The following is a 132,787-nucleotide window of genomic DNA, read 5'->3' on the forward strand; positions in this document are numbered from 1 at the left end:
AAAACTTATTATATTATTTGACCTCCGCGAGTGCATAGGACCTTCACAGGCATTGATATTTTCCCATCTAGAAGGTCTGGGAACAAAATGAAAAACATCGAATCTTGTAGAGCAAAAAATTCTCTTCCAAATAGAACAAAAATGAAAAAAAAATAAAACTGGAGTGCATTCCGATTTTCGCCTTTGAAAAAGGGAAAAATTAGCAAAAAAGTGTTTTTTGCCATTTTTGACTCATTGTATCTTAAGAGCTATGCATCCTTTTGGGTCCATAATGTGAATAATGAGAAACATTTCTATGGAGTACACATTGATAAATTCAGAGCTGAGTTGGATTGCATTGATTATGAGTTATTACTGCTTAAAATATGAGTTTTATTTTGCGCGATAGAATTTTTCAGCTACTTTGACATGCAATGGTGGCAGAATGATGATAAGAGTGGCAGTCTGAGGAGCTTAGCTGGATTCAGCACCAAAAGTTCTCCTAGTGTGTGAAGTTTCATTGCTCTAGAGTCATTGGAACGGGCTTAGCAATGGATTGAAATAGCCACTTTTTTCAGGTTGCGCGCTGTAATCACATGACAACCCCCTAGATTAAGACCTGTAGCTCATGAACCAAAGCACTTTGAAGCCTAATATTCTGGCTATCTTAGTTTAGGGTCAGGGTCTATCTTTGTGCAAAGTTTCATTGAAATCTGAGATGGTCGACCGGGAGCGTTGGTTGAACTGACACGGAATGACCCAGCAGCATTTAAAGGGTTAACAGCCACGATCAGTGTTCACTCTGTTTCCAGCTGACGCAGGCAGGTGTCGGCTGTCATCTGCATTGTACGGTGTGGGATTGGCTCCTGTTCTGGCTCCATACAAACCCCAAACTGTATTTTGTGCTTTTTGGGTCAGCAGATTTACTTAGTGACGTGTCATACGCCGGTCTAAGAAAACATTGTGCCGGCGGGAAGCGTCCTAAATGTACAGAGCGCTCGCTCCTCTTAATACGGTTGGTGTATTTTCTGTGCGCCAAAGATGAATTTACATCTGTACAAATTTGTGGTATTATATATATTTCCATCTGTTTACTTTATTCTAAACACATTTGAAAAACTTTTTCTAAATTTTTTTAACCATTTAGGAGACGTACAAATTTAACACTGATTATCAACATATTGAGGAACACTTTGTTTTCCTACACCAAGCCAAGATTGCAAAGGCTCACAGGTGTCAGAATAATAGATACAACAAATGACTCCATTTTAAAAACTACACCCCTTACTGTATTCACTGAGGGGTGTCAGAAGTATTTTTACCCCACAGTTTTTTTCAGGAATTGATGCAATTTAGAGGAGAAAAAATAAAATTTCATATTTTTGCAAATATGTAATTTTGAAAGGCATGTTTTTTTCTATAGTGCACACGAAAATGAGGATTTATACCCCAAAATGGATACCCCTGTTTGTCCCCTTTTCACAAACATAACCATTGTGGCCCTAATCTTATGTCTGGACGCACAACGGGGCCCAAAAAGAAAGGAGCAGCTGGTGGCTTTCAGAACAGAAATTTTGCATAAAGGCTATTTAGGCCCCATTGCCCACTTGTAGAGCCCTTGAGTGGCAAAAACGGTGGAGAACCCCCACAAATGGCCCCATTTTGATAACTAGACCCCTTGACAAATTCATCTAGGGGAGTATGGCGTATTTTTACCCCACAGTTTATGAATTAATTTAAGCAAAGCAGTAGGAAAAAAATTAGTTTTAATTTTTTTTTGGGCAATTGTGTCCATTTGAAAACAGTTTTTTTGTACAGTGTACATAGGAATAAAGACTTTCACCCCAAAAAGTATACCCCCGCTTGTCCTGTGTTCAGAAACGTACCCATTGTGGCTCTAATCTACTTACAGGACACATGGCTAGGCCTATAATGGAGGGAACACGCATTGGATTTCAGGGCACAGCTGAATAAATTCCAGGCCCCACTGCTCACTTGTGCGTGAAAAAATTGACTCACTAAAAATAATCCCCCCCTCCCCAGAGTCCTTTTTTGGCATTCCCTAAATCTTAGATAAAAGTAATAACGTAAACTGTGCTGTATGTCCGAAGACAGGGGTAATTACGGAGGCTGGTTGGGATGGGCACCTGGGGCAATAAAACCGTGTATCCCTCCTCCTCCCATGCTTTTTTGGGGGGCATTTCCTGACCTCAGTGGGGTGTAAAGTGGCGCTCTGTGAGGCTTTGCAAGCTTGCTGAGGTGCCTCGGTCTCACACTGAAGGCGCTCAACAAGCTGCTCCTGGAACTGCATGAAGGTGAATGTTCCCGGGACTTCTTGTAAATTACGTATTACAGGTAGCGATCTTAATAATGCCGGGCTCACACGGCCATACGTGGAATCCCTTTGTGGAGGCCTACAGCGGATCCCATTTGTGAGCCCGTCTGTGACCGTGCGTATGGCCGCATAATGTACTGCGCATAACTGCATACTTACGCAGGTGGTCATGCTATTTGTATTTCCCCCACCGTCGCTAAGCGATGACGCGGGTACCCAAAGCCTGTACACAATGTAGTTGCGTATGGGCTGCAGGTATGTCCACGATCATGGAGCACAATGGGCTCTATGTTGTGGATATTCGCGGTAAAAAAGAACCTGCAGCGTTCTGTTTCTGCGAGTGATTACATAATTCCAACCCGCTAATGTGAGCGGAATTGTGTAATCCAATGCATTTGATTGATCTGCGTATTACTGCGGATCAAACGCATGCAGAATCCGCTATTTCTATCTAGTCATGTGAGACGGGCCTAAGGTAGATGGCTACCTTTTTATCACGTGACCAGAGACCGCTCAACGAGGCCACCAGTCACTGCTCCAGGCTTTTAGCGACCGTTAGGGGCCAGGAGCAAGGAGATTTTAAATTTCCTGGGCTCCCTGGCTCTTGCGAAAGTGTCTGGCATTTGCCGGCGGCCGCCTGCGCAGAAGCTGGGCAGGTCTACATAGCAGGATCGCGTCGGGGTTCAAATACGGAGGCCTCTGGTAAAAAAGTTTCATCTCCTCTCACCGAACACATCGGTGAGGGGAGATGAACCTGGAACTTTTCCTTTCCCTTTTACGTGATCGCCATTATCCATTGGATAACGGTGATCAGGTGACCAGGAACCATTCACCGCAGGCCCCTGTGCCATGTCCAAGCTCTTGGCTACCTTTGGTAGCCAGGAACAGGCAGATTTTAAATTTCCTGGGCAATCTTCTACTTTTGCGCATGCGTCTGCTATTTTGCTGACAGGGACATGCGCCAAAGCCGGGGTAAGGTCCGTAGATAAAGATTACATTGTGGGACAAATCCGGGGACCTTGGTTATACAATTTCATCTCCCCTCACAGATACGATCCGTTAGGGGAGATGAAACTTTAACTTTTTATTTTTACTTTTTTTTTTAAACTTTCCATGATCACTGTTATCTGGTGGATAACAGTGATCATGTGACTGGGAATTGCATACAGCGGTCTCCGGTCACATCTCCCTACACTCCGCTATCTTTGACTGCCGGGTGCAGGCAGATTTTACATTTGCTGGGCTCTCCGGCTTTTGGCATATGCGCAGAAGCCTGCGGGGGGTCCCGATCACCATGGGATATCACGGAGAAACGGGGTGAGTATTTTCAGCTGCCCCATGTATCTGATTCATGGGAGCAGCTGAAACTTCATACCTTTTTTTTTTTTAACTTTTGCGTGATCGCCAGTATCAAATGGATACCGGTGACATCTCCTACCTCCCAGCTACCTTCAGGAACCGGAAGCCAGATTTAAAGTTTGCATGCGCTTGTAATGTCATACAGCTGGCATGCATGCGCGAAAGAGCGGCATCGGGTCCCAGAGAACCAATTCACCGCTGGACATGAGGGAAGACCAGGGTGACTAATATCAGGTGCCCTGATAAATCCATCAGGGCAGCTGAATTTTTCAAAAAAATGTTATTTACTTTATTGCGATCGGCGCTAGCGCCAATTGCATTGCCGGGGGGCTCCCCGCAGCCCGGGATGAGAGCTTCATGTTGTCAGCTACCTCTGGGCACCGACAACAAGGAGCTGTCACATATGTTTCCACAGCAGTACTTAAAGGAGATGTCCCGCGCCGAAACGGGTTTTTTTTTTTTTAAACCCCCCCCCCCGTTCGGCGCGAGACAACCCCGATGCAGGGGTTAAAAAAACAAACAGCACAGCGCTTACCTGAATCCCGGCGGTCCGGCGTCTTCATACTCACCTGCTGAAGATGGCCGCCGGGATCCTCTGTCTTCATGGACCGCAGGGCTTCTGTGCGGTCCATTGCCGATTCCAGCCTCCTGATTGGCTGGAATCGGCACGTGACGGGGCGGAGCTACACGGAGCCCCATAGAGAAGAGGAGAAGACCCGGACTGCGCAAGCGCGGCTAATTTGGCCATCGGAGGGCGAAAATTAGTCGGCACCATGGAGACGAGGACGCCAGCAACGGAGCAGGTAAGTATAAAACTTTTTATAACTTCTGTATGGCTCATAATTAATGCACAATGTACATTACAAAGTGCATTATTATGGCCATACAGAAGTGTATAGACCCACTTGCTGCCTCGGGACATCTCCTTTAAATCACACATGCATGTGTGATATACGATGCATGCCCTGCAGTGGACCGGATCCAGATCCGAAAGGAAACCACGTCAAAGACAAAGGTGCAGGACAGGTGTATTATGGTGCCAATAGTTTAAAACATCCCAGGGATGTGTCTTTATTTCCTCACAACCGTGTGAGCAGACGACATTTCGACTGCTTAACCGCAGTCTTGACAAAGCATGCTCCCATGCTGCTTTCTCATGACCCTGGAGAACTTGCTCAAAGTTTTATCTTTAAGAAGATGACGAAGCTGCAGGCCAACGACGATGCCTACTTTAGCATCACTGAGCTGTGAATGTTGTCTTCCGAGGTCCTGAAAAGCTTCTCCACGCTGGTTCATTCCCTTTACAAAGTTCTTCACGAGTCCAAGTTTTATGTGTAACAAGAGGGCAAAAAGAATCTTGTTTCTTTCTACCAGAGGATCATGCTGGAGCTTTTTCTCTCCGGGGCAGATTTTTATCTTATAGTGAGAAGACCTACCCCAACTGCCCCACATCTAATCTTATGGATCTAAATAAAAGGTACATATATTTAACTTAAATAGGTTACATCTACTCATTCACTGGCCGTTAGACAAGGTTTTAAAGCCGGCATAAAAACCATCATTTGGCCGCTGGAAATTTGTTCCATTTGAGAGCAGTCCGTTCAGAGGCTTACCGATTGCTTTGTATATGCAATCAGTACAATGTTTGCTCTGCCAAGAGAACAATGGAATCTGCTGGCCAGACTTTTGCTCAGCTGGGCTTAAGGCCCATTTAGACAACGATAAGCGCTCAAAAGATGCCGCTTAAGCGACTTTGAGCGATTGTGTCATTTACAGCGCAAGATGAGCAATCACCATGCACTGCCAGCAGAGGATGCAGACGACAAGCGGGGTGTCCCTGCTTGTCTTCTGCATCCAGCTGTTTTCTGCCCGGAGCGTCCGACTGTTATACAGCAGAGCACTCCGTGCAGGGTATGGAGAACAAGGCTGGACCGCTCTGTCCTTCATACCCAGCCTGTTATCATGGACGGGATACAGCTGAAAGATTATTATCAGCTGTATCCCGCTGTGAATCCCTGATAAGGTTCATTGTAGTCTTTCAGCGATAAGCGACGGCTTAGCGAAAACTGCACGATGTCAGGGCAGTTACACACAAGAATTTTCGCTCAAAAGACAGCTTTTGAATGATAATAGTGTCCAAATAGGCCTTTATTTGCTCCCTAACCATCAAATAAACACACACCCAGCCGAGCAATCAACTAGTGGAGGAAAATGCAATGATTAAAGCCATAATCTGCATGTATAGTTTTCTTAAAATATGGCGGCAGTCTGCTCAATCGTGCGATTGTTTAAGTGATAATTGTGACGTGTAAAAGGGACCTAAGGCACAAAGACCCTGACGCATTGTGTGCAAATACCCCAAAATTGTACACTTCAGACAAAATTAAAGGGGTATTCCTATCCAAGGCTTTCACAGATGTTATAAAAACTCAAATGTGGGTCCCCATATATCTCTAGTTCTTCCCCTGCGGCTCCTGAAATAATGAAAACATAGCTTGCTGCGTTATGGAGTTTCTGTAACTCCCACTCACTTCTATGGAAGTAGCGGAAACGGCATAGCGATTTCTACTTGGCCGTTTCTGTAAACCCCAGCCACCAAGCATACAGCCAGATGTACAACCAGAAATAGGTGGAGGTCCCAGAAGACCTTGCATATACAAGTCCTGCATAGTGCTGCACCCGAGGCGGTGGTTCATGACACAGGGTTCTCTCCTTGCTGCTTTTTGAGCCATTCATACTGGCCCCTGCACTAGAGATAAGAGTAGCATTTTTCCTAAACCCCCTTATGGATGTGGCCCTTCTTTCTTTCCCCATTTTAGTTTTTCCCTACCTACTTAAAAAAAAAAAAAAAAAAAATCATAACTTATTTATCCATCCATGTAGCATTCTGCGGACTTCTTATTTTTTGCAGGACAAGTCTTATTTTTCCAGTGGTACTATTCAATGACCCACATAGCGTACTCAATTTTTTTTTTTTTTTTTTAAAGTGGAGTGAAATGGGAAAGAAAATTCAGCCATCTTGTGGGGAAGGAGGGGGTCCTTGTTTCTATGGTGTTCACACTTTATTCCATGGGTCAGTTCAACTACTACGATGCCAAATTTATGTAGTTTTGCTGTACTACTTTTATTTTTTGCGAAGATATTTTATAAAATTGATTTTCTACCACCATAACCTTTGTATTTTTCCGTTGACATCTGCGAGGGTTTGTTTTTTGCAGGATGTCCTGTTGTGTCTATTACTATTCTGCAGTACATATACGACTGATCGCGTTTTGGGTTTATTCAGACGTGCATATATAGTCCGGGTTTTCACACACGGCTGATATACACTGTCCCTCTCTAAAGGGGAAGGAGGCGGGACGGGAGCAGTGCACTGAGCTTCCGCCCTCTCGCCACTGTTTGCAATGGGAGAAAGGGGGTGGGGAGAATAAGTTCCACCCCCATCCCGCCCCCTCCCATTGCAAATCGTGACGTAGAGAGGGGGGCGGGAGCTCAGTGCATTGCTCCCATTGCGTCCCGCCTCTTTTCCCTGAAGAGAGGGGCAGGGTATATCGGCCAGGCGTGAAAACCCAGCCGATATACGCACGTCTGAACAAGTCCTTAATTAGATTTTATCTTGAAGACGCGAGACAAAAAAATTAAAAATTCTGGCCTTTCTCCTGACAACGTTCACTGTGTGGGGTAAATACTGCGTTAGTTTAGTAGTTTGGAATTTTATGGACACAGCGATATAGTTTTTTCTTTTACTATAACTATGGCAAAAGGGATTTTTTTTAACCTAACACCTTTAATTAATAAAAAACTTTTTTGAACTGATTGCATTTTTTTAAAGCCTTCTTAGGGGACTTGAACTTGCAAAGGTTTGATCTCTCCTGCAGCATAATGTAATACCATAGTATTACATTATATCGCGATCTGATAGGCAATCAAGCCACACCACAAGCATGGCGTTAAGCTTGTGGCAACGTCCAGACACTTTACCTCATACCATTCTTCCTTCGATACTTGTACACTTCAGAACACAAAGACTGAACGTAAAGGTTTCTCTTTTGGATTTATTTAGGACAAAGAACTAGACATTTATTCGTTCTCCTCGCTGCGCAGTCTGGCATTGGGGTTTGTGACTTTGATGGCGAGCTGTGCTGCTCTCTCCACAATGGTCTTTCGGTTCTTTGAGGAGACGTTGTGAGCAATTTCAGCACAAAATGACCTAAAAAAAAAAAAAAGGAAGGAGGTTGAATTCTGATTCAGCATAGACTTAATCTACCCAGGTGCAGGACACTCCTTGATTCCTGGCACTATGTGCGAAGGGTGTAAAACAAGAATTCGGCAGCATGTAATGCACAGATGCAGTCCTAAGACTTTGCACAGGTGCATCACATGGAGCGCGGCTCTTCAGGATGGTACCTAAAGTTCTAACTCTGCACATGCACCGCCACTCAAAACAACTGATTGACAGGGGGTCTGAGTGGCACAGAGGTAGGCGAGCAAAGTGGTCATTCACCACATACCAGACACAGGGCCATGTATTGCATCACAGCTGTACCTGGTATTATGACTCAGTCCCATTCACTTTAATGGGACTAAGTTGCTTTTAGGCCATGCGAATAATGAAAGTGACCTCACAGACCTCTTCAGACAGTGGGGATCCCAAAACAGCAGCCCCCACCGATTGATATTAACGACCCACCCCAAGGATAGGTCATTAACATCTTAGTCTCAAAAAACTCGTCAATTCAAATCTGTTCATGTGAGAGCAGCCTAACAGAGCAGCTGCACTTTTGATACAAATGTTTTGCTAAGTGGGAGACAGTGTGCTGAGACCCCCAATTGCTGAAACAAAGGGGTTTCTGCACTCACCCGTGCTCTGTGCCCCCTTTAGCTGTCATTGTTCCTTGTCTGTGCGCTCTGGCAGCTAAATATCAACACAAAGAAGTCCATGTGTCCATCTATAGCTGCTGAAGAGAGCCAACAAGAAACAAAGACTGCCAAAGGGGCACTGAGCTAGGATGAGTGCAGCAACTCCTTAGTTTCTAAGATCCGTGGCAGTCCCAGGACTCCTGAGAACGCAAATGTTGGGTGCCCCCATGTGAGAGGGGCAGTGGTGGGCATATTGAAATGCCACTCTATTCACTTCTATGGAATGGAGTGAGATTGCCAAGTGCATCGATCACCCTCAGTCCCATAGAAGTGAATGAAGGGCTGGTTATACATGCACTCCAATCACATGGGACACTCAAGGAGCACCATACTCAGGATCACCAGGGGGTTCCAGCAATCAGATATTTATTCGGTCCTGTGAGTAGGATAGAACTGTCTCTAGTAAAAAAAAAAAAGTTCTAACCATTTTAACCTACATGAAGTTAGACACCCTCCTTTAAGACTAAAGTCCCATTTAGACAGAACGAATGTCAGGCAAACGATGCCAGACACTTGTCCTTGCACATACACGCTCCCGTACTCCTGCATGGGAGCTTGTATCGCTGGCTCACAACGTGGCGGCAGAAGCAGATTTCAGTTCTCGCTCCCCCCCCCCCGCCTCTCTCCATTCAGTTGACATTGTGGCAGTTCAGTACTGAACGGCTGCCATTTACACTGCACGGTCATAGTTAAACTTATCGTTTATGCTGCATCAACGATAAGCGATGAGTTTAACTATGACAGTGCAGTGTAAATAGCAGCCGTTCAGTACTGAACGGCCACTATGTTAACTAAATGGAGAGGGGCGGGGGAAATTGAGAACTGAAATCTACTCTTGCCGTCCTGCTGTGAGCCAGCGATACAAGCTCTCATGCAGGAGCACAGGAGCGTGTATATGTGGGGACGCATATCGGGCATCGCTTGCCCGACATTCGTCCTGTCTAAATGGGGCTTAAGGACTTATGGCATGTTATACTCAAAAGCATCCATTATTCCCAACCCCTGCCACCTCCCATCCTTGGCGGCACCCCCAGACACTCACTTGTTGCTCATCATCAGAACCTCTAGTTCCTTGACATTGTGGACGAGAAACTTGCGGAATCCGGAGGGCAGCATGTGTTTGGTCTTCTTGCTGCTGCCGTAACCAATGTTAGGCATCAGGATCTGTCCCTTGAATCTCCTGCGGGCTCTGTTGTCAATACCTCTGGGTTTACGCCAGTTGCGCTGTAGGAGGGAAGAGTTGTCATGCAAGTTATCCTCCACTCTGGCCCAACGTCACACGTGTATTACATATGGAGAATCTGTACTGACCTTAATCTTAACATAACGGTCTGACTGATGGCGGATGAACTTCTTCGTCCGCTTCTTGACGATCTTGGGTTTAATGAGAGGCCGGAGAGCTGCCATGATATCTAAAGACAATATAATACCTAATTGGTTAAACTTTCATCATTTATGGCTGAGGAGCGACACAATCACTTGCATGTCGCAGGTCAACTTCTATCAACTGATACAAAAGACCAGCGACAGAATGGGTAACACTGCCGTACTCTGCCTCCACAGCCACATGCCGCAAGAGCATAGGGCGCCCCGCAGACTCAAGCATGGAGGGTGGAAGGTCTTATGGCCCACAGGAGACTTCCCACCCATGAAGAATGTCCCATGTGCATGCTTGCTGGGGGTGTGCCACGGATTAATAAAGCAAAGGGCTGAACCCTCACTCTACTCACCGAGTGACCCACAAGACCAGGCAACAGTGTGGCTGAAGATGCATCCCCGGCAGTAGGACCCCCGCTGATCATATCTACATAGGACGTCTACTTACATACCATAAGGTGGGAAACCCCTATATACAAAACCACAAAAACTGAAACAGTCATCTACATACTAAGCCTAACCCACCCCAGCAAAATCCAGATACAGACCCCTAACTTGTACCGGCTTGGACTCTAGTCATAAGACATGATCTGCATAAGGCCATTTTCACATGGCTGAGAAAACCGCGCAAGATTTGTGCATTGCGAGACGCAGGAATATGAACCCCATTATTTTGAATGGGGTGATACACATGATCAATTTTTTCCCCACGTTGCATTGCGGGAAAAAAAATATCTTTGGCCATGCCCTTGCATTGCCAATTGTTCTTAACAGGGCCGGCTGCAGCGTCGCACCAAGCGCTAGGTGCACGCGAGGTTTCGCATTGAAAACAGTGGCAGACACTTCGGGATCCTCTGCCATGTCTCACAGCCGCGGCGGCGAATTGCTACTTCCCTGATGTGAAGCAGTTCTGATACAAAAACGCCTCGCATGCGTAGCAAAGATCGCATGTTGACGAACGCGATTTCGGGCAGTGATTCACAGCCGATATCGCTCTCACCAGTGTGAAGTTAGCTTGAGGTCTCATGTTCACAGGAGGGTCGGATTCTGCCCACGGGAGGCCGCGGCGGGTTCAGACTCTGCCCGCGGATGTTTTTTTTTTTTAACCTGTGCAGATCTTTCTTCTGTACCACATATGTGCCAGCCTGGGTGCCGCGCGCATGCGCAGTACTTTTTTTTTTTTAAAAACTCCTGCCTTCCCGTGGTATCCGTGGCTCATCCGCAATTCGATTGCAGACAGGCTGCGGTTTGGATGGCTTCCATTGACTTCAATGGAAGCCGTCAGTGCGGGATCTGCAGCAAAATGGAGCGTGCTGCGATTTGTTTTCCGGCCAGAAGGTCTGCAAAACAAATCTCCATGCTTTAATTAGGCTGCGGACGCCATGCATCCCTAAGGCCTCCCTCACAGGCGTTTTTGTACAGCGTTTAGCGCTGCGTTTTCAGCGCTGTACAAGGCTCCCATTCATTTCAACGGGGCTGCTCACACAAGGCTGAAAACGCTGCGTTTTGAAGCGTTGCATATTCTATTCTTGGGCGTTTTCAGCCCTCTGTCTCCCATTGAAATGAATGGGCAGCACTTTCAGCTGCGCTGAAAACGCAGTGTTGAAAAACGCAGCGTTCATGCAAACGCCCTGTGTGAGAAAGGCCTAAGGCCTCATGTCCACAGGCAAAGTAGGAGTTAAAATCCGCAGCGGATCAGCCGCATGCAGATCCGCATCCCATAGGGATGCATTGACCACCCGCGGGTAAATACCCACGGGTGGTCAATAAAAGGGAATTTTTAAAAAAAAATGGAGCATGAAAAAAAACGTGCCATGCTCCATTTTCGTGCGGGTCTCCCGCAGGCTTCTAGTGAAGCCTATGGAAACCGTCCGGATCTGCGGGAGACCTAAAATAAGAATTAACTTACCCGCAGCGGACCGGGCAGATCTTTCTTCGGCTGGGCGGATGTGCACGGCGCATGCGCGCAGCCAGCGTGCCGAGCACATCCGCCGGCCGAAGAAAGAAGATCCGGCCGTGAAGAAGAGAAAATCTGCCCGGTCCGCTAATTCTTATTTTAAGCGCCCATGTCCGCGGAGCAGGAGGCACCCGCTACGGATTCTCCATGTAGAATCCGTAGCGGGCCTGATTTTCCCCGTGGACATGAGGCCTAAGGGCAGCTTGATCATCCCACGCAGATTCTGCAATTCAAATCCGCCCGTGGACATAAGGCCTTAGGCTGCTCCCAGAGTGTCGGTAAAAACGCCACATTTCAGATCAGTTTTCAAACGTATGTCACAGTATTCAACTGCGTCTATGCATCATTGTGATGGTGATTAGGTGCGTTAAAAAAATGCTGAGAGCCGGTCTGTGATGTCCCATTAGTCACTGGGAGCGTTGTACCGCGATTAGTTCGGGTGGAGATACCCCATAGCTTGGCTGGGACTCCTGTCCATATTAGACACACAAATGTACATGTGAACCGGCTAAAGGGATGCCTTATACAGACGGATGAGCCACATAATGGGCGCTGATCTATGAGATTGCCGTTGGTTTATCTAGCCTTCACTAACGGGAAAGAACAATGGTATATATGGCTACATACAGGGTCGCCGCTGTTCTCATGGTTGTCAGCGCTGCATGTAACAAGTATTCTTGCCAGATCATTGGGACATATAAAAGGCCCTTAAAGGGGTTTTTACCACTAAAGAAATCTACTCTCCATCCACAAGACAGTGCATAAGTGTCTGACCCCTGCGACCCCCATCAGTCCCGAGTATGCCCAATGTGAATGGAGCAGAGGTCCGCATGTGTGACCCACACGGGCTGATAGACCGCCCAGTGAACCGCTCCCCCTCCGTGCCATAGAAGTGAACGGATTGTTGAGCGCGGACATTCGGGCTGCAGAGGTCTTGGGATAGCTGGGGGTCCCGGCGGTCAAACATTCATCCCCTATCCTGTTTGTGGCAAATGCCTTTAAGGGGGCACCGGTTAAGGTTCTGGCTACACATCCATATAGGACGCGATGCAATACATGACCGTGCACGATGTAATATGGCGGATTCTGGCGCATATTCCACATGGAAGTCACTTGAATTACTCCCGCTACTTCGTTACACCGGACAGCCACAAATTAGAGGTCTGCATCGCGGGGGCTGTTGGTCGTTAGCGATCCTAAAGTCACGGAGGATTCCACATCATGCAAACGGCACAACCGCTGGAGAAACCCGAGGGTCAGCCATGCGCAAAACACATGGTGGCAGTCTGCAACATTTAATATCATGGGGCGCGACCAGCAGATGCCCCGGGGGTCCTACAGCCGGAGGGGGACTTACTAGATCCTCTGTAACATGGAGCGGCAGCACGTGTACCAAGTAACAGCACCCGGGACAACACTCGGGCTCTGCTACATCAGACAGCACAGACCAGAAGGCGAGGATGTAAAGGGTTAACACCTCAAAGACCCCAATAGCCCCCCACATCACTCCCGCAGGGAGCCGGCATAGCAGGGGCTGTAATGCTGCGAGCAGGGACGGGGCAGCAGGCCGCGGCTCCCCACACACAGAATCCGCCATCTTCCTCCCAGGCCCCGGCCTCACATCTCCTATCTCGCCTATATACCCGACCCCAGTACAAAATAGACCGGCGTGTCACCCCGGCCCCACTACCGGCTCCCGGAGAGGTATCTGCCGGTACAACATGGTAACGGAATCAGCGCGGATGACAATGGATTCACTCACCGGTCCGGAGCGTCCGCCTTCTCCGCAGACACCCGAGGAAGAGAGAGAAAGAGAGGCGGAGAGAGAGGAGAAGATGAGCCGGCGGCTTCCGGAAGAGACAGCGCCACGGATATAGCGACGCCCAGCGGTACTGCAGTCAGGGACAGCGAGGTGTGTGAGGGCGGAGGAGATGGGCTGAGGCCAGATGCGAACCTACACTGACACACTGATCCGAAACAGCTCTGTCAGGAGTGCAGGAAGTTATGGCAAAAAGAAGCAAGTTTGGTACGGTGTTAGCCAGTAGGACAAAGTGTGATTGTTCTCAGTAGGAAAAACCGAGTAATCTTGTAGATATGATACCTTATAATGGCTAACAAAAATACATGATGTTACAGCGAGCTTTCGAAGCTGCTAAGGCCAATCTCAGACACAGCAGTAATGAAGTGCGTTAAAAAGGGCGAAAACGCAGCAAAATAGAGAAGAAAGTGCTGCGTACGAGCGCATCTGTGGTGCCCCATTGAAATCAATGAGAGCGTTATACTGCGATTACCGTGGCGTTCAAAACACAACGGTAAAAGGCGCATGTGGGAGAGTGGCCTAAGGGCTTATTTAGACGACCGTATATCGGCCCAGTTTTCACGCTGAGCCGATATACGGTGTCCTTGTCTGCAGGGGGGGGAGGATGGAAGAGCCAGGAGCAGGAACTGAGCTCCCACCCCCTCTCCGCCCCTTGCCACTATTTGCAATAGGAGGGGGTGAGACCAGGGCGGAGCTAAGTCCAGGCACTTAGCTCCGCCCATGCCCGCCCCTCCCATTGCAAATAGTGGTGAGGGGCGGAAGCTCAGTTCCTGCTCCTGGCTCTTCCAGCCTCCTCCCCCTGCAGACAAGGACACCGTATATCGGCTCAGCGTGAAAACTGGGCCGATATACGGTCGTCTAAATAAGCCCTAAGGCTGAGTTCCCACAAGGCCGAATCCCGCCGATTATCTTGCTGTTTTGCTGAAAGCACAGCTTCAAAACCCGCGACACTTAGCCATGGGTTTTGGAGAGGCTTGGCCGCATGCTTTTCCGTTTTGGCTGGTGCTCCCATAGAGAGGAGTGAGGCCGCAACGGAAAAAAAAGATAGACATGCTGTGGCGGGGGAATCTGCACCGCAGCATCAGCTTCTGCAGGCTTTTTGTCAAAATCTTGTCCACACGGCTGTCCAACTGAGGGATTAGCAGCCGCAGGCGGATTTGCTGAAGCGTAACCCCACATGGAATTTCTGCGGCAAATCTGCCCTGTGTGAACCCAGCATTAGGGTGCATTCAGACGACCGTATATCGGCCAGGTTTTCACGCACAGCCGATATACGGCGTCTCTCTCTGCAGGGGGAGGAGGCTGGAAGAGCCAGGAGCAGTGCTCTGAGCTCCCGCCCCCTCTCTGCCGCCTCTCCACTATTTTCAATGAGGAGAGGCAGGATGGGGACGGAGCTAATTCCCAGAATTTAGCCCCGCCCCCTTTCTGCCTCCTCTCATTGCAAATAGTGCAGAGGGGCGGAGAGGGGGCGGGAGCTCAGAGCACTGCTCCTGGCTCTTCCAGCCTCCTCCCCCTGCAGAGAGAGACGCCGTATATCGGCTGTGCGTGAAAACCTGGCCGATATACGGTCGTGTGAATGCACCCTTAGGGTTCGTTTTCCCCAATAATGGTGCAGTCACAATATGTCATAGAAACCGCCATCAGGGCGAGCATGGAGCAATGTGTCTTACAGACTGCACCCCTGTTATATACCGCATGCGCTAGTTATTGCAGGGATCTCCTGCGAACAGGATGCTAAAATTAAGGGGGGCCCAAGAAACTGCAGCACCCTTCTGCTATCTTCCTGCCGTCCTCAGTGCCCCCACAGTGAAATCCCCCCTTTGTGGTCTGGTAATAAAGTAATAATACCTCTAATTTCCCACTGTTTTAGTGCCTCCTTTCAATCCCGATAAGATAATACCCCTTTGTGACCCTCATAAGCAGGGTGTAACTATAGCGGGTGCAGTCACACCCGGGCCCTGCAGCCTATGGGGCCCATAAGGTCTCTCTTCCCCATAGAGCAGGAAGCATTATAGTCAGGGTGCCATGCTACATATTTTGCATCGGGGCCAAGCAGCTTCAAGTTCATAGACTGGTGGAGTTGGAAGTACCCCCAGGGTCATCGGGTCCGACCCCCTGCCCAGTGCAGGATCACTCAGGCCACTCTCACACATGCGTTCAGTTAAACGCAGCAGCATTTTACAGCGATTTTAAGCAGCGTTTTGGAAAATTGAAGGAGAACTCCCCACCTCCTGTGGTAATCTGTTCCATTCATTGATCCCCCTCACTGTCTAATATCTAATCTGTCTCTCCCCCCTTTCAGTTTCACCCTATTGCTTCTAGCCATTCGTGTGCAACGAAAATTGGGTGTATGTGTCCTGCGTGTTTTTCACACACATAACATACACCATACACAGCAAATATGCATGAACATACATGTTAAATCCCGATAGCCTATATTTGTGTGTATTAGGCCTCCTTCACACGACTATATGCGTTTTTACGTTTGCCTGTACGCATCGTATATTTGCATTAATGACTTTTTGACACGATCGAGTGGTGATCTTAATTGGCGTATGTAAAGCCATTCACACGGTTCAGAAGCAAGGATCAGAATAAAATACTAGGAATGACAATGAATGCCTAATTACGGCGAGCTGCCTTTTTTTCCCAGCGCTGTTCGCCGGTCACTCCCTCCCTCTCCCTTTTTTCCAGCTGCCATAGAAGTCTAAGGGACCTTGCTGTTTATCACGGCTACAGATAGGGCAAAAAATGCTCCCGTAAGTCTGATTTTTTTCTCGTGCGTATATTTTACGTGAAAAAAAAGTTCATCTGAATGAAGCCATTAAAATCCACTGCTTCGCACGGTCGCGGTTTTTGTTTTTCTTTATGTGCCAAAATACCTACGTAAATACGGGAGTGTAAATAAGCCCTTATGTGCCAAAATAGGACATGCTGCGTGAATAAAAACCACCGTGTTCCCTCTATGTCACAGCGTGAGGCCCCCACCATGCATACAGCTCCTCGTTCCCCTGTGAGTGTGATGTGGGGGAGTCCTGGGGTTTCTTGTAGTCACCCCGATAAGGGGGCGTTCGTCTTACTGCGCCAAGAATAAAATAAACAAAGTTTGTGTTTAGAAAATCCATTTTATTACGCTGGAGATTCTTCTCCGAGGTCTTAACTTCCGGACACGGTGGTCACTTGGGCCAGATACATACGGAGCTTCTCCAGTAGCTGCCCCGGCCAAAACGCATCATCATCAGCCATGTAGAAGCAGTGGGGGAATCGTCGCTCCAGGTTCCTAAAAGTAAAAAGATGATACGTGTACAAGGGGTCCGGGGCGTCACCCTGTAATGCAGTGTCACTGGGGTCTCATACTTGGTGCTGCTAGATAGCCTCCTTCTTCTGCTATGTAACTAAGGGGCTCTTCACACGGCCTTGTGCGCTACTATGCTCGCTGCTATGGAGCGTAGTTGCGCATGAACAAGGTAAAAAAAATTTACCTCTCAAACCACACTATTCTGCATGAGCTGGAACAGCGGGAAGAGCGGTCCTGCCCAATCTCTCTTGCACATAGTATTAGCTACGTGCGGGAAAGATAGGGCAGGTCCTATCTTATCTCAGGTGTAGTATTAACACCCGAGAATACCGCAAGTGAAAACAGAACCATTGAAATCAGTGGTTTTGTTTCGTCCCATTATCATAATCACGCCCATCTGTTTAAGCCCTCGGGGTTCGTCTACACGGCGGATTCTACTGCGGAATTTTCCATGCGGAATCCACCTGTAAACCCGCGGCAGAAATCTGCAGCTATTCTGCCTCACAACCGCACGTGGATTTAGCCCTGCTTTTGCGCTTTCATCTTACCCACTCATTTCTTTGAATTGCTCAAATGTTGTCCAGCACTTCAGCGTCTCTGTCTGGCCGCCCTTCTTCCCCCGGACTTTTCGCTTGACCAACTTGACGTATTTCTCTGGAGGATAGGGAGTATCGCTGCTAAAAAGACAGAAGTGATATAACCATTTGCTTCCCTGCTCTGCACCGCTCTCCTGTTTGCCCAGGGCTTATAGCTCTGTTCATCCTGAGCCTCCTGGTTCATAAATATAAGGTAAGAATGTCAGATGATAACATCAGTGTTTGGAGCCTCCACCGCCGATTTCCACAAAAATCGCAGATGTTCAGACGGAAAACGAATGGACACCATTATAGTCAATATGAAGGGCTGTCCGTACTGCGATTTCATGTACGTTTCACATGCTATAAACATATGTGTAAAAACGCATACGTTTACGTTTTTAAAATCATACGCGGTATATAGATTTTGATCTGTTTTTATAAAAAAAATGTATGTTTTTCACCGTAAACAGTTTTTTTCCCAATAAAGTTTCGTAGTTCAAAACTTTTTTTCTCCCTGATCACAAAAAACATATGCATTAAGCCTAAGGTAACATGGAGTCATACGTTTTCATACGTCTTGCATTGACTGCAATGTTCTAAAAAATGTATACTTTTCTATACTATTTTTTAATGTGGGACAGAAAAACGTACACTACATTTTTCAATCCCACAAAAAAAAATGATGCACAGAAATGTATTCTTGGCAAAAAAAAATCAAATGTATGCATAGTTTGACTGTGTTTAAACCATTCTAGCCTATGGATCCATGAAACGCTACATTTTCATCCGTTTTGTGAACTGATGTATATTAGCAGTGTGGACGGCCCCTAATTCCCTGTTTCCCCCAAAATAAGACTTACTCTGAAAATGAGCCCTACTCTGATTTGGGGGGGTTTTCAGGGAGGCTTGAAAGATAAGCCCTACCTTGAAAATACGCCCTAACTGCATTACATAATGTGATGGCTGTGATTGGTTCATCAAGCACTGCATTGCTTGGCTGAACAGCACTCGAGAACCAATCAGAGCCATCGCTTTCTGGAGGCAGGATTTATAAATCTCATAACTAGGAAGTGTTCATCTGTGGGTGGGCCGAGGACTGCAAGACGTGCGTCAGAGCTCCAGAGAGCAGCGAGAGGTACCTGGACTAAATTTAGGTAAATATAATAAGACAGCCCCCCAAAATAAGATCTAGTGCCTCTTATTGGACAAAAATTAATATAAGACAGGGTCTTGTTTTCGGGGAAACATGGTATGACGGATCGTTTGGCCAGTTGATTGCATTCTTCTGCTCCCATAATGGAGTAGATAAACGGTGTTACACAAGTTGTTGCCTAAGGCTCCGCCCACTGATCCCTCTAGCCAATCAACACACAATCTCTAGCAACAAGCGATCCATCATAGAGGTTGCTGGCAGTTTTTGCAGTCCAGATTGTTTGTAAGTAAATAGCGCTGTTTCGTGAACTTGATGACATCAGTGTTATTCGTACGAGCTATAACAGACTGGCGCTTTCTTAAAGATATGTCCATCCATTTTAATTTGAGGGCAACAAAACATTGGCAGTTTACGAGGGTTGGAACGTTAAGGGTTCTTTCACATGGGCGTATGCGGGTTTTGGTTTGTAATATTTGTATTAGCGTGACCAAAAATGACAATTGCCTGCATTTATCAACCATCCCTACAGGTTTTCATTCACATAAATATACTGCGTATGGTTGTGCGCAAAAGAAAACTAAAACTGCAGAAGGGCACATTGATTTACTGTACAAATACGCAGTGAATACGCAGGTTTGTGACGGGGTTTGCAGGTGGATTTTGGTGCAGAACTCACTCCGTCATTGAGAAGAGGTGGATTTCGCAGCATAAAGTGTGATAAAATTGACATGCTGCGTATTTAAATTCCGCACCGCACATCAATTTCCGCACGGGTTTGTATGGATAAAATTTAGAAAATCTCATCCACTTTGCTGCTATTGTAAATGCTGCAGATTTTCCATGCAGAGGGTCCGCACTGAAAATCCCTCGCAAGTCCATCCGGTGTGACAACATGCCCTAAGGGTGCGTTCACATGTTGCGGAAACGCAGTGTTTTTCCGCAGCAGAAACACTGCAAAAAAAAACGCAGCGGAAACGTGTGCTATTAAAATGAATGGGATTAAAGCAAATCCTGCTTGCTTCCTGGCCTTAGTCAGACGGGCGTTTTTTCGCGCGATTTGCGCATGCGTCCGGCGATTTTATAAAACCATTGCTTTGCAATGGTATCGGACACATGAACGCTTTTTATGCGCTTGTCCGATAAATTATAGAACAGAAATCGCAGATCGCACCTATCTGCGATCTGCGATTCCTGTTCTCTTCTCTATATGCGCTTAGTGGGGCCGGCGGCAGCAGCGCCGACCCCATTGAGAACACATAGTAGACAAATCATTCTCCTCTGCCACAGCTGTAACAGCTGTGGCAGAGAAGAATGATGTTTGCCCATTGAATTCAATGGAGCCGGCAATACAGCCGGCTCCATTGAAAGCAATGGGCTGCCGGTGATCGCGGGATGAATTGTTGGGAAGGGCTTAAATATATAAGCCCTTCCCTGCAATTCATCCAGAAATGTGTAGAAATAAAAAATATATATATACTCACCTTGTCCCGGCAGACAGAGTTCAGCGCGGCTGGCCTGCAGTGGGTGTGAGTGGGTGTGAGTGAGAGCTGCCCCTGATTGGCTCAGCGCTCCATTGAATTCAATGCGCTGGACAGCTCCGGCCCGTTTCTATTGAAACGCGGCTAGGAGCATTTTTTTCGGGCGATTTTTCGGCCCCGGTGACGCGATTTGCGGATGCGCATCCGTCATGCGATCTGCAAATCGCAGCAAAAAATGCCCGTGTGACTAAGGCCTTCACATTGAATTGCTGTGATCGGTTAATCGAGTGCTGGCTCTGATTGGCTGAGCCACGGCACTCGAGAACCAATCAAAGGCAGTGCTTTCTGGAGGTGGGATTTTTCAAACGCCGGACCAGAAAGAATTGCCTGAAGAGAAGTGCTGAGGAGCTGCAGAGAAATGCAGCAGCGGCCGTTGGGTGATGTATCTGTTTTTAGCTTTTTTTTTTTATTGCAGCCAGGGCTTATTTTTGGAGTAGGGCTTATATTTCAAGCCCCCGCAAAAAAATCCTGGCAAAAAAGCGCTACAAAGTCAACCAACTTTGTAGCATCATGTGTGACTTTGTGGCAACAGAAAACTGCGATATCGCAGTGAGAAAACACACAGATATCGCACAGAACACAGATGCAATATCATTGCAATATCGCGTCGCCCGTGTGGAAGTGATCTAATAGTAACAACACTACTGTAGATATGCCATGCAACGAAATCAGATAACGGGAGATTTATCAAGCTGTTGGAGGCCGCTTTCACACGGCCAAGAAAATCTCTCAAGATTTATGTGTTGCGAAATGCACAAATCTTGTACAAATATGAACCTTGTTCTTTTGAATGGTGTTTTACAAATGAGCGGATTTTTTTTTCGCATTGCATCCCTAGGGGTGAACCAGCCGTATGATTACCCCACTCATTGTACATTTACTCAGCACGGCATCTTACCAAGTTCCTGGTGAATTCTTCACTGTCTTGCCCGTCCTTGCTGCCTCCGGAGAAGACGCCTCACCAACACTCTCGCCCTTGACGTTGGACCTGAGCGCTGTCCCGGGCTGACGGAGCTGCAGATGTTCTTGCGATTCACAGACCAGCTTGTCCCCGGGATATAATAAAGCTGTTTATAGAACAAACAAAACATTCTCAGATTCAGACAGACAGACCCGCCGCCATAGTGCGAGGACGTCGTAAGGGGTGTCACCTTGTTCCAGCAGCGTCTCTGTGAGGGGAACCCCAAAACTCTTGCACAGTTTTAAGATCTTGTGGTACTCTTGTAGGCCCTGTCTTCTGAACTGTTCCACCAGCTCCGCTACCTCTTCTCCTAGTGTAGAGGGCAACGCGTGGGCATCTATAGCGGCATTGCCAGTGCGCACCAGGCGGCACTGCTCCAGCCATTCTAATAGCCGAGTGTTGCTCTACGGACAGAAAAAAGCAAATGAACCAAAAATTCATAATTTCCCACTTTAAGGGCACATTCAACCGGACGCATACAATTTCAGTGTGTGAACATTGCACCGTTTTCACTGTGTGTGTATGTGCTTTTTTGGTGTTTATGCCTTTTTTTAAGCTTGTGTTGCATCTATATGGACTGTATTTTTCACTTGCGCACAAAATATGCAAAAAGGGCCAATTGATGTCACTTTTCTTTTCCCCACTGTTTCCTGGCAACATGTAAAAATGCAATGAGTACACATGCAATCGCGTATTTGCTGTGCTTTTACACGATCCCATTACTGGGCGATTTCAGTCCGTGATGCATAAAAAAATGCATGGCTGAATACTCCAATACAAATCATTGGCATTTATGTGTCCATATTCGTAAAAAATACGGACGTAATACTGACAGAAAATACGCCATGTGATTGTGCCCTTAGGCTGTATTCACACGGTGTATTTAAGCACATATTCTGCACCAAAATACACTTACAATATGCATGCCATTGTTCCGTAATTGGGAAACCGTGCCCCTGTCATGACGACGTGTTCTTTCTTGACGCATTTTTAAAATACACATTGTGTAAAAAAAAAGAAGAGACATCGCTTTGTTTTTCGTGTCGGATTTTCACTCTGCAATGATATGGGACTTCAAAATACGCGTCACCAAGTTTGGACGCATATTTTGATGTGCATCGGCGCCTAAAAACTGAGTTCACAGGGGCGTATTTTAACAGGGATTTTTTCTGTCTTGTCATTACGCTAATTAAACATACCCAAAGACGTCATAAGTGGTCTTCTCTCAAGTTGCTAAATATTCAGACTTTTCTTTGGTTTATCTAGCTGTACGACAACTGAGATGACCACCATTACTGCTCCCACAAGGGTTGTCAGCCACGATTGGCGATTCAGCCTATTGATTTTGCATCCGGTGTAACTAGGCTTACTTCCCATTCAGGAAGCCTAGTAAAGATGGGTGGTGACTGGCATAATGGCAGGATGCTGGAACCTATATCAGTCTCTGATGACCTCACCTGGGCTCTTCGCCTCCTCTCCCTGTAGTTCTTTCCAATTTCTTCCATGTCCTCATAGCTGAGGGGTCTCATTTCCTCCAGACTGATTGGGGGCACTTGTAAGAACTGTGATTTGCTGCTGCCACTTTGTACACTGTTCACTTGATGAGATCTCCTTTTGGAATCCATCAAACTATCGAGGGCTCCAGAAACGGATGGCTCAGGTTGGATGTCTCTGGGCGGCAAGAAGCATTTTACAGCTGCTGCAGAGGCATAAAACAAATGATATACAGTATGGGTTATGTTAGTGGAGATAAATTTATTAGCCACTATGGCCAAATTCCTATAATTCAGCATCTGATAATCCAGAGAAGTCTGTTAGAAGCCTGTCACTCCACCTGGGTTAATTGATGAGCCTTTCTTACGCTCATGTCTTGTCTTTTTCCACCATGAATGCCGTCCCACTGAAAGCTCTTTATAATTAATGTGGTTTGGATGTTTGCTGCCGAGTGAAATGACCAAATCGTCAAACTGCAAATCACTGATAGGTATCTTAGCCTGAAAGAAAGGTACGGACAAGTAACAACCATAATACTGCCCCCTATGTACGAGAATATAACTACTATAATGCCGCCCCCTATGTACAAGTATATAACTACTATAATACTGCTCCCTATGTACAAGAATATAACTACTATAATACTGCCCCCTATGTACAAGAATATAACTACTATAATACTGCCCCCTATGTACAAGAATATACCTACTATAATACTGCTCCTTTGTACAAGAATATAACTACTATAATACTGCCCCATATGTACAAGAATATAACTACTATAATACTGCCTCCTATGTACAAGAATATAACTACTATAATACTGCTCCTTTGTACAAGAATATAACTACTATAATACTGCCCCCTATGTACAAGAATATAACTACTATAATACTGCCCCTATGTACAAGAAAATAACTACTATAATACTGCCCCCTATGTAGAAGAATGTAACTACTATGATTCTACCTCCTATGTACAAAATATAACTACTATAATACTGCCCCCTGTGTACAAGAATATAACTACTATAATACTGCCCCCTATGTACAAGAATAACTACTACAATACCGCCCCCTATGTAGAAGAATGTAACTACTATAATTCTGCCTCCTATGTACAAAATATAACTACTATAATACTGCCCCCTGTGTACAAGAATATAACTACTATAATACTGCTCCCTATGTACAAGAATATAACTACTATAATACTGCCTCCTATGTACAAGAATATAACTACTATAATACTGCCCCGTATGTACAAGAAAATAACTACTATAATATTGCCACCTATATACAAGAATATAACAACCATAATACTGCCCCCTATGTACGAGAATATAACTACTATAATGCCGCCCCCTATGTACAAGTATATAACTACTATAATACTGCCCCCTATATACAAGAATATAACTACTATAATACTGCCTCCTATGTACAAGAATATAACTACTATAATACTGCTCCTTTGTACAAGAATGTAACTACTATAATACTGCCCCCTATGTACAAGAATATAACTACTATAATACTGCCTCCTATGTACAAGAATATAACTACTATAATGCTGCTCCCTATGTACAAGAATATAACTACTATAATACTGCCCCCTATGTACAAGCATATAACTACTATAATACTGCCCCCTATGTACAAGAATATAACTACTATAATACAGCTCCCTATGTACAAGAATATAACTACTATAACACTGCCCCCTATGTACAAGAAAATAACTACTATAATACTGCCCCCTATGTAGAAGAATGTAACTACTATGATTCTGCCTCCTATGTACAAAATATAACTACTATAATACTGCCCCCTGTGTACAAGAATATAACTACTATAATACTGCCCCCTATGTGCAAGAATATAACTACTATAATACTGCCCCCTATGTACAAGAATATAACTACTATAATACTGCCCCCTATGTACAAGAATATAACTACTATAATATTGCCACCTATATACAAGAATATAACTACTATAATACTGCCCCAATGTACAAGAATATAACTACTATAATACTGCCCCCTATGTACAAGAATATAACTACTATAATAGTGCCCCCTATGTACAAGAATATAACTACTATAATACTGCCCTCTATGTACAAAAATATAACTACTATAATACTGCCCCCTATGTACAAGAATATAACTACTATAATACTGCCCCCTATGTATAAGAATATAACTACTATAATACTGCCCTCCAATGTACAAGAATATAACTACTATAATACTGCCCCCTATGTACAAGAATATAACTACTATAATACTGCTCCTCATGTACAAGAATATAACTACTATAATACTGCTTCCTATGTACAAGAATATAACTACTATAATACTGTTCCCTATGTACAAGAATATAACTACTATAATACTGTTCCCTATGTACAAGAATATAACTACTATAATACTGCTCCTATGTACAAGAATATAACTACTATAATACTGCCCCCTATGTACAAGAATATAACTACTATACTACTGCCCCCTATGTACAAGAATATAACTACTATAATACTGCCCCCTATGTACAAGAATATAACTACTATAATACTGCCCTCTATGTACAAGAATATAACTACTATAATACTGCCCCCTATGTACAAGAATAACTACTACAATACCGCCCCCTATGTAGAAGAATGTAACTACTATAATTCTGCCTCCTATGTACAAAATATAACTACTATAATACTGCCCCCTGTGTACAAGAATATAACTACTATAATACTGCTCCCTATGTACAAGAATATAACTACTATAATACTGCCTCCTATGTACAAGAATATAACTACTATAATACTGCCCCGTATGTACAAGAAAATAACTACTATAATATTGCCACCTATATACAAGAATATAACAACCATAATACTGCCCCCTATGTACGAGAATATAACTACTATAATGCCGCCCCCTATGTACAAGTATATAACTACTATAATACTGCCCCCTATATACAAGAATATAACTACTATAATACTGCCTCCTATGTACAAGAATATAACTACTATAATACTGCTCCTTTGTACAAGAATGTAACTACTATAATACTGCCCCCTATGTACAAGAATATAACTACTATAATACTGCCTCCTATGTACAAGAATATAACTACTATAATGCTGCTCCCTATGTACAAGAATATAACTACTATAATACTGCCCCCTATGTACAAGCATATAACTACTATAATACTGCCCCCTATGTACAAGAATATAACTACTATAATACAGCTCCCTATGTACAAGAATATAACTACTATAACACTGCCCCCTATGTACAAGAAAATAACTACTATAATACTGCCCCCTATGTAGAAGAATGTAACTACTATGATTCTGCCTCCTATGTACAAAATATAACTACTATAATACTGCCCCCTGTGTACAAGAATATAACTACTATAATACTGCCCCCTATGTGCAAGAATATAACTACTATAATACTGCCCCCTATGTACAAGAATATAACTACTATAATACTGCCCCCTATGTACAAGAATATAACTACTATAATATTGCCACCTATATACAAGAATATAACTACTATAATACTGCCCCAATGTACAAGAATATAACTACTATAATACTGCCCCCTATGTACAAGAATATAACTACTATAATAGTGCCCCCTATGTACAAGAATATAACTACTATAATACTGCCCTCTATGTACAAAAATATAACTACTATAATACTGCCCCCTATGTACAAGAATATAACTACTATAATACTGCCCCCTATGTATAAGAATATAACTACTATAATACTGCCCTCCAATGTACAAGAATATAACTACTATAATACTGCCCCCTATGTACAAGAATATAACTACTATAATACTGCTCCTCATGTACAAGAATATAACTACTATAATACTGCTTCCTATGTACAAGAATATAACTACTATAATACTGTTCCCTATGTACAAGAATATAACTACTATAATACTGTTCCCTATGTACAAGAATATAACTACTATAATACTGCTCCTATGTACAAGAATATAACTACTATAATACTGCCCCCTATGTACAAGAATATAACTACTATACTACTGCCCCCTATGTACAAGAATATAACTACTATAATACTGCCCCCTATGTACAAGAATATAACTACTATAATACTGCCCTCTATGTACAAGAATATAACTACTATAATACTGCCCCCTATGTACAAGAATATAACTACTATAATACTGCCCCCTATGTACAAGAATATAACTACTATAATACTGCCCTCTATGTACAAGAATATAACTACTATAATACTGCCCCCTATGTACAAGAATATAACTACTATAATACTGCCCCCTATGTATAAGAATATAACTACTATACTACTGCCCCCTATGTACAAGAATATAACTACTATAATACTGCCCCCTATGTACAAGAATATACCTACTATAATACTGCCCCCTATGTACAAGAATATAACTGCTATAATATTGCTCCCTATGTACAAGAATATAACTACTATAATATTGCTCCCTATGTACAAGAATATAACTACTATAATACTGCTCCCTATGTACAAGAATATAACTACTATAATACTGCCCTCTATGTACAAAAATATAACTACTATAATACTGCCTCCTATGTACAAGAATATAACTACTATAATACTGTCCTATGTACAAGAATATAAGTACTATAATACTGCCCTCTATGTACAAGAATATAACTGCTATAATACTGCCCCCTATGTACAAGAATATAACTACTATAATACTGCCCCCTATGTACAAGAATATAACTACTATAATACTGCCCTCTATGTACAAAAATATAACTACTATAATACTGCCTCCTATGTACAAGAATATAACTACTATAATACTGTCCTATGTACAAGAATATAACTACTATAATACTGCCCCCTATGTACAAGAATATAACTACTATAATACTGCCCTCTATGTACAAGAATATAACTACTATAATACTGCCCCCTATGTACAAGAATATAAGTACTATAATACTGCCCCCTATGTACAAGAATATAACTACTATAATACTGTCCTCTATGTACAAGCTTTAATAGCAACATAAATTCCGCAGAGATCACATATAGTAGGTACAGTATATGGCAGTATAGTATAATTATGAAGTTGATGTAGATTGTTGTATTGTTTGCATTTATCCCATGCCTGAAAGTGCTGCGGAATAAGGTGGTGCTATACAAATAAAGATTATTATCAGATATTCCTGTCACCTCTTTCCTCACTGACTTTAGGTCCTGACTGGAGATCTCCTTCTTTTTGCTCTTGTCTGTCTGGTTATAAAGGTCAACGAGGCGAAGTCGTCGTTGCTGCAGGTAATATTCCAGAATAGCCAGGGCTTCAGGGCTGGGCTGCCGGATGATGGGGGTGATGATACGTCGCTGTGCGCTCTTTGACTCTCTGCGTTCTTCATCCTATCAATTAGTTAGTTGGAGAAGTCATGAGTTGAGGTTAGTGCTCCCATCATCAGAAGTGAAGCTGTAGGGGGAGTAGAGGTGGCACTTGTGTCTTCGCAGTTCCTGTGAATGGACATACATTTATGTCCTATGGGTTGTGCAGGCTCGTAAGCTGAGCCCACGCCATCCGCAGCGGGAGCTGGCTATGATTGAGAGCCAGCCTCCAGCTGCAATAGTAGGGATCAGTGAGAACACTGATTGCTGCTGTTAACCCCTTAGATGCAGCAATGAATGTTGATTGAAGCATGTAAAGGGTTCACAAAGGGAGGGTGTTCAATCTGTGCAATCATCGGCTTTCTACCATGAAATCGCCGAGTGCTGATGGGTTGCTATTAGAGATGAGCGAGCGTACTCGCTAAGGCAAATTACTCGAGTGAGTAGTGCCTTTTGCGAGTACCTGCCCGCTCATTTCAAAAGATTCGGGTGCTGGCGGGGGTAAGCGGTGAGTCGCGGGAGTGAGCAGGGGGAGGGAGAGAGATCTCCCCCCCATTGCTCCCCGTCGCTCCCCGCCTCCCGACGGCACCCGAATCTTTTGAGACGAGCGATCAATTACTCGAGCGAGTAGTGCCTTTTGCGAGTACCTGCCCGCTCGTCTCAAAAGATTCGGGTGCCGTCGGGAGGCGGGGAGCGATGGGGAGGAATGGGGGGGAGATCTCTCTCCCTCCCCCCTGCTCACTCCCGCAACTCACCGCTTACCCCCGCCAGCACCCGAATCTTTTGAAATGAGCGGGCAGGTACTCGCAAAAGGCACTACTCACTCGAGTAATTTGCCTTAGCAAGTACGCTCGCTCATCTCTAGTTGCTATTAGAGATGAGCGAGCACACTCGCTAAGAACAAATACTCGAGTGTGTATTGTCCTTTTTGAGTACCTGCCCGCTCGTGAGAAAAGATTCAGGTGCCGAATATATATATATATATATATATATATATATATATATATATATATATATATATAATTTTGGTATTGTAATAATTGTTCCAACCAGCAAAAAAAAAATATCATTCATCTCTGTTAAAAAAAACGCTATAAAAGAAAACAACAAAAAACAATGGTAGAATTGATGCTTTTTCTCCCTGCCCTCCAAACATTAATAAAAGTTATGCAATACATTATATGTACCCAAAAAATGGTACCAATAAAGACTACAGCTCACTGTGCAAAAAAATCAAGCCCTCACTGGGCTGTGTCAGCAGAAAGATAAAAAGGTAATTGCTTTTAAAAAATAGGGATCAAAATCCTAAAAAAATTCTCATGTCGATAGGACCAAAATAGGCCGCGTCATTAAGTGCGTCTAATTTCATCTCTGAGTCCCCTAAAACTATATGAGAGAATGGGGAGTCCAGGGAGCTGCCTTTTATACTCATAGCGTCCCCCCTTCCAGAGCTATCCCCCCAAGCAGTCAGTGCGCTCACACAGCCTTGTGAAAAGAGTTGAGCTGTGTGCACTTGGTAATTCCTAGAGGGCATAGCTCTGGAAAGAGGGGTATGTATAAAAAAAACGCTTTACGGTTCCGCCCACCTTTAACCCCTATAGCATGTTTTTGGGGCTCAAAGGTGATGACAGATGCCCTTTATTAGTAACTCCATACTTGCTGTACCCACCATATCTTGAGTATTCTCCCGGGCCATCTGGCTCTCACTTCGCTTCTCCACCATCTTATTCCGTACGCGTCTCTCTAGGTCTGTCAGCTCCGGTTTTCCTTGCAGCCATTTTTCCACATCCCCGATACTGTCCAGCTGGGCCCGCAGATTCTTTCTTTCTAATATCCAGTCTGAAACGCTCCTCCCGGTCGGGCCTGGCTCTTCTATCCTTCTTGTCCATTCACCTTGTGACCTGAGGATGTTCCTGGAGGCTGCAGACGTCTCCTTTCCAATATCCTTTGTCTCAGACTCCAGTTTTTCCATGGGGGGAGCGATGATTCGTCGTATCCTTGACTTTGGAGGGCCAAATGTCTTGCAGGCTACCCTGAAGAAGTGAGTTTGGGCCAGGTCTCTCTGTTTCCAACATGTTGACTCATTATTAGTTATTAGGTCTTCAAAGGAAACCTCATTGGCCATTGTAAAGATCTGAGTAGAGTCAAAAATAGACGTGTTACCAGATGGAGCACCATGGATGACAGATGAACGAAGAAATCAGAAGCTGGTTAGGTGGCCTGATAGTTCCAGATACCAAGTCTGAGAAGACCGATAACATCACAGAACTTATCATTTAATAGTTATTAGCTCTGGTTACCTGCACTGATACATTGTAACATCCCAGACTCCACACTGATACATGTTACCTACACTGATACATTGTAACATCCCGGACTCCACACTGATACATGTTACCTGCACTGATACATTGTAACATCCCGGACTCCACACTGATACATGTTACCTGCACTGATACATTGTAACATCCCGGACTCCACACTGATACATGTTACCTGCACTGATACATTGTAACATTCCGGACTCCACACTGATACATGTTACCTGCACTGATACATTGTAACATTCCGGACTCCACACTGATACATGTTACCTGTACTGATACATTGTAACATCCCGGACTCCACACTGATACATGTTACCTGCATTGATACATTGTAATATCCTGGACTCCCCACTGATACGTTACCTGTACTGATACATTGTAACCTCCCGGACTCCACACTGATACATGTTACCTGCACTGATACATTGTAACATCCCGGACTCCACACTGATACATGTTACCTGCACTGATACATTGTAACATCCCGGACTCCACACTGATACATGTCACCTGCACTGATACATTGTAACATCTCGGACCCCACACTGATACATGTTATCTGCACTGATACATTGTAACATCCCGGACTCCACACTGATACATGTTACCTGCACTGATACATTGTAACATCCCGGACTCCACACTGATACATGTTACCTGCACTGATACATTGTAACATCCTGGACTCCACACTGATACATATTACCTGCACTGATACATTGTAACATCCTGGACTCCACACTGATACATGTTACCTGCACTGATACATTGTAACATCCCGGACTCCACACTGATACGTTACCTGCCTCCACACAGCCCAATTGATGATCATGTTACAAATAGTTACGAGTCTCAGAATATAGTGACGGGAAAAACTTTTAAATGAAAAACTGTATTTCCGTTAAAAAATTGAAAAACATTAAAAAGCTACATAAATTTGGTATCATTGTACGCGTATGAACCTGCACAACAAAGTTCAATTGTCATTTTTACTGCACAATTAAAACTGTTTTTCCCCCGGAAATGGTGCATTTACATATTTTTACATTTCTCCCCACTTAAAAGCTTTTCATACATTATTTGGAAGATTAAATGGTACCATTAAAAAAATACAACTCGTCCCGCAAAGAAACAAACCCTCGTCCAGCGATGTTAATGGATAAATAAAACGTAATGGTTCTTGGAAGTCGGGAACGAAAAACAAAAGTAAAAAAAATTGAAAAACTCTGGTCCTGAAGCGGTTAAAAAAGAAAGCTGCTGAATTAATCACATTATCTCCATCTTCACTATTGTAGATTGTAAGCTCTTGTGCGCGAGGCTCTCCCTACTGTTTTATGATGGTAAGCGATAGATTATCACAATATCTGTATTATCGGATGGCTACAGACTTGTATATAAAGTATGTAATGTGGTTCAAGAGGGTCCGGCGCTGATATTTGGGGGCCAAGAACGCTTTATACACCAACATGTAGATACAGACAACCTGTTATAAACGGCTTGCACTGATTTGTGGGTGCAGATGACCCTCTACTAGCCCCCATACACACCTCTGCTGCTTCCATACAGTGAAGTAAAAGCCTCCTGGGCTGTTTACAAGCTCCATGGCGACAGTCCCTCCCCTGCACACTGATTGGATGAGGTTAAGGCTCTGTCTGCACTTGTGGACAGACCTAAGAGCTCCATCTGCCTGTGTGATTGTACGCCTCCTCCATGTTTCTGAAGACCAACACTGCCTGATGCTTTCCATATAGACCCCATAACGTATAACATGTATACGCTAAAATGTGGCAGGTTCACATCTGACTCAGGACCTCCCATCATTATTCATTCTGTCTGTTCCATTTTTTCACCCCAATGATTTTAATGGGTTTAAAAAGCAAAAAAATGCCTTTCAGTTTGCTTTCATTTAGTTAGGCTCCATTTTTTTAGTTGAACTAATAGCACTGCAGACCGCACCACTCGTTCCATTAAAAAATATAAACTAAACAGCGACAAAGTGAAAGGGTTCTGATTTTTTGGAAAATGCAATACCATCAATGACGAAAAAAGGTGAACATTCATTTGTTTTAATTACGTTTCTCTGCCCCAAAAATGGAACAGACAGACAGAATTATGATTGAAAGTCATACTGCAGGTGTGAACCCACTCTTAAAGGGATTGTTTGGTTACGGGACAGCACTGCCGCAGTCCAGTGCTGTAGTCCTGGTATTTATTGTGACAGAGGCAGTCATGGGAAGTCACCTCTCATTGTGCCTGTGACCGCTCAGCCACTCACAGGCTATAGAAGAATCACCGCAGACTCCATGGCTGAGTGGTCACTTGCACATTGAGCAGCGCGTGACCACCTACCGCTTCTTGCCGTTCTGTGCGGCGGGCACTGGAGCTGCTATGTTGGACGTGGCGCCACCATGTAGGAGAGCAATTGTATTTTTATTGATTTTAAAGCCATGTAGCCATTAAAATCCCAGAAAATTCCTTTAAAGCTCAAGTAATGGCGCTAATGCTGGGCTGCACCTGTGCTAGCAGGTTCAACCCCGCAAACCTGAAGCCTGGGTCACATGATTGTGCGCTGTATTCTTGCTGAATGGGTGTTTTTTTTTTGTCTTTCTGTATTCCCCCTGTCTATGTAAGCGCTGCGGAATATGTTGGCGCTATACAAATAAAGAAAGATTGTGTAGTAGAGATGAGCGAGCGTACTCGGAAAAGCACTACTCGCTCGAGTAATTTGCTTTATCCGAGTATCGCTGTGCTCGTCCCTGAAGATTCGGGTGCCGGCACGGAGCGGGGAGCTGCAGGGGAGAACGGGGAGGAACGGAGGTAAGATCTTTCTCTCCCTCTCTCCCCTGCTCCCCGCTGCGACTCACCTGTCAGCCGCAGCGGCACCCGAATCTTCAGGGACGAGCACAGCGATACTCGGATAAAGCAAATTACTCGAGCAAGTAGTGCTTTTCCGAGTACGCTCGCTCATCTCTATTGTGTAGTTCTGCGTGCAACAGTGCTTTTTACCGTACTCATTGAAATGGTCAAATAATTTAATTAGTAGTTCGAAGAGTTATAGGAGCATGCTGTTTTTTGGCGTGAATGAACCCATTGAGATTAAATGTTTGTAACTCACTGCATGTTGTTGCGCAAATGTCGTCATGTGACACAGGCCTAAATGCTATGCTACAAAGCTTTGTTTTTTTCACTTTCTTGATATCTCAGGGAGAGTTCGCACATTCTGTAATTTATATGCTATGGATCGCTACAATTCTGCTACAAAATCCACCTTTATTCCCACATGATAACAAGCATGCTGCGGGTTTGAGAATCTGCAATATGCGAATTTTCTTGCTGTGTGTGAATGGGGTTTTAAAATAAACTGTTTTGTAAACTGTGTTACGGAGTTGGCGCATCTCAACTTAGAGCTCCACCTGCAGGCGCCATCCGGAATAGTCGCCGCAGGTTTCATCCCATGCGGCATTACCTTACCGAGAAGCTTTCCATCATGTCTCCCCGCATATCATAGGGCTCTCTGATATCTTATTGGCCATCATTGCAGATTTCCCCCCTTTCATCTAGTGTAACTATATAACTGCCCTGCTGAAACACGGCCTGGCATGCAGCAGACGCACCTTTTAACAGGTGACTTTCATATGAAAAAGCCCCACCAGACTCCAACCGTTGTATAAAACAATTTAATATGCAAAATAGATTTTATTATAATTATTTTTTTACAGTTATAAAAGCTACAAAGTTTAAAACTTGACAAAGAAATGATGAACAGCGTAACATAAGTGCGATTTACGTATATGGCGCGATTATTGGTCGCAAATGTTCATTTGCCTGATCATCGGGCCGCGTAAAAGGGCTGATGATGTTTGTTCGTTGGCTGATTGTTTCGCATAATATCGCTCGCTGGTCGGCTGCACACGTTCCCGTGCAAATTGGGAGAGGCGCAGCTGACCAATCATAGGTGTATGGGGACAGGCAGTCATATTAGTGATCCTCTGCCATGTACACACGATGAAGGAGCGCTGACCAACATATTCATCGTCAGTCGGCGCTCGTTGCTACAGGAAATTATCTGCCCCTACAAAGGTGACGTCATGAGTGATGGCGGTGAGCAGTGATGGAGGTAAGCAGTGCGGTATGAAGTCATCAGCTTAATCCGAGGCTTTCCTTGTTCTCCCACAGCCAGCCGTGATACTTATTCAGCTTATGATCCTCTGGATGCACCTGAAAAGACAGTAATGGCAAAGAATGGAATACTCCGGTGATATTGTATCTACCTGTGGCCGTGATTACAGGAATAGCTGATGTACAGGGATACCCAGTGCAGGGTGCAACATGACAGAAAGTAGTCACACACCACACAAATGGCCTTGCATTAGACTGGTGCCACAGTACCGTATTATGGCATGTGCATCCCAGCCTGACTGCGGGGCTCCTGCCCTGAATGCCGAGCAAAATAGGAATCTAGCACCGATTGGGGCGTTTCTTTCTACCGCAGTCTGCATTCACACCCCATGACGTACATTTATGTCCTGGGCATGTGGGGGTTGTATGCAGCGATATTGGGAGCCAATCCTACTCCATACATGGTGGGCGCCAGCTATCCTGTCCTCAACAGTCCCCCTGTGCTGAGGTGCCGCTCGGTTGCCCTAGCAGCCTGAGGCACTGCCTGATAGTCTGCCCGTCAGAACAATGTATAATGCAATACGATGGACTTAAAAAAAAAAAAGAAAGTAATAAAAAGCGATCAAAAAATCTTATGAATTCTAAAATTATACTAATAGAAACCACGGGTCGTCCAGCAAAATAGGAGCCCTCACACCACGATGTTGATGAAAAAATAAAATGTTATGGTGGTCAGAAGATGATAGCAGAAAATATAGATATTTTTTCAGGATTAAGGAAAAAAAATATGTAAGGGCACCTTTACACTGGTGAGAAAATTGCACGATGCGAGAGTGAGTAAAAACACAGAATTATGAAACTAATGAGTTTCCATGGTTTCCTTCACCTTCACCTTCACCTGATGCTATGTTGCAAGATAAAAAAAATCACGGTATTTTTAATTTTTTTTTTGCGGCGTGCGATTTTTTATTTTTATTTTCCATGTTTCCCTATGGAGCCTCCTTTTTATTGCATCGCATAGCACGAACTTGCAATTTTCGTATGATGCGTTTTTAACATTAGAAAGTCCCATTGACTTTTACACTAAAATAAATAAATACTGTATATACCGGCGTATAAGGCGACGGGGCGTATAAGACGACCCCCCAACTTTCACCTTATACGCCGGTAATACAGTGGAGAAAAAAAAATCAGTACTCACCTCCCCCGGCGTTCTGTCGCGCTCCGGCAGGCTATCGCTCCTATCTGGTCCCCGGCAGAACATTGCTTTCTGAATGCGGGGCTTGAAATCCCCGCCTCCAGAAAGCTAATACACACGCCGTCAGCCAGTTACAGCCATTCAATGACAGCATTGAATGGCTGTGATTGGCTAAAACACACGTGGCTTCAGCCAATCACACTATTCAATGACATCATTGAATGGGTGTGATTGCTAACACACGTGCGCCTTCAGCCAATCACAGCCATTCAATGAGGTCATTGAATGGCTGTAACTGGCTGACGGCGTGTGTATTAGCTTTCTGGAGGCGGGGATTTCAAGCCCCGCATTCAGAAAGCAATGTTCTGCCGGGGACCAGATGGGAGCGATAGCCTGCCGGAGCGCGACAGAGCGCCGGGGGAGGTGAGTACTGATTTTTTTTTTGACACTTTTTTTTTTTGTATTACCGGCGTATAAGACGACCCCCGACTTCAGAGCAGATTTTTCGGGGTTCAAAAGTCGTCTTATACGCCGGTATATACGGTAAATAAATGAAAATCACTGGAAAATTGTGCAATAAAAACACGTGATAAAACTGCAAGTGGCAGCGATGTTTTAGCAAAAAAACGCAGTGCTGACGGTCAAAAAAAAAAAAGAAAAAGTTATTTTGCCGCAATTTTCTAAGTGTGAAGGAGCCCTTAGTACTGCAACTATAGAAATTTGGTATGAATTTATTTAATTTTTTCCACCATAAAATCCATCTCTTCCCCCCCCCCCCCCTGAGATGGCGGAATTGCATTTTTTTCCCATTTCATTCCTGTTAGAAATTTTTAGAAGTCTTTCAGTACATTAAATAGTCATTAAAAATACAACTCATCCCGCAAAAAAAAAATAAGAGTAATGATTCTGTGAAAGTGGGGAGTGAAAAACAAAAGTGAGAAAAAAAAAAAGGCTGCGCCACTAAGGGCTGTAGTTCTGCTGCTTTATAAAACATGTTCTATTTCAATTTTCCACCATTTTCAAATTCTCTGCTTTCTGTTTGTGAACGAGAACATTCTTGTTTATATCCATAGGCTGAAATCCTCTAGAAAGACCTAATGCATCTCACAGCTGAGGGTTTGCTACAATTGGAGCCAGACTAGACAATCCTGTGAGATGGTCCGGACTACACTGTAATAGACCCCCAAAGAGGTGAGAGAATTGTGCTGCTCAATTATGTATATCAGAGAGAATGGGTGTCAGAAACACTATCTTTTCCCCTTAGGGAGAGCACCTAGACAGTGAGTGAGGAGACTCAAATGGCCATGCACGCTCCTCTGGGTAATATGCAAATAAGGGAGATGGAATGAATCCTCCACAGTGCCACCTATTTAAAGGCAGCATTCCTACAAGCCAAAGGCTGACTTTTTATACTCTCATGGCTCTACAACAGTTCAGCATGCCCCAAAAAGGGTGGGGGAGACAATCCGACACAGGCAGACCCAAGATAAGGGGGAGCAATCCATTATGAAATCATATACACATAACGGGTCCTAGACACGGCACCTCTTTCCACTCGTTCACACAGAAGATGCGATAAGAGTCATTTCCATATTTTCCAATTCCGTGAAGCTCGATGGGGTATCGCCATTTCTTCGTGAGGTATTCATCTGCAGGAAAATATACAGATGCATTGTTTAAGAGGAGGTGGATTCTTTTCCCCCGCCATAAATGAATGAAGATTCTACAAGATTTGTTAAAAATCTCGTCCACAGGGGGCGGACAATACGTCTCGGCAAAGCCAGCATTAGCTGGCGCTGCGGGTTCCCGGGATGCAGCATGTCAATTTTTTTTTTTTTCCCGTTGCAGCCTCACTCCTCTCCGGATGCTACGGCTAAGTGCCGCTGGTTTTGAAGCGCCACTTATTCCTCGGAAATCTCGTGGATTTTCGCTGCGGCAAAAACCGCAAGATTTCCGCTGGGAAAGCATCCCATGGGAACCCAGCCTAATAGTTTTATTTTTCTGGCATTAGAGCTTTGCGAGGGCTGTGTTCTGCAGGAAATTTGTATTGGTACCATTTTGAGGTAAATGTGACTTTTGGATTACTTTTTAGTATGTTTTTGGGAGGCGAACAAAAGAAAAACAACAATTCTAGCATTACCTTTTAAAATAATTTTATGGCACTTTCCATGTGAGAACTAAAATATGTTCATTGTTTGGGTTGTTACAAACTTCGGAATACCGATTATCTACCTTTTTTTAAAAAATTGGGGGGGGGGGAGGGGGGGGAATCTTATACACTTGAAGTGTGGGGAAAAATCTGTATTTTTTAAAATAAATCACACTTTATTGTACTTTTTTAAAATAATTTTTTAGTCCTTGAACGGGACTTGAAGATGTGATTGTTTGATCTCTAAGATAGTACACTGCATTACTTATATAGTGCATTCAAATAAGGCTATGGCATCAGCCTATTAGACTCTGTGGGAGGCGGGGCCTATTAGGCTCAGTTACTTGATAGACATGGAGGCTTTTGTCAGGCTTCCAGCTACCATGGGAACCCATTGGTACCTTGCAAATTGCACTGCAGAGTGCCGATGGGTGACAGAAGGAGCGCCTTCCCCGTCATCTGCTTACATGTGGCAGTTGCTATTGATTGTGGTATGTAAAAGGGTTAAACTGCCAGGTTCTGAGGTTTCTATTTTCCAGGCGGTTAGAGGAGAACCCTGGCTGTCAGTAGTCAGCCATGCCACCGCCTTAAAAAGATCTATGTGCAGGTTTAAAACCCAGTGAGATTAGTAAAAAGACGTATTGGCCATCACTGAGGGGATAATAAGTGAACCCCACTCCCACCCAGTGGAGATTTTGGTTTAGGATGTACTCGGATAGCAAAGGGTTTTTAATTGCTGATCTCCTGAGTGCTGCACTGTGACATTTACTTACTATGAGCTACATGAAAAGCAGGCCTGGTGCCCGTTATATCGCAACGGAGGAGCGACTGCGCTCATGAATACCTGAAAACCTGACAATGGTCTTTGCTCTGAGTTCATAGAGACCGAGCGGCTGCAGAAGTTCGGACATCTCCTTCCAGTCTGCAGTTCGGGCTACTTCTGGGGTTGGATATTTCTCTAGGAAGCGCCACAGGACAGGAATGGCCATTTTTCCTATGAAGAGAGTGCAGAAGCAGCTGGTATTACAGGAGGTCATCACCCAGCTTTCCTCTATTCCTGAACAGTAAATCTTCCCAACTATAAAGCTGTAGGGTGCATGGTGGAATATTTAAATCAGCAGAACATGTAGCAAGCTGCAAATCAGGGCTCCAAGCTGGATGACGACCTCTGCTAACAATCATATAGGTTAATCGCTACAAAAATTATTTGTTGGCAGAGGACGTGCCAAGAATTTATATCTATTGGGGAATTTTCAGCTTTGTGCAAGGGTAATTGATACAAAGCCTAAAGGGATAATGATGGCTCTTGAAGATGCTGTGTGGGCAGATATAGACTGGTGGAAATGGAAAGTGTTCCACCCAGAAGGAGTTGGTGAATTTCATGAAGCCTGATAGAACTGTACAGTTACTCAGAATAAATGACAGCACATTGTAATGAATCAGACAGTTATGACCATTGGGTACAGGTGTCAGTGAGACGTGTGCCCTGCACGAGCCGCGGTACGGGTGTCAGCGAGACGTGTGCCCTCCTCGAGCCGCGGTACGGGTGTCAGCGAGCCCTGTGCCCTGCACGAGCTCCGGTACGGGTATCAGTGAGACGCGTGCCCTCCACGAGCCCCGGTACGGGTGTCAGTGAGACGCGGGCCCTCCGCAAGCCCCGGTACGGGTGTCAGTGACAGGTGGGCCCACCGCGAGCCCCGGTACGGGTGTCAGTGAGAGGGTGGGGTACCCACCGCGAGCCCCAGTACGGGTGTCAGTGAGAGGGTGGGGTACCCACCGCGAGCCCCAGTACGGGTGTCAGTGAGAGGGTGGGGTACCCACCACGAGCCCCAGTACGGGTGTCAGTGAGAGGGTGGGGTACCCACCACGAGCCCCAGTACGGGTGTCAGTGAGAGGGTGGGGTACCCACCACGAGCCCCGGTACGGGTGTCAGTGAGAGGATGGGGTACCCACCACGAGCCCCGGTATGGATGTTGGTGAGAGGTGGGCCCACCACGAGCCCTGGTACGGGTGTCAATGAGAGGTGGGCCCACCACGCGCCTCAATACAGGTGTCGGTGAGAAGTCATCATTGATTGCCCCCCAAGCAATGACTCCAGAGGTTAGACCTGTGTGGCGTTTTGAAATCACAGGAGGGTGGGTCTTTTCTTTGAAACCGCAGACAGATACATTGACGATCATCACTCTGCCCCAGACAGACTCGGGACTCATCATCACGATACACAACTGTTCTCCACTCATGTGTCCAGTTGTGTTGTTGCTGGCAGTGAAATCAGGTTAATAGAACACACTGCATGGCGGTCCGAGAATGCAACGCAACTTAAAGCAATCGGTTTACAATTGTCCGTGGGATGACTCTGACTCCAACGACTCCTCGGATCTGTGCTCCAGTCACCTGTCTATCAGAATCTGCCATCCGCACAATTTGGTGGTCTTCATGTGGTGTTGTCCTTCTGCGTGGACCTGTTCCAAGTCTGTGAGTACTCGAGCCTTCCTGTGTCCACTGAGTAACCGCTCTCTGTACGGTCATTGCACTCTGGCCAGTTCTGCGGGAGATTTCACCATAGGATGCCCCCATTTCTAACATGCCAATCATGTGACCGCTCTCAACGTTATACATTTATCTGTAAAAAGGGAGGTCATCCAACATGGACAACCACACAAGCAGGGAACAATCCATTATAGAATCATATACACATAAAGGGTTTCAGAAACGGCGCCTCTTTCCACTCGTTCACACAGAAGATGCAATAAGAGTAGTTCGCACATTTTCCAATTCCGTGAAGCTTGATAGGATAATCGCCATTTCTTCGTGAGGTAGATAAATAGGTAAATACATCTACAGGAAAAATATATAGATGCATTTTTTTCTCCCCACCCTAAGTGGCTGAGGATTGGAAAGGGAAGGGGTTGGGTTTAGCTTTGATTAACCCCTTAGTGAAGAGTATTTTTTGCTTTAAAAACCAAGAGATTTTCAATGTTGCATGGTAAGAGCCATAACTCGTTGACAGCCATATGAGGGCTTGTTTTGTTTTTTCTTTGGGACAAGTTGTATTTTTTACACCACTCTGGGGTACATATAATGTGTTGTAGAACTTTTATTATTTATATATTTTTTATAGCGTTCACCATTCAGTAATAAAAACCTGATGACTTTTTTGTCTGGATCTGCAGAATTACTACAGTACCAAGTTTATACGGATTTTTAAAAAAAAATTAAATTGCTTTGCACAATGAAAGTACATTTTTGAAGAAAAACAAGACCCAGAACATTTTTATTTTCCAGCAGTGGAGCTCTGTGAGGGTTTGTTTTCTGTAAGAAGAGTTGTAGTTTTTATTGGTACCATTCTGAGGTACATGTGACTTTTGTATTACGTTTTTTGTGGGACGAACAAAAGAAAAATAGCAATTCCAGCATTACTTTTTGCAAAAAAATGTTTTGGGTGTTCACCAAATGATAATCGTCGACACATCTGTAGGCGCTTTGGAGAAAAGGTCCAGCCTGCTGTGATTTCAGAGCGCCACACAGCTCCAGCCTCTGCAGTCACGGTTTAGGAGGGAAGGGTGGGGTTGGGGTTCCCAATTGAATTTAACCTTCAAATCTACACTGCATTCGCAATTGTATTTTCGGATGTACTGCGAATCACTTGCTCCCATAGAGATGAATGGCATGTCATCCGTAGTAAAATGAAGCATTCTGCGATTTCTTTTCCGCGTGTGCCATCTGCAAATAAAATAAAATCCGCAGGTGTTTAATTAATTGCGGATGCCCTATTCATTTCAATGGGCTGCTTGAACTGCGGACCGTCCGCAATTGAATTTTGCCTGTGCACATGAGCCCTAACACTCATTTACCAGCATTGAAGTAAGACTGCATCCGGATCACCCAGGGCACATGTCTAGAATCAGGTTTGGTTCAATGCAACAGTTTCTCACCAGATGTCTTGTTCAAAAAGATGGTGGCGATGAGAAGCTTCCACGGATCATGAAAGAGTGTTTCTTGGATTAGATTAAAGGGAGAGCGAGGAGGCGTCCACTTGGAGAAGGCTTTCCTTCGAGGCGGCTCCATAGCTATAAAGGAAGAGCCGAAAACTCAGTTTTTACCATCTATATGCGATCCAAAATGGTGAATACATATTATTATAATTTATTCATATTCTTAGATGTTGTGGTCCCCATCTGAAAAGTGTTTTGGATGAGGAATAATGATTGTTCAAGTGACAAACATTACAGTGGAGTCACTGTGTACATACATTACTTATCCTGTACTCATCCTGAGTTACATCCTGTATTATACTCCAGATCTGCACTCACTATTCTGCTGGTGGAGTCACCATGTATATACATTACGTATCCTGTACTGATCCTGAGTTACATCTTGTATTATACTTCAGAGCTGCACTCACTATTCTGCTGGTGGAGTCACTGTGTACATACATTACTTATCCTGTACTGATCCTGAGTTACATCCTGTATTATACTCCAGAGCTGCTTTCAATATTTTGGTGGAGGGGTCACTGTGTACATACATTACTTATCCTCTACTGCTCCTGAGTTACATCTTGTATTATACTCCAGAGCTGCACTCCCTATTCTGCTGGTGGAGTCACTGTATACATACATATCTTATCCTGTACTGCTCCTGAGTTCCATCCTGTATTATACTCCAGAGCTGCACTCACTATTCTGCTGGTGGAGTCACTGTGTATATACATTACTTATCCTGTACTGATCCTGAGTTACATCCTGTATTATACTCCAGAGCTGCACTCCCTATTCTGCTGGTGGAGTCACTGTGTACATACATATCTTATCATGTACTGATCGCGAGTTACATCCTGTGTTATACTCACAGCTGCACAATTTTGTTGTTTGTCATTGGAAATCATCAACAAGTCTGTCGACAGACACACCACGGCGGCTCCTATAACACACTGTCACAGGTACTTTTCCTAACATGTACAACGCCTGTAGAGCTGGACAATCCCTTTAAATTCTCCATTATTGGGTGTATTATTCCAAATGTTATCCAACAAACACACAAGAAGAAATACGTCCAACACCACAAACCTTCACTTAAGGCCTTTTTGGAAAAATACGGGCTGGTCTTTCTCTTCTCCACCTGCGATCTCGGAATAGCATCCAGGTTACTGTCATCCTGGTGGGAATCACTTGCTACGTCCTCCTGCTCAGTGTCAGTAGGCTGCTGTAAAGCACAGGAGACTGACTGGTCTTGTGTGTTCTCTGAACAAGTCACTTCAGTCTCCTGCCAGTCTAGAGACGCCGCTAGCTTTTCAACATCACCAGGCTCTGGTAATTGGGGGTCATTCATCAAATCCGCTGCACTTTCCTCGCTTCTTTTCTTTGAGTTGGTCCTTTTGTTGTATTTCTTTTCCTTCACCTGAACCTCCTGCTTAGATGCTGAACGTTTCCTCGGCAGGTTAACTCTCTTGGTGTTCTTTGACCCTCTTTCTGATGCTTTTCTAAGACTTCTTACCATTTTCCTGCCACCATCTTTTTTCACGTTGGCATTATTGTCCTTCCCGCTTAAAGTAAGTGTATGATCTCCTGCATCCTGCGCCGTCCTGGTGTTATAGAAAGTCTCTGTACCGCGTTCTTTCAGTGGAGACTCAATGGCCGCTGACCCATCATCCTCTTTATTTGCAGCCTCCTTAGTTGCCCTTTTCTTTTTCTGCTTCCAAGGTGGAACAGAGAAATCAAAGTCTTCTAACTTCATCTTGACATCATTGGTGTTGAGATACTTTACAAGAGCACATCTTGATCTGAGTTTGGTCCCTTGGGGGCTAAGGAGCGAATAAAGGAATACAGTTATTGTAATACAATGGAATTTCTCTAACCCCTTCAGGACTAGAGATTTATCACTTTTTTCAATTGACATGACTGTATGAGGACTTGCTTTTTACAGGACAAATTGTATTTTTAACCCTTTCCAATCCAATTTGTATCCTGGTTTTCCTAAGGGGCTTACTCTTTTTCTGCCATTATACAATAGCGCTATATGCTGGCTAAAGCCAGTACTACATGTGGTGACACGTTGGATAGGCTCCGACAGCAGAGAGGCTGGCAATATACAGTAAGAGAACCCCAACGGACGTCTTCCAACAGCGGAACTGTACAGCCTTAAATCACAATGTCTTCAGAGGTCAGACAATGGATTGGAAAGGGTTAATGGTACCATTTATTGTACGGAAAAATTTTTACACATTTTTTAAGTGGGAAGAAATGAAAAAAAAACAAACTTAAAGGGGTTGTCTCGCGGCAGCAAGTGGGGTTATACACTTCTGTATGGCCATATTAATGCACTTTGTAATATACATCGTGCATTAAATATGAGCCATACAGAAGTTATTCACTTACCCACTCCGGTGCTGGCGTCCTCGTCTCCATGGCTCCGACTAATTTCTGCATCTTCTGGCTTCTTTAGACGCGCTTGCGCTGTCCGGTCTTCTGCTGTGTTGACTGGGGCCGCTCCGGCGTGCTCGCGCCGGAGAGCTGGTCTGCACATTGTCATCGTAGCTCCACCTCCGTCACGTGGTGCCGATCAGCCAATTAGGTGGCTATAATCGGCAGTGGAACGCAAGACAGGAGAAGATAATCCACGGTGCACCATGGGAGAAGACCCGCGGTGCATCCTTGGGAAAGTACCGGCGGCCATCTTTAAAAGAAGAAAAGAAGAAACTGCCCGAATGGGGATGTAGGTAAGCATTTTTTGTTTTTTTTTAAATAACAAAGGGATTGTTTTTAACGGGGCACATTGTGGGGGTATGTAGAAAAAAAATTTTTGATTTCGCCGCGGGACAACCCCTTTAAATTGCACCACTTTTGTTGGGTTTAGTTTTAGTACAGTAAACATGACATATGAACTTTTTTCTGTAGGTCGGTACGATTACTGTGATACCAAATTTATATAGTTTTTTAAAATGTTTTTCTATTTTTAAAAAATAAACAGGCATTTTTCTTAAATAAAAATGGCTTTTTGTCACTATATCCTGAGAGCCGGAACTTTTTTATTTTTTTGAAAATTGGGCTGTTTCAGGGCTTGTTTTTTTAGCGGTAGTTTTTACCACCACCATTTTGGGGAACATACATTAGACGGACAGGGAATTCCTGCTGGTAGTAACATATTGGAGCATGACAGGGCAGTCAGCCCTGTAGCTGCGAGTTTACACCAGTTACATACATGGTGCTAGTTATACACGACCGACCTCACTAATAACACATCGAATTTGCCGGCTGTTTTTCCAGACTGCCTCTGTGTGATGATTTTTTTCCAGCCCTCAGGAAGGGTTTCCAAGACACCAGAACCTGAATTTTCATTTTTGCCATCACTGCATAATTCAGTATTTGTGCATATATTCAATTTTGCATTCTGCGAATACAGAACTTCGGATTCTTTAGGATCAGCTGCTTGTTCCCTGCAAGGAAAAAAAAATGAAATCATAAAGCGAGCAGCAGGTAAAGCTGGATTTACACTAACCCATTTCAATGAGGGATCATAGCAGATTTACCATCGGATGAAAGGTGGGAAACCAAGAAGGAAACTCAGTGTATGAAATCTATAAGAACAAGAATATATGGTTTGTTTTTCAGTTCTTCACCATGTTCAAGGTCGCTTCTGCAGTCAGGGAAAGGGAACATCCTGTTTTGAGCTAATACTTCCCACAGCTGAGGGTTTGTTAGAATTGTATCCAGTCTGAACAATCTTCTGTGATATTGACTGCCTGCAGATGGCCAGGTCGGATCCCGCTGCGAGAATTTTTGTAGCAGGATGCGATCCCGTGCCCCTGTAGAGGTCTGCGGCTTACCTGCACCGGGCGTTTCCTCTCTGCGCTGTGTCCCGTCACCACTGACATTTCTGTGCGGGCCTCTGCGAGACCCGCACAGAAATAGAACATGCCGCGATTTTTTCTCCGCATGCGTTTTCACGCGGACAAATCACGGCCGCCTGCCTAGGATTGCGTTATCTAATGCAATCCTATGCAGGCGGGTATGGGCGGAAATTCTGCAGGAAATCCCTCCGCGGAATTTCCGCCTGATACATTGTAACATACTATTAGGACAGGAGAGAGATTTGTGCTGCTGATGGCTTTGGCCCAGAGGATTGTCTAGATCAGGGGTGGGCAATTAATTTTCCCATGGGGCCACATGAGAAATTGGAATGGTTTTAGAGGGCCAGACCAACATACGAAGGCTCCATGCACATTGCCTTAATGGGGCTGTATTCCAGCCGCCCGATTTGCGGCCAGAATACGGCCGCCATTCTTGTATTTCTCTCCGTGTTTAGTCTCATAATGGCGATGCAAATTGTAATCTTTAAATACAGCTATCTGCTCTCCACAAACTAAACACACAGCTTTACCTTTGGTTTCAGTAAATAGATATTTAGAAGTCCATTCTTTGTTAAAAACTCGGCATTCTGCATCAATTTTTCTTTTTTTAATGTTAGCCGCCATATTTAAGGGTTAACAGCTAACCTCGGAAAATAGATTTTTTTAATACACAGTAGTATGCTCCTAGGAGAGGGCACAGAGAGCTGCCCCAAGAAGAGAGATTAAAAAGTGAATATTATTAGTATTATTATTCTAATTACAATGCAAAGGGAAAAGTCCTGACACTTACCAATGACGAGCGTGGAACGATTGTCCTGGCACTCCCCAAGGTCCGCAACGAGCATCCTGGCACTCAGAAGTTACAGTGGCATCACTTACTCAGCATCGGGAAGCAGTGAAACTACAAACTCCGAAGCCTTGTCCATTTTGTTAACTTATGTGCTGTTTAATAAAGTTATTCAAGCCTACGTCATTGGTAGAGGTGCTTGAATAAGTAAGGCCTGAATAACTATTAGCACAGCACAGAAGTGAACAAAATGGACAAGGCTTCGGAGTGCATAGTTTCGCTGCTTCCCGTTGCTGACACCGGACTCATTGGTGAGTCACCAGGACACTCTTTGCGGGCCGGTCCGAGCTATTCAGCGGGCCGGATGTGGCCCGCGGGCCGTGCTTTGCCCAGGTCTGGTCTAGATACAAGTGTAACAAATCCTCAGTGGTGAGAAGTGTTAGATCTGAATACATCAAACCAAGAATGTTTATGTTCACAACCAAAAAGCAGAAAACTTAGAGAATACGCGTCTGATTACATTTGGAGTCTAACTGCTGGGGCCCCCACAGATTGTGAGTGTGAATAGCAGTCAAGCATGTGCGCTGCTGTTCCATTCAGCTCTATGGGACTGCCAGAGAAAACAGAGCGCTGTACTCGGTTTCTCTTCAGCTGTCCCACAACAGAGATGACTGCAGTGGCAGTATGCATGCCGGGCTGCCTCTCCAATTACCTACTTACATCTGTGGACACGGCATTCTCAGTCTCATGATCAGTGGGGGTCCGATCACAAGCTTATACAGAGGATACGTTTAAACTTGGGACAATCCCTTTAAGCCTTATTCACATCAAATTTGAAAATCTCTTTAAATCCCTGTATGAACCTTCCTCCTTAAAGGGGTATTCTGGATATTTACTACTGATGACTGATGACTTGATTGGTCAGATCCCCACTGATCAGCTGATTCTCTGGCCTTTGTAAGTGCAGCGAGGCCAGACATCTGCATTGATGGTCAGGATTGAAAGTGTAATAGAAAGTGGGAGCGATGACCACTGATACGGACGTCCAGTCCCTGATGACGGATCCCCACAAATCAGCCATTAATGACCTTTCCTGAGGTTGCTCATCAGTAGTAAATGCCCAGAATACCCCCTTAAAACAACTTTATTGGTATTTATGCATTCCCTAGGGGGGCGGGGCGTATACGCTGTGGCTCCTTCGCTGTAATCGGGTACGGTTGAGTTCAAACACAGGAGAATTGCTGTCGAATTTTGGTTGTGGAATACGCACTGAAATGTAAAGTACAATGTCAGCGAATGAGGATCTAACAAACCCCATTCACTGACAGCAGAAAAAAACTATAGCAAAAGATTCGGACTTACAGATTCACTTCAAAAGCTGTGTACAACAAGCAAAACTAGAGGTTACTGTAAATGACAGCAAACCATGGCTAGCACACAAAACTGCCCACATCTCGCCATCATCCTGCACATATCACCCAACTGCGGTCTAGTAATAATCATTTCTCACTTCAAACCACAAGACTCAACATGTAATCACCTGTCCTGCATGGGCGCCGCCATGTTTGCAGCTCTGCAAGATCACGTGACTTTCCGGGACTCTTCTGCGCATGCTCGCCACATAACTGTCTATCGGGAGCATGCGCTGTTTGCTACAGCCAGGAGGTGTGGTTTGGTATGGAAATCTTTTTGCTGTTGTGGTAACTCCGGAGTCCGTTGCTCAACGGTAACGGAGCCCTGAACCCCCCGGACACCGGAGCCATGAGGGCCGTACCGACCTGGGTGGACCAAGTCCATGACAGGGACAAGGTGGAGCAGTGGTAAGGAAGCCAGGGGAATGGGACTGGGGAGCTGCAATTGCTTAGCAACCAGCAGCTTGAAGTGTATAAGTGCATAGCAACCGTGTACTGAGGGTCTAAAGGTGCATAGCAACCAAAAACTCTGGATTCAGAGGCCCATAGATGTTATAATTTGGGGGCTTAGAGGTATATAGGAACCAGATGTTTGGGAGTGGAAAGGTGAATGGCAACCAGAAACTGGAAATGCTGAGGTTCGTAGTACCGAGCAACTGGTTACTATGGGGTCAGAAAGTACATAGCAACAAGGTACGTTTTACAGCTGAGTAGTTGTTACACTTTTATCCAATGTAGCACAAATCTCTCTTCCTGTCCTGATAGTTTGTTACAATGTATCAGTGCAGGTAACATGTATCAGTGTGGAGTCCGGGATGTTACAATGTATCAGTGCATGTAACATGTATCAGTGTGGAGTCTGAGATGTTACAATGTATCAGTGCAGGTAACATGTATCAGTCTGGAGTCCGGGATGTTACAATGTATCAGTGCAGATAACATGTATCAGTGTGGAGTCTGGGATGTTACAATGTATCAGTGCAGGTAACATGTATCAGTGTGGAGTCCGGGATGTTACAATGTATCGGTGCAGGTAACATGTATCAGTGTGGAGTCCAGTATGTTACAATGTATCAGTGCAGGTAACATGTATCAGTGTGGAGTCCAGTATGTTACAATGTATCAGTGCAGGTAACATGTATCAGTGTAGAGTCCGGGATGTTACAATGTATCAGTGCAGGTAACATGTATCAGTGTGGAGTCCGGGATGTTACAATGTATCAGTGCAGGTAACATGTATCAGTGTGGAGTCCGGGATGTTACAATGTATCAGTGCAGGTAACATGTATCAGTGTAGAGTCCGGGATGTTACAATGTATCAGTGCAGGTAACATGTATCAGTGTGGAGTCCGGGATGTTACAATGTATCAGTGCAGGTAACATGTATCAGTGTGGAGTCCGGGATGTTACAATGTATCAGTGCAGGTAACATGTATCAGTGTGGAGTCCGGTATGTTACAATGTATCAGTGCAGGTAACATGTATCAGTGTAGAGTCCGGGATGTTACAATGTATCAGTGCAGGTAACATGTATCAGTGTGGAGTCCGGGATGTTACAATGTATCAGTGCAGGTAACATGTATCAGTGTGGAGTCCGGGATGTTACAATGTATCAGTGCAGGTAACATGTATCAGTGTAGAGTCCGGGATGTTACAATGTATCAGTGCAGGTAACATGTATCAGTGTGGAGTCCGGGATGTTACAATGTATCAGTGCAGGTAACATGTATCAGTGTAGAGTCCGGGATGTTACAATGTATCAGTGCAGGTAACATGTATCAGTGTGGAGTCTGGGATGTTACAATGTATCAGTGCAGGTAACATGTATCAGTCTGGGTCTGAGATTTTACAATGTATCAGTGCAGGTAACATGTATCAGTGTGGAGTCCGGGATGTTACAGTGTATCAGTGCAGGTAACATGTATCAGTGTGGAGTCCGGGATGTTACAATGTATCAGTGCAGGTAACATGTATCAGTGTGGAGTCCGGGATGTTACAATGTATCAGTGCAGGTAACATGTATCAGTGTGGAGTCCGGGATGTTACACTGTATCAGTGCAGGTAACATGTATCAGTGTGGAGTCCGGGATGTTACAATGTATCAGTGCAGGTAACATGTATCAGTGTGGAGTCCGGGATGTTACAATGTATCAGTGCAGGTAACATGTATCAGTGCAGGTAACATGTATCAGTGTGGAGTCCGGGATGTTACAATGTATCAATGCAGGTAACATGTATCAGTGTGGAGTCCGAGATGTTACAATGTATCAGTGCAGGTAACATGTGGGAGTCTACATTCTGGGATGTTACAATGTATCAGTGCAGGTAACATGTAGGAGTCTACATTCTGGGATGTTACAATGTGTCATTGTCATGGCAGTTCAGAGCCTTCTGAAGGCTTCCAGGGCTGGCATGTATTTATGCCTGTGGCCTATCCTAATAGAATGCCTACAGAAATACCATATATTGCAATACTGAAGTATTGCAGAATGTGGTATAAGTGATCAAACATTCGCAAGTTCCACTCTATCTAAAAAAAAAATTAAATAAAAGTAAGTGGAAAATAAAGTTTTTTTATTATATTAAAAAACAAAGGATACTAAAAGTTCTAAAAGCGCTCCCTTTTCCTGTATTCACAGGTACCGCAGCATCCCTAAAATTCTGAGTTATCAAACGAATGTATTATTTATCCCTCACAGGGAATATTAGCATAAAAAATTGCGCACCATCAGAATTGTGTTTTGTTTTTTTTGTTCACCCTGTTTCAAAGAAAAAGATTAAGGTCTCATGTCCACGGTGAAAATCAGGCCCACACGGATTTCTGCTGCGGATGCACCATAATTGTCTTTTTTCTTTTCCATGCGGGAGATCAGTCGAGATATGAGCTCCATGAGCTCCTGCACGCGTGACCTGCACTAAAATGGAGCGTGTCATGTTTTTTTTTCACTCGCGTGAAATCCACAAATCACTTAAAATACTATCCGCGGCTATTTATATAGCCGTAGGTGGTCAATGATATCTTATGGCCAATTTTACCTGCGGATCACGCGTGTGAGTGGTCCGCTGCGGATTTGATAATAGAATTTCCCAGTGGACATGAGGCCTAATAAGTGATCAAAAAGTCGAGTGTACCCCAAAATGCTACCAATGAGTACTACAGGTTGGTACTTGGCGTATATGTATGATTACGTAGATACCAAATTTATTGAGTTGTCTTTTTTTTTGCTGTACTACTTTAACAAAAAAACTAATTTTTAAAATAAATAATTTTTCATAGTAGTACAGCAAAAAGCAAAACAAAGCTGAATTTGGTATCTATGTTATCATACTGACCCATGGAATAAGGTTATGTTATTTCTTTTGCAGTGCGTACATTGGAAGAGCAATACCCCCAACAAGGATGACGGAATTGCGTTTTTTTTTCATTTCACGTCACTTAGAAATTTTTTACATGTTTTTCAGTACGTTATATAATACCACTGAAAAAGACAATTTATCCTGCAAAAAACAAGTCCGCAGACAGCAGACAGCTACATCGACTGAACAATAAACCTTTGACTCCCAAGCTGTGGAGTAACTAGTAGGGCTCATGCCCGTGTATCACGCATGAGTTGCAAAGACACGTGATACTCGGTGAATAGAGTCAATGAAAGTCAATGGTCTTTCATTGTTCCATGCACACCAGCGTGTAGACACTGCGTATGAGACGCTGTCCATATGCAATACATTCTGTTCAAAGCAGGAAATAAATATATATATCATACTACGCATATCTGTGAGGGTGTGGTTTGTGGGCATGCGCAGTGCCATACACAGCCATACGCGATCTCTGCCAGTAGAGTGTATGGCTGCATAATGCTTTGACGTATACGGCTGTCATAGCTGTTAGTTCTGCAACCACATAAGTTAGCAGAATGCATGAAAAGGACAAGTAAAGTTGGTTTCCTCTTATTTTCCAGCATTTATGACCTCGCTTTTAAACCTGATGGGACTCAGCTGATTGTGGCCGCAGGAAACAAAGTGCTGGTGAGTAATACACAATCAATGGGTTATATTGCATACCTATATGTACTTAACCACTTCACGATTGCCTATTGTGAATTTACGTTGGGTGGTTATGAAATGTGTGTGGAGCTTGGGAGCTGAGTCCACTCCATACCCGGCGGCTATCAGCTGTTTCCTGACAGCTAACAACCTCCAGTAATTGCTTTCGATCAGAGTTAGCACCGATTGTGGCAGTTAACTCTTTAGATGCTGCAGTCAAAGCTAACTGCGCGTCCAAACAGCCAGCACGAGGAAAGGGGGACCACCTCCCACACCCCATCAGCACCCCTGCAACACGATTGGGAGGTGGCGATGGGCTAGCATGGCAGCCTGAAGCCTACTTAACTCTGGAGACTGTGAAGGCTGTTCCATTCTTTGAAGCCTACTGGCTTCTTCTTGTCTTTTTACGTAGTTCTGACATAACATAGAAGAATTTTCTGGATCATTGTCTTGTTGTAATATGAACCCCTGACCAACTAGGCGAACACCAGAGGGTATTGCATTGCATATGAATATGCTGCGATAGCCTTTTTTGTCCAGTGTGCCAGTCACTCTGTGCAAGTTGCCAACACTGGATCCAGCGAAGCAGCCGCAGACTATCACGCTTCCTCCTCCATGTTTGACAGTTGGTGTCACATACTCAGATACTGTCCTTTCACCTACTCAGCAGCATACAAAAACCCAGCGTGATGCATCAGAGATGTCACATTCTGATTCATCAGTCCACAAGACTTTCTTTCACTCTTCAGTAGTCCACTAGAGGTGCTGCTTGGCCCAGGCAAGTCTTTTTTTCGTTTTGCAATTTTAGCGTGGCTTACTTACTGATATTTTACGTGTCAGACCTGTAGAGAGAAGTCTTCTCCTCATAGTTGAAATGAAAACTTGTTGGTTTTTTTGCATTAAGCTGTGCTTGAAGATTTTGTGCTGTGAGGCGCCGATCATTAACTGTTGACTCTCAAAATCTTGTCATCTGATTCTGTAGTGACCTTTGGTCTGCCAGATCTCTTACTGTCAGAGCGTCCTCCAGTTTCCAAGTGCCTTTGGTGGTATAGGAAACTCTACTGACTGCCACCTTGGCTTTCTTGACAATTTCTCTGAAGGGCAGACCTACACTTCTAAGGCCTCATGGCCACTAGGAAATTCGGGTCTGCGTCGATTCTCCATGCAGAATCCCGCAGCGGGACCCTCCTTTCCCGCGGACATGAGGCCTGAAAAAAGATTTAACTCACCTGTCTGGCCTCTGCGGGTTCCCGTCCGTTGCGGCCGGATCTTCTTTCCCTCTACCCGGCGGATGCGCGCGGCACGCTGCCGTGCGCTCTTTTTTTTCTTTTTGAACTCCTGCTCTCCTGCGCCGGAGAGCGGAAATTCAGCTGCAGGTGTACCGCGGGATCGGACGGCTTCCATAGGCTTCTATGGAAGCCTGCGGGAGACCCGCAGAAAATGGAGCATGCTGCGTTTTTTCTCCCGCACGTGAGAAAACGCAAATCCATTAAAATGCCATCCACGAGTGCTAATTTCAATTTAATGGATCGCGAATGGCCAATGATTCCCTATGAGCAAAATTGAATGCGGATTTCGCAGCGGAATCCGCAATTCAATTTTGCCAGTGGACATGAGGCCTAAGGGTTACAATTGTCAGTCTGTGCTTAAGAGCAAAACTGTCCAAATTCTGTCCTGGAGGGTGTTGTAATGCAGTCTTTTCCAACACTGGTTTTATAGAATTGGAGGGTTTGAAAGTAATCCACAAAAGTAGAGACACCTGTAGGAATAGTTTGCATCCAATTTCAAACCATAATTTCTGTGCTGTAGCGCAGCTGTCCTTGAGGTGTTTCCGGAAAAAATCCCTTAAGTTAAAATCTTAAATTCAGACTTGTTGCATTTCAAGTTTAAATGTCATATTATTTTTATTTACTTTTGAACCTTGGAACCATCTCACATTATTTGCTGCACTTGAACTGTATTAATATAAAAAAATAACTGGAAAAATGGAGTTGTTCTAAACCCTTTGACAAATAGTGTATGTGTGATAATGTGTCAAATTGAAGCTCCTCCTATCAGTCCATGTTCAGTAATTTTTTTCCCTCACTTTTGATGGATGTAATAGAAATCTCCATGCACTGATTTGAGTTTTGCCGAACAAGAAAATTAGTAGTGTAAAGTATTGGGGTAGGTTACAGCAGCATCCTGAGCTTCTAATGAGATAGCAGCTGGATTTCAGGTTACCCTAATAGACAGTACTGCTAAGTTGGGGTTACTGATCATAGCTATATAGCAGCAGTATAAAGCATGGGGCAGCAGAGTTTTTTAACAGCCTTTTTTTATTTTCAGGTTTATGACACATCTGATGGAACTATGCTGCAGCCATTAAAGGGGCACAAGGACATGGTATACTGTGTGGCCTACGCTAAAGATGGTAAATCTACAGATCACTTTTTGTAATTGACCCTCTTAATAAATAGGAGATGCGTAATTATCTCAGGATACTGTGTTGCACATTACAGGGGTTTTCCTGGACTGAACTATTGGACGGCCTGTTCTTAGGATAGGTCATCAATAGTTGATTAGTGGGGGTTCACAGTTATGTGGCCTACTGTCAATGTGGATAGAGTCAGAAGCTGACAGCTAGGTCCACATTACAGCAGCCCAGGTTAATATTGCAGGCACAACTCCCATTGAAATCAATGCAATACAAGCCTGGCCCTCTGCTAGTTAGTTTCTGGCTTTGTACTCACTGACAGCGGGCCAGATAACAGTTGATTGCCGGGTTTCCTGAGTGACGGACCTCCTACGATCAGCTATTGATGACCCATCCTGAGGACAGATCATCAATAGTTAAAGTGGTTGTTCGGTTACCGGACAACATTCCCCCTATAGGGGCCACTGTGCTAAAATAATAAAAGATGCAGTACTTGCACATCCTCTGTCGCGGGGATCCAGTGTGGCAGCGCAGCCGTAGTCTCGGTGTTTCTTGTGGCAGATGATTCACTGGAAGTGAGCTTACCTCTGCAACCAATTGGAGGCTGTAACGTCACCGCCTATTCTCCTGGCATTAGCACCCACATCCTGGGTGCCATGATGCCAGGAGTTTGGAACGGTGATGCTGCAGCCTGTGTTTAGCTGCAGTGGTCAGGTGACTTCCTGTGACATCATCTGCCACCACAAACACGCCACCAGAGAACGGGAGACGACAGCACACGCCAAACCTCAATATCGAGAGGGAGGAAATAACCGGGCAAACAAAATGCGCGCTTCTTTGCCAGTCCTGGATCCACTTGAACCGGAAGGAGCAGAAATCAATATGATAGAAGAGAAGCAGCATCCACGGATCTTTATCTCAACACTTTAATTATCCAGCATAAAACAACGTTTCAACCTTATAAAGGTCTTTGTCAAGTTCAAATAACACAGTGCACAGACACAGACTTATATGTACATAAACCACTCCCCTTGACCAATACAGACACCCGACATAAACTTGCATAAATTAAAAGCAACCATAGACATAAAACAGACCTGATGAATGGACGGACCAGATGGGATAGATGGAACTGTCAGCTGCTTCACATCAAGTCCTCAATCAGCGCTGCATCGTCCCCTCTTGATTACATCAGTATGGGGGTGTGTCCACCTATGACGTTACTTTCATGATGCAAAGAGGGGTGGAGTGATCTCCCATGCTTCCCTGTGCGCACGCGCCAGAATCCACGTCTCGTTCTGATGAAAATAGTACCAAACCAAAGGGCGGGGGTTGAATGGCCGAGGACGTGTGTTCTGCGCATGCGCCCGTGCTACCAATCCACGGGACCTCACTCAGACGCTTTATCTGTTGCCTAAGCAACTGGCAACACTTGTCTTTATGCGTCATGCATACCAATCACAGGTACGCCCACAGTATCACACCGGAATAAGCCTGCATGATATGTGTGTGACCTTATAGTGATTACTAATAGTGCATCAGCATTGGTGTAAGTGGAATAAATCCGCACACTATATATGTGACCTTATAATGATTTCTAGTATGCATCAGCGTTAATGTTATAACCTCATAAATAGAATCATCACAGGACACAATAGCTATGGGGCAATAGGAGCTTCCAGATATATATCCCCCCACCGCACTATACTTGCCACAAAATTGTATTTATTGCGCCCTATTGTTAGGGGTAATATACCCTCTTACCTATCCATGCACTGAACAAACGTTATCAAAGTACCTGTTGTATACTGATCAGAACCCTGTTTACCCAAGGGTTAATCTAGTCCATCAAATGTTTTAAAGTAACACCGTCCCATATTATATCTATAATCCAAATAAAATTCTCTTACCCCCATAATGTAATGAGTCATATCCAAATGAATATATTATCATATGCTTTATTAACTGTTTACTAATACATAGTTATAATCGCCCAATGCAGTATTTAGAAAAAAAAAAAAAAAAATTTCAAAAAAAAAAAAAATTCTTTCAAAAAATTTTTTTTCAAAAAAATCCTTTTAAAGGGGAAAAATGATGATTCACTGGAAGTGAGCTTACCTCTGCAACCAATTGGAGGCTGTAACGTCACCGCCTATTCTCCTGGCATTAGCACCCACATCCTGGGTGCCATGATGCCAGGAGTTTGGAACGGTGATGCTGCAGCCTGTGTTTAGCTGCAGTGGTCAGGTGACTTCCTGTGACATCATCTGCCACCACAAACACGGTGACCGTGGCAGGATTGCAGTACTGGATCCCCGCGACAAAAGACAGTTAAGTACTGCTCCTTTTGTTATTTTAATAGAGTGGACCCTATTGGGGAATGTTGTCCGGGACCCGATCAACTTCTTTAAATTTTGGATGACCCCTTTTAATCACTAATTTCACATCTTAAATTAGGCTGGTTTTTATTTTCTTCCAACTTCACATCTCTACATTTTACAGCACAGCACTATAAAAGTTGTGTAGCTCTAGTATCATTATTATTTTCTGGTTGTGCCATATAAAAAGAGAGAAATTCATGTTTTTGTTGGTTTTATGTTTAATAAAATCTTTGGTGATGCCAGGGAAAAGATTTGCCTCTGGATCTGCTGATAAAAGTGTCATCATATGGACGTCCAAGCTGGAAGGAATCTTGAAGTATACGTAAGTCCGTCTTATTGGAAGCCATGCTATGTCCCCTTTGAATGATTCATTTACCTATGCACTATTAATCCATGTAGGAGCACATTTATCTAAGGGCTTATTCAGACGACCGTATATCGGCCAGGTATTCATGCCGGCTGATATACGGTGTCCCTCTTTGCAGGGGGAGGAGGCTGGAAGAGCCGGGAGCAGTGCACTGAGCTCCCGCCCCCTCTCTGCCTCCTCTCCGCCCCTCTGCACTATTTGCAATGAGAGGAGGTAGGACGGGGGCAGTGCTAACTTCCGAGAATTAGCGCCGCCCTCGTCCCGCCTCCCCTCATTGTAAATAGTGCATAAGGGTGGAGAGGAGGCAGAGAGGGGGCGGGAGCTCAGTGCACTGCTCCCGGCTCTTCCAGCCACCTCCCCCTGCAGAGAGGGATGCCGTGAATGCCCGGTCGATTTACGGTTGTCTGAATAAGCCCTAAGACTGCTATTTTTTGTACACCAATTTTAGATAAGTACCGATGGAGTAGGGTGCTTTAAAATTACATCAAAAGCATGTCGGCAGCACTTTGAGAGCCAACGCTACAGCTATTTGAAGTGGAGTCTGGAATACTGAATTTACAGCTGTCATTTCAGTCAGTGTGTGCAGAGGAGAGAGGGAGGAGGAGGAGGAGGGGAGACCAGGGGTAGCCGAGAAGGTCTGTGATTCTCCTGTATATCTCCCGGTCACAGGGGAGGGTTGACATCAATTTTTGTTCATGTTATCACCCCCCCCCACACCCCAACCCCCATCAATCAGAGAGCATATTTGCTTTTTTCCACAAAAAAGGACTGAAATTGTAAGGACTTGCTTACTTAATCACTCCTCTACACTGTTTAACCTCGCAGTTATTGCTGGTCATGGCATCTAAACGTTTTTAGAGGAAAAAATGTAGAAAATATTTTCCCTTTACAAAAGGCTTTAAATATTGAAAAAACAAGAACAAAAAAACCCCACACATCATTGGTATCACCACATCCATAACAACTCATACTATAAAATATTATATTTATCTAAGGGCTTATTCACACGACCATATATCGGCCGCGTATTCACGCCGGCTGATATACGGCGTCCCTCTCTGCAGGGGGAGGAGACTGGAAGAGCCAGGAGCAGTGCTCTGAGCTCCCACCACCTCTCCACCAACTCTCCACCCCCTCTCTGCCCCTCTGCACTATTTGCAATGAGGGGGAGCGGGACGAGGACGGAGCTAATTCCCGGAACTTAGCCCCGCCCCCTCTCATTGCAAATAGTGCAGAGGGGCGGAGAGGAGGCAGAGAGGGGACGGGAGCTCAGAGCACTGCTACCGGCTTTTCCAGCCTCCTCCCCCTGCAGAGAGAGACGCCGTATATCAGCCGGCGTGAATACAAGTCAACTAAAAATAAGCCAAAACAGACGTTTTCTGATCATCTTGCTTCCCTATAACAGAAATAAAAAATGATATAAGACTCAAAATGGTACCAATAACAACTACAAGTTATTCCGCATAAAACAGGCCTGATACAGCTCTGTCGACTGAAACATAAAACTGCTCTTGTCCTGGAACGTGGCACCACGCATATAAATTTCAGAGTGTTTGTGTTGCTTGCAGTCACCTCATTCTGCTGATTGGCGTCAGTCCCCAAAGCTGAAACGCCACCCATGATAACTCATTGGTTATCCTAAGAAAAATTCAGCAATATTAAATTATTGGAAACCCCGCGATTATTTTACTTTATAAGGAAACTGATGTTGAGATGGAATCCGACCAACTAATGTCCTGTAGAAATGATGCTTGTGTGATTCTATGGTGCAATTCTTAATTTTTGTTCTCTTCAGGCACAATGATTCCATCCAGTGTGTGTCTTACAACCCGGTCACCCACCAGCTGGCGTCTTGCTCCTCCAGTGATTTTGGTGAGTGCCTCTTCTGTCACATCATTACTTGCCCTCTGTAGTACGATATGCTGCTCAATTTAGGAGGAGGGCTACAGTGGCATCCCACATCCATCCAAAGACACATCAATAGTAAGGTTTTACTTTTTTTTTTTCTTCATTGAGGTCTTTGGTCTCCAGAGCAGAAGTCGGTTTCCAAACACAAAGTGAGCAGTAAGATCACCTGCTGCAGGTAAGAGCTCGGAGCACAGATCCATTTATCTATCTTACTCATTTACAGTGAGTTCAGTAAGTCTTTGGACCTTCTCATTTTTTTTACATTTTGTTATGTTGTGGCCTTTTGTGTTCTCCATCATTCTGCACTCAGCACCACATAATGACAAAATGATAACAAAATATTACAAATCTTTCAAAATTTTTTAAAAATTAAAAACTCTAATTTAGCATTGACATAAGTATTCACACCCTGTACTCCGTACTTAGTTGAAGCCCCTTAAGCAGCGATTCCAGCCTCCATTCTTCTTGGGGATTATGCCACAGAATTTGCACACCTAGATTTGGGAATTTTCTGCCCTCTATCAGGTTGGATGGGGGCCGTCTGTGAACAGCCATTTTTAGATCTCTCCAGAAATGTTCATTTGGGTTCAAGTCAGGGCTCTGGCCGGGCCACACAAGGACATTTACAGAGGTGTCCCTCAGTCGCCCCTGTGTTGTCCTGGCTGTGTGTTTAGGGCCATTGTCTTGGTGGAAGGTGACCCTTCTGCCCAGTCTGAGGTCCCCTGTGCTCTGGATCAGGTTGTCATTATCTTTGTACTTTGCTCCATTCTGCTTTCCATCAACCCTGACTGATCTTCCCTCTACCCGCCAGCATGATATTGCCACCAGCAGGCTTCACCATAGGAATGGTATTGGGCAGGTGATGAGCGGCGCCTGGTTTCCTCCAGACAGAACACTCAGAGGCCAAACAGTTCTACATTGGTGTTATCAGAGCACAGAATCTTGTTTCTCGCAGTCTGAGGGTCCTTAAGGCTCTTTTTGGTAAACTCCACGTGCCTTTCATGTGCCTTACTGAGGAGAGCCTTCTTTCTGGCCCCTCCGCCATAAAGCCCAGATTGGTGGAGTTCTGCAGTGATGGTTGACCTTCTGGAAGTTTCACCCATCTGCACACAGGATCTTTGGAGGTCAGCCAGAATGACCATTGGGTTCTTGCTCACCTCTCTTACTAAGGCCCTTCTTCCCTTTAAGCTACCTACAAACAGGCGAGAGCAATATTGGACCTAGGAACTCTGCCGGATATCGCACTTGTGAACTTACAATTTACGTAGGGATGCGAGTGTTTTTTTTCATGCAAAAACGCCTCCCATCACTTCTGGGAAGTAGCGATCATCCAGCGCAGCTTTTAGCAGCATTGGAGAATTAGCAAGTGTTTCCCATTGTTTCCCATTGTTTCCAATGGGAAATCTCACATCGCACGCTGTGCGATGTGTTTTCCTGTCCCATTGAAGACAATGGGGATGTGTTTCAAGGAACAGGCAAAGATAGAGTATGCCTCGATTTTCTTCACCCATCTGTATGACTCCTTTCAAAAGAATGGGGTTCATATTAGTTTGAGATTTGTGCCTTTCCCAAGGCACAAATCTTGCACGATTTTCTCAGCTGTGTGAAAGCGTTCTTAGTTTAGTGGGTCAGCGGCTCTAGGAAGAGTCCTGGTTGTTTTTCTTCCATGTAAGAATTATGGAGGCCGCTGGGCTCTTGGGAACTTTTCACGGCAGCAGAAATGTTTTGTAGCTTCTCCAAATCTTTGCCTCCACACAATCCAGTCTCTGAGCTCTACAGGCAGTTCTTTCCTCATCATGGTTTAAGCTCTTACATGCACTGTGAGCTGTGAGACCTTATATAGACAGGAGCGGTCTTATATGTCCAATCAACTGAATTTATCACAGGTGACTCCAGGGTGTAGATACATCTCAAAGATGATCAAGAGAAATGGGAGGCCTCCAGAGATAAATTTCATGAGTCATACCAAGGGTGTGAATACTTATATCCAAAATGTCAGTTTTTCATAAAAAAAAAAAAAATACAATGATTTCTAATATTCTGTTGTCCCTTTATAATTATGGGGTATTGAGTGCAGAACGATGGGCAAAAAACATATGTTTTTAAAAATTTTGCACAAGGCCACAACATAGTAAAATGTAAAAAAAGGCAAAAGGATCTGAAGACTCTTCAGATCTACTGCTTATAGCCCAAACATGAGATTGTTATCACTTACATCGGCTTGATGGTACAGTGAAACCCATGCAAACATGGGCAGAATATACACACTGCTTGCGGTGTTGTCCTTGCTCAGACTTGTCCTCAGTACTGCAGAGCGAGTATGTTGCCCACTTATCATCAGGACATTAATATGTTTTCAATATTAGTTGGTTGGGGTTGATTCATATTGTGTTTTTCAGTGTCTATCAGAGGTATACATCAATAGGGTTTCCCAACATATGCCACTGTATAGGTGTACAGTGGCATCCTAGGCCTATAAGTTCCCATGTCAAAAAAGTAGACTGTACTGTATATGCTTTTTTACCATATACCTCTCTATATAATATTGTAGTTAACTACAACAGTATTCTAGACAGCAAAAAAGGTCCAACAGAGACCAAAATGACACATCTTAGGCCTCCATTGCTTGAGTAGGGTACTATGGATATATTCGACATATGCACTGGGAGCTTTCTCAACTCCTTCAACACATTGTAAATACATCCTTTATTTGATGGTCAACTAAGCAGTCTGCTGTAACTCCCCTCCCCCCCCCCCAACTTTGCTTTATTAAAAGCTGGACCAATGACGGACAGTATCTCGCACTGGGGATGTTCAACGGAGTTGTGAGCATCAGGAATAAGAATGGCGAGGAGAAAGTGAAAATTGAGCGACCTGGAGGATCTCTGTCACCAGTCTGGTCTATCTGCTGGAATCCTTCAAAGTAAGTTCTAGTTCAGGAACCTGAGTAATAGATTTATGGTCACAGTCCTTGTGTATTTTAAATCGACCCTCCATTATTTTGTAGAATTGCTGCAGATTTTCATTGCACACTTCACCCCTTCAATGTACAGGGGTGAAGTCAACGGTGAATCTGCAGCAAAATCTGATTGCCACGGATTAGCGACAAGATCTGTGGTGGAAAGCTTCATTACCTTATGCTACATTCTGAATAGAGTTTCTATAGGTCATGCAAGTTTCAAGTCCATCTGTTTCTATCTTAATGATCAAAGTGTTTCCTCTTACATCAGGGATGAACACAATGACATCTTGGCTGTGGCAGACTGGGGACAGAAGTTATCCTTTTATCAGCTAAGCGGCAAGCAGGTACGACCTGGACATCTGGCTTGGTTAATGTCAGGTTGTTGAGCTGAGCATTTATTAATTCACTGACTTACCCCCATATTAGAGCCCCCGTCCCTTTTATTAGAGATCCCCGCGACCCCCGAAGTGCAGCATAAAATCATGTGACAAGTTTTCCGTGGATCAGTTTCAGTGTGAATCCACATTAGATAGGAAAATCCAGCGATCTGAGCGACTTCCAACAAGGCCTGGTCATCAGTGCTAGACTAGCTGGGGCCAGAATTTTCCTACTAACCATGTGGGGTTTTCTTGCGTAACTGTATGGAACGTATATCGAGAATGACGTGATCTAGAAAAAAACTCCAGCGAAAGGGGATCCTGCGGACAAAAACAACTAGTCAACGAAAGGGATCAGAGGAGGATGTCTGGAATCATTCTAACCAACAGGTGCTACACAGAGTAGCCGAATACAACGCCGGTGCTCCAACTAGTGTGTCTGAAGGCACAATTCGACGTTCCTCAGCCCAGATGGGCTATAACAGATGACAACCAGTTCCAGCGCCATTGTGTCTAAGACAAACAGAAGGGTGAGACTCCAGCAGACAAAAGAGCATAAAACTTGTATCACTGAGCAACGGAAAAACATTGCCTGGTCAGATGGATCCAGATTTCTGTTGCCCCGTGCTGATGGGAAGTCAGAATTTGGCACAAGCAGCATGAATCGATGATCCCTTCCTGTCAGCTGGTTAGAACATGTCAGCACCTCCATCTAATCTGCAGCAACTACAAGAAACTTCCTGTCCCCAGGGGCCAATATTCCTTAAAAAGAATAAACGGACAGACTCAAACATATATATGTAAGGTGAGACCCTAATGTGTAGATGGCCACCTAAGGTTACACACCTAATAACATTATTCACTTATAGCTGTACAGCACCAAAGAACTCCTAATCCGTATATACTATATCGGCATAGGTACAGTATTCTAGGTCCACGGCACTGTACCCTAGAAATACCAGTGGATAGGAAGGCACTTCCTTTTAAATCTAAGAACCTTTTATTTTATTGTTTGACTCTCCTATTACAGACTTTAAACGGGATTGTCTGTATAATCTGCCTACATTATTGTGGCATACAGCACATTGTATGATGCCAACAATAAACGCAGCGCTGACTGTGTGGGTCTCTTCTATTTCTGTTTCCCTGAGCACTTACTTTCTTTAGGCCTCATGTCCACGGGGAAAATCAGACCTGCCGCGGATTCTCCATGCAGAATCACGCAGTGGGTCCCTCCTTTCCCGCGGACATGAGGCCTAAAAAGAAGAATTACTCACCTGTCCGGACACTGCGGATCTGCCCTTCGTCACGGCCGGCTCTTCGGCCCGGCGGATTTGCTCGGCACGCCGGCAGCATGCCGCGCGCATGCACCGTGCACTCTATATATATTTTTTTAACTCCTGCTCTCCCGCGCTCCTACGCCGGAGAGCAGAAATTCAGCTGCAAGTGTGCTGTGGATCCAGATGGCTTCCATAGGCTTCAATAGAAGCTTGCGGTAGCCGTCCCCGTGGGAGACCCGCACTAAAATGGAGCATGCCGTGGGTGTTTTCCCGCACACGCAATCCGTGCCTCAGGGGAAAATGACATCCGCAGGTATTTAACTACCTGCGGGTGTCCAATGCATCCCTATGGGGTGCGGATCACGCGTGCGGGAGAAACGCTGCGGATTTTAAATGTTATTTTGCTGTGGACATGAGGCTTTACTTTGGTGCTTTAACACTATGTTCTTGTACCTTGTCCCTCTCTTTTACTCCTGCATTATCACAGAAGGAATATTAAAAGATGCCACCCCTTGTATGTGATGGATATATTTATCCTAAATAGGCACAGCAAAAGACAGGTGCGCTATTTGGTGTTTATACCACGTCCAATGTCATTTCGCTGAGACCTATAGGTGAATGAGGTTATTAGGTGTGTAACCTTAGGTAGCCATCTACATATTAGGGTCTCACCTTATATATGTTTGAGTCTGTCCGTTTATTCTTTTTAATGACTATTTAATAAAAGTTAGTTTTTAGATATTTTCTTTCTCTGTGATTTTGATCTAGTAAAGCAGTGTTGGTGTTTGATCTGTTCTTATGTGCTGTAGATTGGGAAGGACAGATCCCTGGGCTGCGATCCCTGCTGCGTCAGCTACTTCTCAAGAGGCGAATATATCGTCCTGAGCGGCTCTGACAGACAGGTGTCTCTCTTCACCAAGGACGGGGTACGGCTGGGCACTATCGGTGAGCAGAGCTCCTGGGTCTGGACGTGCAAAGTGAAACCTGATTCAAACTATGTGGTAAGACTGAGTGATGTGATGTCTGGGTGAAAGTCTCAGCAGGATTGTGCTAGCGTTATAAGCTCTTTGTGTGTATCTTCCAGGTCGTGGGGTGTCAGGATGGCACTCTTGCTTTCTATCAGCTTATTTTCAGCACAGTGCATGGACTCTATAAGGACCGATACGCCTTCAGGGACTGCATGACTGATGTTATAGTGCAGCATCTCATCACTGAGCAGAAAGGTAAAGGACAGTCCTGAGTATACATGTATGTAGTGTATTACAGTCTCCCACAAAGCTGCCTATCCATCTGCAACATGGGTCACACTGGTCTGCTAGAACATTAAAACTACTGACAGGTAAACTGAATGTCTTTCATTGTCTAGTGATATATCAGGCAGTAAGTGACCAGTCAAGTGATGAGGCCCTTTTACACGACACAATTATCGTGAAAACCGTTTGTCAGATCGAGCAGGTTGTACAATAATTGTTGGGTGTGAACGCATGCAGTCAAGGAACGACGCAAACCCAAAAATCATTGATCATCAGGAATTCGCCACTCAGGATCCCAATGAGATTCCCTAATCGCATCGCTCTCAGCAGAAACTGCTCAAGATTGTAACTGAGAGATCAACTCCTCCAAATTCTCCAGAAGTCATGGGATTGATTATCTGTGAGATGTACAGGAAACACAAGTGTTGTCCATGGAGGCCGCACCTTACAGCAAAGATCTGTTGTTAATGTCTTGTGTCAGATACCACAGGACACTTCAGAGGTCTTGTGGAGTCTGGGCCTTGATGGGTCAAAGCATGAGAGTCCAACGTAATAATAGGTGGTACGGTATTAATATTATGTCTGCTCACTGTTTGTCATGGATAGTCCTATCTAAACACTTGGTTTGTGCCCTTCTCCAGTGAGAATTAAATGTCGGGAACTGGTGAAGAAGATTGCCATCTATAAGAACAGGCTGGCCATTCAGATGCCAGAGAAGATCCTGATATATGAACTGTATTCTGAAGATGCTGCTGACATGCATTACAGGGTCAAAGAAAAGATTATCAAGAAGTTTGAATGTAACCTGCTTGTGGTTTGTTCACAGCATGTTATCTTGTGCCAGGTGAGCAATGCACCAAATGTCCAAATCCATCAGGTCTCTGTAACACTGTTCTGTACATCCTCATTAAAGGAACACTTAAAGGGGTTTTCCGGGCTTTCACTATTGATGACATACCCTCAGGATAGGTCATCAGTAGTTGATCATCAGGAATTCGCCACTCAGGATCCCAAGCGATTAGCTGATCCTCCATACCGCTGACAGAAAATTCTGATTTTGGTAGTTTAATCCCTTACATGCCACAATTAATAGCAACTGCAGCATTTAAACAGATGAGGTAGACAGGAAGGGGCTCATTCTGTCACCCATTTGCACCCTGCAGTGTTTGATTGCAAGGTATCAATGGGTTCCCATGGCAGTCGGAAGTCTGACCCTTAAAGGCCTCAATGTCTGCCATGTAACTCAGCCCATTAGGCCCCGTCTCCCACAAAGTCCAATAGGCTGATGCATAGATTTAATAGAATGTACTATATATGTAATGCAGTGTACTATCGTAGTGATTGAACAATCACATCTTCAAGTTCCCTTCATAGACTAAAAAATAGTTTCATAAAAGTTCAGTAAAGTTTTTAATGGAAAGAAAAAAAAATTCCAGTTTATTAAAATACACATTTTATCCCTCAGAAGAAACCATTTTAAGTGGATAAAACTCCTCAATTTTTTTTAAATGCAGCACATAATTGGTATCACCGCATTTGTAACGACCCAGACAATCAAAATATTTTGTTATTTATCTTGCTGAACGCCATTACATCATCTTAAAAAGTAATATCAGAATTGCTTCTTTTCTTTTGTTCATCTCCTAAACTCGTAATTAAAAAAAAAAAAAGTCAAAAGTCACATGTAACTCAAAATGGTACCACCAAAAACTACAACTTTCCTGCAAAAAACAAGACCTCAGAGAGCTCCAAAAAATAATAATGCTATCGTTTTAGGGCTTATTTACACAAGCGTATATCGGCCGGCGTTTTCACGGACGGCCGATATATGCTTCCATCTAAGCAGTTCCCCCCCCTTCCCCCTTCCATCCCCCTCACCGTCTCTCTGCCTCTCTCCTCCACTCCGGCGTTTGCAATGGGAGGGGCGGGGCTAAGGTCAGCTCTGCTATATCCCGCCCACTCCCATTGCTGGCGATGGACAAGGGGCAGGAACTTAGCTCCGCCCCCCCCCCATCTGCCCACTCCCATTGCCAACCACTCGGAGGGGAGGAGAGAGGCAGAGAGCCCGTGAGGGGGAGGGAAGGGGGGGACTGCTCAGATGGAAGCGTATATCGGGCTTATTTACACACTTCTGTAAATAAGCCTTTAGAATGCAGAGATTCAGACTCAATTGTTTTTGTTTAAAAATGTGTTCTTAATGTGCAAAAGCAGTAAAAAATCCCTATAAACTTGGTATCGCAGTAATCGTTCTGATCAGATAAGAAAGTTATCATATTACTTTTACCGAATGGTAAACGCTGTAGAATCGAAACAAAACCCCAAAAAACTGTAAATTTCTGAACGTTTTTTGCATTACCATCCCAAAAAATATAATAAAAGTTCTACAACACATTATATATAACCCAGAGTTGGGTCATTAAAATATACAACGTGGTCAGAGCGGAGCCCTTTGAAGTCCATGGGCCTCTATTGCGGCCTCCAGATTGTCAATGATTTTAAATATTTAGGTATTCAGATCGCCAACTCCGTAGACCGGGCCCTGGACCTGAATGTATACCCCCTGGTAGATTTGTTTAGGTCTAAATTCCGGGTTTGGGGCTCGCTACCATTATCAGTGGCAGGTCGAGTCAACCTAATTAAAATGATTGTCCTGCCCAAATGCCTCTACAACCTGCAACATGCCTCAATGCCAGTCCCGATAAAGTTTTTTAGGACCATGGACTCTCTTATGTCCTCTTTTATATGGGGGAGTTCCCGCCCAAAACTCAAGATCTCCACTCTTCAGAGACCGAAGACGGCCGCCGGGGCGGCGCTCCCGGACCTGTGTCTGTATTACATAGCTAGTCAATTGACCCACTTGAAATGTTGGTTGAGAGACAGCCCGCTGCCTAACTCTGAGGCCCACCTAGCACAGGTTCTGGACATTCAGTGTCTCTGGTCGGTGCTGGAGTTCCCTGCAACAATATCAAGGAAGATGCTACCCATCCACAGAATGGCGACGCAGGTTTGGCGACTGGCCAAGGTAGCTGGCGGGTTCGCCGACGTAGTGGCAGAGATCCCGCTGTGGGGGACCCCTGGACTGCGGGAGCTGGTAACACTGGCTGACCTCGCGACATGGGAGCAGGGTGGTGTAAGGTGCCTGGGCGACCTGTACGACTCGAATGTATTCCTATCCTTCGAGCAACTGCAAGGTCAGTTCCAATTACCTAGATCGCACTTTTATAAGTACCTCCAGATTAGACACGCCTTGCAGACGCAATTCCCTCCGGCAAGTAACAGCATATCCCAATATCCCCTAATAGGAATTCTGCGGTCCCAGGGACCCCAAGGACTCATATCGACAATATACTCACATTTAATAAACTCAAAGGCCACCCGGGTGGTCCCCCCCTCCTTAACTAAATGGAGGTCTCTGATCCCGGCGCTAACTGATGACACTTTCCAAGATTTGTTAGAATCTCCTTTATTCGTCTCCCCATCAGTAAATAATAGAATGATTCAGATGTACATAGTGCATCAGTGCTACCTCACGCCGGCGCGGCTGCAAAGGATGGGCAGAAATCCGACAACACACTGTATCCGGTGTACATGCACATTTGCCGATTTCTGGCATATGATTTGGGAATGCCCGACGATCCAGTCATACTGGGGTGAGGTTATAAGCTTGCTAGCCGAGATCCTTAATATTCCGATCCCCGCCGCCCCAGAGGTCTGTCTCTTCGGCATTCTGGACGAGGAACATTGGCAGCATTATGATAGAATTTTTCTCCGAGAGGTCCTGTTCCTGGCCAGAAAGGTAATTGCGCTGAGGTGGATGGACCCAAGGGGCCCTACCCTAGCGTTGTGGAGAAAAATCACTAACACAACCATCCCCTTCAACAACTTAGTCTATAAGGCCCGCAAATGCCCAGAAAAATTCCAGAAGGTATGGGGTCGATGGTGTGATTCCTCGCTCACCCTGTTCCCCCCGCGACTGCTCTCCTCGGTTATATCAACTCTGCAAAGGGGACCTCAGTAGTCAGCAGAGGCTGGAGACGGGCGGAGGGACCCGGGACCTGCCTGGTCATGTCAGATCACAGCGGCAGGCGGGCAACTACCGGGATGGTCCGGTACTGCCTCTGCTGGGACGTGTCCACTGCCTGCATGGGTCTTCCCCGCGTCTCTCCTTTTTCTTTTTTTCTTTCTCTCTTCTACTCTGCTCTATACAGGATACTGAGATTTATTTATATGTGATTTTGTAGAACGGAAGATTTGGCATGCTGTTAATTTTCAATAAAACGAGTTTAAAAAAAAAAAAAATATACAACGTGTCCCCCCCCCCCAAAAAAAAATCAAACCCTGATATCGGTATGTTAATGAGTTATGGCTCTTGCAATGCAACAATGAAAATCGCTTGGTCCTTAAAGTGTAGAATAGACTGATTACTAAGGGGTTAACGTCCTTTTACACTTGCAGAATTCCTAGCCTGATGTAGCAAGCTCCAATCGGCAAAGATATCAATTGGCACTCATTTAATTTTTTTTTTAGACGGGTCGAGTAATTGTTTATGTGCTTGAGTGATCGTAATTATGATGAGTCAGCTGTGCCAACCCCTGTATAACCCCCTTCTCTTTTGCACAGTCTGGCAATCGGGCTAACAAACGTTTGGATGAACGTTCATACCTAATAATTGGGCTATATAAAAAGGTCTTTGGTACAAAACTGATACACTGTGTTACATTCTATTGTGACCTCTGTTGATTACCTGGAATGATATATGTGATCGGTATACATGCAGATAACGTTGACGCTATGTACGCAAAGGGGAGTAAATAATCTATATTATTGCATGCTGCTTTATGCGCTGATGCTACTGATCCTTATCTGCTGTGATCTGTTTATATTGGAGGCTGCGCATCCGTTAAACGTCTTTCTCTCTCTCTATTAATACAGGAGAAGCGTTTGCAGTGCTTGTCCTTTAAAGGTGTGAAGGAGCGAGAGTGGATGATGGAATCTTTAATCCGGTACATAAAGGTGATTGGAGGCCCTCCAGGAAGAGAAGGCTTATTAGTGGGGCTGAAAAATGGACAGGTAATTTTATTAACCCTTTATAGTACCATATTTCAAAACAAAGCATAGAAAGGTCATCTGAAAACACAGCTGCTACTACTGGTGCGTCCTGAATTAACTGAGGAGTTATGTAAAGGCACACATTAACCCCTTCCTGGCCCAGGGCTTTTACGGTATGTGCGTCCTGGGTGAGAAAAGGTTCCCGCAAACGTATAGTTACGTCCTGTGGATGAGCCCTTCCATCCGACTGTGAATGACAGCTGAGCTCCTGCTACAGTAGCGGGGATCAGTGAGAACACATCCCCACTGTTAACCCCTTACATGGCACGATCAATGTAAATTGCAGCATGTAAAAGGTTCACAGAGGGAGGGCGTATAGGGTTTTCTCTTCATTTTACATATTTATTGGCAGCCTTTTTTTTTAATCTCAGAAAATCCCTTTAACCCCTTAGGCCTCATGTCCATGGGAAAAAGATGGCCCTCACGGATTTCTACTGAGGATTTCCGCAGCGGGTGCATTATTGTCTTATTTTTTTTTTTTTGCATGCGGGAAATCAATTGAGATAGAGCACAATTAAGCCCATCTGCGCGTGATGCGCGTTAAAATAGAGCATGCTTTGTTTTAATTCCTGCGCGGTCCATCCGCAAATCGCTTAAAAATACTATCCGCGACTATTTAATTAACCACGGGTGGTCAATGATATCCTATGACCCACGCGGATATAATAAATCTATTTTCCCCATGGAGATTGGGCCTTAGTGATGCAGCCTATTGCAGATTTATGCCTCATCCACACAAGTGCTGTGGGCGTGCATTAGAGGTGCGTACAGAAAGCACTTCTATAGGAACTTATAGAAGAGTTCACATTAAAGAATGATAGACACACACAATCTGTGCTTTTAACAAAGATGGGACATTTGAGTGCAAACTTGCATGTCGGCTCCGTGGTGCGCGCAAAGATAGGACCTGTCCTATTTTTGTGCGTGCTTTCCATTCACTCCTATGGGAGCTGGAAGGCACGCACCTTGGATCATATGAACAGGCTACTTCAAGTAGCTTGAATTAACCTGTTCCTGTGATCATTTGTTTAGTATAGCCGCGATCTTTGCACGTGGCTATACTGGGCGCCCACAGCGCTCGTCTGAATGGCCCTTAAGGACACAATGATTTTTGGGGAATTTTCATCTCCATTTTTCAAAAGCCATAACTTTATAATTTTTCTATCAACATGGCCATATGATGGCTGCTTTTTGCGTAGCGAGCTGTAGTTTTTATTGGCAATATTTTCTGGGTACGTATAATGTATTTTATAACTTTGGAGGGCCGGGAGAAAAAAACATCAATCCAGCCATTGTTTTTTGAACAGTTACGGGCCATTTTACACAGAATTATTAGCATTTTAAAAAATTGTTGGGTTGTGCGAATTTGAACAATAATTGTCCAATGTAAACTCGTCGAACGTCAAGCGGTTCGCTCTTCGTTTGTCGTTTATTTTATGCAGACATAGAAATAATCGTTAGCTCTTTCACAGTTCGTTGCATTTATCATGCAGCATAAATGATGTAATAAATGTTTTCTGCGAGTTGATATGATTAAGACTAGACTAAAATTATATACTTTTTTAGCTTTTTTCATGTTAATTTATTGTACAGGTCGTAACGAATGCTACGATCCTTTTTTTTGGAAATCTCTTTTAATATTCTAGTACATAACCACTTGGTGGCGCTGTGAGGCTATTTAATCTTCATGTAGTTGCGTTTCCCTATGTAGGAATGCACTTCTCTTCAAGGAAATTCATTGTCACGTATTCTTCAACTAGCGAAAACTGCACCTTGTCAGAAAGATGGTGCCAGCCAAAAGCCTCATGGAGGACCTGAGCATTCTATTAGTTATTAGTATTAGTCTCATTTATGTTCTCCTATTAAAGTCATGCTGCAGGTAGAAATTTTTAGAGCATGTGCAGTGCAGTAGTGAATGTTAACATATGTCATTATAGCTCATGAACGCCAAAGTCTTAAAAGGGTTGTCCAAGAGTTTAGGAAATTAACCCTTTAAGCCCTCATGTCCACGGCACGCACAGATTCCGCATGATCGTGGACTTGATTTTAATAGCTTGTGGAAGATTGCAGATTCTTTGTCTTTTCCATGCAGATGCACAGCGAATTATGCATGCGGAAAAAAAAACTGCCACCCCACCTCCGTGGCGTTCTATTGATAGATGGGACTTTTTCAGATGCGGCGATACTCAATATGTTTGGGGGTGTAATGTAAATTAAAGCCCCCTGTACATCCCATCACACAGCACTTTATTGCCTTGAGGCTTATGTGGTTTATTAGCTTGAAGTGATCTTTATAATTCTCTCCGTCTCTTGTAATTAGATCCTGAAGATCTTTGTGGACAATCTTTTTGCCATCACCTTACTGAAACAAGCAACATCTGTCCGATGCTTGGACATGAGCGCCAGCCGCAACAAGCTCGCCGTAGTGGACGAGAACAACACCTGTCTAGTATATGACATCACAACCAAGGAGCTGTTGTTTCAGGTCAAGATTGGAAAGTCTCCTCGTTTGTTTGCACTCGGGGTGTCCAACGTTTTGGCATCCCTGGGCCACGCATTCAAAGAAGAGTTGCCTTTGGCCACATGTTAAATACACTAACAAAACGTGTCGAAATTCCACACGTGGATTTTGCCGATTGACAGGACTAAATCCACCTGTGGATCCACAGTAACAACCGTCAGAAAGCCATGGATTTTGCCACAGTTTTTAGAGGTGGAATTTGCATCCCTTAAGGTTCACATAATCAATTAATCCCCACCTGAGACACAGAAGTAGGCAACACTGAACTGATGACTTCTAAATAATGCAGCTAGCATGGCTGACCTGGCTAGTCTACTAATTACTGTCTTCACTGGGCCACCCGCGAGACTCGCTCACAGTACTGATGCCGGGCACTGGCCTAGCTGTAGCCCAAGAAATGATTAGAGAGGGGTCAGGAAGAGGCTGAGCTAACAGCGATGCCAGGAGGCTCACCGCTGCTCCACTGAGTTCGTTCCGATGCCTCCAGGCTGGTAGCTTTTTAGCATGACCTGGAGACCGGAACTCTGGACTAATGAAGGGGGTTGCTGGCTTAGAAGGCTCCCCAAGGAGCAGCAACACCAATCACCAAACTGTCAGTGCCAGTCTCACTCCCTTGCGTGCCAGTGTCTCCGTACTCCATTACTTCACATTCACAGAGTAGTAGTTGGGCAGGCAAACCGCTATGGTTCTTTTACATATGGCTAACCACATGTAGTTAAGTTGCGATTGACAGTGGCCGGCCGCGTATATAATGAAGCGCAGCGGCCAGCCCACAGAGAGGCTGGCCTCCCGGGAATTTTCCTGTTGCATTAAACAGCCAATCTACAGCATTCATATCCATCCTGAGTTGCATGCGGCCATCCCATGGGCCACAGGTTGGACACCCCTGGTTTAGATTTTATGCTCGATATTGACTATGGTAAATCATTTCCTACTCCTATCTCATTCTGACCTCTCCTCTGTACATCTAGGAGCCCAACGCTAACAGTGTAGCCTGGAACACGCAGTGCGAAGACATGTTGTGCTTTTCTGGAGGAGGATACCTAAACATCAAAGCCAGTAACTTCCCTGTACACCAGCAGAAGCTCCAGGGCTTTGTGGTGGGCTACAACGGCTCCAAAATCTTCTGTCTGCACGTCTACTCCATGTCGTCTGTTGATGTTCCGCAGGTGAGGCTGAAAATTCATGGCTGCCCTGATATTTTATAATTTGAGGTGCATATGTGTGATCACAGCATGCATATCTCCCAACTTTCAAAGTATAAAGAGAGATAGGGCTGTTCTACACGGGATGGCAGCTGGATGCAGAAGTGCCCAACAATCACCCCAGTGATAATCGCTCAGTGAATGGAGGCAGAACGGGTTGCGGATCCTTCTGGCCTGCCCTCCTCTATTTACAATAATTAGGCCATAGCTCATAGATGAGAGACTGCCTGTTTACACAAGCCAATCGTTAGATTTTTATGCCTGTACAACCAAAGCTTGAACAAATTATCATTTGTCGTTCAGATCATGCAGGCACTTGAACTGAACGATTATCATTCAGATAATCTAGCAAGAATCATTCAGTGTAAAAGGGTCCTAAATACCTGTGGTGGATGTAGTGCCAATTTTTTTTTTTTTACAATAAGCCATGCCTTTAACTCGACCAAGTCCCCTTAGCACGCCACACTTTCATAGTGCCTTCTTTGTGTGGCACACAATAGTCGTGCTCCTAAAACACCTTAAAGATACCCTAGTAGTGCCTCTCAAATGCTGCTAAGATGCCCGCAGTAGTGCCCCATTGCCTAGTTAGCGCTTCTTAACTTATGACAAGTCCAACTGCAACTGAATGATGGTGGAGCTGCATCCCCACAGCCAACTCAGGACTAATGGGGAAGGTCTGAGCAGACAGCCTTAGGGAGATACATGCTGTGTGCCGAACATAAGTGCTCATGCAGGAGGCACTTTAAATCACGGCATGTACTATCTGGCTGCGTGATCTCGCATCACAGCCCTGTTGTTTTTAGTGGGGCCGGAGGATCCCTGCAGCCCTGAAGTGATATGAGGCTCTTTTGGCATGAATACGCCTCGCATCCTTCAGGATTTCACATGCTGGGGAGCGCGATATGAGATCGGAATTTCACAACCCCATACCGCACTCTCCCGTGGGAAGTTAGCCTAAGGCTGGTCTCACACGATCCACAGTACTCCGCATCCATTAACAAGAATAGAGAATTCGCATGATTCGCTTGCGGAAATAAAATCGCAGCGTGCTCTATTCTTGTGCAGTTTCTGCATGGACGGCTTCCATTGAAGTCAATGGAAGCCTTCCAACCCGCGGCCCATCCCCAATTTGAAATAAAATCTGTTCTGCGCACGTCCGACGGCGAGCCTCCAGGTCCATCCGCAATACAGATTTAAACATTATTGCGCTGACACTGACTGCAGTTGCAGCCGGATTCCGCTGCGGGCTCCCACATGCTGAATCCGACCCATGTGAGGTGAGACTGGCCTATGAGGTTGTAGATCTGTATAATTGAGATACTTGAAGCATCAGATCCATAGTGAATTAATGGGCAGCGTTCCTGTCGGCTCAGCTGTTTTAGGGCTCATAACCACTTCCGTTTTTTTTTAACGCCAATGTCAATCGATCTTTGTAATGTTAAAAACGAATTGCACAAACTTGCGATGCGTTTTTAACATTAGAATATCCCATTGACATTTGCCTTTAAAAAAGCGTTAAAAAATGCAAGTGCGTAGGAGCCCTTATGCCTTGATAATGTAATTATGTATTTAAAGGGATTTCTTCTGCAATCGCTAGTTGTCCTCTATCACAACTTGCTGATCCGTGAGGGTCTCACTGCTGAGATCCCCACTAATCTCGAGAACAGGACTCCCATGTCCCCCACCCTCCTCACTGCACCCCCGCAGTGAGGAGGAGGAGACTGAATGGAGCGCTGGTTACACAAGCACACTAGTGCTCCATTCATTTTCAATGGGACTGTGGAGATAGCCGAGTGAGTGTCGCTTGGCTATTTCCATCAGCCCCATTGAATTGAATGGAGCGCTGACTGCGGATGCTCGGCCAGTGCTCCATTCACTGCGGGGAGAGACGGACACAGGAGTCCCCCACCGATCAGCAAGGTATCTCCTATTCTGTGGAAGGGAAATAACTTGTAATTGTGGTACAACCTCTTTAAAAAGATGGATTCACTTAAAGTGACTGAACAGTACTCCAGGATCCATGGGACCAGACTGTTGGTTGTTCCAGACTATTGGGACATTCTGTGTTATTGTCACTTGTATTTCTTGCAGTCCACTCCAATGTATCAGTACCTGGAAAGGAAGATGTTTTGTGAGGCCTATCAGATTGCCTGCCTGGGGGTCACCGATCTGGACTGGAGGGAGTTGGCCATGGAAGCTTTGGAAGGCCTGGATTTTGAGACGGCTAAGAAGGTGACAAGCTGTTTCCTGTTTCACCAGCATGCTTTGTTGTTTTGTCTGACCTTATATGATCTGTTTGTTTGCTGCGTATTCCCATGCTGAAGGTCCCAGGCACGTCCTGTAATTCACAGCACCATCCTGTCTGGGGTGAGGATGTAAAACTGCTGACACCAACACAAACTCTGCTGAAAACATTGGCACCGCACAAACAGCATCACAAACACTCAGAATGTTAAAGCGATCCTCCAGTTCACATTAAAGGGCTTGTGCAGTTGTAAGCTATTATTGACCTGTCCTCAGGATAGGACATCAGTAGTAGATTGGTAAGGCTCTGTCACCCAGGACCCCTAGTGATCAGCTGATCGCTGGGCCAGTGTATACATTTACTGAGCTCATTTCTGCATGAAGCAGACAGCTCTCTTTTCTTACTGCAGTTGCTAGGCTTCGTATTGCAATCCAAGTTCTCAATGAAATGCGAACTTGGCCTGCGATACCATGCCTGGCCACTGCACTTGGAATGGAGCTGTCTGCTTCCTGCAAAAATCAGCTCAGTGCACAAGAGTATCAGCCCAGCAAACAACTGTCAGCAGAGGCCTTAGGCAAAAAAAGTCCTGCCAATCTAATAAGCTATTTTCCTATTTTCCCCATAAAAAATCTATAAACGATTTAAAAAACCCCCACATATTTGGTATCATTGTTCTTGATAGCCGACTCCTAAAAAATGTAAATAAAACGTGATCAAAAAGACATGTTTCCCAAACTAAAGAAGTAAAAAACAGAAAAGGCTCTGCACTCTGGGACTGGGAGTAATCTTAAGATTACTTAAGAATCTTATTTTTTACTCCTTTGGCTAGAGCATGGAGTCTTAAAATTACTCCCAGTCCTGGAGTGCAGAGCCTTTTCTATTTTTTTTCTCCTTTTGGCTTGGCTGTAAGCCCCTGGATACCAGAGGGCTGAATACCTCCGAGACGTCTCTACAGAGCCCTGGATCGGAGTACGAAGAGTTATATTGATACGCAGACTCAGACACTAGGTACCGGTGGGATTCCTATCCAGGAGTCCCACCGTGTGCCAGGTGAGTGGATTCCCCTTTAATATCTAAAACAATACTATAGGGCGATGTTACATGTCTACCCATTTTTTCTTTGTCATGTTTCCCAAACTGGTACTAATAAAAACTACAGCTCACCCCGCAAAAAACGCGACCTCGCACAGCACAATCGACAAAAAAAAAAAAAAATACGGGTCTCAGAATACGGTGACAGAAAGCAATTTTTGGTTAAGATAAATTTGTATTTACTATATCAATTTGGCATCACCATATTCTACTAACCCACAGAACCAAGTTCATATGTCCTTCATAATGCACTTTCAACACTAAAAATCTTAACCTACCAAAAATAGCGCAATTTCATTTTTTGTGCATCTCTCCTCTCTTAAAAATGGCACCATTAAAAGATAGAAGTTGCCCCGCAAGTGAACAGTTGTCATCCGGCCATCTCAATGGAAAAATTAAAAAGTTAGGATTTTTGGAAGGCGAGATGAAAAATGAAAATAAAAAAATGAAAAATCCCCGGTCCTGAAGTAGTTAAAGGTTTTTTTTAGAGACATAACATTGATTGCCTTTCCTTAGGACAATGTGCGATCTGTAGGGGTCCAACCCCCAAGATGGAGCCGCAGCTCACAACCTTTAAATTAGAAACAGCAATTACTGTACAAAGAGTGATTCCTTTATAACACGGATATCGGGAGCCTGTCATTACTATCCCGACGACTGAAAATTACTTTTTTTTTTTGCCCTGCAACAATAACATTGTGTCAGCCATTATGGTCCTATTAGCTTGAGTCATCCTGAGAAGTGATTTCTAGAGGAGTGACAGCAGGTAAACCTGACCATTGTGAGGTGCTGCAATCTGAAGCCATTTACAGTAATTACATTTCTTTGATGCAGATCACAAGACACTAATGTGCAGCAAATCTGTGCTCCTCATAATATCTGTAAGTTGTAACGCTCAGATAGGATGTTGTTTTAAGATGTGAATTGAATAGTGATTTACAGGGCATGCTGGGACGTTTTATTCCATATGTGAAAGAAGACATCGTCCATAATTGTATATGCACTGAACGCCCCCTTAATTACACCCCCATCTAGTAGCGCATTGGACCTTTTTTGGCCTTCAGAACCAGCAATTTGTTGAGGAGTAGATTCCACTAGGTAATGAAATCGCTGTGCAGGAATACCGGCCCCTGCGGACAGGAAGCTTCTTGTATTTGCCGCAGATTAGATGGAGGTGCTGACATGTTCTGACCAGCTGACAGGAAGGGGTCATCGATTCATGCTGCTCACGACAAATTGTGACCTCCAATTAGCTCGATGCAAAAATCGAGATCCATCTGACCAGGTGATGTTTTTCCTGCTGCTCAGTGATACAAGTTTTGCGCTCTTTTGCCCGCTGGAGTCTCTCCTTTCTGTTTCTCTTGGACACAATGGTGCTGGGACTGATCGTCTGCTGTTAAATCCCATCCGTACTAAGGAACGGCGAGTTGTGTGTTCGGACAGGTTAGTTGGAGCACCAGTGTTGTATTTGGCTGACTGTGCAATGCCTGTTAGTCAGAGTGATTCCTGCTCCTTTTATGGACGAGTTGTTTCCGTCTACAGGATCCCCCTTTGCTGGATGTTTTCCTTGATCACGCCATTCTCGGTATACTCTGCACGCCGTTATGCGGTTGGCGGTGAGGTCCCGGCTAGTCTAACACCGATGACCGGCCTTGTTGTAAGTCTCTCAGATCGCTGGATTTTCCCATCTAATGTGGATTCACACTGAAACTGATCAACGGAAAACTTGTCATGTGACTTTATGCCGCACTCCGCGGTCACGGGGGTTATTTCTATACTGAGGACAACCAAATGTGAGAGGGCCGGAGGCTCTAATAAAGGGGGCATTCAGTGTAACTGTGATTAGCAATTTAAATATTATTAAGGGATTATTTAATTTTCTCTCTTTCCCCCCTTCTTATCAGGCTTTTATACGTATAAGGGATCTTCGCTACTTGGAACTGATCAACAGTATTGAGGTATGTCCCCTGCTGAGGTCATGAGCTGAAATTTAGTGATTGCAGTTTCTGTGTGAAGTCTGTATCCCCATGTTTACCTGATTTACCTCTTTGTTCTGCTGATTCCTATCACGAGTCAAACAAAACCCAACTTAATGCATTGGAGTTAATTTAAAGCGACCTTCCAGTCCTAGGGACACAGTTTGTCCAGGGACTGGAGGGATTTATATTGTCTGATGTCATCCTCTTGTCTGCCAATGGGCCCCTCTTCATTCTTCCAACACGGACTACTTTAGACACTGCTTGCTGCTTTCGGATTAGTCAGCGCTGCTGACATGAACAGCGCTAGCCAATCAGAGCGGCCTGTAATTACCAGTGATTAATGTAATCTGAGAATCATCGTGGCGATGTTGGAAGAATAAAGAGGGTCTGGAAGGTTCCTTAAGCATTGATGAAATTGGCCATTTAGGCTATTAGACTATATGGAAGCACACTGCTGTGATACAATGGGGTCCAAAACTTCAGCCCACCTTCTTTTAGATAGGGGACAGAGTGGCTATAAAGAGTGACTCCCTGTGGACGACCTGCAGGGTTATTGATTTCAATAACCATCCTCTACAATCATCTTTCCTTGGATAGGGGTTGCCTGAACTAGACATTCCCTGTAAGGAGGCTATAAACATTTAAAGGGGTAGTACCAAAATTTTCTGATCTCGAGAACGAGTATCTTGTGTCATCCTATGGATAGGAGATAACTTGCAATCTTGGTACAACCCCTTTAATTGCTTTTGACCGATGGATCATTTGGTCAACAAGCATGAATCCCCCAATAACTTGCATTCCTGGTGCCACTTATTTCTAAGAGAAGCAGCTGGATTAGACAGGTAAAATGCCATATGTCTGATCTCTTTCCAGTGATGTAACGTCTTATAAGACCAATAGACATTACATTACATCAACAAAACTCCTGGGGACAGGGTGCATTTTGGGTACGGTGCTGCAGGATATGTCGCCGCTGTATACCTAGCCGTCTCACTGAGACAGCTTTGTCTGATATGTGGGTCTCGGGGGCTGGGAGTGTCACAGATTATTCTGCACATTTTTCCCTTTCCTTCCTTTGCTTGTTTGTTTTCGGTTCGGTGACCTCATCCAGGTTATAAATGTGAGTTTCCTGCAACCTGAATGTCTTATATTACATGATATCCGTACGGCTCCCGCACACAATACTGGTGTAGTCCAGGATGGGGACTCGACAGCAGCTGCCAATATCATCATCATCATCATCATCATCATCATCATTTATTGGGACTTTCATAGCAACCTGAAAATGAACCGATAAAAATATGTGACTGGAGAATAAGATGGACGTTTCCTTCCTCGCTAAAAACGGGCCCTGCACCTCCATCTCCTTCTCATTGCACCCGACACAGTGAGGAGGAGCTTGAATGGAGTATCAACCGAGCATGCATATGCTCTGTTCATTTTCAATGGGACTACCAGAGATAGCCAAGTATAAGCGCTAAGCTATTACCGTCAGCGAAATTGGATTGAATGGAACTGTACCGTGTATGCTCAGCTGCCGCTCCATTAGAGCTCCTTCTCACTGTAGAGGGTGCAGTGAGGAGAAGAGGGGCGCATGGGACCCCTTTTTTCAGGATCGGGGAAGGTCTCAGAATTGAGACCCTCACCAACCAGACTTTTATCACCTATCCTGTGGCTAGATGAAAAAAGTCAATTTTGGGAATACCTCCTTAGGTCTGGTTGCACAGTTACTGTATGCCTGAGTTGCGCCCGAAATGGTTGGGTTCAAATTGCATTGGATACCACACAAACACCTGTCCCATACATGGACTGCCCATACTTTGACATGCATTTGCACATCCTAATACAGAGAAGAATAGAATGTTGTAATAAATAAAAGAATCCACGCTCATAAGAAAGTGCCAGTGAATATTAGAAGAGGGGAGTCCATAGAATGATGGAACTCCCTCTGTAGCTGTACCAAATCTTCCACTTGGTTCCCCGCTTTAGGGTGAGCTGCCCACATCATGTAACTCTTCTTTACTGCATATATATATATATATATATAATTTTCTTCCACACACACACACACATATATATATATATATATATATATATATATATATATATATATATATATATATATATATGTATATATACATATTATAATAAAAATGACATAACACTTTTTTTTTGCAAGTTACACTTTAGTCTCTAAGGCGCTTCTCTCTTGTTTTCTCTCCTTATCCTACTACGGACAAGAATAGGACGATAGGACATGCAATGAGGTTTTTCATGCAGTCTATCTGCATGAAAAAACTCAGTAATGTCTGCTGCCTCATTGAATATTATGGGTCTGCATGCTGTCCGTGTGTCGTCTGGTTTTTTTCACATCCAACACGCAAATAAAAAAAATGCCAGTGTGTCGGAGGCCTAATCATTATCTTCAGGACTACAACTGTAGGAATCCCAGAGGCTGGACCCCCCCAAAGCACTATAGTGTGCAAGTCTCTGACTTCCAGCTGTTGTGAAACTACAACTCGCAGTCACCTTGGCAGCAGTCAGCAGGCATGCTGAGAGTTGTAGTTCCACCACAGTTGAAGGGCCGCAGGTTGCACCCCAGTGACCTATCCTTAGACAGAGCTCAGCAGATGTGAAGAATAAATCTCCCATCTGCAGAGATTCTGGGGAGTGATAGTAGTTACTATAGATTCCAGCATCATCGGTGTGGCGCTCGTCCCTGCTTGTATTGCGCCTCTGCGGCCCGCCAGGCCGGGGTCAGGAGATCACCTCTAGTGGCTTCTGCTATTCAAGTCCCTGCTGTGCATCGTGTAATTTAATGCAGATCCACTGGCGTGAGAGAGGAGCTAATAACTGCTGCAGACAGGGCGAAAGTATATTTAGGAAGTCACCAGATTTATAGGCTAGAGGCTCGGCTCTTATATTAAATCCAGTCTGGCGCTGTCAGCATGGCGCTCACGCAGCGGCCGAGTCACAATGCTCCTTTCACTCCAGTCCACACCTGGGACCGTGCATGAGACATATGGAATGAGGTTCAGTCCCCAAATGTTCCCTCAGAACCACCTGTTATTTCCAGACACCAAGGCTGAAGTTACTGCCATCACATTACTGCATTAGAGTCAGGATTTAACGGTTAACCCCTTGCAAGCTGAGGGGTTGTCAGAAAGCAGCCAGTTCCATTTGAGGACACCGAGGAGTCTATTGGTGGGTCCTGTGGTGTATTGGTTCCAGTTATCATCAGGATACATTACCCTAGCAGCTTCATCATTGCATAATGCAAAAGTGTGCCACTTTATAATATACTATTTTCAAGATCTCTGCTTGCCGCCAGTGAGGGCTCATTCACACAAGCGTATTATGCACGCGTATATCGTATGCGCAATACGCAGTGAATAGAGTCAATGAAAGTAAATGGATTTTAATTGATCCATTCACACTTGCGTATAGTCATTGCATACGTTACGCACATAAAAATTGCAGCATGCTCTATTTTATCACATAGTACGCTCATAAGAGCCCTATTGTTCTCGATAGGTGCGTATAATACACAATGCATACGTAAGTACTAGGAAGAACCTCATTCTAGGCTGTTTTCCCTGCTTGCATTTAATTTTGCACACGTAACATGCGCAGTACATACAAAGGTGTACACGTGCAAAAAAAACGCTATTTATGCACAAGGAAAATTGAACAATAAGCATTTCAAGTGCTGCAGTGTTTACGCAGCATTTTACGTATACGCCCGTGTGAATGAGCCTTGAATGTGAACATCGTTATTTACATTTAGTGGTTGAAAACCTGTACTAAGACTTCTCACAGCTGAGGGTTTGTTACAGTTGTATCCAGTGTAGTCAATCCTCTATTAGATTAGCCACACATTAGCCACACAACACACGCTCCTGCCCTGATAGTTTGTTACAATGTATCACTGCAGATAACCTGTATTAGTCTGTTTAGTCCACAGAGGATTGTTGAGACTGGATACAATTATAACAAATCCTGCTGTGAGAAGTATTACAACGCCAATTCCAAAAAATGTAAATAAATGTCAAGGAAGAAAAAAAGAATGTAATGATTCGGAGATCTCATCTAACCATATTTTATTCACAGTAGAACAGAGAATACATATCAGAAGGGGGAAGGGAGACCTCTTCCATTTCACTTAAAAAATGAAGTTTAGGCCACTTTCACACGGGTGACACAACGTCAGTGTGAGAAAATCGCAGCGATATTCCATTGGTGGTCCGTGTTATATTGCTGCGCTTTCTCACGGCGATACAGAGATTTTGTGGTGCTACAAAGTCGCGTGACTTTGTAGCACTGCTTGCAAGGATTTTGAATACATCACCTTAGAAGCACTGTCCAGCTCCGTCATGTCTTCTTCCCGGTCTTTGTCATCTCTTCTGGCCAGGGATTGAAAAATCCCCGCCTCCTGCAAGCGCTACCTGTGATTGGCTCACCACTGTGACGCTCAGCCAATTGGAGCCAGCGCTCAGCACTCAATGAACCAGTCACAGCCATTCAATGATTCATTGAATGGCTGTGATTGGTTCATCGAGTGTTGGCTCTGATTGGCTTAACGTTACAGTGCTCAGCCAATCACAGGCAGCGCTTCCAGGAGGCAGGGATTTTCTAATCTCCGGCCAAAAGAGATGATGAAGAACAGTGACAGAGACTTCGAAGAAGATGCAGCAGAGCCAGACAGCGCTTTTAGGTGATGTATTCTTTTTTTTTTTTTTTTACCTGCAGCTAGGGCTTAGTTTAGGCCTTTGACAGTAGGATTTCCTACTGTTAAAGTTGCATTGCATCGCACGAAAACCATGTTTTCGTGCGATACGATGGAACAGAGAGGAAGGTTCCTTAGGGAAACATGGGCTACAAAACCTTGCAAGTCGCATGCATATCAGGAAACCCACAAAGTTCTTGACTCGCAATGTTGCATGCTACAAAACATCGCAAATGTGAAGGAACCCATTGGAAAACATGGGCTTCACATATATGCGATTTGTAGCACTGTCGCATTGTGAAAAAATTGTGCGATTTTGTCGCCCGTGTGAAAGAGGCCTTAGGCTGGTTTCACACGGGCTACAAAATTGCACAATTTTGTAACTATGCAACAATGCTACAAATCGCATGTATGTGAAGCCCATGGTTTCCAATTGGTTCTTTTACATGAGCAATGTTTTGTAGGCTGCTACATTGCAAGACTACAAAATCATGGCATGCTCTGTACGCCGGGATTTGCTATGTTTTGTAGCCCATGTTTCACTATGGAGCCTCCTTCTTTATCGCATCGTATGAACTTGCAATTTTCGTACAATACGATTTAACCATTAGAAAGTCCTATTAACTTTATTGCTATAACAATCGCGCAATTTTATCAGGCAAGAAAATTCTGGGTAGTAGCGACGCAATGCTACACCCCCCCCCCCAAAAAAAAGCATCGCTGATGCTATATTATAGCAGCAATATTGCTGTCGCCCATGTTAAAGAGGCCTTGATCAATTACTTTAATAATTGACAGCAGCAACACATCTCACAAAAGTTGGGTCAGTGATGCTAATGAAAAACAGCTAGAGGGTCAATTTTCTACTAAGTCACATGACTGTGCATAAAAAGAGTATGTTAGAGAGGCAGAGTCTCTCAGAAGCACAATGTAAGAGGTTCACCAATCTGTGAAAAACGGTGTCTAAAAATTTTGGAACGGGTTCAGAAAAATGTTCCTCAACAAATTGCAAAGACTTTGAATATCCCACCATCCATAGTACATAATATCATCAAAAGCTTCAGAGAATCTGGAGCTCACGCGCACAAGGGACAAGGCCAACGGCCAATATTGAATGCTGGAGAGCTATGAGCCCTCAGGCATAATTCTGTAATGCAAATCACTGCATGGGCCAGGAAAATTCCTAAAATCATTGTCGGAACACAGTTCGCCGTGCAATCCATAAATGCAAGAAGAAGCCATTTATCAATGCAATCTAGAACCGCCGGTGTCTTCTCTGGGCCTAAGATGAATCGAAATTGGAAATTCTTTTTGCCAACCATGGACGCTGTGTCCTGTAGACTCGAGGAGAGGGACCATTGTGCGTGTTATGAATTTCTACAGATTCTCTGAATCTTTAGATGATATTATATACCGTAGAAGGGCGGGGTGTTCAAAATCTTCACAATTTTACATTGCAGAACATTTTTCTGAAATTGTTTCACAAATTTTAAATGCAGTTTTCCACAGATTGGTGAACCTCTTACATCTTTGTTTTTGAGAGACTCTGCCTCTCTATCATGCTCTTATGCACAGAAAATATGGTTAGGTGAGATCTCCAAATCATTGCTTTCGTTTTTTCATTACATTTTACATATTGGCCCAACCTTTTTGGAATTGTGGTTGTAGTTCTGTAGTTCCATGATTAAATAAGGGCTCATTCACATCAACATTTTGGTTTCTGCCTTTAACAGATCCGTTTTTTTTTTTGTTTGTTTTTTTAATTAAAACAGAATTAATTAGAAATCATAGTTTCTGTTTTTTGTTTTTTTTTAACAAATCTGGTAGACAGATCTGTCAAAAAAGGACCATTTCCATCAGTTTGTTTCCAGTTTGTTCCGTTTGCATCTGTCTTTAACTGATCTGTTTTGCCTTTTATTGTCTTTCTCCCCCTCTGCACATGATTGTTTAAAAATGGATCAGGTAAACCGACAACAAACCTTTCCATTCCGTTCTGTCACCCATCGACTATAATGTAAAATAAAAGAAACTGAAGTCCTTTTCATTCACTTTCCTTTTTTTAGTGGAAAAAAGGACTGCAGCTCGCACTATTTTTTTCAGTAAAAAAGGCAGAAAAACATAACAGAACTGACCTGAGCATAACTAAAGCTCTTGAAATCAATGGGATGTAAACCTGAAGCTTTTTTTCTGTTTTGCTGCTGCTCTGACAAAACAGCAGAGCAGAAAACAAAAATGCTTATGTGAATGAGCCCTAAGCGTAGATTTAATGACAGCAAGCAGAGATCTTAGAAAATAAGTGTTGCATTTAGAAAGCTGCAGAATTTTTTACTATTTTTGCTGCTGTCATCAGAACATGTCAGATTTTGGTTGCAGAGTGTTTGTATTTTGCGCACCGTCTACATACTCTCTTATTATTCTTCTATTTTTAAGGAAAGGAAAAAGCGAGGAGATTCCAACGATGACTTGTTTTTAGCGGATGTGTACGCCTACCAGGGCAAGTTCCATGAGGCCGCCAAACTCTACAAGAAGGGTGGACAGGAGAGCCGAGCGCTCAATATGTACACGGACCTGCGCATGTTTGACTACGCCAAGGTATTGTATGGAGGTAGACGATCGTAAGTAAGGTGACGCTACTGCCACAGCGTTATAAATCATTTGGAACACTTTTTTAATGCATGTGATAAGCCTGCACTTCTCCGCTTCTTTGGAAACAGAGCACCATTAATCTGTTCCCTCATATGCAGACTTGTACAAATCTTGATTGCCACCACTAGGGGAAACTTTTTATGCAGCTTCTGTTTAACTGTGTACAAATCATGCCCCCTAGTGGTCGGAACAGACAGTACTAAATACTTTAGTATTCTGTACTAAAGAATCTGAATGCCTAAGTCTTAAGGTCTGAGCACCGATCAGCAAAATGTCAATTGACATGCGTTCAGTGCCATTCACTCAAACCAAATGATCTGCTTTGTGGGGATGAACAATCATTAATTGTTCATTCCTACAATTGGATTACTCATTCATTGGGTAACCTGACGTGAATTCTGCATCAAGAAGTGACAAGCCACTTTTATTTTTTTCTGCACCTGGATGTCAAATCTGTGCCATATAGACTACAGCACAGATTTCCTTTGGAATTAATGGGATTTGCCGTGGATTGGGCACGGATGCTGCGTCAAATCCTCTGCAGAACCCACCATGTGATCATAGCTTATAGATACCTGTATACCTTCTATAGCTGTCATTCGGCCAGCTGCTTTTTCCCTCAACTCCCCCCAAACACATACATTCTTGGTTTGGCTGAGTGTTCATGTGTTTTTGGAGACAGCTGCAGGCAGACAGCTCTGAAGGCGGCTTATCTCTGGGCGGACAAAAAGATTGGACACTGAAATTCATCGCACTCGAGGCCTCCATGCACATATGAGAGTTGTCCGAACTTTTTGGGTTTTATTAAGTGTATAGAAATGGGTTCTGTTGCTGGTTTCTCTTATAAATCGTAGTCTGGTTTGGATTGTGCAATATGTGGGGAGAATTAGGTGATGCAAGGACTAAATGTAGTTTATGGTACATTAGAGCTTTCGCCTAATACTCCGTTAGCTGTATAAAAGTGAGGGATCGGTCCACATATGCACTTTAGATGCCCCACAAACCAGCAGATGGCTCACTACTTATCACTGAGAGCAGCGGTTCTGCACGGCCGCCATTACGAACGCATAGTGACAGATCATGTCCTGGGCTGGCCTATTCCTTAATTGGAGGTTATGTATTATCGTACAGCGCCTAGCACTCAGCACTTCAGCAGACAGGACCTCCAGTTCGAGAAGCAGCGTCATTATCTGGCACCTTTCCCATTGGGGTCTTAGAGAAGCTCAGACATTGACGTTTGGATGAGGTGTGCTGCAACGTCTATGACCTTCACTGACAAGTTCTGCCTCGTTCATCAGGGACACGTTAGAAATGAATCAAGTAATGAAGGAGAATTTCCTTCTACATTCTGCATTTTAATGAGATGAGAGACAAAATGAACTTTTGTATCATGCTACAAATGTAACTGCATGGTGGAACACACACCTATGTGAGATTACATTACCCTTGCAGGGTCATCATTAGGGTGCAGCAGGGCATGACAAAAATAGGCAGGTAGACAGCCCTCCTGACTCTGCAATAACGTTCTATCTCACTTTCAGGATTTCTTGGGATCCGGAGACCCAAAAGAGACTAAGACTCTGATCACCAAGCAGGCGGACTGGGCCCGGAATATCCGGGAGCCAAAAGCAGCAGCAGAGATGTATCTGTCGGCTGGAGAGCACATGAAAGCCATAGAGTTGAGCGGGGACCACGGCTGGGTGGAGATGTAAGTCTATTTCCAAACCTGTTGTTTCACTTTAGATGGAGAATGTAATATGGGGTGGCTTCGTTTGCAATCCTGCAGGCTTCAGCAGCATTCCCTGCTTGTTCAGTGTCTGCACAAAGCTTGTTTTCATAATACGCATCCGGAAAGTGTAGTCTCTATGTCAAAAGCTGTTCAGTAATTTGATCAAGGAAAGGTACTCAAACCCTCCCCCCCTACTTTATAGGAGTTCAGGTAAGCTGTTGGAGGTGTCTGATAATAGGCTTGCTGACTGTTTCAACCAACAGAATAGTGAGTGCAGCTCTGGAGTATAATACTAGATGTAACTCAGGATCAGTACATGATAAGTAATGTATGTACACAGTGACTCCACTAGCAGAATAGTGAGTGCAGCTCTGGAATATAATACAAGATGTAACTCAGGATCAGTACAGGATAAGTAATGTATGTACACAGTGACTCCACCAGCAGAATAGTGAGTACAGCTCTGGAGTATAATATAAGATGTAACTCAGGATCAGTACAGGATAAGTAATGTATGTACACAGTGCCTTCACTAGCAGAATAGTGAGTGCAGCTCTGGAGTATAATACATGATGTAACTCAGGATCAGTACAGGATAAGTAATGTGTGTACACAGTGACTCCACCAGCAGAATAGCGAGTGCAGCTCTGGAGTATAATATAAGATGTAACTCAGGATCAGTGCAGGATAAGTTATACAATATTCTTTGCTTTCTGTAGTGACTGTACTCTTTTGCTGATGATTATGTCTGCTTTAGGTGGCGGCTGTACTTCTATATGTGTGAGTAACATCTAGTGTCGGCAGCAGGTTACCCACCATTCCCATACTACTACTAATGGTCCATGATGTTATTAGATCCTTTGCAGGTTTATTTGCTGTAACGTAATGGTCGGTTTATGCTGATAGACCTCCAGGGACTGACAGGCTGAGCTCACAGCCCATAATAATGGAGTGTGGCAGGATATGTTGGTGACAGGAACACCTGCTTACTGGGCATACAGGACATTAAATTACCTAAGACTGAAAATGGCTTTCAGCTGGCTTTAATTTCCGTCCTTTCTACCTGCCTCGCCCCCTGCACACCCCTCTTTTTGATGTGTCGTCTGAGAGGAACCGCAAAGAGAATGGCAGGCAGCTTCCCCAATTGGACGCGGGGCCATCGTCCTGACATTGCGCGGTTATGTTTAGCCTTTTTGTTTTCTTAGCTGTGTAGCTGAAAAACAAGATATAATAAGGCATAGCAGGAAGGGGTCCGGCGCAATAACAAAGATGTGGTTTCCTGTCTGGCCGTCGCTCTGCTCATCTTTTCCAGTTCCAGTAGGAAATGCTTCCTTGTGTTAATGGCCCAGATAACATCATGTGTGTCAGGGAATAATGCCTTTTACAAGGAATGTAGCCATAAAAAATATATTTACAGATCTGAACAATTGGATGGTCATTAAAGGGGTTGTCCAGAAATCAGGATTAGAAAAAACATGACTGTTTTCTTACAAACACAGCACCGCCCTTGTCCATGGGGTTGTATGTGGTATTGCAGCTCAGTTCCCATTCACTTCAATGGAGCTGAACTGCAATACCACACAGAACCCCATGGACAAGTTTGGAAGAAAGCAGCCATGTTTTTTTTTTTTTAACCCTGGACAAGCTATTTAAAGGGGTCGTCCGAAGGTCCTTTAGAACCATTGGTGCCCCCTCTGACTCGGTCTCAGTCAGTTAGTAACATTTTCTCCTGTAGTTTCGAGATTTTTCTCCCCTCCTCCTGAAAACATCCCGGAAGATTTATAGGGGAATTAGAAGGACAGTAAAGTTTTATAGCAGCTGAAGAACCTGTGTTTTCGAGTAGCAGAACAGCAGCAAAGGGGACCCTGAAACCAAAATGTTTCTAATGAGGAGGCTCTTTGGAGAAGGGAGGGGGGGGGGGGGGGGGCTACCTTAGAGTTTTTGTTTGTTCAAGTTTATCACTGAGATCTAGTTATCACTCTACACCACAATGACTGGTTGCGGATCTGAAAACCAAAAGGAGGTCCAAAACGCTACTAGATGGGACGGAGGGGGGTTGGGGGGGGGCTCTAGTAAAGGGGCCATTCAGTGCAGTTATACATTCATACATCTCCCGCTCTTGTATAGCTGCATTACCTTGAGGGATTTGCTGAGTCGGTGAAAGCTGAGTTACAAGTGTAATGACTTCCATATTAGATTTCAAAAATTTGTCAGAAGTTGCCAATTTGGGGATTTTTATTTGCAGGTAATTTTTTTAGTTTTGGGCAAATGCACTCTCCAAGAACCAACCAGTTTGCTGTCAGTGAATTGTCACATCTCATCTGCAGGTTGATCGATATAGCGAGGAAGCTGGATAAAGCTGAGAGAGAGCCGCTATTAAGGTGCGCTTATTACTTCAAAAAGCTACAGCATCACGGCTATGCGGCCGAAACATACATGAAGATCGGGGATCTGAAGGCGCTGGTCCTGCTGCATGTGGAGACGCAACACTGGGAGGAGGTGAGCGCCAAATCCTGATTAGGAACAGGGAAGGGTGTCAGCACCCTAGTAATAAACTATTTAATGTTCTGCATTTGGGCGGGGTGGCTACTTTGCAATATGCATCACATCCCAGTGCTGCCTCCTCTGCAGGGGGGTGAGGGGGGATAGACTTCTGCCATTGAAGAGCACTGTCAAGGTGAGATGGTGAGAATGCCCCCTGCACAGGTCTTAGGAATGAATCAGGACAAGAGGCATGTTGCAAATGTGCCCCCCCCCCCCCCCCCCCCCCGTCCGGATTTCTGCCTGTGGGGCAGCATGTTGTTTCTGACAGTGTCTGTCTATTTCCAGGCATTTGCTTTAGTAGAGAAATATCCAGAATATAAGGATGAGGTCTACGTTCCATACGCACAATGGCTGGCAGAAAACGACCGCTTTGAAGAAGCTCAGAAGGGTATGTTAACATTCCATAATTCTTCTGACGTCACATTGTGTAGACTATTCTTGTGTATTTTGGGCTTTTTGTGTGCATTAACTCCTTAGCGACGCAGCTTATTTTGGAAGTAAGGATGCAACGTTTTTTTGAGGGTTTTTTTTTCTTTTCTTTTTCTTTTTGTTGTTTTTTTGCTTGACAAGCTGTAGTTTTTGTTGAAGGGCAGGAAGAAAAAATACCAAAATTTTGCCGTTGTTGTTTTTTTTACAGCGTTAATCATGCAGCATAAGGGCTTATTTACACGGGCATATATTGGCCGCCGTTTTCACAGCCAGCCGATATACGCTACCATCTAAGCTGTCTTCCCCTTTCCCTCCCGCTTGCCGACTCATGCTTCTTACCTCCCCTTCGGCTGTTTGCAATGTAAGCCCTGCCCTCCCATTGCTGGCTGCGGGAATGGGGCAGGAGCTTAGCCCCGCCCCCTCCCATTGCAAACAGCCAGAAAGGGAGGAGAGAGGCAGAGAGCCAGCGAGGGGGAGGAAAGAGGCAAAACGGCTCCGACAGTAGCATATATCGTCCGGCTGTGAAAGCGGCGGCCGATATACACTCCTGTGAATAAGCTCTTAATGACATAACACATTGTTTCTGCAGGTTGGTACGATTACAATAATACCAAAATTATGTTGTGTGGGGGTTTTTTTTCATATTCGTTTTTTCCATTTCACAGAATAAAACTCCTTTTTAATTTTTTTTTTGAACGAAAATCTGCAAATGATAAATAAAGAATAAAAACAAAGAAAAATTTTTTTTTTTTTGCATAGCTGTATTCAAAATTCCATAACTTTTTAATTTTTCCATGAAAGGCGCTATTTAAGAGCTTGTTCTTTTGCATGACAAGCTGTAGTTTTTATAGCTACCGTTTTGGGGAACATATGCCTTTTTTGGTCACTTTTAATTGCGTTTCTTGAGAGGTGAAATGAACAACAAATAAGCATTTCGGCTCCATCTTTTGCCTTTTTTGTAAATTTCAATTTAATGCATTTGTCGATACAGATGCAGCAAAACCAAACATGGTTTTTGAGTTTTTGTTTTTCAAACAAGGAGGGGAAAGTGCACAATTTTAACAATTTTTTTGTAACTTTTTTTTTGCTACTTGTTTTATGGTCCATTTTTGATGTCCTTGTAGGGGACTTGAACCTGTGATGCTATGATCACTCTGCTAATATATTGCAGCAATTCTGTACTGCGATGCATTATTGCTAATCATAGCGATCACAGGCCAAAGTGGACCAGAAAACATTGTCTGGCGTCCGTTTGCCATGGCAGCCCATTGACCTTCCGCAATTACATGGCGGAGGGCCATTGATGTCATAGAGTGAGCGCTCTCTCTCTGTGAACCCTTTTACATGCCGGACCTCCAAATTCCCCATGTGAGTAGAGTGGCAGTGCCAATGTGTGACCACTGCTCCATGCACAGAGATTGACGAGCACATTAATCTCCTATCTCATAGAAGTGAGTTGGAGCGGCAATTGAACATATGCACTTCCTCTCCATTCATAAGGAGCATTCAGGTGTGCTGGTCGCTGGGGGTCCCATTGGTCAAACCCCCAATGATCAGACATTCATCCTCTATCCTGTAGTTAGGGGATGAATTTCTTTAATTGGAAAACCCCATTAAAAGGGTTTATACCAAAAATTGACTTTGAACACCTATCCACAGAAGGAGGGGGAGTGCAGTGAGGAGGACACTGGACCCTTGTTATTAGGATTGCTGGGGGTCTCAGCGGTGAGATTCCAAGCGATCAAACTTTTATCACCTACCCTGTGGAGGGGTGATAAAAGTTAATCTTGGGAATACCCCTAAACTTTCACCCTGACTATCAATCTTCCTTTTAATAGCCTTCCACAAGGCTGGTCGCCAGGATGAAGCTGTCAGAGTGCTGGAGCAGCTTACTCACAATGCCGTAGTGGAAAGCAGATTTAATGACGCCTCCTACTATTACTGGATGCTGTCTATGCAGTGCCTGGATATTGCACAAGGTGAGCGGATGTCCTTCGCAAGGCCCCAGTCTTCTAATATATAAGTGATATATTAAACATTACTCTTCTCATGCTGATTATGGGACTGGCACTGTGGGCCAGGAGGGGGTTATTGTTCCTTCACGTTTTGCTTGTCTGTTTAGGCTGCTGTATGGATGGGACACGGCTGTCTTTGAGTCTTCTGAAGGCTCTTAGGGCTGCCATAGCCTATAAAGCCATGTCTGTGGCACATTTTGATTACTACTTGTATAATGCAATTATACTAGCGATGAAACAATCAGAAGTCCCCTATGGGGAATAAGAAAAGATCTACAAAAGAGTTTTTAAAAAGTTTTATAATTGTTAGAAAAAATAAAAGGCAATAAAAGTTTTTAAAAAATCTTTCCCATATTTATAATAAAAAAGTCAAAACAAAAATATATTTATAATAAAAAAATCAAAGCAAAAACATATCTGCTATTGCCGGATCCGTAAAAGTCTGATCTACCAAAGTACAACATTATTTATCCTGCACAGTGAATGTTGTCAGAAAAAACACACAATACTAGAATTACGCTTATTTTGGTCACCCCGTTTCCAAGAATAAATTTATAAAAAGCAATTTAAAAGTTGTACAAATTCCAAAATGATACCAATAGAAACTACAGGACATCCCGCAAAAAATGAGCCCCTACACTGCAGTGCTAACGGAAAATATAAAACTTATGGCAGCCAGAAGATGGCGCCAGAAAATAATCTTTTTTTTTTTTCCCCCCAAAGATGTTTTATTTTTTAAAACCAGTACAGCAAAAAAAACTTTATAAATGTGGTACCATCGTAATTGTACTGACCCACAGAATAAAGTTCTGTTATTTGGCCGCAGCATGTATGCTGTAAAAAAACAAGACACCCCCCCCCCCCCCCATCCCCAAAGAAAATCACATTCAGCACATTATATGGTACAATAAATGGTATTATTGAAATATGCAGTTGGTCCCGCAAATAACAACAAGCCCTCAGACAATGACATTGAAGGATAAATAAAAGAGTTTGATTTCTTGAAAGTGAGGAGGAAATCAATAATGAGGGCTCCGTTATTAAGGGTTTACAGATGCATCCATACTGCGTTTCCATTGTATGTTTGGCATATGCACCAGGAAAGCTCCCGACATATATGCTAAATGTATATGTAGGCCCCATTCACTGATCGAAGCCAAAAAGTGGCCTTTTCACATCCATCAGGCTGGTATACGTTGGTGTCTGTTTTAGGGCTCATGCCCACGAATGTATCAGTAAAACGCTTTTTTTCCGATTTTGTAAGTAACAGCTCTGCTAGTAGAGAACCAACAGAGGCCACGTAAGGCTGCAAGTGCACTGCGCATGCCCGCGTATCACATGGACATGAGCAGTGGGGCTCTCATTTAAAAAAAAAAAAATTTTTAAATGCTGCCCATATACAATGTGTTGCGTATTGACATCATTTCATATGCTGCCTATACCAATGTATAGTGCTCACGACCGCATGGTGCGATCTATTTCTCGTGCGTATCGACACGCAGTGTCTACACGCCGGTGTGCATGGATTAATGAAAGTCCATTGACTTTCATTGACTCCATTCACCACGTATCACGCACAAGACGCGGTGAAAACACAGTTGTGGACAAGAGTACTTATGATGTATAGAATAGTTTGGGTTACTATGTTTATCTATGCAGAAGCATCTAGTAAAAAAATCATAGGCCCCCACGTAAAAAAAAAATTTCTGTGCTATACATGTATACAGGCATAGGTATACGCCAGGACATCCTCCTGCAGATGCCTCCTCACTTGCACATCCGGGAAGAACTTATTTTTCTTTTTGAATTATTTTTGGCACCATTTCTGTCCTTTGCTTTTGCTTTTCCAACCCGTCCTCAGTGACCCGTTAATTCACACTAACCTGTCCGGCCATTTACTGAGCTCTAAGAGATTGTTGGATTTACTGACATTAAATTCCAGTCATCTCGGTAATAATGGCTGAGGTTAAAATTCGCAAGTCTTACAGGAAGCTTCACGTTGTGATAATGACTCTGTGTTTATCCCTTCCTGCAGATAATGAGGAGAAGCAGGACACTATGCTGAACAAGTTCCACTATTTCCAGCATCTGGCCGAGCTTTACCATGCCTACCATTCCATCCAGAGATACACAGTGAGTAACTACAACCCCCAGCATCCTCTGGAAAGAGTCAACATTCTCGTTACTAAAATAGGCGTAACTGCTTGGACCCCACTGATCTTGAGACCAGTCCTCCATCCTACTCATTGCACGATGCTCCAGATCCCAAACCTCTTCGATTGTTGGGGGTCGCAGTGGTCAGATCTTCACTCTCTGCCTGAGGATGTGGTGATGGCAAAATCCATAGAGGAGTTTAAAAGGGGACTTGATGTCTTTCTAGAGGGGAAAGATATTACAGGATATAAATCTTAAGTTAATTGTCAATCCGGGTTTACAGGCAGGTAGGAAATAGTAGGGGTTGATCCAGGGATTAGTCTGATTGCCATTAGGGAGTCGGTATGGAATTTTTCCCCCAAAAGGGCTAATTGGCTTCTGCTCTTGGTTTTTTTTTTTGCCTTCCTCTGGATCAACAACACAGGAGGATAACAGGCTGGACTGGATGGACATTGTCTTCATTCGGCCTTATGAACTATGTTACTATGTTATGTTATGTTCACTGATCAGCAAATTATTCCTTATCCTGTGGATAGGGAATAGCTGCGTTACTACAATACACCTTTTTACTGACCTCCTTTAACGGGCTTTAAACCTGTACATACATCTTTTTAAGGCAGTGCCTTGGCTGACTACTGACAGCCAGGCTCCTGCTCTAAGCGCTAGGAAAGGAGAAACCTCAGATTTTGGCAATTTAACCCCTTACATGCCACGATCCATAGTAACTGCAGCATGTAAGCAGATGACAGGAGGAGTAGGCTCTTTCTGTCACATCAGCACCCCACAGTGAGATTGCAAGGTACCAACGGGCTCCCACAGCAGCTGGAAGCCTAATAAAAGCCACCATGCCTACTATGTACATCAACCTATTAGGCCCTGCCTCCGGCAGAGTCTATTAGGCTACTGTCATAGGATTAGTTGAATGTTCTACAAAGGTAATGCAGTGTACTTTCCTAGCAACAGAACAATCACATCTTTACGTCCCCTTCAGGGACTAATATATAGTGCTAAAAAAGTTCAATAAACTTTAATTCAAAGAGAAAAAATCCAGTTTATAAAAAATGCACATTCCATTCTTCACAGCAGATGCTGTAGAAGTAAGTATCTCAACCTGCTTTGCTTTATAGACTTCTGGCTCCTCGTTATTGTGTTCTGCTTTATTCCAGGATGAGCCGTTCAGTTCTCATCTACCAGAAACCTTGTTCAATATCTCCCGTTTCTTGCTGCACAGTCTGACCAAGGAAAGCCCCCTGGGAATCTCCAAGGTGTATCCTTCACTATAGATCGCTCTCCTCTGTATATCCCAGCTATGAAGTCTGTCCTCTCTGCCGTTATCTTCCTTGACACAAGGCCTCAGGAACATCTTGTACACATTGGCCAAACAAAGCAAGGCGCTGGGCGCCTATAAACTTGCCCGGCATGTATACGAGAGGCTGCAAGGTCTCCGAATTCCCAGCAAGTTCCAGGAGTCCATTGAGCTGGGAATTCTCACTATCCGCTCCAAACCATTCCATGACAGTGAGGTAAGATATGCAGTATTGCGCAGTGCATCCTCCCCTACAGGGTGCGCTATCATCAGGGCCATGAGCATGATTACAGATCCGCCATAAACTATACAATTGATTTTGGTAGCATGACTGTAAATGTCATGTGCTACTCAGAGGACTGGACCTGTAATCTCCCCACTAGTATCAGTGCTTTTCCTGAAGCTGGACACGGCTGTCATTGGAATCAGTCACACACAAAAAGTGCCTGGTCCTAGAAATACTCTTAGTTGTGGCTCTCGGCCCTGGTTAAAGAGAACCTGTCTGCTCTGCAGATAGGTGTTTTATAGAAAATAATTGTATTCCCTATGAAATAACAAGTCTGGATCATTTTTTCCTAGAATGCTGCTAGAATTGTATCAGTGAATTGACAGTTGGGTGTTACCAGTTAGAGATGTGTCCCTTCATTGTTTGTCACTGTCCAATCATTGCTGACTTATCAGAGTATGCAGGAGCACATCTATAGGCATGTCAGGAATGGTGATGCAGTCCTCTTTAAAGGGGCTGTACCAAGATTGCAAGTTATCCCCTGTCCATATTACTGCATAACCCTCTGCAGTGAGGAGGAGAGTGAATGGACTGCTGGTCCTGCAAGAGCACCAGCGCCCCATTCACTTTCAGTGGGGCTGCCAAGATTATTAGACAGCATGTATGCAAGTACTTGGATAAAAATAAAGTAATTAAGCAGAGCCAGCATGGGTTTGTAAGAAACAAGTCATGCCAGACGAATCTAATTTCCTTCTATGACCAAATCACTAACTGGGTTGCTCAGGCAAATGCGGTGGATATAGTATATCTTGACTTTAGTAAAGCATTTGACAAAGTATCTCATACCATCCTTAGGGCTTAGTCACATGGGCGTTTTTACGCGCGTAAAAAAAATGCGTGACCATGTCCATTGCCACCCATATGTTCTATCTTTTGTGGGTGCGATTTTTTTTTTTTTACGAACGCAGTACGAACGCTTTTGCACGCGTATATACGTGCGTAAAAACGCCCGTGTGAGTGAGCCCCTATTGAAAAAATGACCAAATTTTTGACAAGGCAACTGTTAGGTGGATTCACAACTGGCTGAGTGATCATACTTAAAGAATGAAAAAGACTCTTAGGAGTCGAAACGTCATTTTAACATTTGGAGGAATAAAGGAAACCTTTTTTATTAACTGCACCCTGGATGCTGCCATGCTCATTTTCTTCATTTGTACTTAAAGAATAGCTGCACATCCAAGTGGAAGAATGTATCAAGTGGGGTACCACAAGGCTCTGTCCTAGGCCCAGTGCTGTTCAACATTTTGTATAAATGATCTGGAAGAGAGAATTGATGGGAAACTGATCAAATTTGCAGATGACACAAAGCTAGAAAGGATAGCCAACGTTAGGGAAGAAAGAGAGAGAGTATTCAAAAAGATCCAGAAAAGCTTGCACAGCGGGTGGCGACTAACAGAATGGTATTTAACAAGGAGAAATGCAAAGTACTTCATCTGGGCAAGAAAAATAAAAAAAGCACATACAGAATGGAAGACATTGGGCTAAGCAGCTGCACATGTGAAAAAGACTTGGGTATACTAATAGATTATTGACTGAACATGAGGCAGCAATGTGATGCAGCAGCCAAAAAGGCAAACACAATTCTGGGATGTATTAAGAGAAGCATAGAGTCTACATCACGTGAGGTCATTATCCCCCTCTGCTCTTCCTTAGTCAGACCTCATCTGGAATACTGTGTTCAGTTCTGGGCACCCCACTTAAAAAAAGACATAGACAAACTGGAGCAAGTTCAGAGAAGAGTTACCAAGATGGTGGCCGGTCTGCAAATCATATCCTATGAGGAACGGTTGAAGGATCTGGGAATGTTTAGCTGGCAAAAAGGAAGGCTGATAGGAGACTTAATAGCGGTCTACAAATATCTGAAGGGCTGTCACAGTGCAGAGGGATCAGCCCTATTCTCATTTACACAAGGAAAGACTAGAAGCAATGGGATGAAACTGAAAGGGAGGAGACACAGGATAGATATTAAAAAAAACTTTCTGACAGTGAGGGTGATCAATGAGTGGAACAGGTTACCACAGGAGGTGATAAGTTTTCCTTCAATGGAAGTGTTCAAACAAAGAGGCCGATATTCCTGTAGAACGATTTTACAACGAATTGCTGCAGTTCTGAAGGCCAAAGGAGTCCAACACACTACTAGATGGGGTCTAATAAAGGGACCATTCTCAGTGTATAGCTTTCATAGTGTATGTTGTATACTGGTGGATTATGGTGCATGCGGTCAGTAGTGACTGTGTTACCCCTGTGTCGCATAGTGCACCTGGATCAGTAAGACTAGTGGGGTTTCGGGTTCTTATACTTATTTCTTCATATTTAAAGAGCAAGCAGACAAGTAAATCATTTGCAGTCGTCTACCGGCACATGGAAGTGTTTGCTAAAATAAATATGATCATTAAAGGGGTTGTCCCGCGCCGAAACGGTGTTTTTTTTTTTTTCAAACCCCCCCCCCGTTCGGCGCGAGACAACCCCGATGCAGGGGTTAAAAAAAGATCACCGGACAGCGCTTACCTTAATCCCCGCGCTCCGGTGACTTCTTACTTACCCGGTGAAGATGGCCGCCGGCATCTTCTCCCTCCGTGGACCGCAGGGCTTCTGTGCGGTCCATTGCCGATTCCAGCCTCCTGATTGGCTGGAATCGGCACGTGATGGGGCGGAGCTACACGGAGCCCCATTGAGAAGATAAGAAGACCCGGACTGCGCAAGCGCGTCTAATTTGGCCATTAGACGGCGAAAATTAGACGGCAACCATGGAGACGAGGACGCCAGCAACGGAGCAGGTAAGTGAAAAACTTTTTATAACTTCTGTATGGCTCATAATTAATGCACAATGTACATTACAAAGTGCATTATTATGGCCATACAGAAGTGTATAGACCCACTTGCTGCCGCGGGACAACCCCTTTAATGGTAAGTACTGACTTCTCTGTCTGTTAATCTGGATTTTTGATAATCCGGCATTACTGGCAGATATAAATTTATACATGGTGGTTATTCTGCCAGTCGTAGAATAAGAGAAACTATTCTAAGATTTATCGCTCTGCGTTTCTTTCGCAGTGCTGAACGGCATCGGGTCAGTGTTCCTGGAATAAGGCCAAGTATGTTGCGCTATAAATACGGCCGCCACGTAAATTAAACATGCATGCTGTCTTTAGAGTCTGATGCTATTCAGGCTGCATGGGGATCATTCTTCCACTGCGGCTTCCAGCTCGACATCTGACAGACTTGGTCTAATAAGATTTTGCTTCTTTTTTTCTGCAGGCTCAGAAATGTCCTCATGTACATTTGCAGCACATAAGATGTGCTCTTGTGCCAAGAATCTAGGGAGCAATGACAACTGACCACCAGGGGGGGCACCACACCAATAGCATCTTGTCTTATTCTTTATGTGAATTCATCTGGCTTTTAGCACTGCAGTGAGTCTCCAGCATCTGCTGAGTCCCTCGACTTGTCACATGGCAGAAGATGGCATTGGCAGAAGTCTACTGCTGCCCCCAACTGGTTCATCTCCATTAGATTTCTGTTTCTTTGAGCGATAAACTGATGCAAGAGTTGAGCTTCACTCTGATTGGGTTGTCCAACTAGTCAAAGATTTGCATAGGAGCTGTATACCTAAAACAATAGTGTCTTTAACCACTGCCGAATGACTACAAACGTCCTGAATTGTGTATGGAGCTGGTTCAAGAACAGAGTCCACTCCATACCCAGCAGCTGTTAGCTGTTTAACAGCCACTGGTAATTGCTGCATTTAGATTAGCTCTGATCGCAGCAGGTAACTGTTTAGGTGCCACGCATCTAAACAGTCAGCAGGAGAGAGGCGCCCCTTTCCGCACCCTGTGCAGTGTGATCAAAGTGTGCTGATGGGCTAACATGGCAGCCAGAGGCGTAACCTGAAGCTCCTGGGCCCTAATGCAAAATCTGGAACAGGGCCCCCAACTATAATGCTTTATTCATAGTACTGGGCTCCCTATATGGAGAAGAGAGGCCTTATGGGCCCCCTAAGGCTCCTGGGCCCGGGTGCAACCGCATCCCCTGCATCCTCTATTGTTACGCCCCAGATGGCAGCCCAGAGCTTTCTGTAGATTCCAAGGACTGCCATGCATAGAAATTCAACATTAAAAATCATTATATGCTGTAATTCTGAAGTATTGCAGTATATAGTACAAATGATCACAAGTTCAACACCTATGGGAATTAAATAAAGGTGTAAAGAAAATTTTAATAACTTTTTTTAACAGTTAAAAAAAACATATTAAATGGGTTTTTTTTTTAAAAAACCTTTCCCATTTTTCCTGTACGAAAAAAACTAAATAATAAAAAAAACAACAACACATATTTGATCTTGCCGTGTACATAAAATTCTGAACCACTAAAATATTACTCTATTCATCCTACACGTTGAAGACTGTAAAAACAAAAGGATGGAATGCCGGAATTTTTTTTAAATTTATTTATTTATTTTTAAATTGTGGCTTCCATAAAATTTTAATAACGAGATGTATAAACCCCAAAATAATAATGCTAAAAAGTGAGCCAGCCCTCTCACAGCCCAATCAATTAAAAATTAAAAAATTTCAGTCTTGGAATACAGTGACGGAAAGTAAATTTTGTTTAAGAATAAATTTTTATTTTCTTTTTAAAAAATAGAAAAACTAATTAAGAAACTATATGAATTTGGTTACACCTTAATCATACTGACTCGTAGAACAAATTTCACATGTCCAAGATCGCTGTGGTGATTTTTGGACTACCCAATGCACATTGAGCCCTGGTGGTGCATCAGTAGTTTGAGACATGAAAAAACGTTTGGTGCCACGTAAAGGCCCTTGAGCAATAATTGTCCCATGTAAAAGCATGCAGAAACTAAATGACTGGATGAGAATCGTTCAGTCGTTCAGCTTTAAGCATGCTTAAAGTCCTGAATGACCATCGTTATGTGTAAACAGCAGCCATTCAGTACTGAGCGGCCGCTGCTTACAGTGAATGGAGAGGGGAGAGCGGGAAGAGAACTCTCCTCTAGACACCCCGCCTCCCTGCTGGCTACGCTGTGAATGATCCAGTGATACTGGCTCCTATTTAACAGCACAGGAGTGAGTATACACGGGGACGAGTGTCGGATATCATTTGCCCAACACTCGTCTCGAGTAAAAGGGCCTTTAGCTAGTGGAGCAAAATGTGATTGTTCTCAGCAAGAGAAACCAAGTAATCTTGTAAATATGATACCTTTTCACGGATAACAAACATACATGTTATAGCGAGCTTTTGAACCTACTTGGGTTCTTCCTCAGGCTAAATGGAATAGATCCAAAGAGGTATGTGTGTATGTGTATGTATATAAAAAGGCATGGACATGGTGTGAATAATATACACTTAAAAACAATATCAGAACAGTATGAGCAGAGGAGTAAATACCTAATTAGTCCACTGATAAGGGCTGTGAGAGTTTTATGGTCCTTAAATTGGTGTTAGGGGGTCACCAGGCCTGTGTGTTATCTCTGCTCTCATAATTGCCAGTCAAGCATGAACCTTCACATCCCTTATCAGTGGACTAATTAGGTATATACTCCTCTGCTCTTCCTGTCCTGCTGTTTTAAGTGCAAATTAACCACACCATGTCTGTGTCTATATATATATATATATATATATATATATATATATATATATATATATATATATATATATATAATCTTCAGATCTATTCTATTTAATCCTGAGGAAGAACCCTGAGTAGGTTCGAAGACTTACTATAACATCATGTTTTTTTGTTAGCCATTAAAAGGTATCTTCTCTACAAGATGACTTGGTTTCTCTTACTCAGAACAGTCGTAAGACATTACATGTTGCTCTAATTAGCCAATTAGGAAGCAGCATGTAATGTCTGACTACAGATGCATCGCATATTGTCAGGAGCGCTGTGGCCATGTTGGAAAAATTAACAATGCTCCTGGAAACAGGTGAATCGGTGTCCAAAACGGGATAAGGACAGCTGCAGGTAATATAAATTTTCCACAACGATCCTTGGACAAATTTTGTCACTGTGACCGGAGGCTTTAATTTTCATTTCAGATGGGTTGGAGCAGTACGAGAATTGGTTGCAGACATACACATGGGCCTTAAACATATCCATGTATGGCAGTAACGTCCTCCTTATAAAAGCCCCCCCACCCCTTTATGAAACAATCCTTTTAATTAAGATCAGAGCAGGGAGATGAAGCGCTTTTCGCGGATGCGTGCACTTCCAGGCTTTATTATGTTAGAAGGCTTGTTTAATGCTAACATAAACACTGTCATCTGCGCCCCACTTAGCAAAATAAACCGCTGGAGTTCTGGAGCTCACCTAGAATAAATCATTATGGAATTAGGCCATGGTGGCAGGGAGGGGGTTAATTTCCGCAGAAGTTTCACATCTGTTTCCACTAAGCATTCCCAGTTGCCAGAGAATGACACACAAGATTTTTAAGGTCATAAAGAACGGCGGGAGTGTTGGCAGAGCACCCTTAGTCTTCTAGCAATGTTACATTCAAGGTTCCCGCTCCGGTGTCATTTTCGAGCCGCTAACATATGAGATTTATATAGAGATTTCTGCTCTTTAATGAGTGGCTCTGGAATGTCAGGAGCAGCAGCTGTACAGAGACAGCACAGGCATGCTGACCAGGAATGATGGGAGTAGTTGTCTGCTAAAGGATGAGCTGCCACAATTGCTGACATTTCTTTATAAGCAACTCATTCATTCCCCGGGAACTACTGATCCCATCATCCCAGGTAATACATAGTTCATTAGTGGACCAGGAGGAGACACCTCTTGGGTGAAGGCACTCCAGAGCGGTCCATGGGAGCGCTATTTCCACTTTTCATTGCAATGAATGATTTGCAACAAATGTTGAACTGGGTACTAGAACAGAGATCCCTGGATAGTACATATTGTCACAGCTATCAACTGCATCACACTGCAGAAACAAAGGATATATAGAGGGGTGAACTAATCAGAAACTCCTTTTTCTAGCATCCCTCTATGGGGATGCCAAAATAGGCGAATGACCCAAGACTTTGAAGGGGCTCTAACTTTTTAGCCGATTTCTGCTCATCTACTGGCTTGTTTTTGTCTCATTATTTCTCTAATATATATTCATTAAAAATTACATTTGAAGTGACTGCCATTAGTGGTCTCCCTTCCAACTTCTTTGTAAACCACTGTCTATTGCTAGGTACAGCGTTTCTGTAGTAACAAGGATGCAGGCATGTTTTCATAGCTACAGAGGGAGGAGCCATCTTCACAGGTTCACTAGTTAACTTGCAGGCTGACAGATCTGCAGACACTGTGAGAACTATCTCCACAGACTCTACCTCTACTGCTGTTGCAGCATGTGGGTTGCATCTGCACACATTACATACACACATTATAGTGGGTTTACTAACCATTTAACCAGAATGTCTCTAAATATCTGAATTACCATGGAAAAGCACAGGGGCGGGCATTCAGATACTGCCTCACTACTGATTGGACCAGAGCCAGTGCAATGCAGCATAGGGCAAGCAAGTCAGGACAGTGAACTACTGGCAGAATGCTAGGCTTGCCCTTCACCCTTTCCTAATACTGGATACTAAAGGGTAGAGGAAAAGAAAAATGGGGTACAGTACTTGAAAATCAGAACTCACAGACCTGAAATGGTGCAAACAGCAGCAGACGAGAAGAGGGTAAGGAGGACCTGGTGTATTGTAGAAAACCTTTTGAAAACTGAGGTACGCTTTATAGAACTATTCTGGACCAAAATGTATTCTTTTATGCCTAGTGCAAGAGGTAAAGCATAACGCCAAACAGGGATACCCTCAGTCATGCCCTGCCCCCTCAGGCCCTGCACTGGGCATAACACAGGGTATTACTTTTGCATAGAGTTTTGTCTAAGTTCTCTGTGTGGTGAGACTGTCAGCATCCAGAACCTTCTTCTCCTGCAAGATAACATCACATATTGTTGCGGTAACTGCAATAGGCGGTATGTCAAATCTATCAAACTTTACAGGAGAGACAAAAACATGCCAATTTTGCGCCCATCATCTTGATTCGTCCTATAGAAAGAGAGTAAATTTAACGGTTTCTCATTGGTCTGTTGACATACGACATATTGCAGTTGGTGTCGTCATCTGGATTGGCCACCAGGGTGCAATGAACCAAAATTAAAATTTTTTTTTTTTTTTTTTTTTTTTTTACATACCACCTATTGCAGTTACCACAACGATATTTGTCATGTATGGCACTTGGGATAGACTCCTCTGGCAGCAGACAGTATACAATCAGCTCCAGTCTTCAGTTATGCACCAGTTTTTCCTGCATGCTGTGACTGTTACGCCGCCTGCAGACGGGTGGAAATTCCGCGGCCGGATTTCCCGCAGAATTTCCGGCCGTACACACCTGCATAGTATTGCATCACAATATGCAATCCTATGCAGACGGCCGCGGTTTGTCTGCGCGAACTCCCGTGCAGAAAACAAACTGCGGCGTGCTCTATTTCTGTACGGGGCTCACTGCCCGGCCGCCGGCTCCGCTCTGCGCATGCGCCGCCTGCCCGGCAGCCGGCACATGAAAGAGCCGGAGCTGCGGAAGTGGGTGAGTTCTGCGCTGCTCTCTGCCGTCTGCAGGCGGCCTTAGGGCTGATACCAAGTGATTATAATGGGAAGTACATGGGCATACCTCACCAGCATGATTCATGGTAGGGCTCAGGGACTTTTCCTTACAAATGTGCTGGCTCCTGAGCGTGAGGCTGTGCCAAATATGCCAGCTTCTGGGCCGGTGTTACTACATCTCATGCTGCTATATATTATACAAAGGCTGGTATCTAAGCGAGGAGTGCAGGTACCATTCTGAGACATTACTGCTTTCTGACTCATTTGTCATATTTTCCTGCAGGAGCTCGTCCCTATGTGCTACCGATGCTCAACCAACAATCCCTTTCTGAACAACCTGGGGAACGTGTGCATCAACTGCAGGCAGCAATTCGTCTTCTCTGTGTCCTCCTATGGTGAGTTGGGTTAAAAGTATGGAACCTGTGAGTGAGAGGCGCTGTGAGATCACTGCAGGCAACGGGAGATGGAGAGAGGGTGTAATGTACACTGAATGGCTCCTTTACTAGAGCCCCTGCCCTTTATTAGGGCCCCAGCCCTCACAGTTGGCGCTTCTTTGCATGAAAAATGATCCCCATGACCCCGGAATGCAGCATTAAATCACGTGACAAGTTTTCCGTGGATCAGTTTCAGTTTGATTCCACATTAGATGGGAAAATCCAGTGATCTGAGCGACCTCCAACGAGTCCTGATCATCCATGAGTACTTGACTAGTCAGAGCAAGGATTTCACCGCCAACCATGTGGGATTTCCTCATGTAATGGTGTGGAGAGTATACCGAGAGTGGGATAATTGAGGAAAAACATCCAGTGAAAGGGAATGCTGTGGATGGAAAAAACCCATAACCGAAAGGCGTCAGAGGAGGATGTCGGGAATCGATCTGAGCACGAATACAACACTGGTGCTCCAACTAACGTTTCCAAACACACAACTCACTGTTCCTTAGCACGGATGGGCTGTAACAGCAGATGACCAGTTCCAGCACTATTGTGTCTAAGAGAAACAGAAGGGAAAGACTCCAGTGGGCAAAAGAGCGCAAAACTTGTATCACTGAGCAGCAGAAAAACATCGCTTATTCAGATGGATCGATATTTCTGCTGCACCGTGCTGCTGGGAGGTCAGAATTCAGTGCAGGCAGCATGAGTTGATGATCCCTTCCTGCCAGCTGGTCAGAACATGTCAGCACCTCCATCTTATCTGGAGCAACCACAAGAAGCTTCCAGTCCGCAGGGGCCGATATTTCCCTAAGACAATTTCATCACCTAGTGGAATCTACACTATGACGAACTGCGGCAGTTCTGAAGGCCAAATAGTCCAATGCGCTACTAGATGGGGGTCTAATAAAGGGGCCGTTCGGTTGCATTACTACAGGCAGTGGAGAGATGTTGTAGTACATGTGGATGTAATACATGTATATATCACTGCAGTGTTCCTGATTGTGGATGGGTGGCGGTATATACACAGAGCTGAATGTATACATGTGATGTGGATGGCTGTGGTTACCGCCTTAGTAAATCCTGCCAGTTTCTCTATTGTTTGCTAGTGTTCCGGCCCTATAAGGGGAGCTCGGCAGCCCCCACACCCTGGTATGCAGCTATAGGCGCGCCTGTCACATGTTTACAAATCTGTAACTACAAGCATGCGGGGGAAACAATGTCCATATGGTGTCAGAAATATCCAGAACATGCTCACACGCACAGTATACATGTCCTCCACACTGTAAGAAAAGACATCTTGTACTGTTTGTATGAAAACTCCAGATGACGGGGCTCCGCAGCTCTGAATCAATTACATTTGTGTGGCTTAGCATATCTGTGCCACCAGTGGAGCTTACAATCTGATTTCCCACCTGCAGACAAACGAGGTTAAATAATCAGTGAGAAACCAATTAGCACTGGAAGAACAAATATTCTAATGTAAAGTTGCATTTACACCACAAAGATGATCGCTCAAAAGATGGCTTTTAGGCGATCATTTTGCATAAACTATTAATTGGTACTATATTATGCGTATTAGTAGCATGTGAGCCAGGAGCTGTATTCAGGGAGCAGACCACCTGCTGTTTCCTGATTACATTGTAATCAGCTGTTATCAGCGCTCCCTGGGCAGAACACAGAGCTCGGTCCTGCTTATCAGCTGTTCTGCCGAACAATGGATTTCATGCAGAACTGAAATTCATTGTTCGGCAGAAAAGTGAAAGATGGGCACATTATACACAACTATTTGCTCAAAAGATGGCTTTTGAGTGAATTTTGAGCGATAATCAATGTGTTTAAATGGGCTTTTAATGGTGTTATTTGTCCATGTGGGCCAGGGTGTGGTCAGTGCTGGCAATCATGACCCCTTACCACCCACCAAAGTGTGTAATGATGAAAGAATGACTGTCTGTATCATCCACTAGGGGGAGCTGCATAAATCTCCATACAGTGACTTTCACCTAATGGTGGCTGTATATATCTATATACAGTGAGCTCCATCTAACGGCGACACTGTGTGTGTGTATGTATATATATATATTAGTGAGCTGACCCTAGTGGTAGCTGTATACAGTGAGGTTCCTGTAGTGGTGACTGTCTATAAATATATACTGTATCTGTATACAGTAAGCTCCATCTAGTGATGGCTGTACAGATCTGTATACAGTGAGCTGCATCTAGTGATGGCTGCATATATCTGTATGTAGTGAGCTTTCCCTGTTGGTGGCTGCAGGCCATGTAGCTCTATGAAGGGAAGCAGGGGGTTTGGAGCTCTGTATCAGGATAGGTGCAGGAGTAGCTCTATGAAGGGGGTTTGCAGCTCTGTATCAGGATAGGTGCAGGAGGACACCCAAACCAGTATGGGAAGAAGGTACAGACATGGAGGTCGACCTCTGGTGTGATTTGGGATATCCGGTAATCTTTTGTTACTGTGAGAATCCTGTTTATTCGCATGTGTCCTATTAGGAGGCAGCGCAGTAAGGACTGCGGTGTATTACAAGACACACTGCAGCATCCGGCATTAATGACAGGACACTGGGTTAATCCCTCTCTAATACGCACAACAAGGTTTAGCGCTCAGTTCAGTGATACGTCTGCTATTTACCGCTGTGTATATGCAGACATTGTGCGGGGAGAGCAGAGCGCCCTCCACGTGAGCGCAGCAACCCTTGCTCAGCGCCTGGGGCCCCGAGAAAGTAGACCCCTTGTAGTTTTATATTACAGTTCAGAGAGGCTGCATTAACCCTTCCAGCGCCACACTGTTATTTGTTCTGGACCAGGCACACGAAGACACCATATAAAACTGTGCAGCATATTTCGCTCTTATCGCATGGCCGCAGTGCCTATTCTTAACACCTCATTTACGCCCTCCTATTTTTCTGCTGCTTTACAATGCAGAGAACAACACAGTTTAAAACGCCAACACTTTTTTTTTGTAATATGTACCGAGCGGTTTTGGTGGTGGTCTTCAAGTCCTACAGAGAAGCCTATGGGAAAATCGCCAAACGTGTCCTGCTGCAGTCCGGATATTGCTGCTCAGCTTTACATCCTGGGAAACTGCAGAAAGGAAGGCGCAGCGAGCCCGATGGCCACAGCAAGCACGTCAGTGCGCATGCGCTGACTCTAGTAGTGCAACACAAGCGCAGTATGTAGAACGCACTGGGAATGTTAGGGATGTGGTTTTTGGGAATGGACAGGGGTAGTTCCCAGGCCAGTGAGAAAACTACCGATTGGACTGTTTGGCACACATCACGTAAAACTGCGATTATGGGAAAGTGGAGTTGCTGTGAAGAGCAGAACTGGTATAGATACACTTATCTGTCAGCCTCCATCTTGGGTTACGGTTGTTTGGTGCTGTAAGTTGTAGGCAACAGACTTCATAGTTGCAGACCCAAAGACTGAGGCTGCACTACTGATGGCATGTCCACTTCTGATGCTCTTGGATCCGCACCTCGTCTGCCAGAAAGGGATGGAACAACACAATGTCTCAGTAGTGCAGCCTCAGACTGAAAACGCGAGGAGAATGTGCAAAAGATGGCGGTCAGGCACGGTGGAGAAGCTGCTGCTGATCCTTGCTGACAACAGGTGTGTGGGGCAGCGCGCTCCAGGCTCCTCGGCAGCGCGCTCATCCCTCATCTTCACACTCAGCAGCAGGTTTTGCAGATTACCTTTCACCTCAAAAGCTGATTTGAGGTTTAGCCACTAAGTCTGACTTTAATGGACGTGTTCAAGGTTCATTCGTCCGGTTTTACCCCATTTTCTGCCGTGTTGCAGGTCGAATGAGAGGAATGTCGACCTGTCTGCTGGCCCAGGTTTACTAGGAGTTACTCTTATAGTTTGCCTCCGTCGCCCAGTGATATGCAGTTTTTAGCTGGTTTCTGGGGAGGGTTTGCAGAATTTATAGTGTTCGTGTCAGGACCCACTGAAGGCCTGGTGCAGCCTGGAGAGGAGATGGATAATTAGGGGGCTGCTATTAAAGAGGTTTTCTGAATGTAAAAAAAATTGCCAGTGGGGAGATAATGGGTTTAAAGAAAGAAACCCATACTCCCCTTTCTGATGACCCCCAGTGCTATAACTGGCCTTGGTTAGCATTTGGGCATGAATGACGCATGATGCTGAAGCCTGTGATTGGGTGAGTGGTTGCATGAGTGATAAACGGCACATGACTGCTGTAGTCTCTATCCAGATCAGACTGTCAAGGACCACAACAGCAGTACTGCCCTAGGTGGGACATCGGAAAGGTGAGTATAGGTTTTTTGTTTCTTTCAACCAATTATCTCCCCACTGGCAATTTATTTTCTTTAACATTTGGAAAACCCCTTTAACATAGAGGTCTGGTCTGGGGTCTGATATAAATATAGGGGATCTGGGGTTCCATATTACTGTAGGGGTCTGGTATGGTGTCTTATATTAGTATAGGGAGTCTGGTCTCAGATCTCATATTAATTTAGGAGTTATGGGGTCTGATATTACTATGGGGGTCTTGGGTTTGACATCAATTTTGGGCTCTAGTCTCAGGTCTGATATTAATATAGGTGTTGTAATGTTAGTATAAGAGTCTGGGGTTTGATGTTAATATATGAGTCTGGGGTCTGATATTAGTATTGGTTTTCTGATTTTAGTAAAAGGGTCTTGTCTAGGGTTTGATATTAATATAGGGGGTCTTGGGTGTGATATTAGTATAAGGCTCAGGTCTGGGGTCTAATATTAATATAGGTGTTCTGATATTAGTGTAAGGGTCTTGTCTGGGTCTGATATTAATATAGGGGGTAATGAGTGTGGTATTAGTATGGGGAGGGGGTCAAGTCTGGGGTCTGATATTAGTATAAAGGTCTTGTCTAGGGTCTGATATTAATTTAGGTGTCTGATGTTAATATAGGGGTCTGGTCTGGGGCCTGATATAAATTTGGGGGTCTAGTTTGGGGTCTCATAATATAGGGGGGTGGAGTTTGATATTAACTTATGGGTCTGGTCTGGGGGTCTGCAAATAATATAAAGGGACTGGAGTCTGATATTAACCCCTTAGTAACTGCCAATATACCTTATTATGGCAGTCCCTAACGGGCTTTAAACCTGCACATACACCTTTTTACGGTGGTGCAAGTTTAGCCGGGCACAGGTGTCCTGTCCTGTGAAGAGCCTGAGTTTGGCTGTGTACTGACAGCTGGGCTCCTTCTCTATTGGCCGGGAGCGGAAAAATAGTATAAAAAAGTTTAATATAATGTAATTTTAAAAAATCCAGTGTAAAAAAATACACATTTTAACCACAAAGCACAGAAAATATATATTTTTTTAAAATCTTGCACGGTGATTGACATAAAAAATACAACACCAGAGTTGCTATTTAGCATGTAAAAAAAGTACACCAAAAAAAGTTGTATAAATAAATGTGCTGCTCCAGAGAAAAAAGGAATTGTGTTATTTTTATTGCATGGTGAAAGCCATGGAAACAAAGCGGGAAGGTGTTAAGAAACAAAATAGGCCGGGCACTAAGGGGTTAATACATGAGTCCAATAGTAGATGGGGGCGGGGTCTGTGGTCAAAATATATTTAAGGGTCGGATATTAATATAGTGAGTCTGAATATATTTAGACACACCCCTCACATAGGCCCCTCCCATTGCCACAATCACAGGGTGACCTCATTCCATTTTTCTTCTTTTTGGTTGCAGAAGTGCTGCCGCTGGTGGAGTTTTACCTAGAAGACGGGATCTCCGATGACGAGGCGACATCCCTCATCGACCTGGAAGCTCCAAGAAATAACGCTAGTAAAGACCGATGGCAGGAGATGTCCTCGGCCGGTATCCTCTTTGCAAATTAGCAGCAACCCATAAACTGACCATCGTGTCTATGGGCCTCTGCTCTTACCAGCGGAAATCTGAATGACCTTCTATGGAGGCGGCAGGTTTAAACAAGCCTCCACAGCTAGTAGTCTCTGGTATCGGCCATTAAAAAAGGCAACCAGAGAAATGATAGATGGTTTCTGCAGCATGAAGTTTGTATAGGGCAGCTGCCTCCATGATATAGTTATATCCCTTTCCTGTGGTATATACAGTGACCCAGGCTCCGGATATACAGTACTGTTGAAAGGTTTTAGGCAGGTGTGGGAAAAAATGCTGTAAAGTAAGTAATTATACTTTCAAAATAGAAGTGTCAATAGTTTAGTTTATTTTTGTCAATTAACGAATTGCAAATTGACTCAACAAAAGAAAAATGTAAATCCCACCAATACATAGTGTGAACTCCCTTTACCTTCAGGATAGCATCAGTTCTTCTAGGTACACTTACACACAGTCAAGGATATTTTAGTGTTCTAGTCAGGTGTATGATTAACCAATTATACCAAACAGGTAATAATGATCATTTTCATATGCAGGTTGAAACACAGTCATTAACAGAAACCGCTGTGCAGGAGGCGTAAAACTGGGTGAGGAACAAAGGGGAGGTTGTGGAAGACAGTTTCATGTCACAGGTCATACACCATGGCAAAACGGACCACAGCAACAAGACAAGGTAGTTCTACTGCATCAGAAAGGTCTCTCCCAGGGAAAGATTTCACAGAAGACTGGGGTTTCAACATGTAGTGTTTAAGCTCTTTGAAAAAGCACAAACAAACTGGCAAAGTTGAGGACCGTAGACACAGTGGTCAACTAATGAAACTTAGTGCAGTAAATAAAAGACACATCATGCTTACCTCCTTTTAAAAATCAGAAGATGTCCAGCAATGCCATCAGCTCAGACCTGGCAGAAACTAGTGGGACCCAGGTACACCCATCTACTGTTCAGAGAAGTCTGTCCAGAAGTGGTCTTCATCGAAGAATTGCCACCAATAAGCCGATGTAGAAACCTGGCCAGGCGACTCAACTATGCATGAAAACATAGGAACTCGGGTGCCGAAAAATGTCAGCAGGTTTTCTGGACTGAGGAAGTCAATAGAAGTGGCAGCATAGATAGCAGTAGATATAAAATATCAAAACCTTTATCGCCATAGTCTTCTTAAAATGGTAGGCTACGTTTCGGCCCATGGTGGGCCAATCCCAAACTTGTTCTCAAGCTATGTTTTTTGATCACTTTTTATTAAAATTTATTGGAAGCCTGGATCCAACAAAAAACACTTTATCGCAATTTTTATTACGGCCTTATAAATATCGTGATATTTTAATAGTCTGGACTTCTACATACAGTGTCTTATTTTTTAATTGTTTAGTTTTTTCATTTTTTTAAACTTTTTAATATTTTTTAACTGTTAAAAAAATGTACAAATAGATTTAATAAAGTTTTTTTAAGTCCCCAAAGGAGACTTGACCTTGTGATCACTTCAGTATTGCAGTATATATTGATTTTTGATGTTGCCATGGGCAAGGCTTGATAGGCATCTATGCGAAGGAGCCGTTGGATGGGGTGCCAATGGGGTACAGGAAGGGTCCCCACGTCTTTCTAACCGTTTAGGCGCATGGCCCTCTTTAACCGCAGCATCTAAACAACTAACTGTTGCAATCAGAGCTAACTCTGATGCCAGCTCTCAGAAACAGGTGTTAGAATAGCTCTTTTTAGTCACTGTTATCACCTTGACCTGCAATAAAAGACACACAGACTCTACGGCTAGATGAGGATGAAACAATCCCGGATGATGATCCATTTATGGCAAAATTAAGTTTTGAGGTGAGTGACTTAATGTCTTTTTCCACTAGTCCCACCCGCAGTAATACACTGGTAGCATAGATGTGGGATCCCCCTGTAAGTCATCCGAGAGACCCCCAGCGATCAGACACTTATCCTATTTCTACTCATATCCCTTTAAGACTAAAGACGCCGCTAAAGTTCTTCTATTTCTCTATATTTCATTATAGCAAGGCGGCTCTGAGTTTGTCCCCGTCATTGTGAACCGCTCAGTTCTGAGGTCTATGAGCCGGCGGGACGTCATGGTGAAGCGCTGGCTGAAGCCCCTGAAGTGGCAGTATTACCGCTCGCTGCTCCCCGATGTCTCCATCACAATGTGTCAGTCCTGCTTCCAGGTACCTGTCGCCAGTTACATGTGTTGTTTAGTAACTGCTACAATGTAACATGTAATATTGTACCGCAGCAGCTACAAAAGTATTGGGCTGCTGTGCGCAAATCATTGACTGTGATACAGACCTACAAACCCCCTGCATAGAAACACACTGAACGGCCCCTTTATTAGACCCCCCTATCTAGTAGCACATTAGACTCCTTTGGCCTTTCGATCCACAGCAGTTTATAGTGGTGTAGATTCCACTAGGTGATGAAATCATCCTGCAGGAATATCGGCCCCTGCGGACAAGGAGCTAATATGTTCTGACCAGCTGACAGGAAGGGGTCATCGATGCTGGCTTCCTATCAGCATGGTGCAACAGAAATCTAGATCCATCCAGGCAATTTTTAGTTTTTTGCTGCTCAGTGATACAAGTTTTGTAAAATTCTACAGCCTGCAGCCACCACTAGGGGGAGATCACCATATGCATGTATACAGCTCACATTGAACTCTTGTATCTTTAGTGAGCTCCCCTAGTGGTGTTTGCAAGTAGCAGAATTTCCTTTATATGTCTGTAGTTATGCAGGGGATTTGGAACTGTGTATCAGTTGAGCATTAGTCAGACGTTTGTATCCGCACTTCTGATATTTGGTAGTTTTGATGGTCATCTGGGTTCTGTCACCTCTTTATTTCCAGCTCGTCCATTCTTACAGTTTGCACTCTGCATTTATTCAGTCTCTTTGCACTAACCAATGTTTATTCGGGACCAGAAAATCCCCCTCAGTAACGTACAAATGGCGTTGCCTCGTGTACCCTGATGAGGGAATTAGATGCTGTGAGAAACAGGCTCCTAGACTTGCATACAGCAGAGTCCTCCTTGCCACCTCTCATTGTTACATGATGTCCTAGGGATCATATATTCTGATGTAGCAGAGCTCAGTGTGCACTGCTGAATGTTATACATACGTTTTACCTCTGATTCAACAGGCAACGGGGTAACTCAGCAATATGAGTTATGACACACTCGGCTCTGCTGCTCTGACTGCATTACATTGTCTCAGTGCTGTTCTCTGTCTTCTAGATGTTCCACACGGAAGATTATGAACTTCTCGTCCTTCAGCACAACTGTTGTCCATACTGCCGAAAACCCATTGAGGAGGCCAGCCAGTGCTGAGGCCAGAGCGCCCCCCGACTTCCAATCACCAGCGCCGTCCCGCGAAACTTCATATGTGTATTTGTGTTTTATATAAGTTATTAAATCATTTCTATAAACCTGCCTCTGTATCCATTGTAAGAGAGAAGATTAGATACAGTAGACAGAATCACACATTATAGGATTAGATAGGCAGCTCAGAAGACCGTATCACACAGATACAAGAGCTTTGCAGACAGTATCACACATTGTAGGCTAAATCCAGTGTTATGGATCATTGCAGAAACAGAAAGTCGGATCTGTTCTACGACAGAAGTGAACTGCAGCAGTGCCTGTTCCGCCCTCCGGCATTTATTTTTCTTGATGAAATAAAGGGCTCACCATACTGCTTTTGTAGGTCTCTGTTTTACGTATGGACTTCAGAAGTGTCTCGCAGCCAGGCTGTAGGCCTCTGAGCCCAAACTCTGAGCATTATATGCTTGTATGATGTTCTGGGTCGAAGACCCGCAGTCAGGTCAGGACACACTGCCAAAGCCCGTACATAAAATAGAGACTCGCTAAAGCCGTGCGGTTAGCCACTCATGCAGACTGCTGTGCTATTTAATCTGGAACTTCAAGAAAAGCTCCAAATGAAAACTCTGGCGCATATGTGATTGTGGCCTTAGATACGGCTCAGGAGAACCCCGATTTGAAGCTATGTCATATTACAATAAGGGCCCTTTTACATGGCAAGATAAATTGAAATGAGCATGAAACCAGCAGTGTTGTTGTGATTGCATAGCATGCATTTACACTGAACAATAATTGGGTAGTTTTGATTGTTCATTAGATCATCACCACGCCTCTAGTCATCACCAGTTACAGTTATCAGCCCACTTCTAGTCATCACGGCGGCTCTAGTCATTAACTCACCTCTAGCGATCACCACAGTTCTAGTCATCACCCTGCCTCTAGCTATCACTACAGTTCTAGCCATCACCCAGCTTCTAGTCATCACAGCGCCTCTAGCCATCACGTCATATCTAGCCATGACACCGGCTCTAGTCATGACCTCACCTCTAGCCATCACCATGGTTCTAATAACGGCGGCTCTAGCCATCACCATCATTCTAGTCATCACTTTGCCTCTAACCATCACCATGGTTCTAGTCATCACTTTAACCCCAGCCATCACCTCGCCCCTAGCCATCACCATGGTTCTAGTCATCACCTCACATCTAGCCATCACCTTGCCTCTAATCATCACCATGGTAGCTATGAACTCACCTCTAATCATCAACACGGATCTAGTCATCACCTTACCTCTAGTCATCTGGCCTCTAGTCATCACTTCTCTAGTCATAACCTCGCTTCTAGTCATAACCTCGCTTCTAGTCATCACCACAGTTCTAGTTATCAGCCCACCGATAGTCATCACGGCGGTTCTAGTGATCGCCACATTTCTAGTCATCAACCTGCCTCTAGCCATCACCCCGCTTCTAGTCATCACAGCACCTCTAGCCATCACGCTGGCTCTAGTCATGACCTTGCCTCTAGCCATCACCATGGTTCTAGTCATACCTCACATCTAGCCATCACCTCGCCTCTAATCATCACCATGATTGTAGTCCTCTCCTTGCCTCTAGCCATCACGGCGGCTCTAGGTATCACCTCACCTCTTGCCATCACTGCGCCTCTAGTTACCACCTCGCCTCTAATCATAACCATAGTTGTAGTCATCACCTCGCCTCTAATCATCACCACAACTCTAGTCCACGCTTCTGCCACTGCTTCATATTCAGCAAATTGTTATGACGTTTGTTTACACCAGATTTGTGGATGAGATGATCTTTCGGTCTGTATGAAAGCTCCAGTGATAATTGACAATTTATCGCTGTACATGTTTACACCTACCAATTACCGTGTGAACCACTGAAGCTAACCATTATTTGCGCTATAATTGTGCCATCTGACTGGGCCCTAAGAGCTCGTCTGGGTTGCAGCTCCAGTTCAGATCTTGAGCCATGAAGGAGAATGTGCAGCTATTTATCCTCCTCCTTTCTCAAGATGATCTACAGGATTAATGCCTTTAGTCAACAGTAATTAAAGGTTACTGAGGCCACAGTATCCTGTCCACGGATTGCACTTAACACCTTCCCTACCGCAGCGGTGCCGCTGCTTTACAAACTGGGCAGTGCGATCCAATGGAAGATGAGCAAATAGAATTCAAATACACAATATTCTAGAGTTGTGGCTAAAAGCTTGGAGACTGACACAAATTTTGGCTTTCACAAAATTTGCCGCTTCAGTGTTTTTATGGTTCAAAAGTATTTTATTAAAGAACTGTAGTATTCAATGAGAAATGGTTTTACATTTAAAATATGTTTTACAGCAGAATGATACATTTCCTTTGCTCTAACTCAAACCGATTAATTCTTGTGTTTTTAATCTATATAAACAGTAATAGGAAGGCTAGGTCTGCGTTCTCACCAGACACGCTGAGACCATGACTATGTCCACGGAAAAGCGCTAACAAGGAGGGTAGGGTGCGGGGGAAGCCCTACAGCCAAAAGGCCCTATGCTACTTAGTAATGTTTTATTAAGTGGAGAATAAAGTAGTTTTCATGGTTATGGAGCTACAACACCCTATGCTAACCATGCGTCCAAGCGGGGTGAAGAACAGAATACTATCCACGCTGCCCATGTGTTGTAGAAGCTGGTGTGTTTGTTGTCATCATCAGCGCCTAGCTCTTCCATTTGCATTATATTATCTAATGCTTCTAGCCATAGCAGTCGTGTGGGGGGTGATGTTGATTTCCATAACTGAGGGATAAGTTGACGCATGGCTAGGAGAAAGAATCTTAGTGGACTTGTTTTGGTCGTTGCCAGAGAGCCAGGAAGCAGTGTAAGGAGAGCCATTTCTGGGGAGAAGGTCAGGGTGGAGTTAAAAGCTACGTTGTATAGGCTATTTATATCGTGCCATACAGGCAGGAGTAATGGGCAGGACCACCATATATGTAAGAAGGAGCCTACACCTGAGGAGCATCTCCAGCAAATTTTTGGGGACTGGGGGAACATTTTGGCCAGTCGTGATGGAGTTCGGTACCATTGGGTTAGAAATTTATAGTTGAGTTCTTGGAACTTGCTTGACCTAGAAGTTTTGTGTGTCAAAATAAAGATTTTGGCCCATTGTTCCTCTGTGCAAGTTTTACCCATTTCTTTCTCCCAACCCTGCTTAAATACCAATGGGTCTTTCCCTGTCTCCTCCGCCAGCAAAATATGGTATACCTGAGAGATCTCTTTTGTAGGTGGAGTGGATGACATGCATATTTTTTCAAATTGAGATAAAGGAGCTATGAGTTGAGTACTAGGACTGAGAGACTGTATGTATGTACGTATCTGTAGATACTGAAACCATGCTCCAGCCAATGGACCCCCTCCGCCCATTAGCTCGCATAGCGGCCTCAAGCCTGACTCCGAAACCAAGTCATGTATACGTGGCTGGTGAGTTTCTAATCTAGAAAGTAATGTGGAACCACCAAACAATGCCATGAAATCTGGGTTGCCCAGCAGGGGTGTGAGTGGGCCAGGTCGAGATACCAGACCTAATCGTGTTGCCAGTCTATCCCATGTGTTTAACAGATTGCTAATGAGTGGTGTCAAGTTGGGTATTTGTCGGAGTGCTCGGCGAGGTAGCCAAAAGATACCCTGTGCTTTGTATGGTGTAGAGTCTTGCTCCATCTCCACCCATAATTTGGAAGAGCGATTATGTATGAGGTCCAAGATACATTTACATATGGCAGCACCGTGGTATAAGGTAAAATTTGGCAGGCCCGCCCCTCCCTTTTCTTTTCTCTGTGTAAGTGTTTTGAAACTGAGCCGTGGTCTGATGTTACCCCAGACAAATTTCATTGTGACTCTACGGATACAGGACAAGTAGTTTCTGGGTAATTTGATGGGGAGAGTTTGGCATATGTATACGAATTTAGGTAGAGAGTCAATTTTTTTGCTACAGTGTTTTTAGATCTTTTAGTTGGATCTTTCTATGGTTACTGAAGTACAATTATAAGCATTTCATAACTTTTTAAGCTTTTAGTGACAAATACACCAAGTGTAGGTAAAGACTCAATATTTGCAGTGTTGACTCCTTTTTCAGGCCTTTTGCACTTCGCCCTGGATGCTGGATGTCTTTCTAATTAGTGTGTGGAGTTTATCACAATTTCTGTGCTTTTCTTTGTCTGCCAGCTTTTTGAGGATTGACTGCAGATTATCGATGGATCTGAGATCTGGGGAGTTTCCTGGCCATGGATCCAAAATGTCAATGTTGTGTTCAACGAGCCACTTAGTTATCACTCTTGCCTTGTGGCACGGTGCTCCATCATGCTGGAAAAAGCATTGCTCATCACCACATTGCTCCTGGATGGTTATTGAATATTGAGTGTTTGCCTAAACTTGATGTATTTGTCAAAAAAAGTGTAAAAACGTCTATGGACTTTCATTCTTCCATTCACACCTGCGTTTGAACTGCAAGTTTACACAACGCATAATACGCAGGAGAAATACATTGCAGCATGCTCTATTCCTCCGCGTATCATACTCAGCCCTTGAAGGGCTGCGTATTAAACGCAGTCTATTCGCAGGCATTGTGAAGGGGCAGCATTTTAATAAGCAGTCCCGCTCTGCACAGATCAGGGAATTTGAAAGAAAAAGTCACAATGCGCATGTCCGTGATGTAAGAATCCTGGGGATGCGCATTGCCAATGGCAGTGCCTACACGATCTCTGCCGACAAAGCGAATCAGTTATGATGCTAGAACGCTGCGAGATACTCGTATCCTTATACGCATACTCCCATGGAAATGAGCCCTAATCGTACTTTAGTAAACATAGAAACATCCAACTAAGAATACTGAATAAACTTTGTGTAAACCAAAATTTGTGTCAGGCTCAAAACTTTTGGCCACAAATGTACGTGGTTACTGCCACATTCACTGATTGACAGCCAGATGCCTCTCATTGTTAAAGCTTACAGTCACCTTTGAAGAAACAATTGTATAATTAACAATTACACAATTTTAAGCCAAGTATCAGAAGGTCTCCGTGTCGTGCCGGAGCAAGTTTATAGGGATGGTCCAGAACTTTTACTATAGATGACCTATCTTGCACTTGCAAACCGGGCTGCTGCAATGTTGACAGCTTACTGCTTCCAGCGATGTCCATACTGACAGTAGGCCCAGCAATCAACTGATCGGTGGTGATCCGAAACAGCAGACCCCTGCGATAAGCAACTGATGACTGAACCTGAGGATAGGTCATGAGAAGTTAAGTCCCAGACACCCTCTTTAATAGTACAGCAGAGCTACACAGAGGTATTCTAGTTTCATACTGTTCCCTGTCAGCAGAATACACTTTCTGCTGACAGATTTGTAGGGCAATGATGGAAGTAGGAATCCTACACAGCTAAACATGAGTTGCGTACAAATGAAACCCCCGAGTAGCAGATGATTTCACAGAGAAACCACAGAAGGACTGCTAGTGTATCCTAACTATACAGAGTGTTTTGTACAGCGGCTAAACGAGAAGAATAGTGAGTGCAGCTCTGGAGTATAAAACAGGATGTAATTCAGGATCAGTAATGTACAGTATGTACAGAGTGACTCCACTAGCAGAATAGTGAGTACAGCTCTGGAGTATAATATAGGCTAATTAATGTAATGTCAGTACTATAGGACTATTATCTACAATATTCTTCATTGAGGTCGCTGTTTCTTTGAATGACCTGGATTTTTTCCCTGTCACTTTCCTCTGCTGTGTTTAACGGTGAGACAGGTGTAGTCTTAATACGTTTATGAGAAGCCAATTAACACTTTGCAACCTTAGCTTGGATTACATCTGATTATTGGAGACCTAAATCCTTTGGTGCTGACACCAACAATGGCAGCTTATTCCAGGTGGCACGTTATAAAGAGCCGGGGCGCTGCGCTCACTCTGTAGAGCGGCTTTGTCAGGTACACAGGCTTTTTTGGGGCGTCCCTGAGAGGAAGGAGAAACAAAGAAGGGGTTTCTTTCTAGATTGGGGGGTAGGACTTTGAAGAGCCGCCACTATGAATGGAACAGAAGGCCCAAATTTTTATGTACCCATGTCTAATAAGACTGGGGTTGTACGAAGCCCATTCGAATACCCTCAGTATTACCTGGCAGAGCCATGGAAATATTCTATTTTGGCCGCGTACATGTTCTTGCTCATTCTTCTTGGGCTCCCAATCAACTTCATGACCTTGTACGTCACTATCCAGCACAAGAAACTCCGAACACCCTTAAACTATATCCTGTTGAATTTGGTCTTTGCCAATCACTTCATGGTCCTGTGCGGATTCACCATCACGTTGTACAGCTCAATTAACGGCTACTTCGTCTTCGGTGTGACTGGTTGCTTCGTTGAAGGCTTCTTTGCTACCCTTGGTGGTGAGTTCTTCTGGATACCAATGGTTCCCTGGTCTCTTAGATCCTTTATTTGGGTTGAACCCCTATAATAGAAAATACAGTGGGGAGGGGGAAGTGTGTGTGAATACTTTCAATAATTAGGCCAAATCTTGGTCATTTTCAGATATCAGGGCAGTTGATGTTGGGGCTGTGATGTGATGTCTTGTGGTAGAAGTTTACCGGGCGTCTATCTTACTTTCTCCCTTTCTATCTGACAGGTGAAGTGGCCCTTTGGTCTCTGGTGGTCTTGGCCGTTGAACGATACTTGGTTGTCTGTAAGCCCATGAGCAACTTCCGATTTGGCGAGAACCATGCCTTCATGGGTGTAGGTTTCACATGGATCATGGCTTTGGCCTGTGCTGTTCCTCCACTCGTTGGATGGTCCAGGTAGGTCTAGAACCATGTAGGGCCACAGAGCACTACAACCCCCATCATGTAATGCTACTGAACCTCAATCCAATTGTATGATACTGACGGCTGAACCGCTGTATCTAACCCTTTCACAATGCTATTGTATTGACGTAATATATCTAAGTCTGTCATGTTTGATACTGTCTGCTGAGCTGTGTATCCAATCCTATCATGTGTGATACTGTGTTGTTATCTAGTACATCAAAACCTTTCATGAATGCTGCGCGGATGTATCATATGGCTAGTAATCGGTGCTTTCGTTGTTTGGCTTCATCCTAGGAGCTAAACAAGGGGTAGAACCAACTCTAGACGGACGCCTTTCACTATGATGGTGTCTATCCAGTTTCCGGCTTGCCGTGTGATATTCTCTCATTAAATAGTGCAGCACGCTGCACTATTTAATCTGGAATTTTATGAACGAGCCACCAGCCCATGTTGTGTGATACCATCTGTAGAGCCACTGTATCTAATCCTATCATATGTGATACTGTCTGCTGAGCTGTGTATCTAATCCTATCATGTGTGATACTGTCTGCTGAGCTGTGTATCTAATCCTATCATGTGTGATACTGTCTGCTGAGCTGTGTATCTAATCCTATCATGTGTGATACTGTCTGCTGAGCTGTGTATCTAATCCTATCATGTGAGATACTGTCTGCTGAGCTGTGTATCTAATTTTATTATGTTTTGGGTTTTTCTACTTTTAAGAGTTGCATAACAAACTGGAAGCATAACTCTCTCGCTTAAAGAGACAGTACTTCTCACCACTTGGCGTCTCTCGCCGACATACATCTCGTTCTATCCCTCTATAGTTCCTCTTGGCAGCAGCAAGACACATGGCATGGCCTTCTTCATATTTTATCAGCATAATTTTACACCTCTCTAATTGCAGTGTAACCCCTACATTCATCATTATTGTGGCTGTGCGCCTCAACCTCAAATGCTCCGTAAGAGCAGCGTGCTAAATTTCGGAACGCTTCACGTCATAGACATCACTCAAAATATTGAGGGGTCGTCACATTATTGCTATACTAGCGGCTTCTCTCCTGCGTTACATTTTACCTGCTGCTCTGTGTCGTCACGGACTCATCTGTTACATCGCATACATTGTGCTGAGCAGCTCTCCAGCATGGGTCAAATTACCCACAGCGCAGCCCCTTACCAAAATCCTGAAGACTTACATGCCTCTGCCATCAGGTGGCGCTCATTGTCGTGGCGGTCTTGTTTTCCAGATACATCCCTGAGGGAATGCAGTGCTCATGTGGAGTCGACTACTACACCCTGAAGCCCGAGGTCAACAATGAGTCCTTTGTCATCTACATGTTCATTGTCCACTTCACCATCCCCCTGATTGTCATTTTCTTCTGCTATGGCCGCCTGGTGTGCACTGTGAAAGAGGTGAGCAGACAAATGATAGCACTGAGGTATGAGGCATGGAGCATCTCAATAGGTGAACAGGTGATGCCTCATCATTGTGCATTGTTACTTTACAGGCTGCAGCTCAACAGCAAGAATCAGCCACCACCCAGAAGGCCGAGAAAGAGGTCACCAGAATGGTCGTTATCATGGTGGTCTTCTTCCTGATTTGTTGGGTGCCCTATGCCGCTGTAGCGTTCTTCATCTTCACCAATCAAGGCTCTGAATTTGGCCCAGTCTTCATGACTGTGCCAGCTTTCTTTGCCAAGAGTTCTGCCATCTACAACCCAGTCATCTACATCATGCTCAACAAGCAGGTAGGTAGCTATAGCCCACCCCAAAAGGCTATTGATCCAATCCACAGTCATCCCGACACTTCCTTAGTCCATAAGGGTAAGACTAATAAGGCAGCTACCTGAAGCCATCATAAAATAAGGGTGTAAGAACTGATATCCAGGGTGCTCAACCTTATGCAGACCCCTCCCCTTTGTTAAGACTCCTCCACTTAATCAGTTTCCTGATAGTCATCTCAACAACAAAGGAGCTGGATTTCAGACAACCTCTGACTCCAAAAGACAATGCACTTAAGCTGGAGACACTGATCATAGCTCCTCCCTAATAGAATAGAACTGCAGAATAAAGCATGGGGGAGGGAGGAAAAAAAAAAAGACTCCCAGCTTTTTTCATTGTCTCCCACCGCAATTGCTAATATTTCTGCTTTTTTCCCCACAGTTCCGTAACTGCATGATCACCACCCTGTGCTGCGGCAAGAATCCCTTTGGAGATGAGGATGCCTCCTCTGCTGCCACTTCCAAGACAGAAGCTTCTTCTGTTTCTTCCAGCCAGGTGTCTCCTGCATAAGACCTTCCACCAGGCCTGTCTCAGGGTCCGCTGCCTCAATCAGCTCCCACTACCCAAACTCCGTGTCCTTCTTGCTAAGGCGACGAATTGCGCAAAGTTCCCCTTGCATTCTATTAAGCGTATATATGTTCCTCAAAGAAAGAAGCAGCTCTCCGAACCCCTTCGCTGCTGAAACCGACTTGATTGCTTTGAGATGCAAACGGGGCCCTTACGGCAGCGAAGGGGTTGTCTTCCGAATACACCAAGAATTCCTTTTAAGACTGCAAATATCTTAAAGGAAAGGTCCCGTTAGTGACTTTAAAAAAAAACAAACAAAAACCTTCCAAGAAAACTAGAGACTCAACGCAAAGCCGCTCCTGCAGCCGCCATTTCCCGGGGGTTGATACGCGGTCTCCGGCCAGTTCATACCTCTAATTTTTTGCAATGCAACAAGAAGAGAAAAAAATATTTTTGTAAGTTATTATCGTCTTCTGCTTTCCTTCGTAAGGTCTGGTAGTGATGGATAGGCCGACCCTGTAATAAACAGCACTTTGCAAGTATAAAAAAACCAAAAAAAAATGTCTTTTTGTGTAATTGAAGCTCCCACCTCCCAGCAGACCTGAGCCCGCCATCCCACAATCTGGAGACCTCTTCTAACGTCATCCCACTGGCATTAACTGTCGGTATAGAACTAAGGAGACCACCAGGGGCACTGGCCATACTGCATCTACCTCTTCTTCCAACATCAACCCCGGGTAAATTCAGTTCACTGGCATCTTGCAGAATCTAAAGACATTGCCCTCGAGCGCCAGTATGTCCGTGCCACCTGGAGCACAATATGGGCTGTATGTAGTAACAGGCAGGTTCCCCCAGGAGATGAGCTAGGCTGGTGCAGGAGGGGACGTGCTCTCCACGCCATGTTCAAGGACCACAAGGAACCACACATGGAGCAATCCCTTCTCACTCAAAGAGCTTACAGTCCGGACTCAACTCCAGGTAGTAGTTCCCTCATCTCCTTCAATCAACCCTAACTTCTTTTTTTCCCCTTCAATGTCGGAGCCCCGGCCGGGCCCCGAGAATTTGCACATAATTCAACATCGATAGCCTAATGCCCCCCCTCTAAAAAAAAATTTATTGGTTTGCTTGCCCAGTAATTTCCTGATGATCTGGATAGGTCGAAAGACATTGGTGGTCTTACTGTCTGGGAAATGCAAGCCGGCAAGTCTGCGGCAACTCCATTGGCCGGTAAAGGTCATCGTATGTCTTATACTCGCCACGTCTTGCATTTCTCTAGGACATCTTTCCCAGGTTGATGTTTCGGAGACAGATTTTGTACGAGTGAAGGCAGATTTGATTTTTTTTTCTATCTTCTATAAGCAGCAAGTTCCGTATAGACGACCACGGCAGACGGGGGTAAAAGGTTCCCCTCAGTGATATCAATGCAAAAGCCAAGACGCGGCGTCCATTTTTTTTGGTACCGTCACAATTCTGATGTTGTAAATAGAAAATTTACCTGCAAGATTTGGTGTAGGCGTGCATGTATGCGTAGATCCCGACACGTACACGCACACTGTATACACGTGTGGATATACCGGAGGGATTATGAATGCTGTAATAAGAATATTTCCTGAGTGTAGTCATTTATTTTCTGTACGATGTTATAGAAGATATTTCCACATAAAACATTTCCTGCTTAAATTTGTGTCTCTTCTTTTGCTGATTGGTAATTCCTGTGCTGACCACAAGAGGGTGACGGAGGGGAAAAGGGTAAATGATAGTACATAATTCCCCAAAATGCAATTGGTCCTGCTGTGCAAGAGGGCCACTGTGCTACTGCTAACTACCTGCCAGTCACTGGGACCCCAAAAGGCCCCTCACTTCTTAAAGGGGCAGCAGTACTATAATGGGTGCAGTGATGTCATAACAGAACTGTCCTTTGATCTACAGAAACAATTCACTTTTATAATTTCAGTATGTGGTCGTTACAAACAAAATCAGGGCTGGTGTAGATCTGTACATACAGCATACACATCATAGTGCTGTAATATGTATAAATAATACCGTCATACAGAGTGATGTATACCAATGTCGTGCAGCATCTACATGCTAATATCATACAGTGCCTACAGAAGAGCAGCAGACTGGGCCTAAATTATTCTACTATAGAGAGCCATATAACACTGCCATAAAGTGCACATATACTCGTTCCATATAGGGACATAATACCAGTACCATATACTGCTTGTCTGCTTTCATGATTGGCACTTCTGCATTGTCTGAGGAGCAGGCCCTCAGCTGAGGAGACAGCGGGGTAGAGAGATGTTAACCTTGTCACAGGGCTCTAGCGTCTCCTCCCTAAGGAGGGAGGGACTACACCCTCGGAACGGCGTTAGCTGAACTCTGGTTTGTCACTTGTGACGCCAATGTTCCGTCCTCTGCAGTGAAGCTGGATGATTAAATAAAATAGTCCACACACACAGAGTATCCTTGCTTGAGCAAGAATCGGGAACGTTCGGTTCTGTTTCTTTACTGCAACATAATCAATGACAACAATCCAAACAATTCTCACAGTGGTGAAGCGGGGAGGATTCACGGGGTACTCGTAACTCTACAGTCCTAGTTATCTGCAAGCAAAAGATTCTCCCAGTAACTCTCTTTGTCCTCCATGTCTCTTCACTACTTCTCCACTCCTGCACTACTTGCATTGCCTCTTGCAAACACATATAACAAACAACATCATGTGACTACATAGGCTACACACAAAACAATACATTTCCAGAAAAGACAGGACATACCAGACGTTAACTCTTTCAGTCCTGCAAACATCCAATACACATGAATCTGATGCACTTCACAAATAAGACACTGACAAGAGACAGACATAAAACATTATGGAGGGGCCCCACTGACTCTGGACCACTACGCTTCCCTGTATGGAAATTCTCCCCGTGACCCCGAAGAGCAGCATAAAATCACATGCTAAGTTTTCCATGGATGAGTTTCAGTGTGAATCCACATTAGATGGGAAAATCCGGTGATCTGAGCGACTTCCAACGAGGCCTGGTTATCGGACTAGACTAGCCAACCGCGTGGGGCTTTCTTGTGTAACGGTGTGGAGAGTATACCGATAATGATGTGATTGAGGAAAACATCCAGTGAAAGGGGTCAGAGGAGGATGTCAGGAATCATTCCGACCAGCAGGTGCTGCACAGTCAGCTGAATACAACACTGTTGCTCCAAGTAGCATGTTTCGAACGCACGACTCGCTGTTCTTTAGCACGGACGGGCTATAACGGCAGACGACCAGTTCCAGCGCTGTTGTGTCTGACAGAAACAGAAAGGTGAGACTCCAGCAGGCAAAAGAGCGCAAAAATTGTATCAGTGAGCTGCGAAAAAACATCTGATCAGATGGATCCAGATTTCTGTTGCACTGTGCTGACGAGAGGTCAGAATTTGGCGCAAGCAGCATGAATCGATGACCCCTTCATGTCAGCTGCTCAGAACCTCCATCTAATCTGTGACAACTACAAGAAGCTTCCTGTCCGCAGGGGCCGATATTCCTGCAAAACAATTTCGTCACCTGGTAGAATCTACTCCACATTGAATTTTTACGGTTCTGAAGGCCAAAAGAGTCCAACGTGCTACTGGATGGCCGTTCAGTGTGTTGCCATATTCTGCCCAAGGGCTCCCACACACTTGCATTTGCGTTTTTTGTTAACGCGATTGTCAATGGGACTTTCTAATGTTAAAAACACAACGCAACGCAGTGCAACTTGCGTTTTTGGTGCATTGCGTTTTTAACATTAGAAAGTCCCATTGACAATCGCGTTAAAAAAAAAGCAAACGCAAGTGTGTGGGAGGCCTAATACCACCATGTACTAGCCACAGTACCATATAACAGTGTCAGACACTGAACACGCAACAGTACATAACACTAGTAAAGTGTTCAAATAATAGCACCGTGAAGTGCCATACACTGCCATAATAGCCCAATATAGTGCTCACGCTCAGGGTAAGGATGCAATAAGCTGCCCATGAGTTAGTTTACAGCAGGTGGCACATAATGGAAATATGGCAGTAGCCGTTTTTTACCACTGCTATAAAGACCACCATATAGCGGAGGGTTCCTTCCTAAATCTTCAAGCCCTACAGCACTGCACTACCAACAAATACCTCCACCCTATAGTGTTGTAACACCCCAATGAACTTACTGTCCATATGGTCGGAGGCCTAGTCCTTGTCACGTGACGCCAACTCTCTAACTGGACACTCAGGATGATATGCCACAGAAATAACGAAGACGACTCCATTAGTATTTTAGTAATCTGAGAGAGTGCAGATTTACTAAACTTTGAAAATTGCAGTAATAATTCAGTTAACCGTTCTCTGCAACGTATTTGCAGCAAGTACACAGGCAATCTGAGTAACAAGAAGATATAGCTGTATTGATTTGACACGCTGACTTTAAAGCTCTCTCTCTCGCTTTACTGTAGATTGATTTAACTTGACAATTTCCCCCACTAGTGGATTTAGATGAATGATTGATTTGAATTAGACTGAAGGATATTATGAAGCAGAGGGGCAAGTGACTGTATGCTAATCCTAGATTGGATTTCACTGGGTAGCTGTAACTCACTGTTTGATGAAGTTGGACCTCAGAAAGGCCCTTCTTTTCTTTCTCTACTGCTGCAAGATGCCAAGGGAGCGGGTTTTTCGCCTCACTCTACCTCGGGTAGCAAACCTGCTGTAATGAACTCCTCCTCTCTTACAACGGAACTGCAACCTCTCCTTACTCACACCTGCATAGGGACCTGTAAAGCTGCTTTCTCGCCCTTGGGCTCTGCACCAGTAAGATTAAACCTGACTGTCAGCCAATGAGAGACCAGCTGACACTAGGGTTGAGCTCTATGCTTAGAGCAGAAGGGGAGGCAAGGGGTCTCTCCCACAGACGGCACCATCTGTATCCATGGAGGGCATACAGACAGGTGAGACAAGACAATTGTACCATGAGCGTTCTGTAGGACCCGCTGGGCCACTACAGTGTTATAATAAGGGTCGCTGCACCACTGTCACCATGTGCCAGTGAGACCCAGTGATCGCATTAATAAAGCAGATTCTGAACACATCTCTGCTTACAGTAAAAGTGCAACAACTATTGTAAGAGGTTGCATAAGACATAAAAGAAAACGGTAACTCCAATTCTGGTGCCCATTTATGCCCATTCTGATCCATCGTACACAGCTGCCATTTTAAAAACGTGCTGGAAAACCCATGTGCGCCATGTTTGCCCTCCCTGTAACCCAACAGCCTTGGCTGCACTCACATACAGGCGCCCTAGTCTGTTCCTGCCTCTGCACATAAGACCAGGCAGAGCCCGGGTCACATGTGAGCGTGCAGTGCGTGCCTAAGGGTGCATTCACACGAACGTATATCGGCTCGGTTTTCACGCCGAGCCGATATACGGTGTCCTCGTGTGCAGAGGGGGGAGGATGGAAGAGCCAGGGCCAGGAACTGTGCTCCCGCCCCCTCTCTGCCTCCTCTCCGCCCCTCTGCAGTATTTGCAATGGGGAGAGGCGGGACGGGGTGGGGCTAATTCCCGGACCTTAGCCCCGCCCCTGTCCTGCCTCCTCTCATTGCAAATAGTGCAGAGGGGCGGAGAGGAGGCAGAGAGGGGGCGGGAGCCTCAGTTCCTGCTTCTGGCTCTTCCATCCTCCCCCCTCTGCACACGAGGACAACGTATATCGGCTCGGCGTGAAAACCGAGCCGATATACGCTCGTGTGAATGCACCCTCAGGCCCTATTCAGACAGCGGATTTGACATGGACTCCACGGCAGAATCCGCATCCAAAAGTGTCCCTTTCATTTGAATGTTAATCCTCCCCAACAATTAATCTGTGTGGCTTTTTCTGCATCTGTGCATTTAATAGGATTTCTGCCGCTATGGATTTTAGTCTCATTTAATAGGACTAATCTACATGCAGTAAATCCTGTGCGGATTTGGTTTCACATTTTTTTTCCGTGGATTGATTACTGCGCAATTTTCCATTCAAATGCATGGACCACTTTCAAGTTTGCCATAGATTTGATGCGAAATCTGTGTGGAAACCTTGTGGATTCCGTGTCAAACCTGCAGCAAAATTTGCAGTGTGAACAGAGCCTGACGTCACTTCTTGATGCAGAATCCATGCCGGCAGTAAACGCTGTGGAATTTCCGCTAGTGGAATTGCTGCAGAAATACAGCATTCACAAACCACGTGAGGGTTGGGGGTGGGGAGGCCTAAAAAAATCTTCTTCACAGGGTGCGGAAAATTTCCTCAAGAAGTCTGAAGTGTTTTCAAAAAACGCTGCAAATTTTAAATCCACAGCATGTCTATTTATGCTGTAGAAATCACCCCTTGAAATACAGGGTTAAATTCTGCAGCTGTAACGCAATAATAATCTTTATTTATATAGCGCCAATATATTCTGCAGCGCTAATAAAAATTCTATCACCATTTAGGAGCAGATTTAGCAAATGCATATTTCCGTCAGGTATGCCATTGTGGAATGCCTGTAGCCATTTAGCGATGTGTGAAGGTGGCCTTACTGCAAGCTCAGTCCTATTAACCCCTTCAGTGGAAATTTACAGGCTACGTTTCACTATGAGACCTGCATAGCACAATGCCATAAGCTGTGGCAGTGTGTTCTGCCTGCACAGACCCACAGAGAACAGTGCAGGACTTTAAAAAAAGAAGCAAGAAGATAGGACCGATCTGCCAGCAACTTCCGCATCTGCACTGCTTTGTTTTAAACTTCTGCACTGCTTTGTTTACAGGTTGCCACAGAGACCATCGGCTTGTCAGATGCTGGCTGATGGTCCCCGTGGCAGGGAGAGCTGGTAATCGGCTATTACACAGCAGAGAATGGAGAAAACCTCAGATCTCTGTTGTTTAACCCTTTACATGCTGCGGTCTGTAATGTTTATTATAGATATGGTAAAATGGGGGTGTTTTTTTTACTTTTTTTCCCCTTACAATTAATAAAACTTTATTGATTGTATTTTTACTTTTTTTTTTTCAAAGCCCTCCTGGGGAACCACAACTAGCGATGCTTTGATCGCTCCTGCAGTATGCAGTAATGGTGTACGATTGCAGTTATTACCCGCGGGTGTCAGCTGTAATACACAGCTGACGCCCGCACTGTATGAAGAGAGGTTGCGCTGCGATCTCTCTTCATACATACCCCGACCCTGCAGGACGTAAATATACATCCTGGAGCAGGAAGAGGTTAATCTGCAGGGTGCACAGCATGGAAAAAAAAATTAAAACGTGGCAAAAATAGCTATTTTAGCCTTTTTCACTATACAAAAAATGGAATAGAAAGTGATCAAAATTCTGCACAGATCAATAAATGGTACTAATAAAAAGTACAACTCATCCCGCAAAATAAAAACCCTTACACAGCTCTGTTGATTAAAAAATTAAAATGCTAGGGAGCTTTGAATGCAGCGATAAAAAAAATGTTCTTTTTTTTTTTTAAAACTGAAAACGTAGCGAAAAAGAAAAAAACGATTACAATTTGGTATTGGTATAATCGTACCGGCCTGTAGAATGACTTTAATATATTATTTATACTGCTCAGAGAATGCAGTGAAAAAGAAAAAACATGCCAGAATTACAGATTTTGTTAATCTTGCCCCTAGAAAAAAATGGAATAAAAAGCAATCACAATTTTACATGTTTAGGGTGCATTCCCATGAACGTATATCGGCTCGATTTTCACGCCGAGCCGATATACGTCGTCCTCATCTGCAGGGGGGGGAGAATGGAAGAGCCAGGAGCAGGAACTGAGCTCCCGCCCCCTCTCTGCCTCCTCTCCACCCCTCTGCACTATTTGCAATGGGGAGCGGTGCCGTCCCGCCTCCTTTCATTGCAAATAGTGCAAAGGGGCGGAGAGGAGGCAGAGAGGGGGCAGGAGCTCAGTTCCTGCTCCTGGCTCTTCCATCCCCCCCCCCTGCAGATGAGGACGACGTATATTGGCTCGGCGTGAAAACCGAGTCGATATACGTTCGTGGGAATGCAGCCCGTGGGCTTATTCAGACGACCGTATATCGGCCGGGTATTCACGCCAGCCGATATACGGCGTCTCTATCTGCAGGGGGAGGAGGCTGGAAGAGCCAGGAGCAGTGCTCTGAGCTCTCGCCCCCTCTTCGCCAACTCTCCACCCCCTCTGCACTATTTGCAATAAGGGCAGGCGGGGCGGAGCTAATTCCCACCACTTAGCCTCGCCCCATCCCGCCTCCTCTCATTGCAAATAGTGCAGAGGGGCGGAGAGGAGGCAGAGAGGGGGCGGGAGTTCAGAGCACTGCTCCCGGCTCTTCCAGCCTCCTCCCCCTGCAGAGAGAGATGCCGTGTATTGACCGGAGTGAATACCCGG

At 44.3% G+C, this 132,787-nt stretch overlaps 5 protein-coding genes across 7 annotated transcripts; 2 read left to right on the forward strand and 3 right to left on the reverse strand.

The window, feature by feature from the left end:
• Positions 1-7,708: 7,708 nt before the first annotated feature.
• Positions 7,709-13,810, reverse strand: RPL32 (ribosomal protein L32). The gene is made up of 4 exons (XM_066596997.1): positions 13,690-13,810; positions 9,905-10,005; positions 9,636-9,817; positions 7,709-7,883 (listed from the first exon to the last, which is right to left on the reverse strand). The coding sequence occupies exons 2-4, from the start codon at positions 9,998-10,000 to the stop codon at positions 7,754-7,756; spliced, it is 408 nt and encodes a 135-aa protein (XP_066453094.1). The 5' UTR covers positions 10,001-10,005; positions 13,690-13,810; the 3' UTR covers positions 7,709-7,753.
• Positions 13,811-16,851: 3,041 nt separating this feature from the next.
• On the reverse strand, positions 16,852-32,112 carry EFCAB12 (EF-hand calcium binding domain 12). Of its 2 annotated transcripts, none has more exons than XM_066594691.1 (9): positions 32,070-32,112; positions 29,865-30,329; positions 28,019-28,219; positions 23,109-23,268; positions 22,732-22,973; positions 21,465-21,678; positions 21,212-21,380; positions 17,593-17,718; positions 16,852-17,026 (listed from the first exon to the last, which is right to left on the reverse strand). In XM_066594691.1, the coding sequence occupies exons 1-9, from the start codon at positions 32,082-32,084 to the stop codon at positions 16,903-16,905; spliced, it is 1,716 nt and encodes a 571-aa protein (XP_066450788.1). In that variant the 5' UTR covers positions 32,085-32,112; the 3' UTR covers positions 16,852-16,902. The 2 variants fall into 2 exon arrangements, with proteins under 2 accessions (XP_066450788.1, XP_066450786.1); XM_066594689.1 differs by having other exon boundaries at positions 17,593-17,721.
• A 2,132-nt stretch (positions 32,113-34,244) lies between these two features.
• MBD4 (methyl-CpG binding domain 4, DNA glycosylase) lies at positions 34,245-48,215 on the reverse strand. Of its 2 annotated transcripts, XM_066596999.1 has the most exons (7): positions 48,165-48,215; positions 45,214-45,423; positions 43,058-43,791; positions 41,924-42,058; positions 38,833-38,982; positions 37,385-37,488; positions 34,245-34,740 (listed from the first exon to the last, which is right to left on the reverse strand). In XM_066596999.1, the coding sequence occupies exons 1-7, from the start codon at positions 48,185-48,187 to the stop codon at positions 34,663-34,665; spliced, it is 1,434 nt and encodes a 477-aa protein (XP_066453096.1). In that variant the 5' UTR covers positions 48,188-48,215; the 3' UTR covers positions 34,245-34,662. The 2 variants fall into 2 exon arrangements, with proteins under 2 accessions (XP_066453096.1, XP_066453095.1); XM_066596998.1 differs by lacking the exon at positions 48,165-48,215 and having other exon boundaries at positions 45,214-45,461.
• A 70-nt stretch (positions 48,216-48,285) lies between these two features.
• IFT122 (intraflagellar transport 122) lies at positions 48,286-115,363 on the forward strand. Its single transcript, XM_066597000.1, has 29 exons — positions 48,286-48,444; positions 51,996-52,062; positions 54,409-54,493; positions 57,121-57,199; positions 59,040-59,116; positions 59,261-59,327; positions 61,929-62,075; positions 62,383-62,458; positions 64,581-64,772; positions 64,856-64,994; positions 65,666-65,868; positions 69,957-70,094; positions 72,454-72,618; positions 73,626-73,823; positions 75,951-76,091; positions 79,101-79,154; positions 86,332-86,493; positions 88,089-88,255; positions 90,604-90,775; positions 91,106-91,208; positions 93,088-93,228; positions 95,300-95,397; positions 96,585-96,685; positions 96,776-96,941; positions 105,910-106,021; positions 111,771-111,899; positions 113,684-113,760; positions 113,949-114,113; positions 115,173-115,363. Exons 1-29 carry the CDS (start codon positions 48,386-48,388, stop codon positions 115,263-115,265), a joined length of 3,573 nt encoding a protein of 1,190 aa, XP_066453097.1. The 5' UTR covers positions 48,286-48,385; the 3' UTR covers positions 115,266-115,363.
• Positions 115,364-121,326: 5,963 nt separating this feature from the next.
• Positions 121,327-124,393, forward strand: RHO (rhodopsin). The gene is made up of 5 exons (XM_066594692.1): positions 121,327-121,687; positions 121,924-122,092; positions 123,349-123,514; positions 123,610-123,849; positions 124,265-124,393. The coding sequence occupies exons 1-5, from the start codon at positions 121,327-121,329 to the stop codon at positions 124,391-124,393; spliced, it is 1,065 nt and encodes a 354-aa protein (XP_066450789.1).
• The last annotated feature ends 8,394 nt before the right edge of the window (positions 124,394-132,787 follow it).

This window comes from Eleutherodactylus coqui, chromosome 3 (assembly GCF_035609145.1).
Source record: "Eleutherodactylus coqui strain aEleCoq1 chromosome 3, aEleCoq1.hap1, whole genome shotgun sequence".
Taxonomy (NCBI): Eukaryota; Metazoa; Chordata; class Amphibia; order Anura; family Eleutherodactylidae; genus Eleutherodactylus; species Eleutherodactylus coqui.

Excerpts from the sequence above, each read along its gene's own strand:
- RPL32 (XM_066596997.1), bottom strand. The coding sequence starts at position 10,000 with ATGGCAGCTCTCCGGCCTCTCATTAAACCCAAGATCGTCAAGAAGCGG. Across the intron at positions 9,818-9,904 it reads ACCGTTATGTTAAGATTAAG|CGCAACTGGCGTAAACCCAG; the intron begins GTCAGTACAGAT and ends TCCCTCCTACAG. Across the intron at positions 7,884-9,635 it reads GTTCTGATGATGAGCAACAA|GTCATTTTGTGCTGAAATTG; the intron begins GTGAGTGTCTGG and ends TTTTTTTTTTAG.
- EFCAB12 (XM_066594689.1), bottom strand. Across the intron at positions 22,974-23,108 it reads AGGCTCATCAATTAACCCAG|CAGCTGTAAAATGCTTCTTG; the intron begins GTGGAGTGACAG and ends ATGCCTCTGCAG. Across the intron at positions 21,679-22,731 it reads AGAGGAGGCGAAGAGCCCAG|AGCAACACTCGGCTATTAGA; the intron begins GTGAGGTCATCA and ends TTCTGTCCGTAG.
- MBD4 (XM_066596998.1), bottom strand. The coding sequence starts at position 45,449 with ATGATTTCATTTTTTTTTCCTTGCAGGGAACAAGCAGCTGATCCTAAA. Across the intron at positions 38,983-41,923 it reads CTTTTTGAACAAGACATCTG|GAAAAATGGCCATTCCTGTC; the intron begins GTGAGAAACTGT and ends CTCTCTTCATAG. Across the intron at positions 37,489-38,832 it reads GACCATTGTCAGGTTTTCAG|ATGAATACCTCACGAAGAAA; the intron begins GTATTCATGAGC and ends ATTTTCCTGCAG.
- IFT122 (XM_066597000.1), top strand. The coding sequence starts at position 48,386 with ATGAGGGCCGTACCGACCTGGGTGGACCAAGTCCATGACAGGGACAAG. Across the intron at positions 59,328-61,928 it reads AGTAAGATCACCTGCTGCAG|CTGGACCAATGACGGACAGT; the intron begins GTAAGAGCTCGG and ends CTTTATTAAAAG. Across the intron at positions 111,900-113,683 it reads GCAGGAGATGTCCTCGGCCG|ACACACAGACTCTACGGCTA; the intron begins GTATCCTCTTTG and ends CTGCAATAAAAG.
- RHO (XM_066594692.1), top strand. The coding sequence starts at position 121,327 with ATGAATGGAACAGAAGGCCCAAATTTTTATGTACCCATGTCTAATAAG. Across the intron at positions 122,093-123,348 it reads CCACTCGTTGGATGGTCCAG|ATACATCCCTGAGGGAATGC; the intron begins GTAGGTCTAGAA and ends CTTGTTTTCCAG. Across the intron at positions 123,850-124,264 it reads ACATCATGCTCAACAAGCAG|TTCCGTAACTGCATGATCAC; the intron begins GTAGGTAGCTAT and ends TTTTCCCCACAG.